Consider the following 121,896-nt stretch of genomic DNA (forward strand, 5'->3'; position numbering starts at 1 on the left):
ACATCCTTTCAATTCTTAGACAAAAACGAGGGCTACATTACAATCTATGTATGTACTATATAATGAATGTTATAATTAAATCCTTACAGTCAATAGTAATCAGCCCCATTATGACCCTTCATCATTATAATTTATAATGTACTTTTCAGGTTTCCCTACCTAGCCGAGCACATTTAACATACTGTAATTATGTACTTCGAGGTTTGTTTGTTTTTCCCTATCTAAGTGAGGACTTCTAGTAGTTTACATCACAAACTTTGGAATTGTGGAATGCACCTGGGAAATGGGGGACCCTTATTTTCTGCATCAAAGGAAAAATATAATCGCAGCCTAAATTTGTGACCCATTGACATGTAGGACTGAAATACTCTCAGTTAGTCAGTTGCTCAGCAAACTCGTCAAGAAATTAATACATACCTATGTAGTCATTTATGTACTTAGTCTCAAACCCAAGCTGATCCTGACCAGCACTGCACCACTGCTTTGCTACACAATCTGGCGAAACCCGCCTTGGTCGCCCCTGTACGCATTGCAAGACAATGATTTGAGAAGGAAGTTAGATATATATTTTGCTATATGTGACATGTTCTGTCAAAAATAGACTCTTCTAACACATGGTCAAAAAATTATTCATAAAGAGTAGACTTATATATTATACATATATACTAGCTATGCCAGTGCAAGTTAATTCACTATATTTTACAGTAAAGCAAAAATAATCTTACCATTATTTTGGCCCACTTTAACTAGTTATCTGCAACAACAAAATGAAAATTATAGACTTAGTTAAATATTCATCCAGGGCCTACTACAAATAGGAAAAACAAGAAACATGAGACTCAATAACCAAATTTATTTATTCCAATCATAAAATAATGTTTGATGTACACATGTCTGAAAAAAAAATCAGACAAAAAAAGCCAAACACCAGAAAATACAACGGCCCTCATTAAAGTGTGTGTTTGTTTGTTTTTTTTTGTTTTTTTTGCTGCTTTGAGAATTTTGAATAATTCTTGATGCAACAATAAGGGAAGTCCTTACTTCTAAATGACACATGTGTACAAATTTCAATCACACATGACCCACAGATTTGGATTTTAACGAAAAGTACACAAGCACTGAGACTGCTCTTTTGAAAGTCAAAAGTGGCATGGTGTATATGTGCTGTAGACAGGCAAAAAGTTTTTCCTGTGCTTCTAGACCTGTCTGCAGTTATCAACACTGTTGATATATTCTTTTGCGGAGGCTGTATCACAGAAATCAGTATACTGTTGGCACTGTTTTGAAATGGATGGAAAGTTACTTAAAATCTAAAACAAGCTGTGTATCCATGATGGTGAATATTCTGTTGTAGCCAAGGAAGTTAAAAAGGGGAATCGCGATCCAAGCAACACACAAAGATCACAATGCACAGAGCAGAAAGGGCAACTACTCCCATAGTGTTATGCATTGGTCAAAAGTCTTTATTCCACTTTTGAACTTCCTTGGCTGCAACACAAAGTTCTGCTTTATGGAGTGCCGCAGGGTTCCATAAGGTTCTGTAAACCCCTCTTGATTTCATAATTTACATATTGCCCATTGGTAATATCATTCATAGTCATAAGGCGTGTTTCTATTGGGAGCGTTTACCGGTAAAAAGACGGTAAAGGGATTAATTCTGCTCAATAGAAACTGACGTTCACCGCTATTTACCGGTAAACAGAGGCGAGTTTTTACCGGTAACGTTTTCCTTCTTGAAGAAGGAAAATAGGGAGGACGCTTACCGGTTAACGTCAATAGAAACTCACCCCGTTCCGATTGAATGCGCATACAGGGAAGAAAACGGAAGTTGAGTCGCGAAATTGACCTCTGCATCATCAATGAGCTAGCTTGTTATGTATTATACCATTCCGTTCGCAAAAATTCTAAGGCCTAATCACATACAAATATTTGACCCACTTACTATAAATAAAGTAAATGGAAGAAATATTCATAATGCATTATCCCTGCATTATACATATTATGCTAAATATTTAACATGAGTTATGATTTATGACCCTAAAAAGCCATGAAATAAAACAACAACAACAACAATCAGCGGATGAATCCAGCTGTGCATGCGAAATAAATAAAAATCAACTCGGATCCGCGGCGGTGTGTGCTTCAGAAGATTAGAAAGATTTCACAAATTTAATATTATGTTGTTGATGTTAAATTACTATTCACTAAAAAGAATATGAACTGAAATTAAACTGTGAAAGATTAAATTCTAAGACCTATTTTTTTGCGCGCAACAATACTGAGTACTCACATCGATATCACTGAGGGGGATTTCCCAATGGCGTAATTTGATGTACGAGAGCGAATGAAAACGCTAATAAAAACATTATTCTTCAGTCTTCTTTTCTCGTGTTTGCTACCTCATTTTAGCCAAACAATTAAGAAAATACTACAATATTAAAATCCACAATGCTTTGCGATTGACCCGGGGATTGCCCCAGTGCACGACCTTTCGCCGGTAAACTTTTAAGGTGTGTTAGGGAGCGATCGTTATTTATGGCAGGGGGGGAATGGGTAAATTTAGGTGGGGAACACGAATTTTTTTGGTCTTGAGGGGGAACCTGAAATTTTAGTTGAACCAGGAGGGGATTGTTAAATTTTAAATGGAGAAAATTGGGAAAACAAGGGGAACGCGAAAATTTTGAGCGGACGCGAGGGCGGAACGCGAAATTTTTTGTCGATATTTTTGCCAAAACACCCATTCCCCCCCCTGCCGTAAATAACGATCGGTCCCTTATAGCTTGTTATTGACCCTGTTCATCGAGTGTTTACCGGTAAACAACGTGCAATGGAAACTGACTGTTATCCGCCTTTCGCCGCTATTTAACGGCGAACAGTTTTACCGGTAAAATGCAGGGGACTCAATAGAAACACGCTAATAGACTTTCATGCTGATGATGCTCAACTGTACATCTCTTTCAAAGAACCAAATGCTGCTGTGCAATCTGTGTTAAAGATTATGTAAGCTTAAATACATTAACACTTACTAATTTAATTATTCTCCAATCTGTTTAATAACTCCCAGATTGAAAGTTGTAATTCATCTTCATTAATTATTTCCGCAAGATATAAATGCACCAGTTGCATTATCAAATTAAAAACATCTTCTATCAGTTCAGGCATCTTCCTGTTGAGAGTCAAGATTTAAAATGGCTCTTAAACTACTGATTATGCAGAATACAATCTTGAATGTTTACCGAAGAACTGCAATGGCAAGTTCACTGTGACACAACACCACTTTTCAAATGTCACTTCTCATGTTTAAAAAATGGGGTGATTTCAATTGTTTTTCCAGATGTGTAGGGGACATGCTTGTGTACAATTAAAATTACATTTGATAAAAAGCTTAAATTTAAAAAAAATATATACTAGGCCTACAAATTTCAAAATCTGTGAAAAATGATTGCTTGAGCACACCATTAAACACACAATTTAAAGGGGAAAGTTCAGCCCCCAACTCCATAGTTGATATGTCTGAGCAGTTATTCTTTTTGGAACGTCCTCTCTAGGATAGGATATTCATCATTAATTTCACAATTCACACACATCTCTTGATTCTTCTTAAATTCTTTATGGAATGTCCTCTCTAGGATAGTATATGACACTTAATTGACACTCTTGATACTTAAACAAACTACCATAGTTGACTGAGCAATTTATTCACATTGATATCCTCTCTTCAAAGAGTCTCACACAAACAATTAAACTCTATAGTTGAAAGAGCAATTATTCTTTATGGAATGTCCTCTCTAGGCTTGTATATTTATCATTAATTTCACAATTCACACACATCTCTTGACTCTTCTTATTCTTTATGGAATGTCCTCTCTAGGATAGTATGACACTGAATTGACACTCTTGATTAAAAAACCTCCATAGTTGACTGAGCAATTTAATTTATTCACATTGGTAAATGTCCTCTCTTGAATGAGTCAGCAACCAGTCAAACTCGACCAACGATCTTCGTCCAGCTGCCACAAAACAACATCAGTGGAGTAATGGAACATTACCAAATGTTCAACTTAAGGTGACACAGGACAGGGAAGGGGTAGGGGAAACCCCCTTCACCAATAAATATAGGACTTGATGGACAGCCACTAGTTAGAACTTAGAAGACAAGCTGATGATAAATTTGCTGCATGTGGTTCTGATCATATCAATCCAGACTTCATGGTTGTCCTTTGGAAAGCCATTCAGTTTGTGTGTGCCCCTACAAGTCAAAGAATCTGGCTGTCTGCTGTATCAAAGATCCTTCCAGCTTTTGCACATTCTGCTCACCTGGGGAAACTTTTATGAGGGATAACAACAATTGCACAGAATGCAAACCTTGTAAAAGTATGTGGACCAAATGGACAGGTTGCTCAGTTCACCATGCAACATTCAAGAGTGACACATGGTGTAAACCTAAAGCACCTAGCACTATCCCCCATGTTTGTTTACCAGTATTGTACTCCAAGTCTTTTCTTTTGGCCCGGGTGAATTTCTTTGCACTATACTTTTTGCCAAAATTGTTCAGAGATGCGCACATACGATACGCACAGTTCAATCTCTGAACAATTTTGGCAAATACTTTAAGTTATCAGTTTCTAGAAAGAGAGAGCACAAAGATGAAACTAATAAACTTAGTGCAAAGAAATTCATGCGGACCAAAAGAAAAGACTCAGAGTCTAAAAATATCAAGTCGGCAGTAGCAGATCACGCTGCCAATGAAAATCATCTGATCAACTGGGAGGAATGTAACATTCTCGCTAAGGGCAATGATAAAAGTGCCAGATGGGTAAGAGAGTCCATTTGGATAAGGAGGAAAGGTGGAGTCAACCTCAGAGAGAACTAAATGAATGAAGACGAAGGGGCCTTTTTTCTCAGTCATCTCTACGATCAGCTGTTCCAGATGACGTCATCTGACGATGACGTCACAAAGTCAAGACCTGGATCAGCGGTCACTACAGTTTGAGAAAGCAACCTGTCAGGTTGTAAAATGTCAAGCTACTAAAAACAATAAGTTGGATTTTATTTGAGAACTTTTAATCTATTTACTGACAAATCCTGGTAAATCTATTCAGATCACTTGGGATGTGCTTTACACATTGTGTAAATTCCAAGTTTGTCTCAAATCAAGTAGTCATTTGAAGTGTTATTTTAACTTCAAGTTATCAACAGCTATCAACTGTAAATCAACATCAAATTAGTTCAAAACAAACACAACATCAAATTAGTGCTAAACATATAATCAAGGTGTTGCTTAGTCCGTCTAGAAAGATCTCTGCCTGGTTGAGTGCGAAGTAAGAGGTTCTCCTCTTCGTGCTCAGCCTTTACCTTTACCAATGGTCTTGGCAGATGGACTAAGTGTGACGTTCTGTAACCCGCTGCATATTCACTTCAATACAAAGAGACAATAACTAAAGCCAACTATAATATGTGATTAAAGGAGCCCAGTCCGATTGTTCCACTTTTTTTCAGTCTATTTTTGGTATCAAAAGATTCATATTCATATTTTCTCATACCCATTTCTCAGCTGAAATGTGACAGTTGTGACCATAAGGCAAAAAACAAAACAAAAAAATTATAATAATAATTGATGTGTTGCCCTTTAGTCACACTAATGCTAGTCCATTCTAAATGATGGGGGAACCAATGATCATCAGGACTTATTTATTTACCTTCAATTTGCTAAAGGTTTGTGCAGTACAGGTATTCTCAAAAATATGAATAGACAAGAACTAAAAACATTTACACAGAAAGTAAAAATAAACCATATATTGGAAGTCGCAATCATCCGAAACATGTCCAAACAAGGTGTTTCTCGAACCATAAGTCTCGCCTGCTTTCGCGTTCACCCTTTTATCAAAAACTTTAACCAAAGGTCAATGACCCCTAGATGACCTTTGACCCCACTTCTGTTGAGGGCACATGTGTGACTCTACCCAAGGATCATTGTGTCCAAGTCCCATGGGAATACATCAATGTATGTGGATATAGTGATCAAAACTTTTTAACAAAAGAAACCCTTTTCATGTTTCATTAGAGCATAGGATAGAGTATATTTGACATTTATCTGTTAAAATAAGACTGTTTTGTTGCTCCAAATGGCCAAATCCGAACAAAATAGGTACGCTAAAAAAAGAAAAAATTGGACTGAGTGGAGAATTTTTCGTACTTGCTATATCAAACCTGTATGCCATTGCTCAATAACGGGCAGTAATTGGTTCATTAAATGCTAACAGCTAATGAATATTCATAATTCTTTCAGGAGCACTGAAGTACTAGTAAATAAAATCCATGAACCCTTGTTTTAACCTGCCAGCGCTACCCCTGTGTGGATATAGTGATCAATTTTGCAAAACTCGCCCATTTTAAAAAAAAACTTTAACCAAAGGTCAATGACCCCTAGATGACCTTTGACCCCACTTCTGTTGAGGTCACATGTGTGTCCAAAGTCCCATAGGAATACATCAATGTATGTGGATACAGTGATCAATTTTGCAAAACTCAACCCTTTTTTCAAAAACTTTAACCAAAGGTCAATGACCCCTAGATGACCTTTGACATCACTTCTGTTGAGGTCACATGTGTGACTCTACCCAAGGATCATTGTGTCCAAGTCCCATGGGAATACATCAATGTATGTGGATATAGTGTTCAATTTTGCAAAACTCGCCCTTTTAAAAAAAAACTTTAACCAAAGGTCAATGACCCCTAGATGACATTTGACCCCACTTCTGTTGAGGTCACATGTGTCCAAAGTTCCATGGGATTACATCAATGTATGTGGATACAGTGATCAATTTTGCAAAACTCACCCTTTTTTTCAAAAACTTTAACCAAAGGTCAATGACCCCTAGATGACCTTTGACCCCACTTCTGTTGAGGTCACATGTGTGACTCTACCCAAGGATCATTGTGTCAAAGTCCCATGGGAATACATCAATGTATGTGGATACAGTGATGAATTTTGGAAATCTGACCACATACTACGTACATACATACCCGTATTTCGTTGAATAAACGCCCCCGGGGGCATTACATTTTCCCAAGGGGGGGGGGCGTTTATTAGAGGTCATTTTTAGCACGAAAATTCCCGTTAAAATCATTAGGTAAGCTTAAAAGTCACGCTAAAATGACGAACTATGACCTTTTCCCTACCCGACGCTCTTCCGATCTGCCAGCATCTTACCTATTTAAATTTATTGCTGCTACTCACGACCATGTGAGCAACTTGGTAAGCTTACTACACAAGATAGCATGGAAATATCGAATTTTTGAAACATCTTGGTTGAAAAAAAGTGGGGGCGTTTATTTGAGGGGGGGGCGACTATTCGACGAAATACGGTACCCATTTTAGAAGCCTCGTATCTCAACAAAAACTATAATGCGTAATGTAAATTTTAAGACATTTAGAAAGAAAATACTTGGGCAATTATTTTGATACCAAAATTACAGATATAGCTCTTCGCAATGTAAAGTTACATGTGGAAGGAATCATAACTGCTAAACCGCATTATCATACAGTGTTGTAAAATGTACGTTAACATTAATGTTTCAGTTTAGAGACAGATTTTCTTTTAAACGTCCCATGGTGATTATTTTCTTCCTGAGCTCATCATTCGTACGAAATATAGAACCATTACAAAGTTAGCATTCAGCATAAACGATCTGGCAACAAAAATTGTCATTTTAAGATTTTTGCATTGTTAATTATGCTCAAGCAAAACTAGTATGGATTTAAAGAAATCCAGAAGCGACATTGAAGAGGACAGTGAAAACACGGATCATTATTCGAGTTCAAACATTTACAGGAGTAAACGCAACAAATTTTGTTTAAGAAGGTTCTTTTACCACTTAAAACATTTTTGACACATCCGCCACGATGATTTCCACATTCACACACTCTTGGCACTGTGAAGTTCCGGAAAACATTCTTTCAAGTGTATCTAATGATCTTCCTTTTTTCTTGTAATGTTCAATGATCTGTTTGCGTCCCAGGGGTTGAGCTTTGCACTCTGTCCGTAATTAATAAGATAGCACCACAAAATGAAATCAGACAGGTTTGGAGAACCTTTTCTTATACTGAGTGGCCAGGATGAGTAACAGTAGGGTCTATTCCTTCCAATAATGCTGCAAAACATCAAGTGCACTGAAGCATGGAAATGTTATCCGCATAAAGTACTGCAGCAGTTATAATAGCTTTAAACATCCAGGGTTCAGGATATAAATAATATTTGGTTTAGTGTGTTATGCGGCTAAATCATTTAGCATGTGTTTATACGTAGAGGTGTCTCGAATGGGGTCGAGTTTGGTATCAAAATAATTGCCCAAGTTTTTTCTTTCTAAATATGTTTTAAAATTTACAATACGCATTATAGTTTTTGAGATACAAGACTTCAAAAAGTGGTGTAGACTTTTGGGACACCTGGTACATACCCATACTACATACTACAGACAGAATGAGTGATCACATAGTCTCTTACTGAACTAAGTTCAGGCGAGACAACAAAAATGTGTATTTACCTGAAATATAACTGCTATAATTGGAAGTGGAAGTCATGTTCGTCATTTGTGAAGTCCCGGATTCAACTTGATAAATATGATAGAACAGAAGGAAGCCGAGAAGTATGCCCATCAACGAACAGAAAATAAAAAGAAACCAAACTGGCAGTGGCACTGAGTCAGTGCAGTCCACCATTATCTGAAACATGTCCAAACAAAAATGTGCATCATCAATAATTTGTCACTAAAGTAAAACCATGTTTCTCATAACACACCGTACGCTTGTGACAAAGTAGACCTGTGGAGTGGAGCTCATGGAGACACTTCATTTACAAATTTGTTTTGATCACACACATTCGTTGTTCGAACCACTTGCAGAACCAATCACATGAATCAATGATTTTGATTAAAGGAACGATAACTCAGAACATGCTCCATTACATGGCCTACTCACCAAAATAATTATTGGTTCCCACATGTCCTTGCCCTCCTCCAAAATGAAAAACAAACAACAACAAAACACAGTAAGCACAATCAAGGCCACATTAAGCACATTTAGTACTTTGTAACAATTAAAACTAATAATATTAAAATAGTTATGAGAAGAGACAATGCCACAAGAAACAAAATCAAAAATACATAGGAGTGTAAGAATTGGGCTGAATTTGGGGACTGAGGACTTGTGTGAGGAGGAGATATGTGAATAAAACGGGTAGCTAGACAAGGAGACGGAGGGGGGGAAGGAAGAGAGGGAGGAGCAGAAGGAAAAGGAGAGGAAAGAGGAGAAATAGAAGGAGATGGAGGATAAGAAGGGGAATATAAAGAAGATGAAGAAGACAGTGAGGCAAGAGAAGCAACAGAAGGAGGTGGAGGAGGAGGGGCAAGAAAGGGTCGAGAGGAATGAGAAGGAGGAGGATCAGGAGGAGAAAAATTATATGAAAACATTGGAGGAGGGATTCACAAACATTCAATTATTTGGCTGCAAAAGACAAAAGGAGTTTCATGCATTAGGAGAGAAATCCTAGCTGCAGGGAGGGTTGGGTGAAAATTTTAGTTATGTAAACATTACGCGACAGTTCAATGAATAGTTGCAGTTCACATGATCAGCTGTGGCTGATGTGCAATCCAAATAAAAATGGTTATGAAGGCCAAAGGCCCAAATGGTCCTTGAAAATGTTGGCTCATTTCAATACCTGATGTACAAAATATATTAGAAAGATCAAAATTTGGCGCTGAAAGAATATGAGGCCCTCAGTTTTTAATACCAGGGGCCCAAATAGCCTTTGGAATTTTTGGCTTATTTTGACCCTGGTGTAATTTTTGTAAAGATTTTTTTTACACAAATGCAGGCTTATGAGCAATTTTCCATGAGTCCTGTATTAATTAGCTTAGCCTGGTTTACACCAAATCCTGTGAACTGGCAGCTTTAAGAACCTGTTATTTTTCCCTTAAATAGAGGACAGTCCTCAGTTACATGTAAATAATCACCCTTCCCATTCAAAGAGTACAATATACTTGCTTGGTATGATATCCATTTAAACATAATGTACATGCAATTGAGGACAGTCCTCAGTTACATGTAAATAATCACACTTCCCATTCAATCTACCTAGATTAATATTACAATATACTTGCTTGGTATCCATATCCATTCAAACCTGATGAACATATGCAATAGAGGAGTCCTCAGTTACATAAATAATCACACTTCCCGATCAATTTGACTTTAGAAATTCCTTGTCTGGTATATTGAGCTTGTACTCAAACCTGATGTATGCATGCAGTAGGTAGAGCATCCTTCAGTTACTACCTGATTCATGGGTAGATGCAACTTTTGTCAACCAAGGGGTCAAATATTAGTTTCTGGAGCTTTTAATCTAATATTTGTTATGGAAAGTATGGAAAACAGCCATTTCACTGAAAAGATATTGCAACTTTTCGGATAATTCATTTAAAATTAATGCCAAAGGAAATTATACATGTTGTATTTTGTAACATGGATATGTTTTGGCAACCATTACATATTGGCCACATTATAAACTGCTCAGCCACCTCACCACCTGGGGAGGGGTATCAGACTATCAGTATCATTTCAAACATTTCAGTTGACTATAATTTTGTGCTTATGAGTTATGCACAAATCCACGACTAGATTAGATTGATATGAATTGAATAGGGTCTACAAATTCTTGATTTAAAAGTGATGTCTACTATGTGATATAGGCCTACCTGACAAGGCAAAACCCGTGTAAATTGAGGACTATGTAAAGCAGCAACAGGAGAAAATCAGCTGTGTCTATGATATCTGTCCTGGACATGTCCTCTCTAGGATAGGATATTCATCATTAATTTCACAATTCAAACACATCTCTTGATTCTTCTTAAATTCTTTATGGAATGTCCTCTCTAGGATAGTATATGACACTTAATTGACACTCTTGATACTTAAACAAACTACCATAGTTGACTGAGCAATTTATTCACATTGATATCCTCTCTGGAATGAGTCTCACACCAACAATTACACACATCTTAAACCCATCTTTTCATACTCATTAAACTCCATAAGTTGACTGAGCAATAAATTTTATTATTCTTTTTGGAATGTCCTCTATGACACTTAATTGACACTCTTGATACCTAAAAAAACCTCCATAGTTGACTGAGCAATTTATTCACATTGGTATGTCCTCTCTTGAATAGTCTGACACTAGTACAATTTTACACACACCTCTTGATATTTAAAACACTCTGTAGTTGACTATTATAATTATTGTTTCTAAAATGTCTTCTCTTAACCCTCTTGGATAGTAACACATTAACACTGGTTTAAGGGTTCTTTTCCCATCTAGCAAGATAACTACGTTATTTATTGGAGTACATAATGGGAGATAAAGATGAGCATCATGAGCGGGGCACCCCGGACCGTCTGGGATTCCCGGACCGGACAGTGCAACCCCGACCCGACTCGGGTCACGGGGCCATATTTTGCTTAAACCGGATCAGTCCGGTCCGGGGTCCAGAAAACGGGTCGGGTCGGGAACGGGGTAGTTTTCTCTCCGTGCGGGTATTTTATTATGGTCTATTATCAATACATATGAATATTACTAGTACTACCACAAGATGGTCCTCTAAAGAATGTTCAGACGTATTTTGTGTGTGGTTGGTCCTCAAAGGTATATCAATACATATGAATATTACTACCACAAGATGGTCCTCTAAAGAATGTTCAGACTTGTTTTGTGTGTGGTTGGTCCTCAAAAGTTATTTCAATATAAAAATATTAGCTTGTACACATGATGGTCCTCTAAAGAACGTTGAGACATGTTGGTCCTCTAAAGAATGTTCAGATGTATTCTCAGTGTGGTTGGCCCTCAAAGGTATATCAATACATGCGAATATTACTACCGCAAGATGGTCCTCTAAAGAATGTTCAGACGTGTTGGTCCTCAAAAGCAGGCTTCAGACTGATGGACCACGCTGATCCACGATCGCCACTTATTGTACGACAGCATTACACAGGGCATCGGAGCCTGATGACGTAGTGCACCGTTATCACAAATATAGACCAGTTGTGGGTGCTGAAATCTTGAAAATAGGGCGTTAGAAGCGGCAACATCAAAGCGAAGCTAAGTGTTCTAGCCAAGGGAGTGCATCCTTTTGTGAATCATTTGTCCGTGTTGGGCGCTGCCATTTTGAATATTGTGCGGAATAATTATTATGCTTGGGTGTTTTCACAGCCAGTCGCAGAGCGCATCTATGTGCTGTCGGCTGGTTCGGTTATGTAAAAATACTAGCCTAATTAGCCACGCTTACCCGCTATGGCCAAAATATTGAATGTAATGGTTCTCTTCAGTTTTATGTTTTGTTCATTTCGAAGAATGGTTTTTATCTACAGACTGACAAATGAAGAGCATTTTTTGTAGCTTAGGTATTGAACTATTTTCATCACGTAGCTCCACCCATTTGTAGGCCTATAGCTGCCAACTTGCAATCAACTCTGAACATGCTGAAACAGACTGACTTGCTAATGGACCTATAGGCCTATCCATGTTTAATGTAATGTTATTTTGTAGTATGTTAAACATAACTTTCTCTCCTAGTTGGCCCTTTTTAGATGATTGGAACAATCAATTCAATTATCAGATTAAGTCTGGCTCTCCGACCCTCGAGTTTATGCAATGAATATTGGAAGCCACATCAGCAGGGGACCCCAAATTTTCCACCCATCATACCCTACGTGTATGACGATCACTTCACCGATGCTATTTTATGTGTACAACGTAGAGTACTCTGTATGTGGAAGAGGCTGGATCCGCCATTAGGTCTCAGGCATGAGACTGCACTTTCCTAAAAAAACGTTTTTGTTTAAGTAGTAATGAAACGAGGCAATAACAATGGACTTGTCAGGTAACTACTAGACGATGAGTGGGCGAGTTACACAGTGCGTGGAAGACGCGGAGACAGGATGATGGTGGCGTACAGTCCTCAAAGTTATATCAGTACATATATGAATATTACTACCACAAGATGGTCCTCTAAAGAATGTTGTGTGTGGTTGGTCCTCAAACTTATATGCCACACATGTATATTACTACCACATGACGGTCCTAATGTTCACTGTTCAGACGTGTTCTGGTTAAATACCACCAATTCCCTTATACACGCGTTTCTATGGGAAAATCGATTTTGTCGGCTATTTAAAACTCTTAGATGAACAAACGATGAAAATTTAAGCACATACTTTCGGGAACTTTTTTGCTGATTCAGGCCAATCAAATCAGACAAAATCATGACATGCACCCCTCCGCGCGAAATATGACTAAGTTGTTATATGAACTTCATATTTGTACAAATGTTGTGATTTTATAATCAAGAATCCAAAATAAGAGTTGGAGTGTGATTATAACTTTTTAGTCATGCCAACATAATAACCACATATTTTATTAGCCGACTATTGGATGGGTGGCTACTTCCCAGGGCTACTTAACCCTAATGGCCTTTCTGCATTTTGGTGAATAGAAAGAAAAGAAGGAAGATTAAAAATGAAGAGAAAAGTTGTTTGCTTCAGTGCAGGTGCGGAGAACAAGACCGAGGATAGCAAGCCATGAGTGTTGCACTGGCCCGGCCAGTGTTTTCAATGTTTTATGTGATTGTGTGCTCGGGCTTGGGCTTGTAATCACTTTGTGCTGTAGTAAAAGACACGTACAGACTTACAGTTTGAGGTATCTGCAAAAGGAGTGTGATTGTACTGGTCACATTCAATAAGATTTGTTCTAAATTTGGATATTTACAGATTTTATTGCATGGTTTGGACTAGAAATAGAATGGGAGTAGACGTACCACTGGTTTGATACCATCTTTTCTTTTCCCCGCCCCCAATATATTTCTTCCCTCCCTTTTAAGGACTTGTCAGCCTTAAAAACCCAAAATTACAAAAATCTCGGCAATTTACGCAAAAATTTTTGATTTTGCAACCCCTGAAATTTTACTTTACCTGTCAGTTTTTTATTCAGGACAGCAGGCAGCTGATGTGTAGTAATAAGCAACCAGATGGTGAACTCTCACATGCATGAAGTACAATCAATTGTCAACCTGTAATAAATGAGGTATATACAAGTATAGTACATGTAAAAACTTGATAAACAAGGGTAAGAAATCAAGAGACGAAAGTTCAACTAGAATTATTCAGTTCACAATCACAGTGCCCCCACCCACGAAATGGTTTGCAAATACAAAAAATATGCTAATAAGGTCATTAATATTCATAAATGTGCAACTTGACACAAAACTGAATGCAAGTGTTCCTAATCTTGTATCACTCTACCAAATTTATAGTTCATTGGCTATTGCAGCATTTCTCGAAATGTGGGTCATTTGAAAAAGGGTTACAAGCAAGAAAATGCCATAGTCGATTTTTGATAAATAAAAATATGTAATTTGTACAAAATTAGTTTCCAATGGACACACAAACACAAATGCCAATGACAAATCAACCTAATCATGTGTCCAATCATTTCTTTAATGTTTACACCACAACTGGCATTTAACAATTTATGGCCTTTTACTAACTAGAACTTGTATGTGACCAGCTCCAACAAAACCCGGAACAAGTCGCCAGACGTGTTTTTTAGGTCTTAACAGATGATATTCCCATTAAAAAAAAAAAAAAATCAAATTTTGGAATTCTTAATTCGCGGCGTGAGCGCTCCGCGCTAGAAATCGGGGCATCATAATCAGTTTCCAATGAATAGCATAATTCTGATGAGTGCAGGTCAGCTTTGGCTGGCCTGCATGAAACAACGTTGTAAATAATGCTTTTATAAACCACCAAGTCTATTTTAAATGTAATTTCATGGTATTTAGTTATCATCCATCTTTTGAAAAGTATTGATAATTTTGGTATCATTTTAAAGCTTATTGTCTGGTACTTACATTTTTAATGAAATCATAAAATGTCAAAAATGCGACTTGTTCCTGGTTTTGTCAGAGCGGGTCACATATTTAGTTACTTAGGGTTGTGTTTTTAAACACAGTATTGTAGGGTATACATGTATAGCGTGCCAAGTGTTTAAAATGAAATGGCCGCTGTTTTGTAAATAATGGAATGCTCGAAAATAATGAATGATGAAATAGTTGCCTCATTATTGTTTGAAAAAAATAATACTGGAAACATAACATCGACTTTCATTAGCCTAAATAGTGAAAACTTGTCCACGAATGGCTTCAATTGTGCTGTCATTTTCGCAGCGAGCAGAATCATGGTCAGCGATCCAGTTACCACCACATGGAATAAAGCAATTCCTATCGTGGTAACGGGATAGCTGACCAAGATTCAGCTTTCTGCGTCATTTTCGGCTTTTTAAAACTTAAATTGGATACAATAATAGTGCCATAATGGTCCACCAAATGGCTTCATTAGGTTTCATTTTGCAAAAGTTTTCCACTTCGCGGGGGGGGGGGAATCCCCTCAGATCCACCCTGCCTTTTAATATACGTAAGCATGACGCGATGGCCGCTTTATGGGTTTGTTTGCTCTATCATAGAGCCTCTATGTGGAGTAGGACTGTGGAGATTCTATTTACTCGAGAACTCTAGCTTCGAATTTGCACACGATAGTTACGCATTCGAAGCTAGAGTGCTTTGCTATGGTTTTTTTTCGGTCGGACAGCGGTGCAATTTTTCGGAGGTTATTTATTCTGCAAGCCTTGAAATAAGGATTTCGGAACCAGGAGCAATTGTACTATAATTTAACAATAAATTGCTCCTGGTCTATGTCTTTGTGTGTAATTTTCCAACAGAAGCAGGAGCAAATTGCGCCTGGTGCTCCCCTTATTTCAAGGCCTGTTATTCTGGTAATGTTGAAATTTGGATGAAAGTTTATTTCGATGAGTCAACTGTATCTTTTGAGCAAGATTTGCCTATTTTGGGCAGTCTAAAATTTTGCTGAAGTGTAATTTTAGCAACATTTTTGATGCAATTTCAATCGCCTGTCGTGATCGGCTGTGTTTACTTCTGAACTTCCATTGCTTTACACGGTGTCATGCTTCAGCGAATCCGACTACATTTTCAGATATCAGGTTCATGTGTATCACCTTTATCAATAAAATTTACGGCTTACTCACGCAGAAAAAACAGATGCAAAGGATATGCATAAATCGATATGGACAAGGCCTCAGTAGCTCGAGATACCCTAGCTAAAATACAGGTTTACATTTACTATCTTACATTATCTTGCTGTATTTCAGCTAGAGCTCCAAACGACAAGCTTCCGGGTTTTTTTTTTTTTTTTTACTGTTACGTAAGATGAAGAAGAAACCCGCCGCGGAGCCCGCCCTACTCATTATTTCATTGTACTTATTGCAATTTGCCTCCACACATTACGTAATCAACACAAAGCTTTTGTGAGGATTAGTGAGTGGATAAGAAATTGACAGTGGAGGATACGAAGGACAAGCCCAGTGTTCGAAATATGCCTCAAAAAGTTACAGGCCAGCCGGGCTTGACTTTAAAAAGTTACCGGCCAGCCGGGCCGGCAACTAGATGCCAGTCAGAAAAGTTACCGCCAGGCCAAAAAGTTACAGGCCAATGGCGGCTGACCGCCCTATTTGAACGCTGGACACGCCTGATTGTTAGTTGTCAATCATGAATTGCCGCAACGTATTAATATTTTACTGCATGGCATTCCGCAAACACCAAGACAAATTATGCCGTATTTTTCCAAAGATCATCTCATATGAAGTAAGCTGAATTCGATCTGTACTTTTGTAACATTCCGATCGCTTTTGATCACCTATTATCGGCGAATTTGCTTGAAAACATGTGCATGAGTTCATGTTGTGTAAACATAATTAGCATAGACACAAATGAAATTACGATGCAATACAATGCAATTTGAATGTGCAGCCAGTGTCCGAAATAAGAAAAATATGGAGGTTGTCCTGAGGACAACAAAAGCATGAATTCTGCTTGTCCTCAAAACATTTTGGTTGTCCCCAAAATATATAAAAATTATAATAAGTCATGTTTTTGAGTGCAAAGGGGAGAATCCAAATAGTGGTTGTCCAGGGGATAAGTACATGGCTCAATATGGTTGTCCCCAGTGATTTTTGGACAAGAGGACAAGAGGATAAGTGCTTATTTCGAACACTGTGCGCAGCAGATCTATAGAAATAACGTTGCCCGGTTTTATGCAGAATTAGACCCTGTATGGGCCCCGGGTCTGGGCCTCAGGTTGCCCTGCAAGGACGAGGTTGCACAATTCTGCAACCTTATCACAGTCGAAAAAGTAGCCTACTCATTTGTCGTACATTTTGTTGCTAATCGATACAATTAGAGAAGGGTCTGTAAAGGCGTATTAAATATAATTATTGTATTAAATTTATTACCGTAAAAATATGAGCTTCTTCTCGATCTCCGACTTCAGCTTCTCAGTTCTCCGACTTCACGACTTGCGAGCCTGCGATATCGTGCGAATTACACTGGTCCCCCTGGTACTTTGGTAACAACACGACTCCTGAAGGGATCGGATCCCAGTAAACTCTCAGAACCTGGCATTGCGCTGCCGTCACACACACTGATGGCGCTCCACTAGTTTCGCCCGTCCTCAGTCGGGCAATCTCAATGAAACTGTGTAACTATAATACACAGAAAACTTTGTTTGACCGACCATTCGCGGACATCGCTAGAAATTGCTCATATTAATGTATCACCCATGAGACCCCCATCCGAGGACATTACGTCCGAGGACATGTGTATTGGACCTCGGAAGTCAGTTTGGTCCTCGGACGTTTGGTGTGTTTTCAAATCACAGTCCTCTGAAGTATAAGCTGTACATCCGCAACGAAACAAGAAAAGGCATTCCCGCAGAGGGGGTGTAATTTTGATTACAGGGATGTGCCAGGCATTTCTCTAAACCATTTTTCACCCTGATATAACAGTGATGTCGGTGTGCATTTCATTACACAGCTTCATGTGCTTCACAGCTACATTTATTTATTTATTTATTTATTTATTTATTTATTTATTTATTTATTTATTTATTTATTTATTTATTTATTTATTTATTTATTTATTTATTTATTTATTTATTTATTTATTTATGTATGTAGCTGGTGGACGCTTAAAGTGCTGGCATACGCACACGTGATTAAAGACGCATAATAGATGCGCGCATGGATCAGCCGCATTACGTCACCGGCTACACACAGGCCCGTGCACGCAGGATTTTTTTGGGGTGCTGATTTTGAAAAAGTGGACTTTTTTATGGGGGGGGCAATTTTGTGAAAAGTGGACTTTCTTCCCCAAATTTGGACCTTTTGACCAAAAAAGCGTAAAAACCTGATTTTTGCTCGCAGATTCTGAAATTTTGGGACTTTTTGTATACTTTTGTATACCCCCATGCGTCGGGCCTGCTGACACATCAGGCTGAAAAATTGTGCCTACTTCTTGCTGCTTTCGCCCCTCGGCTATGAGTATTCCAAGTTTTCACAAAAAGCACCCAAATTTACCCTAATTTGGCACTTCCCCCCCCCCAAATATTGGTCTCCACTGAATACCAAAATCGTTGAAAAGGACCCCAAAATCATGGCATATCCCCACATACCTTCAACCAGGTAGAACCCCACACGGGTATTTTACTTGTTTTAATACAATATTATTTGTTTCACATGCAGTGTACACAGATTTTGGTTCAAACTGCCACCCTGTGCTCCAGCCCAGCAGCTCTGATGCTCCAGCTTTAGTATGTGTACTTCAATACCACAGGTCCCTGAACAAACCACATGTGATATTGATTCAAGTTACAATTTTTTGCATCAAGTTGGCAGGTTTGGAAACTTGGGGTCAAAATTATTAATTCAATTTTTTTTTATATAATTAGGATAAAACGGCTGTAAATTGATTGACAATTTAGGGTTGGATGAAATGCTACTTTTAATGAATTTAAATCATTGAGTTCAAAATTTCTTTTGTAAAGAGGTTGTAATTTAAACAAATCATACAGAATATACAAAATCAAATAAGTTTAATTTCTTCATTTATCAAGCTATCAAGCGGCTGATTTATAATTTTTCAGTCTCTTAAATTGTAAATATGCATCAACTTCTCAATATACCTGTTGATACTGGGTGAAGCACAGCCGGTACACAGTGAAGTTAGGCAAAAAAAAAATGTTGTGTTGAGTGTTTTTTTAATTCCCTCAAATATTAAATAATGCTTCTTCAATTAGGGGACATTTGTCAATTTTGACTTCTGGATACCTGTTAGACATCAAGTAAAGACTAGTCTTTCAATAAAATATTAATTTTAAGTGAAAAACATTGATTTTTTGAACAAATCTGTAAAAATCATCACTAAAAAAAAAAATTAGGGTGGGGCTGTTGAGTGTAACACAACAATTTTTTTTTGCCTTATGCCAGTCCTTTCTCAACATAATGTAGCTTGCATATTGAATAGTGTAAAATGAATGAGTTGCTAAATCTACTTCTAAGTCCGGACTCGAGTCCACTTTTTGTTGGACTCTGACAAAAACAGACTCGCTCGGCTCAAACTTGGACACAAAATGTCCAATTAAATCCATGTAAAATGTGAAATGATTATCTAAAAATGTCAAAATAGATCTCAAATTTGATTCAAAATTGTTGACTTCACTTTTGCCCATTTTCCTAATTAATTGGGGCTGTCAAATCTGTGATCTGTCATAATATCCTACATATCCACCAAATTATTTAGATTTATCTGTCACTTCCCAGAATCAATACTGTTATCTTTAATGAAATAATTGATAATTATACAGAATTTAATAAACATTTTGACTGTATAAAAATATCTAAAACTTCTTTCATGGAGCTAAACTCTTGAAAGAGAGAAAACATGCACACAGACATGTACACCCCATCCATAGGGCTAGTGTTTATGTTCACTACTTACGGGCAGTCACTGAACATTTGTCTGGGATATTTATCCAATTTAAGAATTTTAAAAAAGATGTTTAGAATAATTGATTAATATCACACAAAACATATTTCTGAAACGGTGAATTTCTATAAGTATTAATATTATTATGAAGATGATGATGATGATGACAATGTATGCTGCACATGCAACCTAGTGACACTTCTCTAGTACCTGGCCACTTATATGTAGTGTGTGTCACACCCGGGGGGGGGGGGTACTCAAGTTTGGTTTTGGTAGGGACGTGCCGCTGAGATTTTGGAAGTAGACCCATAAATATACCAATTTTTCAAGAAATTTGGACCCATTGATATACCAAAAGTCAAAATTTTCGGCCGAATTTACCTAAAATTGTCTTAGTTTTTACAAATTTTCCCAAAATTTTGGGAAAATTTTAAAATCTTAGGCTAGATTAAGGAAAAATAGGGCTGTTTTCCTAAAAAATTGAGAAAATTTTGAAAAAGGACCCATTCATATACCAAATTAGGCTTTGAAAAAGGGGTCATTGATATACCAGAAGGCTGAAAATGCTACCCATGTTTATGTGCACGTCCCGTAGATGGTCATTTGTACTGAGTACCCCCAGCGTGTCACACTAGAATACTTTGGTCACAGCGGACTGTTGACATGTGATACCCGGGGTGATACCGTACATGTAGTTTTTACCTTCGGAGTTACCTAGGGTATGGAAATGACTGTGACACTTGTGTGGGGTGGGGTTTGACAGTGGGTGTGTATAGGGGAAGTGGTGTGGGGTGGTATAATAGTTGTCTCATTGTAAAAGAACAGAGAAGAGTCTGACCACAGCATTACTGTGCAGCAGCTTGATTAATCTTAATTCTCTATTGTTTACAGTGACAGTGTACATGTATATTTATGGAATTTGTTCAAAATTCTCTATTGGAATCTTTGCTATAAAATTATAACATTATAACTTAATATTCGACATGGATTTGGCAGGGGCACTCAACTTTACAAGTGACAGGTAGGGGAGACCGGGCGTGTCTGCCCTATTTTCTTCAATCTCGCCTAGAGAGGGCAATTCTCATGTTAGAAGGCTATAGTTTTTACATTTTTAAGCTGTACACTATAGCTAAATACTACCACATTTCAGTAACGGCAGGAGAAGGGTAAATAAAAATCATGATGACAGGGCGGACTTGCCCGTGCTGGGGCAAGTCCGCCTCTATGGTGGGGTAAGTTCGCCTGATAAAAAGAAATGATATTGCAAAACAATTATAAATTTAATGAAAGCAGTTAGTAAAGGGTATATTAGGCGCTCACTCTCTTCCAAAGAGTCTACTAAATTTAATGGAGGGGTATAATGTAAGCTAATAAATGTAGGGGACCAAAATGAACAAACCTTTATTTACAACTTCGACATTTATGGTTTTAGAGCATAAACGGTGGTATGAGTAATACTGATACCACTTAACTTAAAAAAATATGCTTGCATGTAGTTTTACCGTTCTTAAAGGTATTATTATCAATATTTTGCATATTGATGCCGATGGGGCAAATCCGCTTCGAGTCCGCCTACTCATGGAAAACACAGGTCGGACGTGCCCCATCACATACAGGGCGGACTTGCCCCAACGGTACTTTTTTTTCTTTACCATGTGTACGCCTACTAACATGACTAAACACAATATGTTGATCTTTTAATTGCATAATATGTTGGCAAAACGTTCACCTTCCAACTGAATTTAAGAACCAAAACCGTCTCTGTAAGGTCTTGAGATTATTGCAATATTACTAATTTTTAAAATGTAAACTTCCTCGACTCAAAAATGTTTTTTGACGATAATAATAATATTACTCTGGCGAAATGTGTCGGACTGTCTTGTTTTCTTGGGTACTTAGCTATGACGTGTGCCAGCTTATTACATCATCATTGTACTTTTCCAGCAGTCACGAGATCAGAAACATGGGGTGGGCGGACTTGCCCAGAGGGCGGACTTGCCCCGGTCTCCCCTACTATGAGTATGTCACTATAGGCTCCATTTGAGGTTGGCTATCTTTCTATAATTTTCAAAATGCCATAAAATATAAAGAGGATTAACTTTCAAATTCTCTTATTTCAGCAAAATCTAGAATTTTTCTCCATTGTTTGGAAATGTTCTACCAAATGACCCATTTTTTCAAGATGTTATACCAAATTACTCCTTTTTCATTTTGTTATACCCTGTGACCCCTTTTTAGAGCATCATTTTATACAAATAGGCCCCTACTAAGCAATGCCAGTAGACAGATACCTGTCACATAAAGTTAAATGACTCCCAACACCAAACCCGGCATGGACTCTGACTGAGTCCACCGGACTCGGGTCTTATTTTTGTTGGACTCGGACTTGGGGCACCCCCGGATCGAGTTGGACTCGAGTCTAGACTCGGACACAATAGGACAATAGGACACAAAATTACAAATTTTGTAATTGAATTTCAATAGGACCTACCGTATTCATTCCAATAAGCGTGGGCGCTTAACAAAGTCATTTTGGGTGGGCGCTTATTTTTTACCTATAGTTTACATAATTTTTTCAAGTAAGAGGTGTTGAATAGAGACAAATTTACGTATGTTTTAAAAGAGTCCTGAGACGTTCTAGCTAGTAGCTTTTCTGATGTAGAAAATGTATTGCAAGTTTACACAGGACTTGTAGTCCTCCAGCCATGTCACCGTATCGACGTCTATTTGTCACTTCAACATTGATGGTACCCAATAGCAAATTGGAAATTTCCTGGGTGGGCGCTTATTAGGGCACGGGCGCTTATTGGTAAGAATACGGTATATGTATTGGTAAAATTGACATTATCATGATTATAATAATTAGTTACAATTACAGAATTTAGTCCCTTGTGGGTGTAATTGTGAACTTAATAACACAGAAATGCATCCAAATCATGTAGTTTTGGTGCAAATGTATGTGAATTCACACCATGGCAGGTGAAAAACAAGCAGATTCCTCCAAGGCCAGACATAAGTCCTGACTAGGAGTCCCGGGCTAGGAGTGTCAGTGTTGGGTGGGGACTGGGGAGTAACACATGGATCCCGATAGAAAGCTATAGCAAGTGCCCTTAATAATTTTATTTAAGCTTGGTCCATGGCCCTGAAAAAGATAAACCCAGCCCTGGCTCCACAAAATGGTCATGAATGCTGCTACACTGTAACAGCCTGTGCACATTTGCCACCCATATTCATGTATCATATATGCTACATGTCTCATTCACACAATGACTGATCAATTAATACAGAAAAAAAACAGCAAAAAGATTTGTTCTTTTGTGGGGAATTTCAAGTTATCATGTTAAAATATCATTATTATATAGCTTTTATGTTTATTAATCATTTTGATATTCCCCATCCAAATACACTCCAATACTTGTATGCTGCACACATGTGGAACTACATGATAATGTGACTGGTGTGAGATTTTCTGCCAGCTAGCCACATCACATGTATTTTTTGTGCCCAGGCTTGGACTAGTGCATCTGAGCACAGACCCTAGAAGGAGGGTCTGTGATCTGAGTCAATGAATACAGAGGTCCTTACCATATACAGAAATTTGGGGTTAATAGGAGATTTATAGGGGTTTTAAATACCGTATTAATAAAACACGGATATAATAAACTGGATGTGCATAATTAATGATAATAATTATGATTAAGCTAATGGATAATCTGGAGGATGTAGATGTGCATGTCAACTGCATGAATGATTCCACTTACTTGGAAAATTGTGGACAATTAATGTTATTCCAATTGATGTTTTGTGATAAATAATTTTTCCACATTGTACATGGATTGATTGGACTGGAATCGGACTCGGGGTCGACTTCAACCCAAGTACTTTTTTTGCAGAATCCGACCGAGTCCAGCAAAAAGTGATCTTGAGTCCGAGTCCACACTTGAAAGCTACATCACCTTTACCCATGTCCCGTACCCGTACCCTTATTGGGAGCCGTACCCATACTCAAGTCCCAATTTCTGTACCCGCATACCATTGCATTCGTACCACGGCTTCGGGCCCGTACCGTACTCATGCCCTATTTTGACTTTGGACCCGTATCTGTACTCATGAACTCGGACCCATACCCATACCCATGGCCTGGGACCCGTACCCGTACTCATGGTCCAAAACCCGTACCTGTACTTATGGCGAGTCCCAATACTATAAGTCTGTTTATATTCATTTAAATTTGCATTTTTTGCCCAAGTAATTCTCAGAACGTCTTGTGGCTTTAATTGCCATACACTAGACCTTTTTAAGCAGTCCATGTTAAATTTTTGCATCTAAAATCCCAATAATACCGATGCTCACACTACACCGCTCCAGAAAAATACAATACTAATTTTTTGTAATAAAATAAATATTATCCTGTTTTGGCAAATGAAATATAGGCTTAGCTAAATCCTGGCCGTGACAATCAAGACCAGCCTTGTACTAAAACCAATTTCAGGTTATGGATTCTAATTTTCAGAAAACACAATTTCTAATTAAAAATTATATCTTTTATTCTCAATTTTCAAAATTAACATAAAATATTAAATTTATGAACAAACTCATAGCCTATACTCAAAATTTTGAATACATAGAATTGAGCTTTGAATATTGTGACTGCAATTGTAAGAAATCATGCAAAATTGCATGTTTTTAGCCAATTTCCCCTCAAATTGCAAAACTATTGAAATTTGACTTTTATTGCCAGTTAAAACTAACTAAAGGATTAGGATTTAGCCGGGGGGACTCGAATATGAAAGTGACCTGTGCCTTACAACACTAGGGGTCTATGGCAGTTTTTGTCGAAAAAAGAGTGCATCACGAAAATTGGGTTCATTATGCACATGTGCAAAAAATAGGCTGTCAGTGACCCTGAAAAATAACTTTAAGCTAAAAATATGAAAATAGTCCAAAATGCACGCAAAGCATGCAAAAAGTCACCTCAAAAGTGGGAGTGCCCCTTTCCCCGGAACACCAGGGGTAGACAATGGACCTTTTCTCTGTGGTCGGTTCATATTCAACTAATCAACTTTTAAAATAAAATGTTCATTTTATACCAGTCAGTACCGGTATAAGGCCAAGTAAAAAAAAAACATGTTTCTCATCCCCTACCGCTTCCTTTTTTGAGGTAACTTCAATTTCAAAGTTTTTGAAATTGAGTTATAACATTTTTGAAAGATGTCTAGGAAGTTGAAATGCTTTATATAAGAAACACTTTTGGAAGGTTTTGTGATCATTAGAGGGGGCCTACCTACCACAAATGAACAATTTTTACTTGGCCTAAGGTTACAAAACTTAATCATCATCATCATCATAATTATTATTAATATTATTATTTTGGGTCATTTTGGACCTATTTCCATTATTGGTAAATAGTTGGACCCATTTCCATTACGTTCCATTTCGACTCATTACAAAATATTATTTTCAAACCCCATTTCTGAACACTCCTTTGCATATGTGACCAGCTCCAACAAAACCGGAACAAGTCGCCAGACATGTTTTTTTGAGTTATAGGCCTTTTAAGATTACATTCCCATAAAGAAATTAAATTGTGGTATTCTTAATTTCATGGTATAAACCTGTGGTCTAAGTGGACTTTCAAATCATTGAAAGTACTTATTAAAAAGAGGTTTATTTAATCAATAAATAACAGTTGAAATATGATAATCCCTATTCAATAGGCAGAAAACTAATTAGCCCATTACTCAGAATTGCAATTTGGCAAAAATATCAAGGTATCATTTACAAAATTATCCATATCTTGAAAAGTATTGATGCTATGAAACTAATTGGCCCATTACTCAGAATAGCAATTTGACAAAAATATCAAGGTATCATTTACAAAATTATTCATCTTGAAAAGTATTGATGCTATTTTATAATTTTGGTATCATTTTAAAGCTTATTGTCTTGTGTTTACATTTTTATTCAAATTATGAAATGTCAAAAATGCGACTTGTTCCTGGTTTTGTCAGTGCGGGTCACATATTGATATCATGATTCATGATAGACTGGTATTTACTGAATATGTACAATTTACTATAGGGTTGATTGTCACAGCATACAAAAACTCCCTATAAAACATGTTTTTGGTATATAGACCTATAACCAATAAAACATTAAATATGACTTTTCAGTATAATATAGTTTGTGTTACTAGCAAGTTGGCAAAACAGGATAATATGATCCCAAATTCTGGAATTGGAAGTAGTCCTATGACTCCTATCCTTCAAGCAATAAACTTCCCTCAGGAACTTCCATAAATCCCTTTTTGCAAAAAAAAACCTCCTCATGGAAATTGTTACAAACAAATTTGTGTATTTAATTATTGTGTATTTAATTATATGACATATTTAATAGGTGTAAATAAGTATTATATATATGCAAAATGCCAAAAGCATTTAATGCCAATGCCATAGAAAGTACATGTACTAGTATACTTAGTATACATGCAATTTGTATGTCAGTGCAAATACTCCACCTTAAAAAATCAAATTTCCCCGCTACATACAGTATCAAAGAGCTAGAGGTTAAATAGTGGTTGGCTCAAGGTTAAAGATCAGATATACAACCCTGCTCTGCCTGTGTCTGTGATAAAGCATAGTCTAATACACGCATATCAGATTACTATCAGAAGTGTGATTCAAAAATCATGCAGTTGGTTTATTTGTCTTGAAAAGAAAGGAATTTCAAAAGTTTTCAATAGTACTTTAGTAGCCCATTAACTTCAATAATAAACAACATACACATTTGTACAGCTGTAAATTAAATTCACAATCATGTCAAAAATAAAAATGACATTTATTTAATATGTAAAAATATAAAAGAGAAATTATAAGTCCTAAACTTTTAAACCAGTAAAAAATCAACCATGTAGGCTGTGTTTTACAAATACTGTATTCAAATTGTTCCCCCATACACTCACAGTCAAAATTTTTTAATTTTTTAATTTTTGTTGCTTTTATCATAATTAATGTCTATCACCTCAAAATATTTTTTTCTAATAGACTATTGATCAAATTGAATGCCACTCCTCTACAACCCTTTGAAATCTGAACATTTCCTACTTGTCGCTAAAAATCAGGACATTTCATCGTATCTAAGGCCATCCATTATACTCCTTGGAAATCCGGAATTTTTGACATTTGTCATTAAAAAATCCGGACTTTTTCAACATATTTAATGTCATTCCTCTATACCCCTTGGAAATCCGGACTTTTTTACATTTGCACTAAAAAATCCGGATTTTTCAACCTATTTGATGTCACTCCTCTATACCCCTTGGAAATCCGGATTTTTTCAACATATTTGATGTCACTCCTCTATACCCCTTGGAAATCCGGACTTTTACCCACTTGTCACTAAAAAATCCGGATTTTTCCTCATATTTAATGCCACTCCTCTATACCCTTCTGTACAATATGAAGTTGGAATTCCGAAACTTCAACATGAAAGTGATTAAAATTTCCGGGTTATTTTCACTTTTTAATGAAGAATATGGAAATCCGGGTTTTTTCTTTGATTATTTGTGACCGGAAATCCAGACTTTTGTACAGTGATAAGCTTGGAAATCCGAGTTTTTCTCTCATTTCAAATTCACTCCTCTATAGGGGGTGTGCACTTATTTTCTGGAATAGCCCAATCGAATGTCTTGATTTCAAGGCCATATCAAGCGCGACTTCAGAACGTCTTAGAACATTACCTCCCAAACAAAAAACGTTTTCGACACCATTCACAAAAGGTTAGAAAAGGTTGCCAGAAAACGTTTAAATGTCGGGGTATATAAAGGGTATATAAATGGTATAAAACGTTTTCATAACATTCAAAAACATTTTATGATAACTTACTGCATATATTCTAACATAATGTTATTTAAGTGTTGACAAAATATTTGGCAAAAAGTGTTTGCCAAAAATATTTTACAATAACATTTTTAAAACATTTTACAAATATTTTTGTATATTTTTGTAGCGTGTTTTCATACGTTTCAAAACGTTTTCATGATCTTTATGTAACCCGCCATGTTTTGTGTTTGCTGGGCTGCGACTACCAACTTGTTCTCATAATCAAAATGTCTTCATTTCAGGGCCATATCAAGCGGGACTTCAGAGTATTACCTTCGACTACCAACTTGCTCTCGGAATAAAATGTCTTCATTTCAAGGCCGTATCAAGCGGGACTGCAGAAAATCTTCGAATATAACCTGCGACTACCAACTTGGTCTCATAATCAAATGTCATGATTTTAACGCCATATCAAGGGAGACTTCAGAACGTCTTAGTTCAAGTTCAAGTTCAAGTTATTTTATTGACATCACCAAACAAATAGGTACAGTCAAGTTATACAATAGATACACATATAGAAAATATAAAAGAGAATAAGTAAATTATAAAACTAAACTATTAAACATCTAGGTTACTACGTGCTTCAAAAGCAGAGTTTACAAAAGTAAGAACAGGTTTTATACAATCAAAATCTGTGACACTCATTATTTTTATAAATTTAACATCGTCAGTCAGATTATCAAAGTTATCATACATGTATATCAGTTAAAATTTTCAACATATCTCTACGCAAAGTATCATAAAATGGGCATTTAATAATAACATGAAATTCATCCTCAATCATATTTAAAGTACATAGATGACAAATTCTCTTATGAGGATCTAGTTTAGGTATTAAATGACGCCCCTTTTCAATCATCAAAGAGTGAGCACTGAGTCTTAATCTACTGAAATTTGATCTAAATGCGCGATGAAACATAAGAACATAATTCTCACAATGAAAATTTGTTTTGAACAAACAATAAGAACGAAGTTTAGGCTGATGTTGACACATAAAATCTAAACATTGAACTTCATAATTGGATTGAAGATTGGAAAGAATATTAACATGAAAATTGTGCTTAGTTAATATGTTTGGTTTATCCCAAATATCTAATCTATCTATACTAGCAAGAATTTTCTTAATACCAGAAGACCATGAGAATAAACCAGTATCACATAATATTCTATTGTCCAAAAGAGCATCAATGGCTAGGGAATTATTACCATGTAAACAATGATTATTTAAAGACCACCAATATTTAACAGATAAATTCATCATAAAAAGTAACATTGGAAAGCAACCTAATTCACTTCTTACTGCATTGTTAGTGGTTCTTTTATTAACACCAAGAATTAATTTACCAACCTTCACATGTAAAGATTCACCAGGCAATTTATCACAAATAGATGTAATATTAGAATCATTTAAATTCTTAAGCAAATAGGGCATCCAAACCTCAGAACAATAATTCAAAATGGGCTGAATAAGAGTAGTGAACAATTTTAGGCTACAAGCAACAGATGAACTATACAAATTATCTCTTATTTTGAAATACGCCTTATTGGCCTTATCTTTCAACTGGTTCATAGCTTTAGTGAAAGAGCCAGATGGAACAAAAATGATACCTAGATAACAATATTCATTCGTTAAGTCTAATGTAACATCACCATATTTAAAAGTATAATTCTTCAGCATGCGACCACTCTTATTAAAGATCATAACATTTGATTTACGAATATTGACTATCAACTTCCACTTATTACAATAATCATACAATTTATCAATAGCACATTGTAATCCTTTAGCACTTTCAGAAATAAGAATTAAATCATCAGCATACATAAGACAGCTCAAGAAAGAATTATTTAAAGTAACTGGATCACAGCTTGTATCAAAAATATGCGGAAGATCATGAAGAAATATATTAAAAAATACCGGGCTAAGAACACAACCTTGTTTTACACCAACGCTAGTTTGAAATGAATCTGTAATCTTATCATCACACTTAATGGCAAAAGATACTGAATTATACATATCTTTAATGATATTTAAGAATTTGCCACCAATTCCAACATGGACTAATTTATATAAAAGTGCATTTCTCCATACTGTATCAAACGCTTTAGAAAAGTCAATGAAGCAAACATAAAGATAAGACTTACCAGCACGATTAATATATTTATCAATCAGAGACTTAAGAACTAAAATATGATCACTTGTACGTGAGCCTCTTTGAAAACCAATTTGCTGTTTTGGAATAACAGAGTTGTTAGTAACAAAGGTATATAAACGATTATAAAGTACAATACAAAATAATTTACACAGATTACTAGAAACAGCAATACCACGATAATTACTAGGAGTATTTTTATCTCCTTTTATGAATAACAGTGAGCGAACTAGTTCTCCATTGGGAAGGAAAGTTCCCTTCCTGGAAGATTAAATTAAACAAATTTGCTAAAGCAGGAGCAAATATATCAATTCCTTCTTTGATCATATCAGGTCTAATGCCATCGATACCAGCAGCCTTACCACTTTTAAAGTGTTTAGCCGCCTGAATGATCTCAGATGGAGAGATTACAAAATCAAGTGAATTAATTTCATTAACATTTAAATTGGACACAAAATCATCAATGTGCTTCTCAAAATTAACATCATTATGCGAAATATTCCTATTCATTAGAGTAAGAAAATGGTCCCACCATTTTTTAGGTGAAATAGGATTGGACATGTTTTTCTTAGAGACGCATAGATCATTATAAATGTTCCAGAAAGCTTGAGGATTGTTGCTTTGAAGATCATCCAACTTCTGAAAAATCTTTCTCCGAAAAGCAGATTTCTTGCTAGATAACAACTTAAAGTAACTCTTACGAATCTTGCGATAACTATGAATTAGAGTTAAATTAGTAGGCTGTTGTTTAATACTACGAGAAAGAGATTTAAGTTTCCGGTAAATCAACTTACAATCATGATCATACCAAGATTGTTTCTTATTGGTTTTAACACGTTTACCTCTAGAATTAATCCGTCGTAAGCCAGCTTTACAACTGATCGTACGTAACAACTCATAGTACTTATCAAGACAAGTATCAACAGAAATATCAGCATTAACAAATTCTGACAAAAACAAATCAATATCACGTTTTATATCATCACGATTTAAAGCAAGTTTCCATAAAGAAGCAACTTTGGAGGACCAATTAAATTGGGTGGGTAAATCATGAAGTTGCATGGAATCCTGTGTGGAAGGAATCTCATAATTCTTCCAACCCGCTCGTAACTTACAAGTAATCAAACAATGAATGGAAACTGGATTTAAATCATGAACTTGAAAAATTCAACATCATCAAAGATGTCAGTATCACATAACATATAATCAATCAAACTAGGATTACCTCGGTGGCTAAAACAAGTAAAATTGCCACATATATCACCCAATTTACGTCCATTGACAATGCGAAGACCACTGCCTTTACATAAATCCAAAAGTTTCTTACCATGAGAATCAGGTTCTTTTCTGTCTAAATTACGTCTGATAAGAGGAATATCATTTACATAATTAGGATGTACAGTAATATGCTTATCGTTATCATTAACAATGAAATCAGGTTCAGTACATGTTCTGGCATTAAAATCACCCATCAACACACAATTACCAACTGAGGTGAATTTTGCAATGTCAGTTTCAATGAGGAGAATATATCATCTCTACGTTGACTATAGCTAGAAGTAGAAGGACTAATGTAAACATTACACAGATAAATATCATTGGTAAGTCCAAAAAAGTTCTTACACAATTTAATCCACATAAACTCTGAATTAGAATGAGGTAGAACCTTGATACCTTTCATTAAATTCAATTTAATCCCAATTGCTAGTCCACCAAATGCATGTGGAGCTTTATGTGAACGTGGTCTATGATTCTGAAAAATACTATACCCATCAAGTTCAACAATATCATTTACCTCACAGTGAGTTTCTGATAAACAGAAAATATCATAATTATTGAGAATGTTTTGAATGGGAGCAAGATCTAGTTTAGAGGTACGAGTATTGCCAATTCGTGAGAAAAGACCATCGATGTTCCAAGCTCCAAGAGAAATAGATTTATTTGGAAAAGTGAATTTTAAGTTATTTTCTGAAATAACCTCTTCTATTCAGAGATAACACCTGTTCTACCTTACACCTGATGTTGCTATACAATAAGCAGCTACCCTCCTCTGACAAATGATACCAATCAGAGGCACTAAGCAGATGACGCAACGGAGTACCATTCTTAACAAAGTTACTATTATCACAGAAACTTATATTGTTGTTGCTAGATTTAAGCACAGAGCATTTGATGAAGGCATTGGTAACATCCGTCATGGTGTTATAGAACAAATTATCAAGACGAGGCACACCTAAGGATATGACGAATTTAGTATGTGAAAATCTTGTACCGTGATAGTCAACGATGGACTGTAGAATATTACCTGCGACTACCAACTTGCTCCCATAATTTCAAGGCCATATCATGCGGGACATAAGAACGTCTTAGATATTACCTGCGACGCGTAACGGGGAATGATTATTTTTCGTATCAAGAAGTGTGAATATTTTAAAGATTGTTTTCAAAGTTGGGTACACATCATCGACTCAGTCTGTTTTCTTATATAAATTTTTCTGATTTTGATGCTGTATGATGCATGGTGTAAAGTGTTTGAATACAATTTATAAAAGTAAGATAGATGAATGAAAAGTAATGAATTTGCAAAAAAATGTGTTTTTAAAATTCACTAAATTATGTATTATAAATTGACAATAATTCAACCTATTCCTTAGTTTGCATTTTGCTATATTCCTTTTGTTATACTCTGTAAAACGATGTTCGCCTTGAACCTTAAAAGTCCCACAATACCACAAAAGAAACTGTTTTTGACAAAATAAAATATAATTTTATTCAACACCTACTTCAAAAGTCAAATACAATGAAAATATTGGTATAAAATCTATAAATAAACAATCCCTGTCTGACTACTGATTCCAAGGTGAAATTATACAAGATGTAGATTTGTTTTGCTAACAAAACTTTTAACTGGGCAAACAAAACGAGCTTCAGCAATTATTTATATTTGCTCACCAATAATGAATGCTGCTAAAAATAGCTATCTCAGGTGGTCGGTTGGCATCTTTTGTAAAGAAGCTTAGTGCTACAGTGTGTCTCGGAAAGAAAGTGTATCGTCGTAAATTGTAATTTTTGAGTATTTTAATTCCTTACCAAAATAACATACATTTGTTAAATTGTGAAAATTGATAGGCTTGTTCTTGGAATCTTAAAGACTTTTACAATGCTATTTCATTTTGAATCCTTTCCATGGATCCAATGCAGCAATGGGCTGTTCCAGAAAATAGATGCACACCCATGTAGAGGAGTTAGTTACTCCTAATTTATAAGGGCTGTGCATTGATTTCTGGAATAGCCCAGTCATAATCTGCACCTGGCGTATCAAATACTGCAATTCACATTCTTTTTGACTCGTGGAATGGATTGATTTTCATAATTACTGTTAAATTCAACGGAACGGAAAATATGTGATTTTTATCATTTAATACCATACATTATTCTGGTCTGTTTTGTTGCGGCAGTACTAAAATTCTCAAAAAAACCCGATGGTACAGTTTTTTCAGAGACGGACTGTAGCCTGGCTGTTGGTTGCTATGTTTTAAGACAGTTTCATTAGCGACATGCCAATTGCACCAAGGTGGTTCAGCAGATCGACGCTTGTGATTCCGCATTCACTAACTCGCAATACATTACAGCTACATTATGAAAGAAAATTGTGCTAATTCTTAACTATGAAGAACAATGGAAAATACACGGATACCAATTATGAAACCGTTAATTATGTTGTCAAATTACTTCAATATTGTTCGCCTCGAGACACATGTTATTAACTGCTCATTTCAATTATGAATCTGATTGTGACGTTTGACCAATTTTTTTGTGGGCATCTTTAACACCAAGCTACACCAAGAAGACGAACATTACTAACAATTTGAATTGAAATAGGATATAATATTATTTTATTTGAAAATTTGATTTATTCAATATGGCTGTAAAAGCTACAATGAATAAAGGATTTAGGAACCCAGACAACATCGGACATCTTCGCAACACGAGAATGTCGGAGTTGAGCACGGAGGTTCGCGCACAAAATCTTGCCCATTCCGTTGCATTGAGAAAGCAACTAAATAATTGGTATAAAGAACAACATATTGCTGTTCATAAGTTATCTCATGGCCAACAAAAGGTCTTCAGGAATCTCATAAAGGTAAGAATAAAATTACTTCTTCAATAAAAAAAACTACAAGGAAATAAATAATATTAATATAATTTTTATGCAAAATATTGCTGCAGTTATTGTTTTGTATGTACTTGGTTCTGCATATTGACAATATCTGAAGTGACTAAGGCTGTGACTTAAATTAATAAAAATTTAAACAAATCTGAATTTTGTATCCATTTGCCTCACTATACTTATCTGCATACAAGCTCGGTTACGTATGTTTGGGCTATATAGCGCTTATTTTCTTATTATTTTGTCTTGTTTCAGGTACAAAACGACAAGCGTCGAATTGAACGACAAACTCACATTAAAAAGCAAGAGGAGCTCCGACAAACGTTACGAGAGAGGGCACAGAAACAGAAGGAAGAAGCTCTTAAGAAAGCTATGGAATTGGACATGATATCATTAGCAATAGGAGTAACCAACAGTGTTAGTTATGACAACAAACCAGAACATGATATCTTAGTTAAGAAATCAACGACACAAAAACTTCCTAAAATTAAAGAAATGACTGATTTCAAGAGTACAAACGACAGAGCACAAGCAATGGCTTCAAAAAGAAAGCACGAGCGTAGTATATCGTTAGAGCCATTAGATCCCAAACGTCCGACACGTTCTTCTGGATTTCCAGCAATAAGCAAAATGAATAAATCTGAAGTTCTACCCGTCATACAGAATGGTTTCAAGGAATATTCCCCGCCGCAAACTGATTTTGACATCATTGCTGCGGTATCAGAAGCCAATGGAATTGAAGAGGCAGAAGAGACCAATGAAAACCTTAAAGACATTTCTCATAGAGCAGCTGGTGCGTTAAGTACACCGCATTTTCAGCAGCCAAAAACTGCTGCAGATGCAGAAGATGATTTCAAGAACGATGACAATGCAGATGTGGTGGACAAAACAAATGAGGATGAATTTAATACAATGTGGACTCCTAGTCAAAGTCGAACAAGTCTAGATAGGGGTAGTACTGTATCCCCGAGTACTGTAAAGATCGCCATTGTAGGAGATACGTCTTCTCCTCATCTATTGCCAGAACTGAACAAGACACCTGTGCTTAAAAATATCCAAATTAACTCAAAACAATACGATAAAGATAAAGAAAAACCTCAGCAGCAATCGCACAAATTAACTAACAATAATATGAATTCAAACCAAGTATTGCCACCGATTACTAGTGAAATGGCAAATGCAAATAACGGTACTGATAATCCATTACAACTTGCGACACACAATCGTAAACATTCTGTTACATCGAGTACGAAAAGTGTCAAGAAAAGACGGAAACTAAAGGAAAGACAATCTTTAATTGACGATATGCACAGATATCATATAAGTATTGCAGATACCAGGAGATACACTATACCCAACTACGAACCACCTGTTGTTGAGAGTGTGGTCAAGTATACCAAGACCAGTCAAGGAAGCTTCGTCTCGAGTGACGTCGCAGTGAAACCAGCAGCAAATGACTTCAAGCTGCCATCTAAGAAGTCTCAGTATTTGTTAGAGAAAGCACTGCGCTGGGAACAGGGACAGGTGGAACCACGTCAGACAAAACTTGAGCATTTCTACGGGCAAGTCAGTGATCACATAGGTAAGTAGCTATACTTTCCCCTTTGCTTCACCTTTCCTTTCCCCTCTTCTTGTTTTCTCAAAACATATAGTACATTTAACAATGGGAAATGTTTTGATGATGTTTTTCTGGGGGCTTACTTTAATGGTTATCTATTATCAGTTTACTTATGATATCTCAGTCATAGGTTACGATAATTACGATAATATTGTTTTATTTGTCAAGCCGTTGCACAGGTATAATTATATAAATCCTAACAACTAATGACACGATCACGTACCTGTAAACATGGTAATCTGCAATCCCGCCTAATTCTTTAGCTTAATATCTCATATGGTACAGAATATAGGGTACAAAATACCCTGAAATGGTATATGGTATATAAAAAAGATTCTTAAAGATTCCTTGTTTAACACGATATAGAGCACAAATTTGCTTTTGGAGAGGACGAGCATATCTTATATTATCAGACTTAAATCTAATATCTGATTGAACTCAAATCCCAAGGCTTTCAGTAATGTAATTCAGACGGATTCATCATGTTGTATATCCATTTTATTTTGTACTTTTATTCCGTTTTTTCAAACAGATAAATCCAATAAGACAAACATTCCGAAGCCTAAAGTTACTGAGCCTAAGGACACCTTACCAGCAATAAAACTGAAAACTACTATACACAGTCGAACATTTGGTAATTCTTTGGAAGGATTCCATCTTCAACAAGATGTGCATGATCTACGCAACTGTCGTTACCTGAGATTTAAGGGCACTAGTTCGGAGGAGCCTTCTAATGTGGGTCCTTACAGGATGAAATCAACGAGTTGGGGACAGGCAGAAGTATCGAGATACAACGCCAAACATACCAAAAAACGATAGATATAAACAATGGCAAATTTTGTGCTGTAACATGCCTAATTCTTGTAACATCTGCAACTTAAAAAAAAACAATTTTACGTTATGACTTTGAGTTCACATAGCAGATCGCGGAACTGGGATGTTTTATTATTCCCCCCCCCCCCGATCTACGCTTATGATCTTAATATCACTAAACTAGTAACTTGCTCGGAAGTTACGCTGATTTGGTGCACCTAGCGGTTAGGATTATGCCATTATCAAATTTTTATAATCAGAGTACTATAGTTTCGCCCATATCATGCATATTGCCAAACCCGGGTGGCCACACAAATTTTGGACGCAACTGTATTTTTTTCTGAATTCAAATCACATAAACTCGCCAAAAACGATTGTTCGCTTTCAGAATTGATTTCGATAAATGATGATAATCAAATTAGATCCGGGAATCCAATGCATGCAATGATGCAATAATAATTGTTAAGCACACATCAAAGCTCATTTAAAAATAATAATGTTGTCACCTATTCTTTGTTAAAATTTGATTCCAGATGATTCAAAATATTTTACCTGCATGCTAATTGGAAGAGTTGGATTCAACCGAATCACATTGCGTGCTCGGGTGATATAATTAACAGGCTATTAACTGATCAATTTCATGAGTGGAAATTTCCCGATCATTTATCTCGTTATTATTAGATAATGCAAATGGTCAATGGTTACAGGTTTTCCCATTTTCTTGACGGTCCTATATTTAGATGGGAATTTTTCAATGATTTTGGGATTTTTTCATTGATTTTGGAAAAAGTAAACTGCGAATTTACAAATGCAGCATAACTTGGGTTTAATAATTTACATGATTTACGAAATGTCAAAATGAACCGGACGACAATCATGGCAAATATGAATAACAACTGGTAAAGAATATGCTTACCAAAATGTTAATGTTGATCAATATTGTTAATGAATACATTACAAACGCTGTGCAATAAATCATTAAATGAAAAGACCCCCTGAACGACTAGCTTTTGTATGTAGAAGGAAGTTCATGGGAATAATAAAATACGTATTAGCAAAAGCTATATTTCTTGTTCAATTGATAGAGTCAAGAGAAGCAATATGGTGATAGATTAGTAGCCTCAAGTGATACAATACCTTCGTAGTTCAAACCAGTCCGGCGCAGTCACACATCCGGACTAAGAACAGACCTATATAATAGTCATGCAGCCCTTATGCCTGTATCATATAAATACATCATCACTGAAAACAAAAACTCGTATTATGTAAGCTGAACTAAGCTTTTGTTTAGTAGGACCACTAGTTTCCCCTGGTAAACTAGTTTTTAATGTCGGACTAAACGTCCATCTAGTATGCTTGGCTAGTACAGCATGCAGTGAGGGAAATTGTTAGTACGGACAAGCCGAACTATGCCAAATTATGGCACTTTACTAATACGTGAAAATTAGTTGCACCGCAAAAGTTGGTCCAACTAACTTTTCTGGCTTTACGAATTGGTAGAACGAATCATGGTTGTGGACCGTACCAAGGGTTGTACTAAAGTTGAATTTACCGCCCTTTTGATCACATGACATGACTCTTATGACAAATTAAGCTAGTAGAGCTAGTCTCTACTAGCTTCACACATGCAGCTGTAGACATATAGCACATCTAGCGTCTTGAGATGGACATTTTAGCCCCGATTCTAGCACGTTAGAAATGGTCGAAGAAATGGAAAGGTATGTTTTATTGACATTTTTCCCAAGCTTGTTTTTGAATAACTTACAAACCGTTAGAATTTGAAATGAGATTGTAAATCGGAACACAAATGTCATGATCATGGACCGTGGGTTTGTGCATGCATGGTTGAGGCTGCCATGGCTGCCGAATTCGTGGAAACCTTCATCATGCCGTGTGTAGTAGAAAACAGGGCTCAAAAAACGGGACCAAATCTGTTTTTCAAATTCTAACCATGCTAAAACGGTTTGTAAGTTATTAAAAAATACAAGGTTGGGAAAAAAGGTCAATAAAACGTAACTTTCCATATCTTCGACCACTTCTACCGGGCTAGAATTGGGCTAGTTCCACAGACTAGTTCAGTCAGCTGAACTAGTCGAACATTAGTACAGAATGCCCTATTAAAAAAATAGTCGTACTTGACATCGTTTTTGATAGTAGAGCCCATTAGTAGAACACCCCAATATATTAGTAGAGTCCCTAGTAAGCTCTAGTAGGTCTAGTTGAACTACGGTAATTTATTATATTAGTAGGTCAAGGTTGAACTAGTATTTTGATAGTTAAGTCCCTAGTGTATCCTGACCTACTAACATATAGTTTAGTCCAGTCCAGCCGTATAGTTACAGGTTAGTCGTACTTGACATTGTTTTAACTAACGTTTCCTTAGTTAGTCACCCCAAGTTTCGTTTTCAGTGATGGTACGGTGGATAAGGTAAAATAAAACCTTTCCTAGATATATATCCCGAGGGGTGGGTGACGGGTGTGGGGGTGGGTGGGCGGGGGGGGGGGGCTAGGTGGGTATGATATTTTCACAACAGTACAAGCCGGGAGTACAAGCAGTAGGCGTAAGTCGTTTTCACGGCACATCCAAGCTCTGGAAAACGAACCTTATCATCAAGTTTGGTGTTTCTTTCTAATCTACTAAAATCGTAAGCTCTGTCTGTCCTGCTATGCGTTTCGCCGCGCTTCGACGCATCGGCCCAGTATTTCAGATGGGTACCGGGCATGCGCTGTTGAAGGGGAGGTTTTAGAAAGGCCCCCTCGAGGTCAAAGGTCATCTAGGGGGGATACCTTAAGTGGATAACAAACAAGTGCAAAGAATCCAATAGACGATTTCCAACATGTCTCAAGTTGCCCAAGCAGCATGGTGCTTTTATGGGTGAATAGGTCATTCATTCATTCATTCCTGGAGTATTGCCAGAGACCACAAGGGACAAGAGTTATTTTGCGTTCAAAGAAATACTGTAGTAGCTGGTAGCTGCAGGTAGCACACAAGGTTCCCTACTGGAACCAACGGAGTAGGAATATGAGGGATTCCCCAATATGTTCACAATTGCTAATATAAACCTTCAAACAGTAGGCCCTATGCTATCACTGATCACGCTGCAGGGCCCTCACAGCTACAGCCTATAGTTAATATAAATTTAGACGCAGAGCATGTCTATGAGCAAAGATGTATTATAATGGACATCATTCTGTTTCAGCGTGTTAAATTTGAGTAGGGGTGCAGTGTGTGTGTGTGTTGGTGGGGGTGGACGGGGCTCTCTCCTCTTATCATTATTAAAAAAATCCTTCTCGTGGTACACCCCGATGTGGAAAACGCACTGCACCATTAATTTTGCAGTTTCCGGGAATGCATTAAGGGATCTAAAATGAGCGTTTATTGCGTTTCGATAGTATTTTTTGTGGGACATGAGAGCACCTCAGGCCTATCGAATTGCATTCTGAATACGAAGCATGTCTTTCTGATATCAATAATTTTCATTTTTTGAAAATCACAATATAATACAAATTTTATGACAAATTATAAAAATTTGAAATTTTTCAAATTTTTGATATATAACAGTACTCGAAGTAAATTATATAAATCTAATGACATATTCTTAAAGTGTATGTAGCAGCGAGGAAAAGCCGACGGTCAATTGAAAATTTTGACCTTTCATATTGAAGATATGGATTTTTTTCCCAAGAAGACCTAATTTTTTTTTGGTGTTTTCGGAAAAAAAATCCATATCTTCAATAAGAAAGGTCAAAATTTTCAATTGATCGTCGGCTTTTCATCCCACCTACATACACTTTAAGTATAAATCATCAGATTTATAAAGTTTACTTCAAGTACTGTTAAATATCAAAATATTTAAATTTTTAATGATTTGCCATAAAATGTGTATTAAATTGCGAATTTCAAAAATCAAAATTATTTGATATCAGAATGACATTCTTCGTATTCAGAATGCAATTCGATATGTCTGATGTGCTCTAATGTCCCACAATAAATACTGTCCAAACGTTCATACCCCAGCCCTTAAACACGCCAAATGAAGCAGAAGCCGTATACAAGTGAACGGGATTTGGGGAATATGTGGGTGTAATGTTACTAATAAAATAACTAAATACTGTATGTCCAACAGTAAATCGTTTTCATGGCGCATCCAGGATCTGGAAAACGTACTCTATCATGTTAAAAATTATAAAATATTTAACATAAAGGCCTTTGAACGGCTACAAAAATGATGGTAAAACCATCCATTTTAAAAATATAGTGAACAAGACTTATGCAAAAATGTAATTACTGTCTTATCATTTAACACCAAGGCACATTTTTGCACAGCCGCTATCGGCGCTGTGCATTCTTTTTTCCGCGTTCTTACCTAGCCGGGACACCGGCTAGGTCTTGTGATGCTATCGGATCTTTCTTCTTCTTCTTCTTCTTTCTTCTGGCAACAAATTTCAAAATGCTTCTTCTCCTACATGTTACATCCTACAATGACGTCACTTGCACATATGCATCGGCTATATCCAGTGTCTATAGGATATTCACAAATTTGGGGTCAAAGGTCATTAAGGGTCATTTCCGGTATAAAACCAAATATCTTCAAAATGCTTCTTCTCCTACATGTTACATCCTACAATGACGTCACTTGCACATATGCATCGGCTATATCCAGTGCCTATAAATTATTCACAGAATTTGGGTCAAAGGTCATTAAGGGGGTCATTTCCGGTCTGAAAGCTAAAATATTCAAAAATCACTGTCTTTACAAATTACATAGCAGAGTGTTGTCATTAGCACACATGCATTGCTACCAACCAGGGTCTTTGGGGTGTCTACAGTTTCGGGGTCAAAGGTCATTAAGGGTCGCTTCCGGTCAAAAACCAAAAATCATCAAATATGTTCATTTTTTATATCTCAAAACGTAACCAGACCAGAGTGACATAAATTTCATATATGCATTAGTGTTACCCGATGTATGCACGGTATTTTTATTTTTTGGTCAAAGGTCATTTAGACGTCATTTCCGGTTTTAAGCTAAGTAACTTCAAGAATTTTTATCTCCATAACTAAGCATAGTAGATTTTTAAATTTAAACTGTAACAATGCATTTTCTCGGTGTATATGAGGGTTTTTTATATTGGGGTCAAAGGTCATTAAGGAGGTCAAAACGTCAAATTTGCAAAAAAAATGTTTAAAATTACGGAAAAGTAGTTGTATCTCAGCCTATTAAAGACGGATTAAGCCCCTACATGCTACAGCGATGCACCATTAATGGTGTGAGATGTCCATAATAGCCGGTCAAAGGTCAAACTTTAAGTTAAGACTGACATTTCCGGCCCGGCTAGGTCCAGATCTGTAACCAGATCTAGTTCTTCTTTCTTTCTGTCAACATCATTAAATCAGCCATCGTAGCCACATGCTTTCAGCCATGTTGATCATAGTTGGTCACTAGGACTATTGGGTGGTGCCACAGATGTCACATGATGAACTTCCGATCAAATGTCATCCACTTCCGGTCAGTGGCCAAAAACGTGATTATCACTAAAAATACTACTCCTCCCACATATAACATAGCATCGTGACGTCACTTGCACACATACATCACCTATAGCCAGTGTCTAAAAGTCCTTCACAAAATTGGGATCAAAGGTCATTAAGGGGTCACTTCCGGTAAAAGTCTGAAAAATTTGTAAAAAATATTCAAAAAATCACTGTCTTTACATATTACATAGCAGAGAGTCGCCATTAGCACACATGCATCGCTTCTAGCTAGGGTCTTTAGGATGCCTACAGTTTTGGGGTCAAAGGTCATTAAGGGGTTACTTCCGGTCAAAAATCAAAATTATCAAAAAAGTTTAAAATTTCTTTATCTCAAAATGTAAACAGACCAGAGTAATATAATCATCATACATGAATTAGTGTTACCTGATGTATGCATGGTATTTTTATTTTGGGGGTCAAAGGTCATTAAGGGGTCACTTCCTGTTTTTAGCTAAATAACTTTAAGAATTTTTATCTCGACAACTAAACAAAGTAGAATTTTTTAATTAAAATTGGAACAATGCATTTTGTCGGTGTACATGTGGTTTTTTTTCATTGAGGTCAAAGGTCATTAAGGGGGTCAAAAGGTCAATCATAAATTTTTTTAAAAATCAAAATCCATGTATAAGTTCCGATTAAGCTGAAATTCACCAGGAATATTCCTTATGACATCCTAAGCACTATGTAATATTTTTGCGGGGTCAAAGGTAATGAAGGGATCACTTCCGGTTCTCACAGATTCGGGGTCATAACTCATTTGTCACTGCTGGCTGTGCATGCTCGCGGTCGCAGGCGAACGCAATCAGATCTCGTTTTTACTTCCCTCTTCAATTTTGGTATTTCATAGAATCTACATAAAATAGCGATGAATGCGTTACTATGCAGCACACAAAAATAAGTCATTGCCCATTGAGTGCTATTAATGAGGACATCTTTTAAACAAGTCGTTCCAGGAAGTTCAACCTACATTTGTAGAAATATATTTGACATGACAGGATCAACTATTTGATTTTATAAACCATTTTTCTCTTCTGTTCGGACCCTAGTGGATCGTCAAAACTATTTTCTTCTCATAACACCCAAACGATTAATCATACAATCAGAGGAACATTTTGGTATAGGTATAGACATTTGAGCCATTTTTAATTGTGAAGCTTTGAATTCTTGTTTGCCTAAGGTTGTCAGTTGCACTCCCCCCCTCTCATTTTGTACCACACAGAGCAATAATCAGCAATGGAAAACACTATAAAAAGCATCTAACCAGCAAAAGCCAATAGCTTGCAGCTGGACTATTATATAACAAATGATGAAAGCAATGAAGGTTTTATTTAAAAGAAACAGGGTAATCTAGAACCCTCTTCCAATACATGTATTTTCAGGCTCTACATTTTCTGAGACAATTCTCAAATCTGAAGAAAGTCCTGGCTACTACAGGTAATAATCAAACTAGTGGTTCTGTTATATTTCACACGATATACGTTGTTACATGCAAATTGTCAAAGTCGCTTTTTTATTGTCAACATCTTCATAAGACAAAATACAATGTTTTAACAATAGCACAATATCAGGTGTGAGAGTCCATTTGTGTGTGGGGTATTCTAAATCTTTGGGAAAAGCTATATACAGTATAATACATTACATTCCAAATTGTGCTGTATAAGAGTTGAATTAATACAAACATATTCCATACAATAGCAATGTAAATATCACATACACTGTTCATACATTACTTAATATTTCATTATTACATCATTCTATTTGCAGATATCAAGAGTCACATGTCACTTCACACTCAATGTAGAAGTATACAACTTTTTTAATTTTTTGGAAAAAAAAAATAAGAAAAAAAGTAAACATTTTTAGGGTCGGGCGGGTTTCGGCAATCAAACAATTTTTATTTAGGCCTCATTAACAAGTTACACCACTTTTATTTGATGTATTTTTGAGACTTGACAAGACAATGGGCTATTCCAGATGATATCCATACACCCCTAATGGAAGACATGAACTTAATCTTCCACACAGGGAGTGTGAATTTCAAATGGGGCTACCTGAATGGGTGACTCAATTGGAAATCTACACCCCCCTCCCCGTGTGGGAGATTAAGGTGATGTGGATGGAGTATGGATTTCAACTGGCATAGCCTAAAGTTAATTTTTTTATTATTTCCATGGTCCAGGTTCGCACTGGTGATTGGCGATGGCATAGAAGTGGCCGACGAACCAATGGGTAAGCCGTCTTGTTATCAAGACCGTTAATCAGCCAATCAGCATGATGTTTATCACCTCTGTGTTTACGCTCGGCTCATGTCGATGGTGAATGGAACATGTTATTATAATCTCTTTATAATAGAAACCAATGACCATTCAATAATTTTCTATAGATTTGTAACTACATTAAGGTGGTACTACACTCTGATAAATTTTGTGACTAATTTTGCATTTTTCTCAAAAAATAACTACACACTGGTAACAAAAGTTATGTATATTATAGGGGCAAGGAATCCAATTACTACACTGGAATTTCAGTAACTCAAGACAAGCGGTATATTATTGATAAGAAAAGAGGTACAGCTAGAATGTACCTCATTTCTTAAAGGAGTTTTTCGTGATCCTAGCATCCTCTTTTTATGACATTTTTCAGTAGATATCCACGAAAAAAGCTTATTCCCAAAATTTCAGTTGATTCCGATTTTGCGTTTGCGAGTTATGCATGATTATGTGTATTTCACTGCTCCATAGACAATGCGTTGTAATTTCGTTCTGGTATACCAGAACGAAATTTCACGATATCTTTGCTCAACGAATTAATCTGCAAGAAATTTTTTGTACATAAACATTATGTAGCCAGAGGTTTCCAGTGATATAAAAATCTCAACTTTTTTTGAGAAAAGTGGGGGATGATACTTTGGATCACGAAATTAGAAGCCGTAACTATGAGATTATAGATTTCATCAGTGCCAGAAAGACGTAACACAATACTTATAGGAATACAAAATAATATCTTAAATTGCATTATTCTTCATCATAATTTACATTTGTTATAATGAATAGGATACAGCTTCCAGTTAGAGGACCAAATTTGAGTTAAATCAGAAACATTGTGATTTGTAAATAGGTTTAGTTCGCAAAAATATTAAAATAAGTTTTTCTCTAAATAGCATTTAAGCGATCTAAATATTGTAACTCATGATTAACTACAGCAAAATAAAAGGAAAATATATATATATAAAGAGCTTATTCCCAAACCGTGTTAAGTCGACAACCACATGTTTCTCATTTACTTGTGCCATGCAATCACAATTACTTTGACGAGTTTGACATTAGCAACAATGAATTGTACCATCAACAAGCCATAATTTACCACAACAATGCTGGTGCAGACTATTGTTCTCATTTGGGAATCAAAGGCCTCACACAGTATTGTTACTGTGCATCCATCCACTGTTTGCTTTGTAATGGTGCATCCAACTGAAATTATAATACCTATAGCATCACAACCCATTGCAATATCGCACAGGTAAATCAGAAACATATGTTGTGGACTTAACACGGTTTGGAAATAAGCTCTTCATATATTAGCAAGAAACTTACAAAGCAATCTAAATATTGTAACTCATGATTAACTACAGCAAAATAAAAATTATTCATCAAATTAATAGAGAAAACACTGATTACACTCATTCAACCATAGCACTACTCAACGTGTAAGTAGAATTGAATGTACAAGCTTTTAACTACAAACTAGAAGCATTTGAACACATCCTTCATGTTAAAACAATGAATATTTATGTTACTTCAATGGTTCATAAAATATATCATGCTACATGCTAGTATACTCATACAGCAGCCTTGAGAATACATATCCTCATGTCTCAGTCACACACGGCTGATTTTATCCAACTCTCAAATATTTTTTGTTTTAATAAGTAATTTAGTAAACCACACTGTGTAAAATATGTCCCTGCCGAATTATCCAATCAGAAAATGCAAGCTTGCAAAGAATTAACATATTTATAAAATGACTTACAATGACCCCTAAATGATTTATGACCTCACATCTGTTGACATCACACATGTGGAAAAATCATCAAAAGAAGCCCAGAGTTAACATTTTTACATACACAGACAAGGACAGACAGCCACACAGGCAATAGAAGTCATTTTATAGCCCATCTTTCCTAATTTATTCGGCAGGGACATATTTATATTAATTAAATGAATCATTTTGCTTGATCACTTCACAGAGTATCTTAATGTTTGTCTTTAAAATATCAACACTTAATCTTTGCATTTTGTTCTATATAAGGATGACCCCTTAATAAAATTATCATTTAAAACATCATGATGTTAAAAATTATAAAATATTTAACATTAAGGCCTTTAAAGCTACAAAAATGATGGTAAAACCATCCATATTTAAAATATAGTGAACAAGACTTGTGTAACAATGTAATTACTGTCTGGTCATTTAATACCAAGGCACATTTTTTTACTTCCCTCTTCAATTTTTTTTCAAAAGGAAGCAATTTATAAAAAGGAATACTGCACATATATACACCCTTTCATAAGGACAAAATGGAAGAACATTAAACATTTGGAGAACTATAATACAGGGATATATTTACAATTATATATTGTATATTATATCACTACAAAAGTGCAGACATGTGCAATGTGCTACCTTTGTTATCTTCTTTGAAGATATAAAATAGATTTGAAGACTAGTCATAACAGTTAAAACGCCAAAATGTTTTGCAGAAAACTTATTCCATAGAGGTACTCAGTAAAAATGACAATACAGGAATATATCTTTCCAATTAATATAAAAATATTGTGTGCAATAATTGAGCTTCACTACCAGTGCACTACTGTTATCTCTTTGACTTCTTTATAAATTTGATTAAATTTGATTGTAAAAAATGCCTAAATTTTGCCACTAAACATTTTGGAATTTTTGGCAACTTGCATTAAATTTGGTTGAAAAATTTTTAATGCAATGATGGGTCCCGATTTCTTGAAAAATTGTTAATTGTTATGGGTCCACTTTCATATTCTCAACAGCACATCCCTTCACCCTCACTTGCTATATCCTATAATAATTGATTTGTCTCATGTCCAATGGGAAAATTTAATGCGGTATGCATGTTTTCATTTTGTTTTTTATAATACAACAATGCCAATCTGGGGTATTGTATTATATCCCAAATGCAATTCTATAGTGTTGTCATACAGCACACCACCATGTAGTATAATAAGGGCCTACAGAATAGTATTGAAATGGCATCTCACCCTACATTGCTGCAATTTCATGGGTTTTAAGCATTCATGTTGCGTTTTAAGCTATATGCAATACATTTTTGAAGTTGCCGATTCGATCGGAAGCCAATTTGAAACAGAACATTAATATTATAGCAGATTTTCAGCAAAATTTTCATTAAAATGAAAAATAAAATCAAAAAGAAGAAATAAAATTCAACTTCTGCAATGAGCAAAAGTGCAGCATAAATCTAATGCATGTTGGGGACATGAGACAAATGTATTTTTTTATTTGGCCAAAGCTGTATGTATAGGTGGGTGACGGGATGTACGTGTGTGTGTACATAATTTGTGACTGGATGGGTATGTGCACACACTAAGTTCCTGTCATCTGCAAGATTCGTGTAATAACCCTGTATCATCCACAAGATGCAGCCAGACATCCAGCTAATCATTGACTCTAGCAATTAATGCTTGACACATATGCATTTGGATTCTGTATAGTACTCAATGGATTCCTTTGCACCTTCACGACCCATACCAGATGCTTTCATTCCTCCAAAAGGCATGTTGAGATCTCGAACCATCCAACAGTTTGTCCACACAGTACCAGCCTAAATATGGGGTAAAAATCAGGAAGAAATAATTATATTGTCCTGTAAGTATGTGTATGTCACATAATATATATAATAATATTAATAGACACAAAGACGTAACTCCATTTTTTGCGAAAATGAAATTATGATATCAAAATGTTCAGAAACATGAGCACTTTCCAATAAACACATAGAAGTAACTCCATTTAGCACCCCATTGAAATCAATGGACAGTAAAACGTAGACTTAACTATATAAGTCAATATGGACCATTATCTTTAAACTTGTTTTTCTCACAATGGCCAAAATGGAGTTACGTCTTTGTGCAATGACCCCTAAACATAATATTATGCATACAATGTTCATATAACCATCACCTGCTACCGGTGGTTTGGTTGGAAGTTGCCTATGTGTTGCCTGCTCCCAACTCACTCCAGGAGAGTCACCCAGCTTGCAGCACTTTGTGTCTTAAGCCAACATTGTGATGACTGTCCACGTACACTGTCATGACTGTGTGATGAACACGAAAGTGAGCAAGTTTTTCTACATCTGTGTTGATTACTGGCACGCAGGTAAGTATATTGTTCATTCTCATTTGATGAATGACTTTGACCCAAAATCATGACTAATTATATTTGATATTTGTGAGATTAATGCAGGGGTAGCGCTAACTTGCGCCATGGGGTCATGGGCGCATTCTTTTAACTTTTGGCGCACAAAATTACCATTTAGAGGTTGCTAAAGGGTCATTTGAACCCTTTATCTCTATTGTTTTGGATCCATAGTTTCACAAAATTTCCAATTTTCGACCCCTTGTTTGAAAACCTAGCGCTACCCTGGATTAATGCCACCAATTATCCTACCTGTAACTTTTGAGCCACCCTATGTGTTCTGCCTACATCATTAGTCCAGACACAAGCAGCCAGACCATACTTTACATCATTAGCTCTTCTGATTGCCTAGAAATAACAACAAAACACAAACACACTGTTATTGTTTTGGTTTTAACTGTCCATCACCTTGTTTCTGCAGACAATACAGTCAATGCAATGGTGGGGTAAATGAGGTTGGATGAAGTTAAAATTAGGGAAATTTTGATTTATTTTTGAAAGTACATTTTGTTCATGTACACATTTCGAATGTTCATTTATTTGGATAGGTTACGCCCGGACCTAATACTTTTTGCAGTACAAATTACAAAATCCTGCAATGTGCCACGAAATCTGCCTTTCTGTGTGCAATTTGATTCAGCTCATGCAATTTATTGGGCCCTGGGTATCACACCCACTTAAGCAGGTGGGATCAATTAATCCACAGACTTATAACAGCTGTTGAAAATATCTAAAATATTATATATAAACATCAATCAGTACAAAAATACAGTTTGTAGTACATTGGATATATTGCAAATGTGTATCACATATTATAAAAAATTAAAATCATTACTGAATCATGTTTTACTTATTCAAAATTTCAATTCAAAAATATATTTTAATCTGGTGTTGCCATATTCCTTTTTGTGTTTATTTTTCATTAAAGGTCAGCAAAATAGCATGTTAAAATTACTATGTTGAGGCCACATAATAAACTTTTAAACACAAGAAATAATATTGCCAATATTGCTAATATTTTATTCAAATATTGGCCATATTGACCCTTGCAAGTTACTTTGAAGAGACACTGACATAAATTGCTTGAAATTTATAAAAAAGAAACCAAACACATAAACACTTGCTTGAAATATATAAAAAAGAAACCAAACACATTACACTTGTGTTGTGTGTCTCTTTGCGCTCTTATAAATAAGAATTATTGATATGAGGAAGCACCACACAATATTGGGCAGTCAGTCTTTATGGGACCTGTTAGGGAACAAACCAAAAGATCGATGACGTCCTATAAACGGAACTAGTTTCATTTAGGGGGGAGGGGGTAAAAATATTCGATTACGTTTGTTCAAAAACATCGGTCTGAAGAATGTGTCATTATTATTATTATGTCAAAATTTTCAATATTTCATTATTACGTTTCTGGCAGGGAGGGAGGGGGTCGGCTGAGAAACAAAACTAGTTACGTTTATAGGACGTCATCGATCTTTTGGTTTGTTCCCTTATGGGATGCCTCTAGTGAACAAATGGTTGAAAATGCAATGATTAATGGCCACCACACACATGGGCTATGGAAGTATTTGATGGTCATGTACAAGCTGTGTCTTGTTATTATTGTCACACGTTGCTGGCCTTAAATGGCATTGAACTTGGCAGTAACAGGTGTAAATAACACAACCAACACAGATTCCATAGCACACTAATCCATCAAATGCATTTGGACAAATGAATTACTGGATAGTGGGAATTAACCCCAGACAGAGACAAGGAAACACAACAGGAACGCAAATTCTTGGGAACACTTATTGACCATTAGGATAGACAATAATTTTATTTTTATATAATCATCAATTAAAGATTCCAGCCATTAAGCATAAAAGCCCAATAAAACCAGACAAAAAGGGGGAGATTCCAAAGTAAGGGGCGAAAAGGCTCAATCCAATTTCTATTCTTCAGCGACCAGCCGACTGAGGAACATGAATCCCAATCCCAAATGCAAATACACCAGGTTCGCTGTTGTGTGTATTTATATATACTTCCCGCCGATCATGCCACTGGTTTTCCATATTTAAATAATCAAATTTGAAAATACATAATCAATATCATGCAACTATAGACGTGCTGTGATACTGATTTCTATTTGGCAATCTTTTTCTTCACTTGTGACATGTTCCTTGTTAAAAGTATACATTTTGTGCGCTTTTCATCAGAATTGCCTTTGGAGATGTTTGTTTCTGCATAAAAGCAACACAGTATAGGTAATTATAAAAAATCTAAAATATTTTAAGGATACCTTTGGATTCCTGAATTGTTTTCTATTTTGCAAGATGTGATTTGCTATATTATCAAGCAAATATACCAGATATACTATATTCACGATTATGAATAAATTCATGATTATGATTAAATTATACCTATCAAATTTGGGCATATGTTTCACAAAAATTTTAATTTTAATTTTTACTAAAAACGATAAAATACAAGAACAATATTGTACCACTCTTTTAGTAAAATCTCATTAATAGTTGTATGCAAATATTCCTTGTTTAGGCTTGATCACATTTTGTATTGGCTTTGCTGATACTGCCGATTGCAAAAACAAATTTACTTAATTAATTGATAAAATATTCTCATCTTGTCTATGTGAAACTAAAATGGTAATGATAATGAGATTTGGATAAAAGAAGGGTACGATTGCTTTGTAGTATTGTTTTCATTACACATCGTTAAATTTTGAAATTAATTTGAACATTCTCCGTTTATGCCAGGCTCCTATAATTTTCAATGATTCATTTAAAGCTATTTAAAATACTTCTTATTTGCAAGGACAATTTGAAAGGGTTTCGGAGGTTCATCGGTATGGTGCGAAAGGCAGCTAGCATGTGATAGTCTTTCAGTATCTTGATAAGCAAATGGAACACTTTACCTCTTCCTCTGTCTTGAAGGATGAAACACACACCACTGGACCAAATATTTCCTCTTGCATACTGGCAGAACTGTCTGGAACATTAGCTATCACTGTAGGCCTCATAAAATAACCCTGGTATATAGAGGGAAGATCAAAAAAAGACTAGAATACTGGTAGAACTGTCTGGAACATTAGCTATCACTGTAGGCCTCATAAAATAACCCTGGTATGTAGAGGAAAGATAAAAAAAAGACTAGAATACTGGTAGAACTGTCTGGAACATTAGCTATCACTGTAGGCCTCATAAAATAACCCTGGTATGTAGAGGAAAGATAAAAAAAAGACTAGAATACTGGTAGAACTGTCTGGAACATTAGCTATCATGTTAGGCCTCATAAAATAACCCTGGTATGTAGAGGAAAGATAAAAAAAAGACTAGAATACTGGTAGAACTGTCTGGAACATTAGCTATCACTGTAGGCCTCATAAAATAACCCTGGTATATAGAGGGAAGATCAAAAAAAAAAGACTAGAATACTGGTAGAACTGTCTGGAACATTAGCTATCACTGTAGGCCTCATAAAATAACCCTGGTATGTAGAGGAAAGATAAAAAAAAGACTAGAATACTGGTAGAACTGTCTGGAACATTAGCTATCACTGTAGGCCTCATAAAATAACCCTGGTATGTAGAGGAAAGATAAAAAAGACTAGAATACTGGTAGAACTGTCTGGAACATTAGCTATCATGTTAGGCCTCATAAAATAACCCTGGTATGTAGAGGAAAGATAAAAAAAAGTCTAGAATACTGCAGGGGCTATTTTAGAAGGAAAAAATCACTGCACGTTAGCAAACATAAAATCTGAAAGATCAGCTAGCGGAGACAAGCTTGAGGGGAAGGGGTTGCTGGCAGAGGGGTTGTGTCACCTCAAGTTCTGTAAACTTTTACAAATCATGTGTTAAAATCACACATTTTACTGACTCATTTTTGACGTTACGTGCTGAGAGCTGAGAGCACATCACTCAGACATACCAAATTGCATTCTGAATACGAGGAATAATTTTATTTTTAATTACCTACAGCTCCATGAAAGTACACACACTAGGATCATTAATGTCATTAAGTTTATGGTATTTATGGTATTGATATGCAAAAAAGAATACAAACTCTGCAAAAATGCATAAAATGCACACAGGTGCCTACAATTGGACAAAATTAATATCTGTAAAATGTCATAATAATAAAACAATCCTTTTGATTCACTGAGAAGGGTAGGTTTCATTTAAAATGACATTCTGTTTAATTGAATTATCATTTTTGATAACTCCATAAAAGTACACAGAACCTCTTTATTAAATGTTGAATGAAATACACAATTTCTGCAACTTAAAATAACCCTGGTATATAGAGGAAAGATAAAAAGACAGGAGTACTGGTAGAACTGTCTGGAACATTAGCTATCACTGTAGGTCTCATAAATGTTGAATGAAATACACACATGTCCCTACCATCTCTTAACCTGTCGCACAGTAGCATAAAGTTCTCAAAATCTGATAAGATTTCTGCAACTTAAAATAACCCTGATAGAGGAAAGATAAAAAGACAGGAGTACTGGTAGAACTGTCTGGAACATTAGCTATCACTGTAGGTCTCATAAAATAACCCTGGTGTATAGAAGAAAGACCAAAAAAAGTCTAGAATACTGGCAGAACTCTCTGGAACATTAGCTATCACTGATAGGTAGGTCAAAATATCCCAAAACTTGGAACTTTTTATGTTGAAACTTATGGCTAGCATGCAGAGCATTAACGACATAGTGATGGCAAGTGTCACCGCCTTTTACATTCATAGTAACGTAACCCCGCATCACTCCATATACAGCATCTACCTAGATGCATCTTTGCATATGCATGAATAATTAATTAGCTCCTCTAAACTTACATTCTTATTTTTCTCTGGAAGAATTAGTTCCTCTTCCCCACACATCACTATTCCTCCATCTTTCTTAGCAATCTCCACATAACCTTTGACCTTGTTGTGATGTTGATGGCTGATCAGTGCTCCCATTTTGGTATTAGGATCATCTGGAGCCCCAACAGTTATTTTTCTGAAGATGAAAGAGAAAATAAAATGAAAACCTGGATAACATATCCTCTGTCTGCTAGGGTAATTTTCCAGTTCATATTTTTTATTGTCACTTTTAATCTTGAACTCTGAAGTTACCATGGAAACATGTGTGACTATAATGTAAGAACACTATAGTTTGCAATCTTCAATTAGGAAGTGGTCAAGACTCAAGAGTGAGAAAATCCGGTTTACGTTTAGGAGCAATAATGCTTTCTTATGCCTCTCCAACAAAATTAATCTATTTGAAATTCAAAGTGGCTTTTAGCAAAGCAGCCTTAAACTGCTGAACATGTTCAGTAAAGCCTTAAACTATTCCAGCATTATTTGGGTTATGGTCAATACTAAAGTTTGTTTGGCTTATATAAGGCAGAAATTATTCAGCTTTTGTTACTGCGTGCGTCAATAAAGCCCAAACTCACACTCGGGTAAATTCACATAAGTGTGCGAGGCAACGCACAACTACCGTACGTATTGCACCCAACTGCGTGCATGCTATTCTATATCAACACACGGTGTTACAAGTCTTATTTTTTTCCACCTTATTTAAGCTGAATAAACTTTACAATATATACAAAATCAAAACGAACAAAAGTAACAATGATCAAGTTCATCTATCAGCGCTAAAAACTAACAATTAACACATCACTTATGACAACATTTTGTCTATTCACTTACTTTGTTTCTGCCACAAATTTGTCAATAAATTTGTCAAATAGATTTTCTTGTACATAGATTCTGCTGCTACAGAGACATATCTCCCCTTGGTTTGCGAAGCTGGATCTGATGCATGTCTGCACACACTCATCAAGATTGATGTCATCAAATACTATGGCTGGATTCTTACCTCCAAGCTATCAAAGAGGATACAATGATATCATTGTTTATATATAATGTATATGTTTGTTGTTTTTGAACGCACCACTGGTTAAGCGTGTGCCACTGATAGATAAGTGTATGTTCCAATAAATAAATAAATAAAGTATTATGTTTTTAAATAGACTACTAACAGTATAATGAAAGCAAGTTAGCAAGCAAGCAACATACTTGTACAAGTGAGACTTATCTACAGCCCACAAAGAATTAAGGTAACAGTTATGTTCACCTCAATCCTAAACAAAGACAAACATATCAAAACTAAAACCAGCAGCCAGTACATGTACCCTTAGCTCTGACGTAAGACCTCATATTTGTAGAAATCAGTTGAGAATTAAAGGAACTATGATCTAAAACCCAAGGAAGGAACAAAATCAAAAGTTGCACTTCAATGTTTTAATCTATGGAAAGCACATGCTAGTTCTCTTGATAGTCTTTTGTTTGAGAACGCTTTGTGTACAAATCAATAGCGCATGAAATGGAGCAAACTGCAACTTTTGAATTTGCATTTTCCTTGACATTTTGATTCATTGTGCCTTTATTTCTTGACCGATTTCAACAAATGAGGCCTTAAAATCAAACTGATGGTAGCTTGTTCAAATCATGACATATCTGTCTTTGTTTAGAACATACAGGGGTGACCTACCTCCAGTGATAACTTTTTACAATTTGGTGCACTAGATCGGATAATATTCTGAGCCGCTGCAGTACCCCCAGTAAATGAGAGCAACGGTACCTCAGGGTGCTCCACCAATGCCTGGCCTGCTTTGTGACCATAACCAAACACAAAGTTGACTACACCATGAGGAAGACCTAATCAGATATGAAACAAAGAAAAATACATATTGAAGAAGCTGGGCTTTTGTGATTCAGAATAGTACATGTTTGGTTAACCACTATTTCTCTCATCCCCTTCTCTCTTCCTCCCCTCTATCTTTCTGTCATCTCTCCCTCATCAATCTGTCTCCCCGCTCTCCTCCTCATTCTCCTCCATCTCTTCAATTCATCTGTCTAAAGAGGTTCTTTATGGTTAAAGTAACAGGGATATGCCTGTGCCACAGTTTTTGTATATCAATGGGTAGATTTTCAGTGAAGACCATTTTGGGCAAATGTGGCCTTAAAAGCACTCAATAAGCTAATATGGGTGCTATTACTGAAAAACTAGTATACTGATGGGCATGGCAGGAAAAAGTGGGCAATACGGGAAGCTCATTGCCTGGAAATTTTTGGTTTTTGACCAAAAAAATAAAGAAATACATAAGGGAAATATGTCATACTGGAGGGAAATTTGGTCAAACTGGAGGGAAATTCTGGATTGCTTGCAGGAAAAAAACATTTTTTCAGCCTCTGCTGATGGGTAGCAAAAAGAGCAAAAAGTATGTGTATAGAAAGACCCCCGGTTCATCTGTCTCTTCCTCAGAAGTGCTCACCTGCTTCATTCATAATTTGTGCCAGTCTCCATGATGTGACTGATGTCATCTCACTAGGCTTACACACACATGTATTCCCTGTGGCAATACATGGTGCTATCTTGAATGTGAGTAGATATAATGGCAGGTTCCATGGGCTGATTAGACCTGCCACTCCAACAGGTTGTCTCATTGTGTAGTTTACAGCACCTACTTTTTCTAAAATGGAGGAGCTGAAAGCAAACACAGGAAAAACCTATGAAAATATTTTTTAGAAGTTAAAATTAAATCAGTTTTGTCTATCTCACTCATTTTGCAAGCATGCACACATTTTACATGCATTGGTTCATATCAGTCTATACCTGGGTCAAATTTAAGCAGTGGTCCGGGCAGTGGCGTAACTAGGGTTGGTAGCGCCCGGGGCAAGAAACAAAATTGGCGCCCCTACCCCCCCCCCCGCGAATTTCTTAATACCTGAAAGAATTGCGCGGGGAGCGCGCGAAATTTTGGACAAATAAGGCCTACCACTAATTAATTTTGGTTACTAGAAGTTGAATATTGATCTTAAAATGTTCTTTGAATTGATTTTGTGTTGAAATGCTGCAAGCGCTTGCGAAAATTTTGACTTTCATCCCTTGGAGGCGCAGAATTGATGCTGGTCCTGGCTGAATTGGTCAATTTGGCGCCCCTAACGGTAGCGCCAGGGCATGTTGCCCCCCTGCCCCCCGCCTAGTTACGCCACTGGGTCCGGGACGGTAGATTTTGCATTGGGCCAGTAAATATTTGGGAATTTATTTGGTTGATATTCCGCTCGTTGAATTAGAATAAATTAAACTTCTTCATGATTACGTCACCAGAGTGAGATTGTGGAGGGTGGTTCCGGGCTTAGCTCACTTCACTTCTTTCTCTTGCATTGCACGCTGCAAATTAGATACAGCAAATCAATCTCTTTTTTGAGCTCTGTCTGAACAGCCTGCCGTGTTTATTCATCATAGAGTGTCTATTACCAAACAAGGGATTTGTGAACACGCCACTCTGGACATTTCATGGCTGTGCCCAGAATCTGTAATTTATGTTGTCTAAAACAAGCGACCCAACTTGAGTAATCATCAAAATGGAGTGTTTTTCTTGTTGATTATACTTGAGAGTAAATTTATTGCTGGGCCAGTAACTTTACACCTGGTCTACAGTTGTCTGGAATACTACCATTTGTTTTACCTGTTTGTTGAATGCAAAATAGCTGATGCAAAGAAGCGAAAATTATAGATAGCACGTGGTATGTCCACAGCTCTGGCTAAGGACACTGGCTTGCCTTGGTCTCGAGATTCCATCTGTGCCAACTCTTCAAGATGTGATTCTAGAGTATCGGCAATCTTGTAGAGCATCTGTGAGCGCTCCTCTGGAGTCTTGGAGGACCATCTGTTGAGATTTTATAGGAAATGGACATTTAATTCAATTCAAAGCCAATGAATGGACAGTTTGTATTGCCCATCAAATACCTTGCTGTAACAAAATTTAAAGTTACAATTTAATTTTGGTGACTGCACATTTTGTTTGGCCAAGGTCCCAATCGCGGGAGATCTTTGGCTACAGAATCCATTTTTAGGTCATGTTTTTTGAGGTGGGATCCAATTGTGTAACATCTTGCAATTTGTCAAAAAGTTTTTATTATATTTTCCCCAAACTTTGCAAAAGCATACATTTTTAGAAAGCATTTATTGTCAGGATTGCAAATTTATCTGTAAAGTTTGAAAGGATATCAAAAATATGCAGGGTGATCCAATGAAAAATACCTAAAACATAACATTTTTTACCACTCCATTATTTCTACATATTAAATTTAAACACTTCAGTCAGAGCTAACAATGCATATATGGTGCAAAGTTCATTCATAAATTTCCACTTGGCAACAACAGATTGTCTCAGCAGCCAATCAGAGACAAGTGAATTTCAACGCAATAAATATGTGATGTATGCTTAAAATACACTCTTGTCAAAGGTTTACTGCAAAATATTGTAGGGAGTGTTTTACCCCGGTGTTATACACCTAAATTTGTAAATTACACACCCAGTTTTTGCCCACATGGCCTATACTTTGTACACAAATGCTGTCAAATCTTTAATTTACACACCCAGGTTTTTGAATTTACCATGCATGTTTTTAGGAGGGGGGCTTTGGGGGCATGAGCCCCCCCCGGGTAAAAGTCGGGGGCAGCAAAAAAGAAGGACGGCAGAATAAGAAGGGCGGCAAAAAGAATTAAGAAGAAACAGCAAATTATTTTGACGATGCGTGAGATTTTACTCATTTTGCAGCATTTTGCGTGAGATTTACTACCTAAGAGTGAGATTATACTACGTCCTTGGCGTGAGACTGTGAGAAAGTGACCCAATGCGCGAGACTCACGGCTAATGCGTGAGAGTTGACAGCCCTGCATTTATTATTTAGAGGTTAATAACTGCGCATCGGTTATTTGGAGGGCATTGTGAAAAATCTAAACATTTTGCCTTTGGAACCGAGGAATATTCCGAGGTCCAAAGCAAAATGTTTAGATTTTTCAATGCCCGATATATTACCGATGCAAAGTTATTAACCTCATTCATAACCGCTCACTTCACCTTACAAAATAACACAAAATTTTGCTCAAAAGTTTATAAAATAGATGATTTTACATCTTCCCTTGCCAAAAATCGATCAGGCTAAAACAGAACGACCAATAACAAAAGTGCGTATCACAATCTGTGCAAATATGGTAGCGCGCGAATCCAAATCGACAGCCAGCGCCAGGGTTTGTTGGACGCACAATACCGCGCACGCGAGAAGTCAATTGTGTGCGACATTGGAACAATTACGCATTTTGCGGTCAATTGTGAGATATTAATGACCTCGATTTGCGTTCGCGTTTCGCAAATAATAAAATATGATTGGATCGCACGCATCGCGTTTATTAATGAGGTTATGAATCATGCACAATGCACAATCAATGTTTAGCAGGACGAATGTGGTACACACACCTCCGCGAACTGGCCAATCACAACGCACGATACGGTACACCTCCAGTCCCATGCCAAGGCCATCATTCATCAAGAAGGATGTTGTTTATCAATGCGATTGATTGCCGGCCCAACTGATTGAAGCCACCCAATATAACAACGACAGTGCTCATATTATCAGTTAATTTGACGTAGACATACAATGCATACATAGGCATACTATAAACAATCAAATTCAGAGCCATTTCGCTGTAAAAGTACAATATTAACCCCCCGGGATTAACCCCCGGATAAATACTCACTCGGGAAAGGCTGCCTTCGCAGCTTGCACTGCTTGATGAACTTCATCATTTCCACTATCTGGAATTTTGGCCCACACTTTGCCTATGGACGGATCAAAACTGTCGAGGTGATTCTTGACAGGATAGAAGACTCCTCCAATAAAATTTTCTATCACCATCTCTGGTTTATCAGAGTGATTTGAATTGCCGTTGTGATTCATTGCTGTGCTTTTCTCCAGTCGAGTCCTTCGCAACAAAACTGCTATACCACCATGTTTTACTGCTCCAATGATTGGCTAGCTCACGTTACTTATCATGCTACAATACACGCTATGGGAAATAAAAGGTCGTAATTCGTCACACGGTACCAAAGGAATTTCCCTCGTGGCACTACAGATGGCAGTATGATCCTGCGATTTATAGTTTGACAGAACCGGGATAGAATCCAGACATGATATGCAGTCATGTCTACAAGCTTCTACAATCTACAGTAGAATTCATCTCGACCTTTGCAGGACTTAAACCCCATTAAAAGCTATTAAACCAAGATAACACTCATTGAAACAGCTCAACTGATTAAATCGGATCTTCTCTGGTTGTGCACAAGTGTCTGTTTTACATGTGCGTACGCGATATCGCAATAAAGCTGGTATTATAGCTTCAGTTGGGTAACCGATTATAAAGGAAACGAAAGGAAACAATGGTATGTGTACCTTTGTTCACGAAATGAGACAATGGCGTGCTTTTTGTAAACCAGCATTCTTGAAAATGAGCAACATAGGCCTAATGATTGTTGACTTAACACGGTTTGGAAATAATTTCTTCATATTTTTGGTGTTATCTGTCGTTTACATATCCTTCCTAAAACACAAAAGTGCGACCCTCTCCAAACACCTAAATTAGCTAAAAAGTTAGGACATGTTACAAAACTAGGCCCTATATTTTCTAGAATTTCATAGAATAATTTAAATGTAGTTTGTACCGTTTTTTTGTGGCATCCTTCAGAACGGAACGGTCCGTTACCAATATAGCTCAATATTTTCGGTCAAATCTCCATTCAATTAACACGGGGAGTTGGCTAGCTATTAGCTAGCTATGCTTTGCCCTCACTCATATTTTACAAAAGTGCGACCATTTCTGAACATCTAACCTAGCTGTAATGTTAGGTCATGTTAGAGAAATATATTTGCTAGAAGTTTGGAGAATAAATTAAATATTGGCTGGTTATTTTTCACACAGTGATGTTAACTAGGCAAGTGTCGATCCATTCTTCCAACATACATCATTTGTAGAGGTCACGACTCACGCGTCAATGGAGAGAGCACTGTGTATTGTGTATAGGAAAACGGACAGTAACTGCAGTATTGAAAAGTCAGAAACAGATCGGGACCTGGACACCGTACCCGCCTGGACACATAACCCCATTAGGCCAATTTGAACATTCATAAAATTCATATCTAAATGGTGCAATTCCGTAAATGCGGACTAGACCTATAATTAGGCCTAATAGGTCTATTATAGGCCTACACTCTTTCGGGGAAAAAAAAGCAAGTCAGTAGAACCTTTAGGATAGGGCCTATACTAAGCACCCTAAGCAATGCAGGGATTGCAGGTTCTATGAAGAACCTCAAAAAGTTCTCTAAAAACACTTAATTTATAGAGACTTTCTAATTAATTCCTTCATTCAAGGACCTATCGCAACTTCAAGGAACCGTTTTTGGTTCTAAAAACATTTTCTTGGCTAGGAAGGTGACCTGATAGGCCTATATTTTGAAAATCAAATTCTTTAATAAGTCTATTAACATTAAATGTTGTCCCTTTCAAGCATTCATGCAAAAAGATAATGTATGATATTCCTTGTAAATGCGACTAATTCTTTATGGAATTACTGACATTTAATCCCTACAGCGTACTCTACTGGTATACCGGTAGTCTGTTTTTGGGCGAAAAATGCGAAGCATTTTTCGTCCTTATTGCGTTGGGTTTTGGCTTACTTATTTCCTCACAGCGTTGCAGAATAAAAATAAAATAATCGTGCTGTCTATGTAATCAGGAAACTACAGAGGCGATAGTGTACATTTAAATTTGTCATTACTACTTCATGTTGATATTCAAACAGCGCTATAAAGTTGTCTTACCAAGGAATGTGTTTGTATTAAAAGAAATAATTGTTTTACAACTTGGATGAACTAGTACTTTTATGCAAATCCGAAAATTGCAATTTTTCATTTCTTTAAGATTTAGCGGTATTGCCAGATTGTACGTACAGTTGGGCTACATTAATAGCCTCATTATAGTTTTATTGATACTGGTAAAATACTTGCCTGTATGTGCTTGTTGTTCTGCTATAGCGTATAGAATCTGTTAATGATACTACAGTCAATTAATTTATGTCAACATGAGGCGAGGCTGTCGGATTGCTCAGACCAAGAATGTTTGCTTATTGACCAATTTACCAGGAGAAAAGTCAATAACTGGTTGCCCTTTATCTGCTAACTTGGTTGAACATGGTGTGGTGTATACAGTTGTACACGTTGAAGTCAATGTTCAATAAATGCCAAATGTTGCTAGCAGTAGAATAGTTAAATAGGCCTACAGCATGCAATGACAATAAAAAAAAAAGTTTACGATGTCGTCATTCGTAGATCTTAAGGTGGTTCTGGGCCATTATTGGCATAGGGGCCTAACCACAACCGTATTAATCAACCTTCTTTTGATCTTCTTCTGTTATGACTTTCGGAACATCATGTAATGTTTTGAACGTTTGAATTCATAGTATGGCCGTCACATCTCTAATAAGATTGTTTTTTTGTTTTTTTTCATTTCTTCGATAATTTTTTTCATTTCTTCATTCATCGATAAAGAAGAAATGTTTTTATCTAGGCCTAGGTGCAATTATTTTCGTTTTAACGAATAACCGCGGAACGACATTGACATGTAAAACAGACGTAGGCCTATCATGTAAACATTAATCATGATGATGGGGGCATAATTATGCGCATTATTATAGCATATAACATTCAGCGGAAACTAATGAAATGTTCTCAATAAGTGCAAATACTACCCTGTCAGCTTTTAAATAGAAACATTAATTATGCGAAGTAGAGCAGCTGACTAATTAATTATCTGGAAGTCATTAGGAACACTTTGACCAAGTTTGAAACCAGTATTCTATTAAATAAAAATGTTAATGTTGAATATTAATGAGCACTTTCGAGTCAGTCATATTGGTTCATTGATTATTGATAAAAATAATACAATGCAAAGATATAATTGTGTGTATTATAAAGACCGTCCATACACTGTACAGTCTCATTGCAAGATCATTATGATCGATGCGAATTATAGAAACAGTTCAAACAATAAAATTACTACACCTTTATCTTGACACTTCCTCATTTGCTCGCCCTGTTCCTTTTTAAAGGAATTTTTATTATTAATGATAATCAATTAATCATCTTGATCATATAAATTGACATCAAATGAAAGATCCTATTTTTTTCATTAACATACTGAAATTAGGAGTTCCAAACTGGTGTATTTCCAAAGATATCATCAAATAACTGCTGAATTAGTAAAAAAATGTGGTATACCACAGTTGAGACTAATTCGACAGTTTTTTGATGATTTCTCCGGAATACCGGTTTGGAACGCCTAATTTCAGTATGTTAATCAGAAAAATATGAGCTTTCACCTGATACCAAAATCTGCATTTTGATGGGGTAAAGTGGGGGGATGAGGTTGTCAATCAGGTTACCCACCTTTAAGATTTTTTTTTCTATTCTACCCTTGAAGAGTTCTTCGTTAAGGGTTCTTTAAGATTATAAGGTTCTACAAAGAACCATTTTCTTGGCTATAAAGAACTTTCTTGGTTCTATACAAAGATTAGAACCAAAAAAGAACTCCAAAGTTGTAGAACCAAAAAAGGAAGTTTAGCCTCGAAGAAACTTGAAGAACCTTAAGGAACTCTCCAAGTCAAGGATTCTAAGTAGAACAGAAAAAGAGGTTCTTATAGCCAAGAAAATTATTTTTGAAACCAAAAAGGATTGACACTCCTTTTCACTTTTCGATGAGTCCCTGAATATGAGCTGTTCCAGAAAATAGAGGCATCCCTACAAAGGAGTTTGGACTTTTTGTCCAGTCGTGATTGTTGGAAATCTAGACTTTTGAAGTTTCCAAAGGCGAAAGAATCCAGCAGAAAAATAGTTCAAAATCAGAAATCCTCAATTTGAGAGCTCATTTCGGACATTTCCGTGCTTTTTCATGCATGCATTTAAGGGAACTGGAATGAGCGTTTGAGCGTTTCGACAGCATTTTTGTGGGACATGAGAGCACATCAGACCTATCGAATTGCATTCTGAATACGAAGAATGTCTTTCTGATATCAAATAATTTTCATTTTATGAAATTCACGATATAATACAAATTTTATGACAAATTATTAAAATTTGATATTTTTCACATTTTGGAGATATAACAGTCCTCGAAGTAAATTTTATAAATTTAATGATATAGTCTTAAAGAAAATTTTGACCTTTCATATTGAAGATATGGATTTTTTTCCCAAAAAGACCTAATTTTTTTTAGTGTTTTAGAAAAAAAATCCATATCTTCAAAAGACTTCAATACGAAAGGTCAAAATTTTCAATTGATCGTCGGCTTTTCATCCCTCCTATACATGCACTTTAGGTAGAAATCATCATATTTATAAAGGTTACTTCGAGTACTGTTAAATATCAAAAATATAATTTTTTAATGATTTGCCATAAAATGTGTATTACATTGCGAATTTCAAAAAATCAAAATTATTTGATATCAGAACGCCATTCTTCGTATTCAGAATGCAATTCGATATGTCTGATGTGCTCTCATGCCCCACAATAAATACTGTCCAAACGTTCATACCCCTTCCCTTAAGCTCCCTTAATTGCATGTCCAAGATTTTCAAGTAACATGCATGGGCAACTGGAATTCCAGTCATTTTCAGAAAGCAAACTTGGACATCCAGGCATTTCTTTAATTGTAAAAGTTACTCCTCTATAGGGTGAGCACTTATTTTCTGTAATAGCCCATTAATGAAAGTTCCTAGGCATAAATCTTTAAGGTTCTTTATAGAACGTCAAGGTTCTTTATAGAACCATATGGCATGTATGGAAAGGTTTCTATACAAAAACGATTCACGAAGTCCCAGTTTTTAGGGGATGCGTCAAATTTTAGGAACTGTTGCAATTTCGGAAAATTTGACAATCAGTTTATAGTTTATTGTGATCTGATGTGCTGTATAGTTTTGTGCCATGTTATTTGCATATTTATGAATATTAAGGGCTGTGCAATAATTATGAGCCCGGGGGAATTTCAAACGCCTCGCCTTGCCCCCCCATTTAACATGGTTAATATTTAAACACCGAATTTCAAGAAACACTGTTTTTTGACATAGGTCACTATGCCGTAACGGCGACGATTCAATTGATATATGATATGATATGATATGATTTTATTAACCTGCACAACATCGCGGCCAAACGGCCGAATTGCATTATACAAGAGACAATAAACAAATATTATGAAAGAAATCAAATACACATAATTATAAAGCAAAAAAAAAGCAACTTGGCATGGAAAAACAGCAGAGAGATGCAAAAGGGCACAATGGGAAGCCACCAGCACACAAGCTACTACTGCTTATTCAACAGATTAATGTAGTAGGGAATGGGGCTTTCAGCAAATCTGCTTGTGCGTGCACGCAATTTGGAGATATGGGCTGCATTTCTCAGCTGTCTTCCATGGACTTCACTTCTACTAGGAGGGAGCAACATGTTGGTACGCTCTGATTTAGCAAGCGATTGCGCGAACTTAAGCGAGTGTTGTTCCCTCCTGGCAGAGAGAGAGTCTAGCTTATATACACTAACTGCATTATCATACGAAATATAATTAACACCCAAAATGATTTCTTTTAAACATTTTTTACAATATTTACCTTTTTCCTTTCACCACCGTGCATAAGCAAAGTAATAAATTAGTCAATTGATCACCAATTTTTTTTTCACCAACACCTTTCGTCCACCGGCCCCCACCCCCATTCATCGTATTTTGATTTTTTTCAAATCAACGAAATAGGTATTGAGGCCTATGTCAAGCTATGCAAAGAAATGTTTTGTAATTTTTATAGGGGAGAGTTATTTCTTAAACCCTGTATCACCGATTGCTTGCGGTTCGCTATCTCTAAGGTTCGCTATCTCTAAGGTTCGCTATCTCTAAGGTTCGTTATCACTAATTACGAAAAAGGTCCGCTATCTCTAAGGTTCGTTATCACTAATTTCGATTAGGGTTCGCTATACCTAAGGTTCGTTATCACTAATTTTAAATAAGGTCCGCTATCTCTAATTTTGAAAAAGGTCCGCTATCACTAATTTATTGAAGATTCGCTATCTCTAAGGTTCGCTATCACTAATTTAAAATAAGGTCCGCTATCTCTAATTTTAACAATCCCGGTATCCCTAAGGTTCGCTATCTCTAATTTCAAATAAGGTCCGCTATCTCTAAGGTTCGCTATCTCTAAGGTTCGCTATCTCTAAGGTTCGCTATCACTAATTTTAAATAAGGTTCGCTATCTCTAATTTCAAACAAGGTTCGCTATCTCTAATTTATAATAAGGTTCGCTATCTCTAATTTTAAATAAGGTTCGCTATATCTAATTTTAAATAAGGTTCGCTATCTCTAATTTTAAATAAGGTTCGCTATCTCTAAATTTAAATAAGGTTCGCTATCACTAATTTCAAATAAGGTTCGTTGTCTCTAATTCCAAATAGGGTTCGCTAACTCTAATTTTGTATAAAGCCCGCTTCATATCTGTAATTGAAAATAAAATTCGCTATTTTAAAATAAAGCCCGCTATCTCTAATTAAAAATAAGGCCCGCTATAAGGCCCATCTAATTTAAAATAGGACCCGTTATTTCTAATTTACTGTAAGGTTCGCTATGATCCGTAATTTTATAACAATAACATTGAAAAGTCTCTTTGTAATTTAAACACCAATAAACATTGTTTTCTATATTTTTAAACCCTTCTTTACTCATATTAAAAGGTTTCTAGCTTCTCCCAAAATCGGAGCTGTTATTAAATTGGAAATGAATGTAGGCCTATTCCCGGCAAACGCACGTACAGCGAAAAACCTGGTGGCGTCCATGCACGCGCTTGTGGATGTCCTCATTTTTCACGTGCATTTTAAATAGATAAAGACACGAAAACGCATGGAAATGCTCCTTAAATGGTACATACCACCCAAAAAAAAACTTTCCACAGACTTTAGGTGCTAAATAGGGGTCGTCGCATTTTTAGGCCATACGTCGAGTTACTTCCATCTTTAAATATTATCATTGATATCATCAAAATCAGAACAGGGGGTCTATATCTTCCAAACAACATGTGATGGAAAGGAAAACAAGGATTTTTTCCCAACAAAAGGGGTCACTTTGGGGTCAGTGTCATTTGGAACATCCTACCATAAAGCAGTTACATCAATAACACATCAGGCTTCAGATTGGCAGCTTTACCAGCCATCCGAAGACCGCAGCCTCCTGCTTCCATCAACAGGTGGTAACTCCCACATCAAGTTTATAGTAGCAGGCCATGAAAATATGCATGACAAAATTCTCTATCTATTGACTACTTTATCTTGTAATTTAGTTTTAGTGTGTTTAAGAAACGGCTTTTTTTTTAAAGAGTTCGTGTACTTTATGTGTATATTTTCACCCGTATAAACTATTCAACTCGAGGGCGCCTTTCCCGCTTTATTTAAAATAACTTTTAAGTCAGAGATAGTGGGCTAATTTAAATTAGAAAGAGCGAACTTTATTGAAAATTAGAGATGTATAGTGGGCTTTATATAAAATTAGGAATAGCGGGCGCTATTTAAAATTAGAGATAGCGGACCTTATTTGAAATTAGAGATAGCGGACCTTATTTGAAATTAGAGATAGCGGACCTTATTTGAAATTAGAGATAGCGGACCTTATTTAAAATTAGAGATAGCGGACCTTATTTGAAATTAGAGATAGCGGACCTTTTTTTAAATTAGAGATAGCGGACCTTTTTTAACATTAGAGATAGCGGACCTTTTTTAAAATTAGAGATAGCGGACCTTATTTAAAATTAGTGATAACGAACCTTAGGTATAGCGAACCCTAATCGAAATTAGTGATAACGAACCTTAGAGATAGCGAACCTTAATTAATTAGGGATAGCGAACCTTATTTAAAATTAGTGATAGCGAACCTTAGGTATAGCGAACCTTTATTGGAATTAGTGATAACGAACCTTAGAGATAGCGAACCTTCAATAAATTAGTGATAGCGGACCTTATTCAAAATTAGTGATAGCGAACCTTATTTTAAATTAGTGATAGCGAACCTTATTTAAAATTAGTGATATCGAACCTTAGAACTAGCGAACCTTATTTTAAATTAGTGATATCGAACCTTAGAAGTAGCGGACCTTTTTTTAGGTATAGCGAACCTTTTTCTCTATTAGAGATAGCGGGATTCTGTCTCCATAGACTTTACACGTTAGTGATAGCGAACCTTAGAGATAGCGAACCTTAGAGATAGCGGACCTTAGAAGCTCTTAGAGATAGCGGGATGTCACCGATGTAAAGTCACTGGGTAGGCGCTTATAGGGGCATAAGCGGTATGGAACGAAAAGCTGAACGAGCGATTTGACCAATGAGGTAACGCGCTCTTCCCGACGTAACAAAAATCGATCTACCTCATTGGCTAAAATCCAATCGCTATCGCTCAGCGATGTAGTATAAATTCAGCATTACAGGTCAAGTTCATGACGAGCGAACACACGTATTCACGTTGTGTAAAAGTTTCCGTTCAAAATCCCATAGCTTAAAAATCCACGGAAACCACCGTTGTGAACTGATTCGTTTTACGGCAGCTATTTACGATTGATCTCAGTATGCGGGGATCGTTGATAAAAAATAATGATTATATGAAAAGCTGCTTCATGGTTTTCATTAGTCGGTCACGGTGAAAGCCTCATGAGTGAGGCTTGGCACCTTTTTGTCACAAAAATCTTTCCTTTTTTGACCACATTATTCTGCATCTTTGACATTATCGTTGAATATGACGTCGGTCCACTTTGTTGTGCATCCTCTGCCAGGCACAGAAGATCAGTTAAACGACAGGTAATAGTATAAAAAAGGAGCTGGTTTTCGAAGTAAATTTGCATGTTCGTAAGACATAATGTAATACATGAATAGACTAGAGTATACGTTGGTTCACCACATACTGTTTTAAAATTTAAACGATAAACAATTTTTTAAATACTATGTATGCATTATTTCAATGATATGTACGAGAGTACACTGTAAACTTTTCCACATTACTATTCCCACATATATGTGTTTATTATTTAATTAAAAGGGCATTTCGTGATCCACAGCTAGACTGCGGAACTCGTCTCGGACTCAGTCTTCCATATATATAGACTCGCTTGTCAGTCCTATATACGCTGTATACCTATGTATATTAAGGACTGGCTTACGCCATTTTGGATGTCAATGGGAAATACACACTTAACGATTTGCGCCGGTTAGAAACTTGAAAAAAATCTTTAAAATTTCATCAATGACAATGTATATATAATAAAAGTGGTACCAACCTTATTGTGGTTGCTAATTTAAGACTCGGTTGAAACAAAATTAAGGATCGAATGCATTTTAGTGTCCAAAAAGGCAAAATTATCATCAAAGTTCTGCCGAAATCAGCACCCTTGCGAAGGGTTCAGAATTCGAATCGGGAACGAAAATATCCGATCTTTGCGATCAAAAACACAAAATTACAACTTTAAACATACTATTGGCAAAAGACATTACAATTATTATTATTTGACATAATTTTCTCAAAATATTGACGAAATTTGCTCACTAGACATCGAAAAAGTACCTACGCAATCCAATTCCCGTTCAAACGTGTGGGAAACTGAAAATGCATAATCCCCACTAGTCTTCCATGATAGTCGTCATTTATCAATGTCAACAACTTCCACATGGAGTAGTTCGTGTTGTTTATCAGGGTCATAGGTCATAAGACGCCAATTTGGTGTCGTTCCGCGCCTCGAAATATGAGGCTTACAGTTTAGGACTAATCCACAGCCTCATCCCCCCACTTTTCTCAGAAAAAGTTGAGATTTTTAGGCGTTTCTTTACTTCTGGATCTGGATCTGGATAAGGTTGAGTCGGCAGCTTCAACTAGCAAAAGTCGTACTATGGGTTTTATTCGCCGGGTAGGGAAATCATGTTTTTTAATAATGTTACTTGGAATTTTTTGCTATTATTTTGATGAAATAAGAATCACAAAATGTTCTGGTATGTATGAACGGGATTCATTCATTTATTTTCATAACTAAACGGTTGTTTATGCCCTCAGGCTGCTTGGGGCATAAACAACCTGTTTACCGTTTAGTCATGAAAATATATGAATGAACCCCTAATTCACATTTACACACTCTCACACAACTGTTCAGCACTCGATCAGTGAGCTCAGAATAAAACTGGGGAGACCCTGTTTTATAAATGTTTAATTTTACTGTAATTAAAGCACTTCAGGCTTAGTCTTACGCTGGCCAGTGGCCATTACAATGGTGCAGAAAGTAGAAATTCGAAAAATATTTAGGGCGTTGCTGTGGAGCAAGTCGCATATTATGGCTTTAAGGGGGTACTACACCCCTGTGGTAAATTTGTGACTATTTTTGCATTTTTTCAAAAAATAATAACACACTGGTAACAAAAGTTATGTATATTATTGGGGCAAGGAAAGCAATTACTACACTGAAATTTCAATGACTCAAGACAAGCGGTTCAGTATATATGATAGGAAATGAGGTACATCCTAGCGGTACCTCATTTTTATCATAAATAACTAACCGCTTGTCTTGGGTCACTGAAATTCCAGTGTAGTAATTGGATTCCTTGCCCTATAATATACATAACTTTTGTTACCAAGTGGTGCTGTGTTATTAGTTTTTGAGAAAAATGCAAAAATAGACACAAATTTAACGAGGGGTGTAGTACGCCCTTAAATACAGACTGTGGAACACAGGGGGAACTCAGTCTTCAATGATACTTGGTCATTTTGTCATTATCAGTCTGGGATAAGCACTCGATAGGGCGTTCAAGGACAATCACAATACGAAAGGTCAAAATTTTCAATTGATCATCGGCTTTTCATCCCACCTACATACACTTTAAGTATAAATCATCAGATTTATAAAGTTTACTTCGAGTACTGTTTAATATCAAAAATATCAATTTTTAATCATTTGCCATAAATGTGTATTACATTGCGAATTTCAAAAAAAGAAAATTATTTGATATCAGAAGGACATTCTTCGTATTCAGATTGCAATTCGATGTGTCTGATGTGCTCTAATGTCCCACAATAAATACTGTCCAAACGTTCATACCCCATCCCTTTTAAAACTTGATAAAAAAATTCATAATTTTTGTTCAAATGTCAGATTATGGTACATATTATTTCGCTTTTTATTCATCTAGTAAATTCTAGTTACTCGAGAAACACAAGCAAGAAATTTGCTCACGGATGCCCTCGCATTTGTGGCTAGTGACCGTTTGTAATCGTATCTAACTGGGGGGGGGGGTAATGGATATATTATGTAAGACCACATAATTATTAAAGGTTTACCTTTTATGTACAGGTATAAAATGTGTAAATTGATGTGCAAAGTTGCGGAATTACTTTCTTAGGTGTGCACCACCAATCACCATTTTGCTTTAACTAGTACTGCTCATGCGCACAGAGTCACATGAGAGTGTCATGCCCTTATAAGGGCCTGCCGCTTCATATTCTAAATTCATCCACAGCAATTGCATCTCGTTTGGCAATTTCTTACTGTTTTTTATCCAGTTCATGATTTGCATCCGAAAGATGAAGCTATATTTACCCACAAATATATGCATATGGTACTTATCAGTTATTTACGGACCTATTTTTAGATGATGACTTGGGGAATTCCCCAAAGGCGAGGTCGCTTGGTTGAGCGAGGTCTTACGTCTTCCAGAAATTTCCAGATTTTATTTTGGGGGGAGGGGGAACTCATCTTGCGAGAATCAGTGAGAAACGACTGAATGTCTTGACGCATGTAGAATAAGTGTGATTTGGGGATGAATTTCTTGCATGGAGAATCGTTGCAAGAATAAGTACTGAGGCCCTGATCTGGTGATATGTACAGGTCTGTATAAACCCCTGCCTGCAGTAGTGCCCATTGAACCCCCAGAAATTTTGAATGCCAGATCTATATTCAGGAAATGAATCTTTTACCCACAAATTTCCCTGTATATTTAAGAAGATAATTAAAATACAAGTTTGGTGAAGTATTAAAGATTGGACAGGAAAAATGTAATGACAGCTACAGAGCCTATAATAATATGTATTTTTATTTTGTGTTTTGCAGATTGAGGGAATTGGCAGAAAAACTAAACAAACAACCACCAACCAGGTAATATTTAGGTCAAAAAGGTCCTGCATCAATAATGAATCTGAATGATCACCTTTTAGTGATTATTTACCATACATGTAACCTACCCCTAATAGCAACATTATGTTTCATTATGTTATAATATTACATGGTCCATCATCAAGCAGTGTAACATGTGCATTTTTTTTTGCACTTACTTGAGGAACAGGCATGCATGTAAATGTGAAGAAAAATGTCAAATCTTTCATCTTGTTGAAATTTTAATAATTATTTATTTAAAAGTGAAATTGTGTTAATTGCTTATAATCACATCATCATCATTTTCAATTTTTATCATTTTCCCTTTACAGTGCTAGTGGTGTTTCAGCTTTAAAAAACTTGATTGTGAAATCAGTTGCTGTAGGACCCAACCATGCTGCTTTCCTCCTGGAGGTAAGATTGGGTCATTCCAGTTGAATTCCATACACCCCTATGGAAGACATAACTGTAATCTTGAACATACGAGGTGTGAATTTCAAATGAGATTATCTGAACTCCATTTCAAATCTACAATACATCCCCTATGTGGGAGATTGTGGATTTCACTGGAATAGCCCAATTTCTCTGATCATGTTGTGCTTCTATATATTCCATTACCCTTGGTTGAAAATATCTACTTAAAATATATTACTGTGTAAGTGGTAATTTTCCCTATACTTTTACAGTATTGAATTCTTATTCACACCCAGAGAAGATATCTTACCCTTCCCAGAATCCTTTGTAACATGACGCATCACCAGCCCTCGAATTAACCCACGGCACCCATGGCATTTTGCCGTGGGTGCCCATCCCCACTGCCGTAATGCCCTCAAAATATGTCCTTTACCCAAGGCAGTCACTTGCCGTACCCTCTAATGAAGTTGCCATCGTGCCCCAGCCCTGCCCCTTCATTATAAAATCATCTATCAGACTGTTTGTGTGTGTTTTCTTCACTATTGAGAAATTGCCTTAGTGCCCTTCTCAAATGATGCCCTCTTGAAATATTACAAACTGCAGTGCTGCCTTGCCTTTTCAGTGAAAATCCAAGGCAATTATCGACTTGCCCTAAAAAAGTTGCTGTGCCCCTTCAGATCCTTAATTCAAGGGTTGTGCACCACCACATTACATCAAATGACACTTCTATTACTTTGTACAGGTTCCCTTTGTTTTCATGTTGAGAATAGTCAAGAAATAGATATAATTTGCTCTGTCCACTCCATTGAACTTTTTGTCACTATTGACCCATGTTGCACTAGATAGCAAATGAGTACAGAAAATTGAAATGGGAGAAATGCATTGTGGGAAGTGTAAGATACGTTCACTGATGTACACCTGTCCATGTTGAAACATGCATTATTATATGATGTAGAGGTTACAACTTGTGTTGCCACTTGGCATCCATTAATGTACAAGATAATTCATGGTCTCTGCCCAAAGTTTCTCAGATCCATTGTTTCAAAGCTTGAGAGATTAATTGATTACTAATGTCAAAGTATTTATCATGTTAGCATACTAGTTTTCATAACCAATACCTGTGTGTGTTTTTGAATAGGATGGCAAGGTGTGTCGTCTACCTTTCTCTATTAACCCCGATAAGATTGAGTCCGGCAAGCCAGAACCAAGAGATAAAAGGTAAGCAGTATCACATTGAAGTCTGATCTAGAGCCTTGTTTCTTAGTCTTACATATCACAATGAAACTAATTATAGGGTATCCAAGTCATCATGATCAACACAAAGCTAATTCATTTGAAGGGGAAGCCAATGTGAGCATGCTCCACTAGTTTTCCAGAAAATAAGAACCTTGGAAAAACTGCTCCATAGCATGGATATCTCAACTCAAATTGATCACTTAGAATATGATATGTAAAACAAATAGTTGTGATTGTGGGGGAAAATTTTGATGATTAGAAGAATTTTTCTTGCTGAAGACCAGAGAATGCAAATATCCAACATACTGTTAGTACATACATGAGGTTGCACTTTTAACTAGCAAGTTGTGTGTTTGTTTGACAGTTGTAAAGGCAAGGGAAGCACTAGCTATCGATCTGTGTTGAGAGGTAACCACAATCCATGGGTGATAGGAGATGGATCATCAGCAGCTGTGTCTGGGTAAGTCATCTAGGTCAAAGGTCACAAAAAGGAGTATAAATGGGAAGTTGGAATATGGAAGTAGTCATGAATCCATCAAACAATTCTGGGGTTGGCCCTGTAGTGGTGGCACTACCATTGATTTCATGTGGGATGTTTGGTTGCCAAAATCAGTGTGTGGATTATGTTATGTCACTATACTAAGTATTTGGATATGGAAAAACAAACCCCAAATGTGGTATGCTGCAGTAACACAGCAGTATTAAGCTTTTTGCAGAATGACGGAAACAATTATGGGATGGCACTGTTCAGTGTGGGTAACAGTGCCGTCCTGTTGTATCCAACATTCTTCAAAAAGTGTAAGACAAAACTGGCTGCTTGCCACTAGATTCATCTGTACTGTTTTTCATAAAAATTTTCTTGGATGATGTGCAGGAAATGGGCATCTGGTAGTCGTGCTGCGGCAGGGCGTTCATATCCTGGCAGTAGCAGTTCATCTCGCAATCGTGGACGTGTGATGCGTGCCCAATCCAGAGGTCGTGGTGGGGTCATTGTAGGATCAAGACCTGTAGTTCCAGCTGCTGTAGTTCCGGAAGAACTTGTGTCTCAAGCTCAAATGGTCTTACAAGGAAAGAGCAGAGCCGTGATTATCAGGGAGCTGCAAAGGACAGTAAGTGACATTGTGTGTAATTATGAATGAAATAACATATTGAATGATTGGAGTTGAGATTTATTGTGAAACAAAAGAGGATGCTCATCAGTATGTGTAGTCAATAAATTTGTTATTAGTGGCTTCAAGTTCATATACCATAGTGCAAATATGATCAGTACTATTCTAGAAATTCAGAAGTAGATACAATTTGGTCAGACAAATATTGAAGGTGTTTTCTATTTCTACTTAGAGTGGCGGTAATGTCAGTTGGTTTTCTACTGGGTGGGTAAAGGGTAAGGTATAAAGATGAGGGCAGGAAGAGAATAATGATGGTCATTTCATATGGAGAATCCAAGTGCTTCATCTTTGCTTGATGTTATGACACCAATTTAATTGATAAAAGTGAAATATGAGCAACGACAGAGTATTCATTTTCTAAGAATTTGCCTTTTATTTCCTGGTGTTTTTTGTTTATTTCAGAATCTTGATGTAAATTTAGCTGTAAATAACTTGTTGAGTCGAGATGATGATGACGGTGATGATCAGGAGGAAGGAGAGAGCTACATGTCAGGTGGTGGTAAGTCATATCTGTGAGACTATACTACATGGGTGTCAAGTTGTCAGTTCTGTATACAGAGAGTGGTGCCTCCAGCAGCCAGCAATCAGTTTTGAAACAGTAGGATGATAATCCTTGGTTGTTACAGCTTGTAGCTTGCAACATTTTATGGTTTAAATGTGACATGCTGTAAGATTTCACACCACCAAATAGCATTATATGGATGTGCTCCCGTCATTTCAATTCTCAGAAAAAAATCATTTACACCTAAATTAAGCATTAAAATGAGCAAAAATTTGCATAATTTTGGCTAAATTTGCATTGGTCATGATAATGTTAAATCCTGCAAGTGTACCACAAATGGGAGAGATCAGGTATTTTTTAGTAATTTTAAGCAGCCTTTTTCGTCCGGAAACACTGGCATGATTTTGCATTAAAATTCAGTAATTCCCGGACATCATAGACTTTGAGGGACATTCGTAAAAATAATGACGGTCAACCTATTTTTTTGCCCAGCCAGAGGGATTCAAAGATCATAGCTATCGTTAAGAACTGAGTCGCTCCTAGGAAGAAAAAATGATGTTTTTTTAAGGCAAATTTAGCACATATCTCTATGGGACTTCGATTTGGTGGTGTGAAATCATTAAGCAGATATCAGCATGTAATTAATAAACCTAGTTCTGGTTTGGTGACTGTTTATTTGATTCCATTTGCAGATGATTTGATGTCATTACTAGATGGTGGAATCCACTCAGATCATCCTAGTGTCATTATTGATGCAGACGCTATGTTCTCTGAAGATTTCCTGGGTATACCACAACGTGCACGCTCCAGAGCTGCTGGATCCAGTAGAGGTAAGTTGAGATGGATTATAAATTTGTAATGGTTTGCACTCTTTGATACTTGCCTATAACATATTTTTTTCATCATATTGGATCATTTGCATTTTAAATATTCCTTTGTGCTCAAGCAGCCTTTGCAGTTAATGGTTTTGTGCTCCATGCACCTGTTATTAACATAAGCTAATATACTTGAAAGTCACCATACATGTTTTAATTGTGTATATGTCATATTTTCATCTATGATCAGCATATGTTACTGACTGTGAATTCCCTTGCAGATCGTGACAGGGATTCTAGTGAGAGAAACCCTCTACTTAGGGCCCGTGATAGCCGATGGTTAGACAATGCCCTGAGAGACGCTGGGCAGTCTGGAAGTAGCAGCTACAAGCCAGGTGCTGGAGAAGGTTCATCTGCAGAATCCCGTAAATCTGGATCATCCAATCAAGGGCTTAGCCAAAATCCACTGACCATTGGAGAAGATGTAGAATGGTGGTGTGAAAAGGTAAAATGATATCAAAAATTTCATGATTTGGAGTCAAGTATACAAATTGTCACTGATTCCTGGGTTTCCAGCCTCCTTGTGCAGATCAAAGTTGTGGTCCCCCAGAAAACCCCAATGCATAAAAAACCAAGTACATTAAAAGTATGGTACAAAATTATAGAATCTACCAACACAGATGACTGACATTTCAATCTTATACATTGGAAGTAATTTGTCATAATAGTTTTGAAACTTGATGATGAAACATTTTCTTGAGCAAATAGGACTTTTCCCTGATGAATAAATATTTGAGGGAAGTTTGTGATGAATGGCAAAAGTTTTCTTTCCCATAACAATTTAAAATTATTCTCAGTATTGTAGAAAGCTTGTAAAAACTAAGAGATTGTGTTTGGTGGCTTACTCTCATAGTCAGGATAGTGCATACTCTATCTGCTGTTGAAAACATCTTTTACCTGGCATTTCTCTGTATATTTTCTGTATAATATTATTTACTACAAATATCTTATGTTTTGCATTGAATTTGGGTGTGTACAGGGTGGTGAGCCTCCTAAATTTATCAAGATAGCAGCAATGTACAGTGAATTACTTGCCATAGGAGTCAATGGACAAATATACCAGTGGAAATGGAATGAGGCAGAGCCATATAAACATGCTGAGGTAAGCTGAACTACATCAAAAGTCCACCCGCATATAGGAACAGAGAACTGTTCACCACCATTTCCCATCAACATGTCCAAAATTATAGGAGTATTATTCACCCCTTGCATGGTTCCGCCATACTGGGTAGAGCCTCAAACTGGTAATAGACATGATAGAAGAATTACGTCACTTTACACAATGTTATATGACTCGCTCAATTCCCATTCATGCCTGCTGCCAGATCGAGGCTCTACCTTCAAGCTTGATGACCATGCAAGAAGTGAATTATCTGGTTTAATGACCATACAATTATATTTCTTTCATTCTTATTTCGGCCACATGATATCAACATTATAGTACACATTAATATTATAGTGCAAGTTCAATTTCCATCTTGTTCAGATTGGGGGCTGCAAGCTTCATGCTCTGCGTCTTTGCGGAATCCACATCTCTTCACTTTTCATGTTCTTATTGTATTTTAAGTAATATCATAATGTATTCTGTATCCTGCATTTTCCAGTTTTTAAAACATTGATGTGAATTGAGATGAAAACAAATTAACTTTAACTTGAACATTCTTATTTACAAAAGAAGATGCACTTTAGTGCAAATATAGCAGGTAGTAAATTTAACTAAAATGACATAGTCTCCATAAAAGCTTCCACGGAATATAGAACAGAAATGGCAAAGACGCCATGGAAACTCCTACAGAAATAGCTAAGTCGCCACGAGAGTGATCACGTGTATGAGGGCGGTATAACAAGTCCATTTTAGTTTACGCCGTGGTGACTTTGGCATTGGTGTAAAAGTAGACACGGTAGTCTATTGACCCAGTCGCTTAAAACGTATTAAAATTGTCTGAAGATAAGCCGGGCCTGAAGATAAATAGTAACACATAATTGACAAAAATTGTTAAGTTAATTCATGTATAAACTGAAGGGACTTAATGTGTTAATATTGGCAACATTTTTCAACTTGAAAGGGATATACTCTTATTTGAGTAGATATGAAGCGAACAATATATATTATATTTACAATCGAATTTTATCCTCCTGTCGTTTACATTGCACACAATATAAATGATAGGCCTATACTTAATTATGATTATCCTCATGCTTTGTCTTCGTGACGAATCGGTTAGTGCTATAATACTGCGCCTAATATTATAGGCCTCACGTAAGATGCGTGATATATAGCATGACAAGACTATAAAAAAAGGTATAAACCGGCTCAGTATAAAGTATGGCCATATGGCCTATATAATATTGAAATAGGCTTAAGGAATTGGAGCTAATTGGACAACAACGTGTGTAGGCCTATGGTGTTTTTGTGGAGCCATCAGACACACCAAATTGCATTCTGAATACGAAGAATATCCTTATGATCAAATCATTTAGATTTTTTGGGTGGGTGTAGTTCTGTCCTGGCAAGAAGAAGTTTATGTTCGTTAAGGGAACTGGAATGAGCGTTTTGAGCGTTTCAACAGCATTTTTGTGGGACATGAGAGCACATCAGACCTATCGAATTGCATTCTGAATACGAAGAATGTCTTTCTGATATCAAATAATTTTCATTTTATGAAATTCACGATATAATACAAATTTTATGTCAAATTATTAAAATTTGATATTTTTCACATTTTGGAGATATAACAGTCCTCGAAGTAAATTTTATAAAATTTAATGATATAGTCTTAAAGTGCATGTAGCTGGGAGGAAAAGCCGACGATCAATTGAAAATTGTGACCTTTCATACTGAAGATATGGATTTTTTCCCAAAAAGACCTATTTTTTTTGGTGTTTTTGGTAAAAAATCTATATCTTCAATACTGAAAGGTCAAAATTTTCAATTGATCGTCGGCTTTTCATCCCACCTACATACACTTTAGGTAGAAATCATCAGATTTATAAAGTTTACTTCGAGTACTGTTAAATATCAAAAATATCAATTTTTAATGATTTGCCATAAAATGTGTATTACATTGCGAATTTCAAAAATCAAAATTATTTGATATCAGAAAGCCATTCTTCGTATTTAGAATGCAATTCGATATGTCTGATGTGCTCTAATGTCCCGCAATAAATACTGTCCAAACGTTCATACCCCACCCCTTAAGTCGTAGTTCTGTAATGGCAAGAAGAAGTTTATGTTCACTAAGTCATCTGACCCCGGGCCACCTCCCAGTGGTCATCTCAGGTCAAATAATTACTAAAAGTGTCGTGTGGATATGAAACTTGGTAGGTACAACATTTAAAGCCACATTTTGGAAGGTCACCCAGGGGTCATCTGAGGTCAAATTAATAAAAACTGTCGTATGGGCATGGAACTTGGTGGGTAGGCCCTACAGTCAACATTTAGAGCCAAATTTCTGGAAGGTCATTTTGGGGTCACCAGGGTCTCTGAGGTCAAATTAGTAAAAACTGTCATATTGGGCATGAAACTTAGTGGGTAGGCCTACAGTCACCATCAGCCAGGTAATCGCGCCCGGCCGAGAACCGCCAAATATGGCTATTAAACCGCTTTGTAGGCCTAATGATTAATATTATCATACCGCCTGCAGTTGATAGCACCGTATTATCATGACTGTATGCCTAGTGTCTAGCAGATCGCTTGTTTTCAAAGTTGTACTCAAAGTATTGTCATGACTATGCTAAACGAGCCCATGCACAAAACTATGACTCCCAGATTTCTGATGGTATAATATTATAAGTTTTGTGGAGCAAGACGGGTGGGGATGATGCCAGTGATTACGAAGTGCCCCTTTAAGATTGGCTATTAACTTGACACCAAAAGACCTATAAATCATATAGTGAACTTAGACTAGAGTGGTAGGCCTATACCGCAATTGAACACTTAAAATGCATGCTGTGACGTGAACACTGCTGGGTCTAGGGCCTATATATACACTCGCATATAGCCTAATTTTCTATATTAAAAAGCATGATAGTGCATACATAATTAAAACTGGCTATATACCATCTTATGGCCTTGGAGCAAGATGATGATGGGGATGATGATGTTGATTATACTGAAGTGCCCCTTAAGATTAGCGATCAACTTGACACCAAAAGACCTATAAATTATATACGAACCTGAAGAGGTACCGCAATTGAACTGCATGCTGTATAGATACTGGGACTATAAGAGCATAATTATACACACTCGTATATATTATAATTTTCTATATATATGGAACACAGCATGATACATAATTAATACCATCTCTACTGAGATAGCACATGTAAGATTGTGTAGCTAATTGCTATCTACAGTAGATAGCACCGATGAGGGTTTCTGGTGGTACGGTATACAATGGTCTCAACTTTTTTGGAGTAAGCATGTAAAGCGTATATTCACACTAACAACAAAAACCCACACACCCCACACATGTATACCTGCAGACCCCACGTTCATCAACTATATCTTCAATGTATAGGGCCTAATTTATACGGTAGCTTTTGATTTTGAGCGCAGAATTCAGAAAAATAGAGTTTGAGCTCACTTTACATTATTTTACACCCATGGCGACTTTGTCATTTTGGTAACAGTAGACATGGTGACTTCCCTATTTTTGTAAAAGTAGCCACGGTAGTCTATCAATCCAGTCGCTTTGAAACGCTTGTTGAAAATCGTAATGCTGGTTGCACTATTCGAATCCTCGAAACTACTGTTTTGTGCGACGATAATTATACATTATATTTTATCATTGCTGTTTATAATGTTGTTAGTGTTTGGTGGTGGTGGGGTGTGTGTGTGTGTGGGGGGTGTTGATAGTCTATCATTCATATATAAGTTCATTCATTCATCCATCCATCCGCTCGTTCAACAATACATTCATTCATATATTCGTCTCAGATTCATTCATTCAACAATTCATTCATTCACTCCTTCATTCATTAAAGATACACATCTTATAATCTTTATAAGATTGTAAATCATTATTTTATAAATTCAATCTAATACTGCCATACTGGAACAATAAAATTTGCAACTCACTTTGCTCGTGTTGCGTCCGAAAACTTCGGATTTCATCAGGCATCTGATCGGAAGCAACGTCATGACGTAGCAAAGCGAGTTGCAAATTTTAGTTCCAGTATTATTACTATATAGGCCTATAGGCCTAGATTGAATATAATTATAAAATAATGTTTTGAACTACTGGATGAATAATCTACACCAAGATATTGTAAATCATTATTTTCTATTAATGTATGCAGTGCATATTTTAATAATTAGATGTCGAAAAGCCTATCCTATATTTTGCATATTATCATATCATATAGGCCTAATTATCTTCATCGAATTATATCCCCCAATTGTTCCCATTGTTTGCGTGTATAGGACATTTGCATATGAGCCGATCACATTGGTCAAGTTGATCATACTTCCTGGATTCCGACCACTTCAAATAATTATCCTCTATTATTTAGTCATAAGTTCTTATTTCAGTAGATATGAACCAAACAATATTATTGAATATTATTGATAATAGAATTATACCCCCGCTATTGTTTATGCATATAGTGCGGCATTTGCATATGAGCTGATTACCTTGGTCAAGTTGATCAAATTTCCTGGTTTCCGACCACTTCAAATCATGATACTCTATAGTTATAAGCTCTTATATCAGTAGATATGAACCAAACAATATATATTATTGATAATCGAATTATATCCTCCTATTGTTGCTATTGTTTATATAAAATTTGCATACTGAATCACGTCACACTTTCTTGATTGTGACCACCGACCACTTTATCCTCCATAGGCTATAATAGACATATAATATAATATAATATAATATCATATTATATAATATAATATAATATATATATAATATAATATAATATAATATAATATAATATATAATATAATATAATATAATATAATATAATATATAATACAATATAATATAATATAATATTATATAATATAATATAATATAATATGATATAATATATAATAATACAAATTATGACATGAAAATGTAATACAAAGTGAGATGTGGACATTACTAAATCATTAGAAAAAAAACATTAATGAACCTAACATAACTTGATAATGGAATATACAACCTCAATATGTAGGCATATCATGATATATGAAACTGTTAAGTTAAGTAGGCCAAAAAAATACCGTTTATAATAGTGAAATAATTATACGCATAATCAAGGTTTAGGCTATGCAAGGCCTATATATAGTAGGCCTACGGTATGTAAGCCGCAATATATTTTGGGCAAATATTTGTGCAAAATACGACACTTTAAAATAGTATTTTGTTTAGAATGTTTGCATCAAGTTTTCAAAAATGTTTTGAGTGTTATTTAAACGATTTTATACCCTTTATAAAACCGGACATTTTAACGTTTTTTGTAAAAGTGTGTTTGTTGGGTAGTGTACTATAGGCTCAAATAATCATGGGTCAAAATGAACATTGGAGTCGCCAAATCCCGGTGCGTCTCTGTCTCACGCCAAGCAATAATTATTCCAAAAAGTTGACAGCCCTGTTATGAGGCCCAAAAGTTTCCATAATTCCAGGGTTCAGACCAACCTTAAAAGGATGCACAAAGGATTGATGTTTGGTGTGAATTTACTTTAACAGCAAGTAACAGGATTTGATCAACTTTGAAATTCCACCCCTGTATAAGCAGCCATTTTGGATTTATGCAAATTAGGTACTGTTCCACTACTTGGATTTTCGGGGACTTCCTTAATAATAATGTTTTTTGAAATGAATGGTGATTAAATGGATTCTGTTGCAATTAGTGATGGGTTAACCCTTACTCATCTTAATTTGATTGGCCTACTAGACCGTGTTCCAACCAGCAAGTTTATGCGTAAAAGTTGACAACCAGCTTTTTTTTTTTTTTTATTTGGGTATACTGAATTTGATTCAATTGTCTGCCAGGCAAAATTTTGAGACCGTGACCCTCAAAAAGACCCAATAGGATAGTATATAGGGGGGCAAATTTGATACCAAGAACACTTTCCAAGATGTCAAATTATTCATCCATCCCAAGGATCCCAGAAATGTTTGTCGCACACAATCTACAGTTAAGTTATGGGACACAAAAGGTCCAAGTTCGAATTGCTTGTTGTAAATGGGTCCAAAGTTGCTCCAACTTTAGTAAAAATCAAGACATATTGTTCATCTAGCTTAGAGGCTTCAGAAAATGAAAAGTTTGCACTATCTACCATCCATGTCTAGTTAGTATGTTACACGGCAAAGAGTTAAATAATGTTGGATTCAATAGGATTAAATATTTATTTATCATCTCTCTTCTGAACTTTACATAGTAACTATTCTTTCCCTGAATCACTTGAACTTGAGGAACAGTTTGCCCCCACTTTAACAAAAAACGGAGCAACTTTCATTTTTCAACCGGCCTGTACAACATGCAAATTGAATTGATCTTAGACATATGCCGAGCTTCATAACTTGTAGGCCTAATATTATATTATGTTCTATGTGCACAGATGTTACTTACATTTTTGTGATCTTTAGGCCAAGACGAAGATTTTGATATGTTTTTAGTGAATTTGGAGCATGTTTTAAATGTTGTATTAAATTGTGTGCTATCGCATATTTTCTTTGGACTGAAATGCTTAAGGGGGTACTACACCCCTAGCCAACTTTGTGCCTATTTTTGCATTTTTCTCAAAAATTATAGCGCATTTATATCGCGTTGTTAGTGATGGCAGTGTGAAGATAAAAGTCTAAGTTAGAAAACCTTCTCACATCACAGACCAATACGTATCAGCTTTGAGTTACACCACCCTCAGGATTGGAATTAGATAAATGCACTGTGTAGAACACAGGATTGTAAAGTAAACTTTATAAAGCTAATGATTATGATGTACTTTTAAGTGTATGTAGCTGGGATGAAAAGCAGACAATAAATTGAAAATTATGACATCACATATTGAAGATATACCCTATGGATTTTTTTTTTTTTAAACACACAAAAAAATTAGGTCTTTTCGGGAAAAAATGTATATTTGAAAGTTCACAATTTTCAATTGATCGGCTTGGTCGGCTTTTCATCCCAGCTACATACACTTTTAAGTACATATCATTAGATTTAATATAAAGTTTACTTCAAGGCAGACTTGTGGTACCCGTACTCGGGTCCCAATTTCCAATGTCCCCGGACCCGTACTCATGCCAGATTTTTTTGAACACCCTATGTGAATTAGATATTTATATGTATAAAAGTAATGCCAGTTTTAGCCAAAGGAAATTTTACATTAAGTGCTCTCGTATGAACGTTTTGACAATATTTTTTGTGTGACATGAGAGAACATCAGACATATCAAATTGAATTCTTCTGATATCAAATAATATTGATTTTCTAAGGTTTTTTTTTTAATTTTTATTTTATTAAGTACTTTGAACATCAAACAAAAACAATCTTATAATAAATCATGCAATTTATTTTTATACATGTTACAGTCTTCGAGTTTTCCCTTTTTATGCCTTAAAAAGTTGTTTAAACCCCACGGAATTGAATGACACACATATTCCACTGCATAAATTAAAAGCTTGTTAAATCCTTAATTGCTTAAGTTTAAAATTAAGATTAACACTATGAAAATGCAGTTGTACTAAGTTAGATGCACCAAAGTGCAGAAATTCCTTATGCACACCAACTTCCCATTGGAATTACACAGAGCTCCTCCACTTCCTCCACCACCCGCACTGCAAAAACAAGTGTTTATATTTAAACACCATATTGTGTTTATCAGAGCAACACTTTATAAACACATAATTCATGTTAATGGTCTAACACTAATATTAATGGTTCTAACACCAAAGTTCATAAATTAACACTTGGTGTTATATTACAAACATTAGTGTGTGTAATATAACACCAAGTGTTAATTTATGAACATTAGTGTTAGACCATTAACATGAATTATGTGTTTATTAAGTGTTGCTCTGATAAACACAATATGGTGTTTAAATATAAACACTTGTTTTTGCAGTGCGACTAATTAACTTGATTAAGCTTGCTTGTGACAACAGTCAAAGGTCAGCTCATCCAGCACCCCCGTTTCCTGTTTTATTGTTATGCAAATAGCGATCGATCAGCGTGGTGACTTTGCCTGTTTGGTAATAGTTTCCGTGGACATTTCAAAAGACACCATGCACCATAGCGTCCTTCACGATCGATATCCGTGGTGACTCTGTGCTTCTTGATTTTTCTTCTGTGGAGACTTTGTCGGTTTGGTAAAAGTTTCCATGGAAAGTACCGTGGTGACTTCCTACTTTTTGCTCTCATTCCTAGCTCAATATAGGTAGCGTACCAATCATGAATTGCAAACAAGTAATTGACGTAGTAAACAATTCAGTGGATATGTGTGCTATGTATAATCAACTATTAATTGCAATATTTTTGTTTGCTTCTTTGTGCATGTTTCAGAATACATCACTGCATCATCCAAAAGCATTTTCTCTAGGCCTAGTTGGAGAGAAAATAGTTGATCTGAGTGCCTGCTATGAGAAGGCAACTTTGGTAGCAGAGTCAGGAAAGGTAAGTGACCAATGATTATGTCAATTGTTGTTTAGATAATAGACCTTGGAATTGATATTGAGAGCTTAGTGTTTGAGGATAATAATTTGTAGCTTTCCTAAAAGGCAGTCTTGAAACTCCTATTTCTACAGGAAAAGAAATTCTTATTCAATCAAAATCCCAGAAAACAAAACTGAGTCTTCAGTTGAATGGAAGAAACACTACATACGTTTGATTTTAGCCTTTAACTACAGTTTGTCCACTCTGGAAGTACAAAGTGACAACGCGTGCGTATACAGCACGTAAACAGTGCGCAGTTATGCGTCTCTGCTGCATGTATGCGTGCCTTCAAAGTCGGCACAATATGTGCGTCAGTACTTTGTACTTCAGAGTAGACCGACTGTAAGTGGGCCCATTTAGAATTGTAAACAGGTGTTTATATGTGATGTGTGTTCATTCAATAAGTAAGTATACTGTTTGGCACTTTGCATTGGTTTATTTTGAGACCCACAATAAAATCTGTTTGAACTGGAACATGTTTAACTGCCAGCCAGCTAAATCCTGTAATAACGGCTTTATTCCTGTAATCCTATAGATTGCAACCATGGTGGATGAGACTCTCGCTGCTATTGCCAATCGCTTGGAACACCCAGCAATGTTCTTCCCTGAGTTTCATGGAGATAAGATCACATCTGTCCACAGCTGTCCTCTCTACACCTGTGCTTGGATGGAATCAGGCAGTTTGTTTTGGTGGTAAGTGAAGCTGTAGAGAATCTAATACATTTGAATTGGTAAAACTCAACTATTATGACTAAATTGGCCTTGGGTGTGTATTGTGTTTGGGTAGATTTTGTATCACACTTTTACTTTGTTTACTTTGCAGGGGAGTACTGCCTCTAACTGTCAGAAAACGGGTACTGGAAAAAGCTAGGGAAAGAGCTCGGGCCAAAAAACGAGAGGTGAATTCTGGAAGCATCACAGCTGGGTCACAGGTAATAAAACATTTAATTGCAATGCAATTTTGTCTTGTCTAATAATGATAGTGTAAAGCAGCATTTAATATAGCGCTTGATTCCCAAAGGCCCTAAGCACTGTACAGTATAAAAATACACTTAGTGCATCAGAAATTAACAGTGACGCACCCACGCCTGCATATTTTTATATCCAAGGGCATGTTTCGCTGCCCAATTAGTATAAAAATATTTTGATGCTTCAGGTGCAGAATTGTTGAACCACTGTGTAACATGATTGAATCCCTTTCAATAATGAAAACAAGTTAACGATCGTCTAACTCACATACTACTAAGGTGACGCAACTCAAGTTCAAGAACATGAGGCGTTGTGACTGAAAGAGTTATAATACACAATTATTTAACAGATCCCACAAGTCTCTGCCATTCAGTGCGGTTTTGCGCTACTCTGAAGGCGTCCTTGATTGTCAAGTTAATGGTGTTGAGATCGCCTATGAGCTGAGCTAGATATGTGCGGCGAAGTGCTCCACCACAGCGATAGGCTTCTGTGGCCTGATTGTTAGGATGGAGAATGATGGAAAGTGGCAGTTCCGGTCTCCTTATTGCGTGGCCCACAAGCCGTAGCCTGTTGCGTGTGAGTGTCAATGTCGCAGGTGCAACTTTTGCCCGGGCATACAGATTGTCGTTTGATAGGCGATCTGGAAAATGCACTCCAAGGCAGTAGCGCATCAGGGCACGGTGAGAAGCGTCAACAGAATTGCCCAATGTGTCTGTGATAACCAAAGCTTCACAGCTGTATAGGAGAACCGATTCGACAGTGGACTTGAAGAGTTGCATTTTGGCGCCATCGCTGGCCGTACTATTCCACACAGTGGTAAGTCGCCGAGCTGCGACCCATGCAACCTGTCTCCTTCGATGGAAAGCACTAGTGTTATCTGCCACGTTACAGCCTAAGTAATTAAAGTCATCGCAGACCATCAGGGTGGTACCCGATGTTGTGTGAATGTCCATGTGAGGAGTGTCGCCAATAAACATGACTTTTGTTTTACTGGCATTAAGGCGAAGGCCAACTTTTGCGGATGCTGACTCGAAACGTTGCAATTGGCGCTGGATTATTTCCTGAGGAATATCAGTTAGTCATTGCCACTCAACATTATTAACAAGTGGATCAATCAGGTTAAGCCTCTCATATTAAAATTGATGTTAGAAAGTAATTATCATTTCCATGTTAATGTCATGTACGAAAGAATGAAATGGCATCTACTTATATAGATTTGTCACCAATATACCGTATTTCCTTGAATAGTCACCTCCTTCAAATAAACGTTCCCACCACTTTTTTCAACCAAGATGTTTAAAAAAATGCTGATATTTCCATGGTATTTTGTGTAGTAAGCTTATCAAGTTGCACACATGATTGTTAATAGCGTTGATAATTGGCAAAAATCTGGTCGGAAACTTGGAGGTGAACCTAAAGTCAGTGTTCCTAAGTTCATAGTTTGTCATTTCAGCATGAGTTCAAGCTTACCTAATGATTTTAACAGGAATTATCATTCTAAAACTGACCTCTAATCAACGTCTCCCGTTTGGAAAATGCAACGCCCCCAGGGTGGCTATTCGAGTAAATACGGTAAGCTGATCTTTGTGTGCCTCAAACGTTTGTGGAAAAAAAAAGAGTGTCAATGATCCATTATTTGTTGAGATACTTTGATTACTTTTTTCACCATATTATAGGTTTGTTTACGTAGCTGTCCCATGTATCATAATGGAGCCCTGGCATTCACCATTAAAGGATCACAACCCAAAGTTGGTCAACTTATGGATGCAGCCTGGAACCTGACAGATACATGTCGCTTCAGAATCAAACAAAACTCACAGGAAAGAGGAGGTGCAGAAGCTAAAATTCCAGAGGAAGTCATCAAAGTTGAGGCTAAATTTGAGGTGAAAGGTGATATGGGTCCACCTCCATCTCCTGCTTCTACTAGCAGTGGAGAGGTAGTGGTAGTGTCCAGCCCTGCTGCACATAGTAAGTACCCACTTTTAGATTTTGCATGAAGATAATTGTAACATATTTGCTGATTTTTTGAGAAAAATACATGTTCTATGGAGGGTTTACAATAGAACATCACCCATAGTAGAGTCATCCTCATTAAAATAAATTCTATCCTCCAGCATATATTTCCCATGATACAATAAAAGAGGTGGTAGGTATGATATAAATTGTTGTGGAATCGATCTTGAGACAGGTCTTGCTATTCTGTCCTCCAACATGGCTGCCATTTCAATTGTTATACCATTCTGGTTAGTTTATTGCATAGGGTCCATAGTAAGAAGATGACTTCAAATATCAAGAAACTGGTAAATGGTAATAAAACTGTGAAGTATGAGTCAATATTTAACATGATCATTTTCTAAACTCTCTTCACAGGACGTGGGAGTAAGCGCCCTCTATCATCACCTGTAAGAGAATTTGATAAGCCAGACATAGAAGTGTGGGCACTGACTGATGTTGTGTTTGTAGAGGATATACGCTGTGCACCAATTGGAAGAGTTCTAAAGGTATATTTGTCAATTTTATATAAAAATATGCAACCACCATGTAAATCAAGATAAAGTACTGCTGGGGTTTCCATTATACTTCTTTCAACTTAGATATGACAATGGCAAACATTTTTTTTTCAACTTTCGCTTTCATAGATTTATATTAGCATACGCCAGTCACATATTACGCAAAACACTACTAGCATAGGTGTTGCACCCTAGCTGTGTGCATGCTATTTGCTATTCACAATACGATGCACCTCCAGCAGAGGTCAAAATATGCAGTGCATAATATGAAAATGTCGACATCCAAAGCCCGCATAATATGAATACAACACAGGAACGTAATGTCATTGTGTGTTTGAATGTCAATATCATGATGTTACACGCAACTGCCCAGTTAAACAGTTATTTACAATTATTCGATCCTTTAATAGATCCATTAATAGATCCATTTTCTATCTATTGATCACACGGAATCCTTCATGGATTTGTTTTCAACATTATACTTATCACACTCGCGTTAAAATCCAATGGTGGCTAGAACCGTGATGTCGACCCTGAAGGTCAAAAATTGGACTAGCAAGAGCAACAGCTGGCTGCGCATCGTATTGCGAATCGCCAGAATTCTATATCAATCCACAATGTTATGAGTCTATTATAAGTTGGAGAAGTATAACTGATTGAATGTCATTGGTTTATTCATCAAAGTAGAAAGATATTATTCTATAGGGTTGTATTACCTACCACTGGGGCCAAAACCTGTAGCTTTTTTGTGTTGGCGTAAACTTCGAATCCTGAATTGTGAAGTAAAGTCACAACAGTCAAAATTGCATTGTCAGCTACCCAGTGATACTCCTACAAAATGACTTCCATCATGAAATCATCATTATTGCTGTTATTATTGCCTAGGTTGATGGTGCTTATGCAGCGGTGAAGTTCCCTTCTGCAGCAGAACCAGCCAGTGATGCCAATGTGGAATTAGAACCTTCCACATTACTACAGGATTGCAGGCTATTACGCAAGGATGAATTGCAGGTTAGTTGACACCACCTTCTACATCATTCAACATAATTATAATAATTCAACATAATTACAATTTAATCTCAAGCTCTCTGGGGGCTTACCAAATATACAATGCAGGGTTGTAGCTACGGTGGGCAGCAGTGGGCGGTGAAGCCCACCACTCACTTCAGGAGCACACCACTGAAGGTTCATTTTTATGCTAGAGCCCATGACTCAAAAAACGTGGTGTATTTTACATTACTTTGTATATTATTTTGGGTAATTTATCCTTATAGTATCCAATTTTGTTAAAATCTTGCTAAATCAAGAAAATTCTGTAAATTGCCATCCGGCACTCAAATTCTGCAGCCGTAACCCTGACGCAATGTATCAAAAACGACAAGGCTGAAATATTACGGAACAATAAAATTAATACAACAGAATAGTATTCAACATATTAAAGCCACATAATTTTGAAATCAAATTAAATGTTGGTACCCCATTGGGTACCAGCACACTTCAACATTTATTCCGCAACCACCGATATACATCACAATCATTTCACTTCCACAAGGAGATGTTAAAGTGCAGCTCATCTCAGCATTAAGATTATAATTATCCCCTAACTGATCCCCATTACACATGGGTGAGATGAGGCAGGCCCAAGTGCTGTAGGGATTCAAGCCCATAATCTGCAGCTACCCCATGTAATATGAGTTGATGCCTTTACATGTATATGCCACTGCACCGTTAAATAGTATAGATTTACAATCTACATTGTACATGTAACTTCATAATTATGATATTTCAATAATTATGATAAGTATTAGATGTACAGTACTTCCAATTTTTTGAGCCATGCATATCACATGATCCAGTGAATGTCTGACTGATTGAATCCTTCATTATATGTATGATTACAGGTTGTAAGACAAGGCCAAGGACCAAAGATACCAGACTGCTTCCAACGTACACCTAAGAAACTCATGCTACCTGAGAGTGCTCAGATTATGGCTGTGTCAGTGGATTTCAGAGGTGAGTGTCGCATAGCTTATAGGCCAGGTTGATATCATCAAGTACTGACAGTCACCAGTTTGTACAGAAAGTGACCAGTGATTTTTCAAAATGCATGACATCACCCAATGTGAATGAAGTTGTTCTGCTATAGGATGAAATGTATTTAGACTACATCATATTCATCTATGGTACCATCCAAGCTTAAGTGTTGCTTAAACGTTCACTCTGTGTGGAGAGATGCTTAGGTCCAGATGGTTCAAGTAAAATGCTCAAACCAGGCTAAATAGCCTATATGAGGATTCTGCCATGTATGAAAAGAGATAGAATTGCAATAGTTGTTAAGTGGGAAAAGTGGGCATATACATTTTGCAATTGTTACATTTTGAACCATTTTATGTAAGATGTTTCACTCAGTGGTATGTAATATGAAGTTGTTTTTTTACCCCTAAATGAAATCCAATCTTTTGTACTATTCAAACATTGAAAATACAAGCAGCTTGTATTACTTCAATTTCACATCAAAATAGCAAAATTTGGTGAGCTTCGTTATCCCCATCATGATAGTGGACAATCGGGCATTTTGGTGAAAATTATGTCTTAACAGCAGCTTAATTCATCATGCAATACAATGCTCTCTGTTTGATTTACTATGACTTTTGTCTAAATCTGCATATGTGTAAAGTCACTACTACGGAAAGTCATACTGAATATTGTATTCAAATTGTTAAATTTGTATTTTACAGGTGTACATGTTGTATTGAAGGTGAAGAATGACTTGTTGTATCAGCACTTTGACTTGAGTAGCAGTCGTGCTACTGTGGAAAGTTCATTCCCAACTAATACTGCATCATTCTTAGGCAAAGCGCAGGACAGTATAAAGCTGCATAATGGCAGGGAGGTAAGTCTTAAATAGGGTGATGCAAACTAATGTGTCTGGGTGTACATGTATGTTTCATCTGAACTAGGGACTTTTGTATCAATTTAAGTTGATTAACATGGAAACACAAACACCATAGACATCCACAGTTACAAGACGTATTTCAGAGGGTGCTTACACACCTTCAAAAAGAATTTAGTTTATGGACCCCCATTTGACTTATGATATCGTGTCCAAAGTGTGGCGATTGATTATCAGATTTCATGAGATATGTGTATAAATGTCCATGGTTTCAATGTGAAATGTCAGTCCTCAGTTTCCTGTGCAATCGAAGACTCCATTGTTGCTACTGAATATGAGTTGGGGTGTGTGTCCATGTGTGTCTGAGCTTGACTCCACCCCTGGTGAATATCATTGTACTAAGAGTAAGAGAATGACTCAACCCTACCTACTCAAATGCTTCATTTCAGGATGCTGTAATGCTACTTCAAGATGGCAATGGTACCATGTATCCCCTGACCAAGAATGCTACAGGTGGCATCCGTGACCCAGTATGGCTAGACCTACGTCCAGCTAGATGTCTAGATCTAGGCACTTATTATCTCAATCATATATCACTGAGTAGTAATCTCAAGAACAAGGTAGCTGTGATTGTTATGGCACTGGAGGTAAGTCAAGTCTTTTTATCCGTGACCCAGTATGGCTAGACCTACGTCCAGCTAGATGTCTAGATCTAGGCACTTATTATCTCAATCATATATCACTGAGTAGTAATCTCAAGAACAAGGTAGCTGTTATTGTTATGGCACTAGAGGTAAGTCAAGTCTTTTTATCCGTGACCCAGTGTGGCTAGACCTACGTCCAGCTAGATGTCTAGATCTAGGCACTTATTATCTCAATCATATATCACTGAGTAGTAATCTCAAGAACAAGGTAGCTGTTATTGTTATGGCACTAGAGGTAAGTCAAGTCTTTTTATCCGTGACCCAGTGTGGCTAGACCTACGTCCAGCTCGATGTCTCGATCTAGGCACTTATTATCTCAATCATATATCACTAAGTAGTAATCTCAAGAACAAGGTAGCTGTTATTGTTATGGCACTGGAGGTAAGTCAAGTCTTTTTATCTGTGACCCAGTATGGCTAGACCTACGTCCAGCTAGATGTCTAGATCTAGGCACTTATTATCTCAATCATATATCACTGAGTAGTAATCTCAAGAACAAGGTAGCTGTTATTGTTATGGCACTAGAGGTAAGTCAAGTCTTTTTATCCGTGACCCAGTTTGGCTAGACCTACGTCCAGCTAGATGTCTCGATCTAGGCACACTATTATCTCAATCATATATCACTGAGTAGTAATCTCAAGAACAAGGTAGCTGTTATTGTTATGGCACTAGAGGTAAGTCAAGTCTTTTTATCCGTGACCCAGTGTGGCTAGACCTCACGTCCAGCTCGATGTCTCGATCTAGGCACTTATTATCTCAATCATATATCACTAAGTAGTAATCTCAAGAACAAGGTAGCTGTTATTGTTATGGCACTGGAGGTAAGTCAAGTCTTTTTATCCGTGACCCAGTTTGGCTAGACCTACGTCCAGCTAGATGTCTAGATCTAGGCACTTATTATCTCAATCATATATCACTAAGTAGTAATCTCAAGAACAAGGTAGCTGTTATTGTTATGGCACTGGAGGTAAGTCAAGTCTTTTTATCCGTGACCCAGTTTGGCTAGACCTACGTCCAGCTAGATGTCTAGATCTAGGCACTTATTATCTCAATCATATATCACTAAGTAGTAATCTCAAGAACAAGGTAGCTGTTATTGTTATGGCACTGGAGGTAAGTCAAGTCTTTTTATCCGTGACCCAGTTTGGCTAGACCTACGTCCAGCTAGATGTCTCGATCTAGGCACTTATTATCTCAATCATATATCACTGAGTAGTAATCTCAAGAACAAGGTAGCTGTTATTGTTATGGCACTGGAGGTAAGTCAAGTCTTTTTATCCGTGACCCAGTATGGCTAGACCTACGTCCAGCTAGATGTCTAGATCTAGGCACTTATTATCTCAATCATATATCACTGAGTAGTAATCTCAAGAACAAGGTAGCTGTGATTGTTATGGCACTAGAGGTAAGTCAGTCTTTTCACAATAGGCCCCAGCAATGTGTGACATTCAGTATCACCATAGAAATTTGACCCAAAGAGTATTAACTCAAAATTACCCTGTGTGCAAGGCTATGGTAAATCTTTGGTTTGTCACTAATGGACATCAAATAATGAACTGCTGGGATTTATCGGCTAAAGCTTGAAATAGAATGATAATTGGTGTCTTCAGGCTGCACTCTTTCTAGCACGTATACAAACCAATTTCCTTTATCACTTGAAGTTAATTTTTTGATTCTTACGGGGTCTGGGCTGTGCGTATCGCGTAAACACACAGGAGATTTAAGCGAACACTCTGGCTGATCAATGGTCTTGAAACAAGACGGTTGATCCATTGGTTGTCGGCGCATAGAAGGGGAGGCGACCTCGGCACTTGTACACAATGACCGATCACCAGCGCTTAACTCAACCATGGGAGAAATAAAAAAAAATATCTTTAATATTTATCAGATACTTACTATGTGTTGCCAAATAGTATGTCCATTCTTTGTCATGATACACTGCAAGATATGTGTATATGTACCCAATGTTGTAATATCTCATTATTGTTTATTCAGGCTCAAGCCTTGATGCCACATATACTACGATGTGATTATGAAGCTGTCTCTCATTTCCTTAGCAATAGATTTGTTAATGCTACATCTCATTATTGTTTATTCAGGCTCAAGCCTTGATGCCACATATACTACGATGTGATTATGAAGCTGTCTCTCATTTCCTTAGCAATAGATTTGTTAATGCTACATCTCATTATTGTTTATTCAGGCTCAAGCCTTGATGCCACATATACTACGATGTGATTATGAAGCTGTCTCTCATTTCCTTAGCAACTTGGAACTTGAAACAAGTAAGTGAAACCGGGTCATTTAAAAGCTGTCGTTGTTAATAATATATAGCTTAGCAACAACAAGTTGTACGAGTTGTACACAGAAGGTCATCACAACAACATCAGTGTTGATAAAGAAATCTGACAGATTTCAAAACGTCCACAGTAAGTGCTGTTTTATTGGACTAGAAGTATGAATTTTGTTTCTAGTTACTGCTTAATTAAAACCATAAACTTAACTTCCATTGTTGTAATCCATCTTGTTTTACTTGACAGGTTTGGTGATCAAAGAGCAAAAGTTATCAGGTGTACTTGGTGAAAGATGCGATGGGAATAGGAACATATTCCATGCTTGTATATCAATGTGTTGTCCCACATCCAACTCAGAACTACCTGCTGCTCCATCTAGTGGTAAGGAGAAAAAAATACAAACTTTGTGTTTTTCCCCAAGTTAAAATTGTTCTAGAATTAAAAAAGAAGAAATGTTTCACACATTTGTGTGCAATCTGTTTGTGCAAATGGTTATTTAATGATCATATTATACTGAATAGTTATTAGTCACTCATATTTTTGGATTCCATCTGGTCACTCTATCAGTCCTGCAATTAATTAATCTGAAATTGTTGATGAACATTCATAGGCATGTGAATCTCTATTGGAGTCATTAGCAAGTTTGGTCATGACTGAGCATTGAGACAATTCCTGTTAACACTTGAACAATCCCAGTCAGTTTTTGATCTTCTCTTTGAACTTAGACAATTGACATGATCTTTGGTAGTGATGAAGTTATGGTTAAAGTCTATTCAATATCATAATTGAATGATCTAACACATTTGCTTCCAAACCCCACAGAATCGTCTGGTGTTGGCAGTTTATCATCAGAGTCATTAAGCAGTAGAGCTCAGATATTCCGTAATGCTCTGCATACATTAAGCAATGCTATAGCAGGTGCAGCCATGGCTAGCAGTGGAAGCAGTAGTGCAGCTAGAAGGTAAGGGATGCAACATGAACAATAGACTATCAATACCATATCAAATAATGAATCAATGTCTACATCATGATACATATTTTTTTATTCACTGTACTTTAATAACCAAAAGAGCCATGGTAAACTTATTTGTTCAAGAAGTATGCTAATGACCGCCGAACTACAAGTTAAACTGAAGTCTGAAATTGATAATATTGATGAGTGAATGGGCTAAAAGTCCAAACACAGAAGTGCCCACTCATCCTGCACATGAATAAATAGTTATAACTTGTAAGTACATAAAATAGCAAAAGTTACATTTTGTAAAATAAAACCATGTTTGTATATATCACAGCTTTATAAGTTAGCATTGAGATTTGTAATATAGTAATAGCCAGGACAGTCTCTGTAACATTCCCTGCAGCAAATCAACGGAATATTTTGCATTAAAGTCACTTCATTTATGTTATTTGTCTCTTTCAGTATGAGTCTACGTGAGATGATGGGTAGAGCAGCCAGTGCAGCGCGTGCAGCTAGAGCAGCCAGCAGTGGTCTATCAGCAGAAGAGTTACGTGATACATCACCACCTCCTGTACCAAGTGCTATACCTACATTAAGTTGGCCTCCTGAAATTGGAATATATGGTGGTAAGTTACTTACATGACAATGCTTTTGGATTTTGTTATCATACCAAAGATAAGTTTGCACAGGAAATTCAATAAATTGCTGTTGTTTGATTCACCTCAAGTTAGGTAGTGACGCAATGCCTTTCCGAAGTTGCACTGCAAGCATGTCGTCAAGCCTCCCTTGTACACATGTGTACACTCTGCATGATTAAATTTACGTGCATGTTTCGATATTAAGCCCAGGGAAATGTGCACTTGCGTCACAACCGAATTTGAGGTGAACCAATGTATAGATGCGATTACCACCAGTTTTGCCTATTTTCATTCGGAGAATAAAAAAAAACATGCACCTGTAAATGTGACATGATCAGATCCCATCAGATGAACGCTGGTAATTGTGAAATTGAGATAGATGCAAAATAAGGAATAAAAAGCAAATAGCATAAGGAAATATAATAAAGCAAGTATGATTGAAGTGTAAGTAGATGTCAACAATAGTGTGCTTTGATACAGGGCAAACTCATGATGAGTGTAATTCTTTATTTCAGATGGTTTCCTGTGGTCTGATGTTGTCAGATTGTGACACTTTTCAGTGAACAAATTACAGCAAAGTGTTATTTCAGTATGAAGTCCTTGTGATACAATCATTTTAATTTATTTATCATATGTAATACACCTGTTACTAATTTCCTATTTACAGAGCAAGATGATGAAAATAACAGTTTGAATAGCGCTGGTGCCACGGCAGGTTCAACAAGCTCCATAGCCAGCAATGCATCCTCTATGGCCTCAGTACCATTGGTGCCTGTTGTACTCACACCAGAGGAGAGGAAGAGTAATGCACATAGTATACTAAGACTATTATGTGAGGCTCCTGCTCTAGCACCACATCTAGGAGAACTGCTGTCTGCAAGGTATGTATATCAATTAGTCACTAGCATATTAATACTAGCTCAAGTGCAGCCAAATATAGCAAACCCCGTAGCTCCACAAAGCCATTGCATTTTGGGTATTATGCTTAATTGGTATTATATAATTTAAATTTTGATGGATACCTCTCTTATAGGATAAAATCTTTGTATCACCTTTGAGAGAGAAATTAAATCAATACATATCACCAAAATGTTCATGTATATGATAAAGGCCCTGCAGGGGAGAACTTTTTGCCATGTTCAATGGCTTGATGGAATAACATGAATCGTAAATGATATTTTTATGAAAATGTATGTGTTTAGAAAATTTAACCTATCTGTTACTTTTCTATCTTGCCATGCAGGGATGCCCAAGGTGATACTCCATTTATGGCTGCAGTAACAGGTCGTGCCTATCCTGGTGCACTCACCCTATTTGACACTATAACTCAGCTAGCAGCAGGACAAAGACCAGTAGAATCCCAGGCTACAGGAGAGTCAACATTTGCCAGAGCAGAGTTTGATGACAAGCTATTCAAGAGAACCATCTATCCACCTGATAGTGAGCCTGATGCATCACCACTCTATGTGTTATGTTTTAATGACACATGTAGTTTCACATGGACTGGCACAGAACACACCAAACAGGTGAGACACTCGTAATCTTAATTAACCCTAACCATCTATCCACCCGGTAGTGAGCCTGATGCATCACCACTCTATGTGTTATGTTTTAATGACTCATGTAGCTTCACATGGACTGGCACAGAACACACCAAACAGGTGAGACACTCGTAATCTTAATTAACCCTAACCATCTATCCACCCGGTAGTGAGCCTGATGCATCACCACTCTATGTGTTATGTTTTAATGACACGTGTAGCTTCACATGGACTGGCACAGAACACACCAAACAGGTGAGACACTTGTTGTAATATAATATATTACAATTGATAAAAAATAAGCTCAGTGGTATATAATTGGACTGAGAAAGGCTGATTCTGCTCTGTTGCTTGTTGAGGGGGGAAATGTGTAAAATCGGAAGCTGTATCTCTTCTCAAAATCTCAAAATTTGCATACTATTCGTTGAGCGGGTATTACTTTGAACAAGCAAAGAGTATGCTTGAAAAGAATGGTGAGATTATAATTTAATTTTGTCAGAGTATGTTATTTTAACTGCAATACTGATACAAGTATTTTGCATATTCTTCATCTGTAAATGAGACATTGTTATCCCTTTGTGTCACCAGTCATGTAGCCTTTGAATTGATGTAATCATATAAGCTGTTGCTTGTCTTTGTGCAGGATATATTTGAATGCCGTACCTGTGGACTGACTGGAGCTCTATGCTGCTGTACAGAATGTGCCAAAGTCTGTCACAAGGGACATGATTGCAAGTAAGCAACAATTTTCATGCTCATATTTTTTTAGCAGCCAGATCAAGTCAATTGTGTACAAAATTGTATGTGTTAATGAAGAAGGTCAATTACAACTACACTCAGAGGGACTGCAGTGTCCATGGTTACATAACTATGAAGATTTGGACAATTGATTATGAAAATGAGTAAAGGCTGAGTAGGTATAAAAGTGAGTTGGGTTCACTTGGTACTTTTACAAGTAAGTACAGGATGAAAGCTACTCTTTTTATCATCAAGATTATCCTGATAAATAAACATTGAATAGTATCAAGTGTTATAATTGATATCTCTTGATTTCTTACTTGTCAGATTGAAGCATACTGCACCCCATGCATACTGTGACTGTTGGGAGAAGTGTGAATGTAAAGCCCTCATAGCTGGAGCCAATACTGCACGTATGGAGCTGTTGGATAGACTCATTCATGAAACAGACTTGGTCAAAGTTCCTAATAGTCGGTAAGTGTTGCATACTCACTTATAATGGTTATATTGACTGAGATAATAAAGTTAACTATAATAATGTAGAGAGTGACACTTTGTTTAAACTTTTGAAGTAAATGATGCTTGTTGTGTGCATTTGTTTAGAGTCTTGGCTTATATTTTGTTTATTTGCAAAAGGACTGTTTCCGTGTAACTTTTGACCAAATTGTAATAGTGCTTTCATGCATCTTGTGGTATTATTCTGGTCATGGATGCACATTGCCCTAGATTAACATTGTAAGTAAATCTTATAAATATTTATAGTTTCCTCTCTCAATTGAGAGTTGTAATAATTATAAAATAACTTGCCATTCTATTTTGTTACAGTGGTGAGCACATACTGTTGTTCCTAGTGCAGACAGTGGCCAGACAGACAAATGAACAGCGCCATGTAGGACAATCTCGTAACAGACTATCGCGTAAAAACACAGATGCAGGTAACTTCTTCTCACATAACTTGTGACAAAATCAGCAATATTTCATGAATTATTTTCCCACAACTTTCCCACTCCAATTTGTTTAAAGCCTTCCTTGAAAGATTACAGAAATTACCAGCTAAATTTATTAGCTTAAGGCGATATAATACCCCGATTTTCATCAGTACCCCTCTTCTTTTTTTTCTTGCAAATTTATTAAGTACATATATATGTTTATCACCTCATGTCCTGAACTTATAAAATATATCTACATATAAAGTGAATTTCAACAATTTTAGTAAGTCATTTTAGCCCTATATATTTTTTGTTTACTGTAACCTAGTAACTCAGATCTGTGTTTCATAACAAACCATAATTTATTCTTTTGAAAATGTTCAAGTAGGGTACATGAATAGAATACATTAAATCCTTTGTTATACTCTCTATAGAAAATCTATAGTGGTGCATGCAAAATACCTACCATGATATAACACTGAATAAATTAAATAAACACTTATACAATGGGTGCATAGTCATTAGTTGTTAGGAGAAGAAAAGGCTATTAGGTCACCGTATGTCAGGTTATAGGTCCATTGGTTCAGGTCAAATTTAAGCATCAATTTTGAATACACATGTGAGAGTCTGTGATATCATATGAGGCATAATTTTGATATTCTGTCTTTAACTGGATATATATCGAGAAGTGCATGGTGGATATACTAATATACCTTGGGATGGAAATGGTGAGTACAATTTAGAATGCCTAGTTGAGACGGATTTCACAAATAAATATAAAATAGTTACCAAAATCACAAAACTTAAGCTTACGGAAAACTACCCAATATGGTTGTATAGGTGACAAGAAATACAATTTTTTTCATCATTGCTGTAGTATGGTTGTTGTAACCTGTTACCTATGGCTTAATTAAGTTTCAGTGCAATAATGTACGCAAGTTAAAAATGCAAAATATAGCTCAACATTGAAAATAGAAGCATTTTAACCAGTTCCTTTTTGATAGTTGTGGAGCACCAAGTTCATGAAGTCATAAAAGAAATCAGGAACCACTTATTCCCATTTTACATATCAACTTTATTTCCCTAATGTGTTAGCAACACATATCCAAAATTTTAACGAAATCCGTTGATAGTAAGCTTTCCAAAATGAAGTGAATTTAAATCATCAGTGATGTACCTCCTTTTGGCTTCTATCTGTAAAAGCATGTAAGCTACATTGATACCGATACCACCAATAAAACGAGAAGATTTGCCCTTCATTTTGCATACCACTTTGTCCAATTTTTTTTGTAATTTCTTCACAAAATGCAAAAAATGCAAAAAAAAATCAATGGGTGTAGTACCCCTTAATTATTTGCAATTTAATTCATCAATAGATTGTATGAATTGGTCCTGCAAAATTTGTTAGTAAATGGTTTGAATACTTAAAGTTAGTTACAAATGTAGATGACTAAATACTCAACAAAGTAGTTTGATATTAAAGGATGTTGATTTTAAGGATGTGTCGACGTCAAAGTGGTGCAAATACTTTTCATAAATATGGCTCTATCAAACATTTGACATGACAAATGCTGGAAATCTCTCAAGATAAGGAAACATGTGATTTGCTGGTATGGCATCAGTGTTGCTTTAAGATGTCAATATTACTATGATTGCAATATAAAAAGGATTTATGTCACGGTAACTAGAAAGATTAAACGAAACAAAAATGGCAGCAATGCATTACAATTACAATGAACTTTACATTGTTTTTACCATATTACCAGGTGAATCTGAGATACCTGATCATAATCTGGAACCACCTCGCTTCTGTCGACATGCACTCAACTGTATGCTGCAAGACTGGCAAGCAGTGGAAGCCATGTTGAAAAATGGTGACAATAAAAGGTGAGTACTGCTAGTTGTGGATGAGCATTGTCATAGATGTACCATTAATGTACCTTTTCCATCTATTTGCTTGATTCACCTCATTTCTGTGGAGTGTTCGATATGCTTCACGCACACTCGTTCTTGCTTTCAACACTTTATGTATGTTTTGTTGCAGTGAATGTCCTGGTGGACCTAATGTAAGCCACACACCAATGGGAGAGGATGAAGTCTATCTCAAAGGACAATCAGCTACTCTCAGGTTGGATTGGTTCACACATACACTGGTTGTCAAGTGTCAAAGTTCTGTAAGTCTCAGGAATGTAAATTGTCTGGGATTTTTCCCCCGTTTTTTCCTGGATCCGGATCCAGAATCAGAAGATGATGATATTTCATCATAAAAAAAGGGGGGGGGGAGGGGGGGGGGGTGATACCCTCATCACTTATTCCCCATTTCTTAGCATTCACTAAAAAGATAGTGCTCCGATCAAGCGTTCGGCTTGCTCGCTTTACTTGCACCGTTTCAGCTTTTTTTTCAATGGCTGCTTACATCCCATCTTATAATAATGTTTTTTTCTCTATTCTTCATTGAAAATATAAATTCTGTGATCAGTAGTGATTTTGTTCTTTTTACAATACATTTGTTTAAGATCAAGTTCCACCTGGAAGGAAAGTGCACACAATCGGTGTCAAATATTTGTCGCTACAGCATCAAACTTGATTGAATTAAATTGGTGCAAAATGTTGAGTATTGAAATAGAGTGTGATTGTTTGAATGTTATTTTACAGGACCTAGATACCCTCCTGTTAACTCTGATTCGACGTATAAGAAATGCTGGTAGTGAAGAAAGAAAGACCCAAGCTGTTGATGTGGCCCGTCGTTTTGTCAGATCTGTTGCCCGTGTTTATGTTGTGCTGGGTGTAGAGATGGCACCTGGCAAGAAATGGACGTAAGTTGCAAGAATTAGCTATATTTGGTGTCATCTTACACAAATTATTATTTGTAACATGATGTATTGGTTCACTAGTTTGCACAATATACCCAGTAAAAATTTCCATTCTTCATATTGAATTGAATATTGTATCATTAGTATTACTCTTTGGCTTTTTGCAGTTCTGAGGCAGTTTTACGATGCAAGCGTGTGTTCAAAGCTTTGATACACCAATCCATTCCTGAGTTGTGTGAGATAGCAGAATCATTGATTGCCCCAGTACGTATGGGTGTAGCCAGACCAACTCAACACTTCTTGCCACTCAACAGTCATACTGATGCCATACAGGTGAGAAAGAAACGACATGAAGGGGTCAAGATTTGTAGTGTTAACTATGTGGTGTGTTATAATGTTTAAGTAAACTGATGCAGGTTCAAGTGCCAGAGCTTGTTTAAGGTTAGCAACTATTTTAAACTGTTGCGATTTGGTAGTATGCAGCATCTTGCGAATGGTAGTAAGATTTGGCAAAAATTGCATGGATCATCTCATAGCAAGCGTGTAGAAGTATTCAAATATCACATATATACTTTAGTAGGTCCTGTGGTTCTTGAGTTATGTTGTAAAGAGGGCTGAAACAACAACACTTTTGTAAAATGTACATATCTCGTTAACAACAATAAATCAAGCAAGTTTTCAAAGTATATGATTTGTAGACTGAACTTTTGCAAAACATCAAAGTGTTATTTTTCAATAGTATATTGATTTAGATAATGAAAACCGAGTTCTTGGCTGCTTCGACCAACAATACATTGTGTACCCTTAAGGGATCTGGAATGAGCGTTTTGAGCGTTTCGACAGTATTTTTTAGGGGACATGAGAGCACCTCAGACGTATCGAATTGCATTCTGAATACGAAGCATGTATATCTGATATCAAATAATTTTCATTTTTTTAAAATCACGATATAATACAAATTTTATGACAAATTATAAAAATTGATATTTTTCAAATTTTGATATATAACAGTCCTCGAAGTAAATTTTATAAATCTAATGATATATTCTTAAAGTGTATGTAGCTGGGAGGAAAAGCCGACGATCAATTGAAAATTTTGACCTTTCATATTGAAGATATGGATTTTTTTCCCAAAAAGCCCTAAATTTTTTTTGGTGTTTTGGGGAAAAAAATCCATATCTTCAATACGAAAGGTCAAATTTTTCAATTGATCGTCGGCTTTTCATCACACCTATATACACTTTAAGTATAAATCATCAGATTTATAAAGTTTACTTTAGTACTGTTAAATATCAAAATATCAATTTTAATGATTTGCCATAAAATGTGTATTACATTGCAATTTCAAAAATCAAAATTATTTGATATCAGAAGGACATTCTTCGTATTCAGAATGCAATTCGATATGTCTGATGTGCTCTAATGTCTAGAATAAATACTGTCCAAGCGTTCATACCCCAGCCCTTAAGGAACAGCACATCCAAAAAATCCAATGCAATGTAATGTATGGGTTTCATGATGTTGTTTCTGGACTGATGATATAAAGAAATGGACAAGTGGATGTGTGGCAGGCAGCTGCTACATTATACATAGCAATAGATAGGGATGGAGGACAACAGTAGTACCCATCTGACAAGACAGAGAGAGAGGGTTTCAAAGTTCATATTTTGCATGTGTTAACAAACTGGTGATATATTGCATGTCTTATAACTTTGTATGCCTTTGCTATCGTCTATAACAGGGAAGCGAGGAACTCTTCTTTACTGAGCCCCTTCCAGTGCGGTCAGCATCAAATACATCACATAGAGGAGCCACTGGTACTTCACGTAACATGAGTTCTATGAGATCTAGTCGTCAGCATCATCATAGTCGTCGTCGTATTGTAGAGGAGGAAGAGGAACATGAGGTGGTGGTAGCTGATGGGGAGGAGGTAAGCAGATGAATCACTTACACGATACATATTACAGTCAGTGTAAAAGGGAGGGTTTACCCACATTTGTCCCAAAACTGGGGATGACCCAGTTTGTTGGTATGGCTAAAGTATAAATTATTTGTAGTTAATTTTTTTCACATTGCATAAGGGTGATTCCATAACTTGCAAATATTCACTGAAGAGGTCAATGACCCACAGTAGTTCTGTAAAGGGTATGTGAAAAATTTTTATGTTTTGCTTTTGGAATCATAGTCCCAAGGAATATTTTGGGCTCTAAAACAAAATATTTTAATTTGTCATAAACTCATAATCCCCTTCAAAAATAAAAAATGATGCAAAGTCATATATCCCAAATGCAGATCTTGGATACAAATGATAAATTGTAATTAAATGCCATGCATAGCATGTATTCATAAATAAAACATAATTTGACATGATTTTTCCAGATGGATATTGTTGTTGGGGATGTGATGGAAGTGCAACATGAAATGCGTAGTCAAGAACAAGGAGATCAAAATGACAACCAAGGCAATCAGGAGAATAGAGAAGACCATCAGGATGATGAAGGTATGTGATTCATGCAAAAGACAAGCAACACACATACCATCAAAGAACAAAGATACATGTGACTTGTACGACATAAAATTAATAAATAAAATAATGTAGGCAATATAACATGCCTTTTGAACCAAAGCACTGTTACCAAAGCGCTATTCCACTGCCACTAGGATATCACATGGCTGCCTATGAACATGCGCACAGTATGACTACCTCCTAACAGCTCACCATGTTACACTTAGTGAAGTGGGGCAAGTGAGATGTAGTGTAGTGTGTTGCCCAAGGACACAAGATGTTGGCCCTGAACCTACAACAAACCCACAACCTTATGAACTTGAATTGAATGCCGTAACCGTAGGACACCATACTTCTATGTATTGTAATCAATATACTTCTTTAATTTAACTGCTGTGAAGTATTAGCCCTGTTAACTTTGGAAGTGAAGTTTGATTGGCTCACCAATTCAGGTCATAATGAATTTGCGTGTATTTTGGGCCATCTAGTACTTCACACGGTGAAAGTGACATTTGTTGACACAAGATACCAATGAACACTCACTGTAATTGTCATGATAATGCTTGGACTATAAATTTAATTTCAAAAATGTGATGCAAAGACAATTGATGTATTTCTCATAATATTGATTGTAAGTTATCTCATCTTTTCCCTTGCAGTGGCCAATGAGAGTGACATGGACTTGGATCTTCTTGCTGAGAGTGATAGTGACAGCGAGAGTAACCATAGCAACCAGGACCAAGACAACACTAGCCCAGATCCAGAGAATGTTAGTGGAAGACGTAGTGCCATCACAGCTGGTACTGCTGGCTCTGATGCTGGTAAGTGTCTGTAGTGGTAACATGAGTTTAATCTTGTATTTTCTTGTCATGCATTCTAAGCCAGATTGACAAAGTGTATTATTCCAATTTATCTCTTTCTATTAGATTAAAAGGATTATACTTTGCAGAACAGGCACATAAACATAACCTTAGGAGGGTGCAACAAACATATTTTGTATGCCTACTAAACAGTAACACAGTAACACACTTGTTTCATTTTTCAAATCAATTTTTGAATCAAAAGTAATTTCCCAACATTTAACAAAACCAACTTTTATGAACTTTAGAAGGTAGACTTAAAGGTAGTGCCTAGTTTATTACACCACACTCATATACTAAATATTTCCTACTAATTAAATATAAGTGATCAATCCGTTATCTCTCCTAGGAGGTGGATCTGTTGCTGTTTTCTTCTCAGAAGACGAGTCGTCTTCCAATGCTGATGATGCAGAAGAAGAGGAAGAAGAGAGTGAGAATGAGATAGAGGAAGAAGATGACTCAGAGGCACCTGCATTTGTTGGTAATGTCTTAGAACGACCTGGAACCAGTAGAGGTTCATCAGGTACTCGCAATACTACCCAGCCTATCACACATCCAATGCACTGGGCATTCCGTAACCAGCAGCCTACGACACAGCCTACACGTACTGCTGAAAGCTCTGCTACCATCGCAGCATCAGCTTCTACAGGAGGTACACATTTTGTCATATTTTTTGTTGCATTTTGTTTATTTATCTTGTCTTTTTTTGTACAGTGACAGCAAGAAATTTAAGGCAACTGTGATAGCAGGAGCCATGTTTTTCCAGTTTTAGCCATTTAACTAAAAACCTGCTGTGTACTTCTTAATCTTTATACATTGATCTGATAAGAAATGAGTCAAGGAAAAAAACACATTTATATTTCCATAGGTCTTGCAGTTCATGAGTTGAAGACCAAAAATATTTGAAAATGAAAGTTTTGGGCATATCCCCTTGGGATCTCCTTTACAGAACCCATACCATTCCTCTTGTACTTCAGCTTTATTGGTCTCAATATCTGTCCTGTATAATATTGTACCATTTATTGTTCACCATCAGGTGGTCTGATCTACATTGATCCATCCAATCTGAGGCGTACAACCATCACAGCATCGGCCAGTAATATGCCACCGCATAGCACCACCACCAATACAACAAATGAGCATGCTCATTCCACCACTGCAAGTAGGCTAGCAAGATCACATGGTATTGTAGTACGACAGATTGCTGACCTACTAGCTATGTTACCCAATTATAGTGGCTTGTCTTCTTTATCAGAGAGTCTAGATGTTACCCCAGAAGATATTACAAGCCTACAAGTAAGTCATTGGGAGTATTTTTAAAAGTTGAGGATTGAAATAAAAGAATTGAGGTGCTAGAGACAGACTACTTAACCCAATTTTTATATGAATAGATTTCTTTGAAACAAAACCAAAACTGTCTCATGATTGATGGTTTCACCTATCACAGTCAATAGGCATCATCAGAATAATTACAATTACAATTTTTGATCATCAATGAATGTAGCTGCTCTTTTATACAGGGCAATCTCGGAGATACTATAGAGGCTACCAGGGATAAAGAAGAATTAAATAAATGAATGACAGGCAAAACTCTCAATCATGAGTTTCCTTTTTGTATTACAAGAAATCTATTCATACTATCTGCGTACAAACCTGATGAATCTATTTGGTGATATAAGGACTCCCCAATTAAGTTTATCCCATCTAGTCATATCACATGATCTGAAATTTTACATTAACACAATGTATCGTGACAATATTTTTATGTTTGTTTGAAAGGTTCATTCGTATTTAGACAAATTGGTACACAATTTGTAGGGTTGGTAGCTGCAGTTGATTTTCTCAGTAAACATCTTGCAACATATGGCACATGAAGGAATACAACACAAATTTGGCCACTATACTATGATCAGCTCGTAATAGATGAGAATTATTTGGGTTTTTGTTACTGCGCGAGTCGATAAAGTCCTCAACTTATGCACGCTTAAATTCACAAAAGCGCGTATCAGTCACACAACACACATAACGCAGTTCGCGTAATCGCTGCACTCAGCTGTGTGTACACCTGCACCATTCTATATCAGTCCACAAAGTTATGAGTCCCGCCTATTACAAGCTGATCAGAGTATATATGTTTTACTTTGAGATGAATACCATGTTATTTGATTTTCTTTGCAGACATTAGCAGAGGGCAGTCTGCGATCAACTTGGGACTGGTTAGTTTGCATCATGAACAGCACAGAGGCTCAGTTAAGATATGGTAAAGCATTAGCCTCTATCACAGACCCAGCACATCCAACTCATCCCATGCATACACAATACATGCGTGGACTAAGAGGAGCTGCACGGGAGGCTGCTACAAGAGAAGAGGCATCTTTCTTACGTAGTATTGAGAATCGCCGTCAAGAGGCACATGGTAGCAGTGATGAACACAATGCTATGATGGACTTCCTTAATTATGCTTTGTCATTGATGCGATCTCATAACCAAGAGCACTCTGGATGGTTACCTGTCTTGGATGTTGCTGCACTCAAGCATGTTGCTTATGTGTTAGATGCTGTTATTTACTACTTACGTAGCATTGATCCAGATAGCAAACCTGACGGTGATCATGGTAAAGACTCATTGTGGACTGTTGGTCAAGATTATGATTGTGATGATAACACTGAAGATGATGCAACAGAAGCTAGTAATGCTGCTGATGGTGATAGTGTTAATGAAGACGAAACACAGTCAACTGGAGGCCGCAATTGGCATCCATTTTTTGTGCGCTCAGATTCAACAACATTCCTTGGGTGTCTTCCTCCTGATCCAGTCAGCACACCTCTGGTAGATGCTCTTCCTCTTGCTGAGAAACCGCATCTATTACAGCCGAGTGCATCTCGTGAACAATTATTTGGTACGCCTCAGCAGCCTGTTGCTTCTTCATATGAGTCCAGCAGTTCACATAGTACATCTGTTAATGTGGACACCCAGTATTTAGAAGTGTTACCAACTCAGATGAGCTTATCAATAAGACGTCCTGGTCAGTTTGCTGATGCCAGTGAAGAGATGGAACAGGATGATGGTGATGCAGTGGAAGGTGCTGCTCCTGCTAATACTGTAGCAACAATGACTTCTAATGAAGGGTCAAGTGGCCCATCAGGTAAGAGGTTACTGAGGGACAAACATTAATATTAACAGAGAAGGTCGGTCTATGTTAAAAGCCATATGAAGAAATGGAAGTACCTGTAATCATTAGCATTTCCAAGTATAGTTTATTTGTAACACCAATTTTGGGTCATGCATCAAATTCAATTGAGCATGGAGGGTGTGAATATGTTATAAACACATTGTAGTCCAAGTTTGCTTGGTTACACAGATATTTTTAAACAAAAGGAAAAGCTTACAGATATTGATGTGAAAAAGAATAGTTTTCATTAAAGCACTTTTTTAATTGCTCTGTTCCATATGGAAACCACACCCCTTCTACTGTTGTGGAAGATTTTGGAATTCTAATCAAATTCAACAGTTTGGAATTCCAAACAAAATTGTCTAATTTTAGACCACGTTGTGCAAAGTTCAACTGGATTTTATATATTTTAACAATTTTCAGCTGGAATTTTACATAAACCTCAAAAATTTCCATCTCGATTGACCATAGGGTTAACTGCAATTGAGATGGCAGTGAAATTTTCCACGAGGGTTTTAAATGGAATTGCCCAGTACAATTAGGGCAGGATTGTTATGATTATTTCATTTCCAATCAATGTGTTATTCACTTTGGTACTGATTTTACATTTCAGGAGTAAGTTTTGCTAGTATGTCTACCGTCCCAGCTGAACAAACCCTGGATAGTGGCAGCAGTCAAGCACCTGCTGGATCTCAGCTAGCTGAAGGCGATTCATTAATAGGTGAATCATCAGGTGCTAGCACCTCAACTACCCAGTCATCATCTGTCATCAGTCAGCAGCAAAACATAGATCCTCATCTAAGTGCTCCTATACCTGAACCAGAACCTATGGATATTTCAGCAGCACCTGGACCAAGTGTTATACAAGATAGCAGCGGTAGTAGTAACGATGCTCCAATAACGCATCCCTCATCCGGTGGTGATGCTGATAGCAATGCTAGTGCTGAATCACGAGAACTGTTAACTGCTATAGCAACTATTTCTGCTAAAGAAGTCAGTGTGATACGGACTACAGGGTCTGTTGAGCGCTCCTCTTTATTAGGGAGAGAGCTGGTCTAGACTTAACACAAGGAAGTGCCAGTGCAGAGGCATTAGCAGGCACCAGTGCAGGGCAAGAGAGGGGTGAGCCAGCACCATTAGAAGGTGGTTCTTTAGCTGAAAGTGATACCCTGCCTATACCCCTTGTATCAAGGCAGTCTGAAGAACGGGACAGAGAGGGGGAAGGTGAAGGGTCAGCTATGAATACAGATAGTGCTACAAGATCTTCTGCTGAGAAAGCTGGACAGATTGGGGAAGGCAAGAGGAGGGCAAGTGCTACAAAGAATGCACCACCAAGAAGGTAAATTACTAGGTTGGAACAAAATGAATTACTCATGTCTTAGACCTGAAAATGTGGAATAGTGGAAATGGATTAGTTCTCATTTGTAAATGGAATCATTATTTTTGGTGATAATGTTCAACATTGTTTCCATTTCAGCTTTTAACCAGATTTGCAATGATATTTGCAACTGATTTGTTTATCAACTGGTACCTGAAATTGCCAAAGCTTATGTCAAGATTGGGAAATATGGATATGGAGAAAATGATTAGGAATTTTGTAACTACATTCAACATGTCAAGAAAATTTCATTGATGCCATTTTTTTCAAACAATATGGATATCTTGATTTCTCATTTTTTGGATGTGATGAGTCACTAATAATAAAATGCATTCACATATAGGCAACAAAATAAACCGTTCTACGGGTGGTTGGACTTGCTAAGTCTGGATTGTAAATTGTTTTCCTGGAAGAAACTAAATAACACTAAAAATCACAGAAACCTTGAACAATCTATTAAAAATCAGACAACATTTGCAAACATTAAAAAAAAATGGCTATTTTTGATTGCATACAGCTAAAAAACAACAAATTCAAAAGCTGGATCGTTCAGGTCTGTAGAAATGTGACACTGATCTGTGAGAAGTTATCATATTGTCTGTCATAGCATCTGGGTATTGATCAGTCAGACATTGGATTGGTTTGAGCACAACCATACTAAAACAAACTCTCCGTGTTAGGTTGGATGGACAATAGGACAACTTGCACCATTTAATCTAGATCAAATTAGAATGTTGTGTACGTTGCCGAGAGTACTTAAAATCATTACACTATTCTTCATTTTCTTTCAGACCAAGAGAAGGTGGATTACTTGGACCTGTGATCTCAGCTGATTCCTTACTAGGTCGTTAGGCGCCTCTGTCTTGAGCTCTTTGGTAGAGTGTTCCTTGAAGATGTAGGTGCAGAACCAGGGTCTGTTCTCAGTGAGCTACGTGGGTTTGAAGTCAAGGAAACTCGCTTTAGAAGAGAGATGGAAAAGTTAAGGAACAGCCAGAAAAATGGAGATATCTCTCTAGAGGTAAGGCTTTTTATACATAAAATCTGATTATTAGGCTTGAATTATGCAGGTAACAGTATAATCTGATGCTACATGTTAGAATAAAAGATGTAAGATTCAAATCAGTAATTATCATTTCATGTTTGCATAAATCAAAAATAATGCGTTAAGATATTCTAGTTGGATTGTTAAGAGAAAGCAGAACATCTTCCAATTGAGCATGTCTCCACATGGAGCAACCGTTTAAACAAACAAATGGAAACTGCATCAAAATTGTATTCCAGTTTATTCCAAATGAATGAAATATATATTTGAAATATTTTTGTGATAGGTTGAGAGAAAGCGTGAGGCACTGATAGTACAAACTTTAAGACAACTCAATTCCATCTACCAGCGACGCAGTAGCAGCGCCACCACAGGCAACGGTCCACCACTGACAGTGCAAAGAGTAAAAGTTACTTTTAAGGATGAACCTGGTGAAGGCAGTGGTGTAGCAAGAAGTTTCTATACTGCAATAGCTGAAGCATTTATGTCATCAGAGAAATTACCAGACCTAGGGGAAGCCCAGATCAACCATAAAGGACCACAATATAGTAAGTAGTGCGCACAAAAGATAATATGATTACACACATCTGATTACATTATGTGTGAGTGTTGAGGGTGTGCGCTGTTGTAACCTGTAAACACAACCAATTAGGGAGACACGTGTGAGGAAATAGTGGGGGACTGGGGACATGTCCATAATTGCTGGGCAGTACAAATAGCATAAACATTTAGTATAAACAAACTGAGTGATAGTAGAATAGGTTCAGTCCAGACTTGGGCTAATAAAACTGTAAGAGTGTTTGGTAGCTTCCTGTGTTTGCCAGGGGTAACATATGTGTGTGTTTGCACTTGTTACAATTGCAGCGCTTAGTGGAATTAAAAAAAGAACTCTCCGTTGCCTCCTGATAAAATCAAACTTTTGTTTATCACTTCTGTAAAAATAAAAATGTTACTTTTCATTCCTGTAGGTCTTATTCAAAGGCTGCGAAGTCGAGAGCGTGAAAGAGAACGTCAGCGTCGCAGTCATTCCGACGCATACAGGCCAGGTGGGAGTGGACGCATGGCACAAAGTCTTGATAGAGATCGTAATCAGCTGTCATATGAAGCCAGACCATTTTATCCTAGAGATAGCAGCCCAGTTGATGATAGAGCACCAGATTATGAACCCTTACCACCGTCCAAACAAGCACTAGGAGAGAGGCTATTCCCTAGGGTTCTTGCTTTACAGCCGGTGAGTTGATCAACATTTGTGATTTGATCAAGCAAAATCAGTCGGAACTCGGAAATATTGATTTTGAAATATAGCCGATTAAAGGAAATATTTCCTTTTGTTTCCTATTGTTATGGAAACTTTTTGATTGCTCATATCTTTGGAACTGGTTGTTCAATTTCAATGGGGTTTTCTGCAAAATCCAGATTGGAAAATGCTTTTTTACTATCTAATAAGAAACTGAAAATTTAATATTTCGAGTTCTGACTGATTTTGCTTGATCGCATCAAGTGTGGTTTATTTTTAATCAGGGGATTTTGTAAAGAAATTTACAACCAAATAACTTTCTGTCACAATTATGTCCAGGTCAGACTATTATGTTTGCTAGATTGACTGGACTACAAGAGAATCACATTCCAGAGTATCCATGCACCGAAGCATTTCAACAAATTTTTCTCAAATGGCTACTTATAAATCTATTATTATTAAGATACTGATCATATTCACAATATATGTGATCTTGAATATAAAGATTAAATCAATCTGTCAGTGATCTTGAAGGTAAATTTAATTTTTAAAATCTGTTTCTAATTGGAATGTATATTTAGCACTTAACAAATGGTTCATGTTGGAAATTTTACATGTGCATTGTTTTGTTTATTTCAGTCTATTGCAAGCAAGATAACTGGTATGCTATTAGAATTACCACCAGCTCGTCTCCTGCTACTATTATCAAGTGAAGAAACTCTCAGGGAAAGAGTGGATGAAGCTGTAGATCTCATCTTATCCCATGGAAGGTAAATTGAATAATCAAAAAATGACCAAAAATGTTGTTGCCTTGCCCTTGAGTGGTGGATGGGTTGGTCAGTCGGGGTTTTTACCTAAAACAGCAACAATTGCTGAACTTGCACGCCTATTTCAACTTTTCCTTCAAACACTACCCAATATGAACAAAATCTTGATACTTTTTAGGATATGTCAAGTCAAACCTGTTTTATGAGGCCATAATGGACCCAACATTGGCTCGGATAAGTGCACCTTTTGGATAATATAATTCTGTATTGAATGTCCAAAGTGTTAAACATGGGTCAAGAAGAGATTGATTACTTCATGGTATTTGAGTACAGCCCAGTTATGTACACAGCGAGTGCTTGTCAAATGCTTTGAAAATAGGTGTCCTGGCATTTTCGATGTTTTCCTTCGATGGTCAGTTGGCCGGATGAGAGAGAGAGAGATCCATGTAAGAGACATCCGGATAAGGAAGGTTGGACTGTATGAAGTTGGATGGATTGTTTGTAACAAGGATTGGTAACAAAGGTCAACATAGAACATATATTTATTTGGCTCATTGCTCCATTGTGATCTCAACCTTTGGCTCTTTATGATGTTGCATAATTGTATGACTTGTGTCATGTTTGTGACATAATAATTTGTTTATATTTTTATTAGGGATGAGAACCCTGCTGACAGTAGCATCCTGGACCTGGATATATTTAGTTTATCAGACAGAGCATCCAATAGTGTATCCAGCAGTGATAGATTAAATAGTGATAAGAATAAGCCTACACTCGGAGGTGAAGGGTCACGTAGTATGGATTCAGAGAAAGATGACGCAGAGGAGACAGTTGCAGAGAGTGATACTGAACCACTATTCTTCCAGCCTGGAAAGAGAGGGTTCTATTCACCTAGACCTGGAAAAAATACTACAGATAGAATCAATTGTTTCCGAAATGTCGGAAGGTGAGAGAAGATACATGTTGTACCTTAATAACAGATTGTCAAAGAAGAAATTGTGATAATACATATGCCATTTGAAAGTACCATTTAGATTTATGTTGATGAAGCCTTACACAATTGCAAATAGATGTATGAAGGGTTGAATAACATACAAATCTTCTTTGTTAAATAAAATCTTGATTTAAATATCTGAATAAACAAAATATATTGTGACAGGATTTTGGACAAATGAACAATTTTGCAGTAGAAAAGTGTATTTTTGATTTGTTATTCATTTAATATGTCAGGAGCAGAAATTCTCACTGACAGACAGTGCTCTACATTTTAGATTGTTTACCTTAGCATGCCTGGCCTATAGATATTAAGTGTTAATGTAAATGAATTAATAAAACATATTTCCTGTACATTGTAGGACATTGTAGGGTCAGAGTTAATCAGTTTATGTGTTGAGTTCTTTCTGGCTTCAATTAGTTAAAATTAATTTGTGATGTTTTTTTCAACAGAATACTTGGATTATGTCTACTACAAAATGAGCTTTGTCCGTTGACTCTTAATAGACATGTCATCAAGACGTTACTAGGAAGACCGGTAAGATAATTATAATATAGCGAATTGTATCAAATCAACCACCATCTTTCATGTAGAATTCTAAGAATTACCATGATCAATTACCAATATTGGGAGTTATAGATTATGCTTGCTTATAATAACCAATATGTTATGATTATTTATGGCTGTTATCAGGTATAAACTGAGTAACTGACACAACATCCCACTGATGTGCAATGAAGCAGATAAATATATTATAGTGTGCCTCACTTCATTATGGCTTTGGTTATCAGTGTAATGTTTACATGCCAATTGTCTAATGTCTTATGTTACCTTAATTCAACTGAATATAACTCTTTCATTTATGGTCATTGTGCGCAAATTTGTGATGGCAGATAACCAGGAAATGAAAGAAAATTTTGTTGGCAAACATATTTTGATTATTGTGTATTGTGATGCCTCAACTTTGTCCCATGTTTATTGGATGTATTCATGTGTAACAAATCACACTCTTTGTATCTCCTAGGTTGGATGGCATGATTTGGCCTTTTATGATCCCGTCCTTTACGAGAGTCTCCGTCAACTTCTTGTGGATGCAGAGAAAGAAGATGCAGAGACGATATTTGCAGCATTAGAGCTGAGTTTTGCATCCAACTAAGTAAAGAAGAAGGTGGTGGTCAGGTGGAATTGACGCCAGGTGGAGCTGAAAACAGGGTGAATCCTAGCAATGTATATTCCTATGTGAGGACGTATGCTGAACATAGAATGCTAACAGTTGCACAGAAAGCACTTTCTGTAAGTATTTTGGGAAGTTATTGATTTAATTCCAGTTTAGGTACATAATTTAAACCCAATCATGGTACTTCACTTTAGTAGTGTAAGTACTAATTTGTTTTTTAATAATGGTGTGATGCCCTTTTTGACCTCACTTTTGTTGTTTTATAATCACAATTCTTGAATTCAAGACTATTTGTGGTAGAATTGTGTCAAATGGAAGAATGGTGTATAGGTTAATAAAATAAATAGAATATATGTATACTAACAGTGTATTAGTAGGAATCCCACTGAAATTAAAGAGGCACTTCATGATTCCCAGCTTCATTGCCTGCTAACTTTAAAAGAATTTAGAATTTTACACCATCAGAAACTTCGGATTACATGCTTGGTGGATAACCTTTCATGTATCTTCAGTTGTTAGACAAACACATTGTCCAATATGTATCGTCCAATTACAATGTACAGTTGCCTATTGGGCACTGTAATACGTGCAATTATGCGTAACTTGCCAATTCAATGTCCAAATTAACTGAATATTTTGAGATGAGCTTTTTTCATTGATATCTATTGAACCATACCCTAAAAGATGATGCTGGAATTACAAAATGCCATTTTAAAGGGGCCCTCCCACTCATCTAGTTCATCACAGAGATGAACTGACTTACAGACAGCAGAATTTACATTAGTGAAGTTCAACCTTGACTAATTCCCTGAGGAGCTTGTATCCAATGCAGGATTGTCTTTTTAAAACAAAATTATTTTTGAAATAACAAAAAAAATTAAAGATGATGTTGTGTTTTGTGTTTGTAGGCTATGAGGGATGGTCTGCATGATGTACTTCCTAAAGGATCTCTAGAAGGATTGACAGCAGAAGACTTCAGGTTACTACTCAATGGATGTGGTCATGTCAATGTACAAACATTAATAGGTTATACTACATTCAATGATGAAACTGGTAAGAAGTCATTTTCACTCAACCACATCTTAACTGCTTTATTTTTGTAAGACTTACAAATAAGTTATGCCCCCCATGAGCTGTGCTTTATTCCGTGATGATGCATTGTTTTCAAATTAAACACAAGGGTGTGTGACAGCAGGGCCTAGATTTCGCCGAGAATCACAGAACTGATTCTCGTAATGATTCTTGTAAGATTCGGTTGCGAGAATCAATTTCTCTCATTGTATCATACAGTAAGTGCAGTGACTATGATGGATTTTGATTCTTGCAAACCAAGACAAAATATAGGCCCTGGACAGCAGTGGCCAGATTGTGAAATTGTGTGAAGTTTTGGAATATCAACCAATTGTTATTTATAAGGCACCAGAATCACAGGTATATGCTGTAAGGAACTTGAGCTAAAAAAAGAACATTTATCACCTGATATAGATGCACTCTGAGGAGTTTCTTGAATTATTAAAATATCTCATTTTATAAGTGCACAGGTTAATAATTCAACAACTTTGGTATATAGACCAGGCATGATAATTTCCAGTCAAAAGTCTGGAACCAGACTTTTCTGCAACTGTATTTATTTTTGGCCTTTTTTCATGTGTTTTTGTCCAATTTTATGTGATTTTCCAGCCTGCTGTTTTTAACCATTTCCAGACTTTCATAAATGTGTATTCTCATGCCTGATAATTAACAACTCTTAAGATAATTCTGTGTTTTTACCACTGTCTTATAAATTATACATCCAATTGTTGATTAGATAAGTGTTGCAAGGATTGTTTATTGCACCCGATTTGATGTGTGGTCAAGTGATCATTGTGAGCTTTCAGGTTCAGATATGACAAAAGTTTTGATCTTTGCATTTGATTCAGTAATAATTTGGAGTGTTTTCCTGAGCAATCAAAGGCAGCACTATTTAAAACTTGGAGAGACTCGCTATTACCTGGTATTTTTATTTATTCATAAGGCTAACATAATATCTCAATGTGTGTCTTGATTTACCATCATGTTAGGTTTTCTTTGCACAGGTGGTGATAGTCACACTGGTGAAGGTAGTGAGAAATTGACACGATTCAAGCAGTGGTTCTGGACCATAGTGGAAAAGATGACCAACCAGCAGCGCCAAGATCTGGTAAGAATTTCAGATGCAAATCAGTCTGTATCTGATCAGTTTAGTGAAAGAGTCACATTAGCAGTTATGGTATGATATCCCAATGGAAGAGCTTCAAATTGACATAGGTCACATTTGTAGCTCAAGCGATATGCTTTCTATTGACTTAAACCTCAGTTCTATGCATATCCAGCATCTAACACAATTAAATCAGTTCTTATTTTGCCTCCAACATTGCACAGGCAGCAGTGTGCTGACAATCCCATCAAACCATGACTTCCCCATTTGGCTGTATCTGGAACAAACAACTAATTTGGCTTGATTGTCTTACATATTTTGGTGGTTTTTAAACCAGTGGAAAGGGTGATGGAAGAACCTTAGGATCGGCTCATAATAGATTATATTTGTATTGGTTGACGTTGGTTAACAAATGTCTGAAGCTATACTATTTGGTCTCCTGCCAACTGTTTCATTGCATTCTATATGTACTTGGGGCCAGGAAATTTTGTGTTTTGTTTCTGCGATTTCTGTGCATGAATTTCACAAATTTCATGTCATCATTTTCCACGAACATGGATTCTACAGGGTCATATGTATACCTCATGCCAATTAAATAATGGAAGTTACTTGATAAAATGTTTAGAGGGCCCATATTATGTACAGCCATCATTTAAATGTACCGGTCCTAGCTAACTGCCTACCTTTCTCTCATTTGTGTAACAGGTGTATTTCTGGACATCTAGTCCTAATCTTCCAGCCAGTGAAGAAGGATTCCAACCCATGCCAACCATTACAGTGAGACCACCCGATGATAATCATCTACCAACAGCTAATACCTGTATATCACGATTATATATACCACTATATAGCTCCAAAGCCATACTTAAAAAGAAACTATTACTAGCTATTAAGACCAAAGCTTTTGGTTTTGTTTAACCAAGGGATATAAGTGCAAACAACTTGTAGGATTAGAAAAAAAGGAGATTTGTGTGTGTGTTCAATTAATGCAGACATAAGGTTGGATTGAAAACAGTATTGTTCTGTCACAAGTCGTGAAAGAAAAATGTTTTTACTTTCTAGGACCAGACATGTTGTCCCATTTTCTGCAGTAGCAACAAATTTTTTGTCATTTTTATTCAACTTCTGATTTTAATTTGACAACAGCTGAAACAGGGTCCATCAACCTCTATTAAACAACATCAATGTTGGCACAGTCATTAAGACATAAGACAAATAATCAATGGAGGATGGGGGTAAAAGTTGCTGGTTCAAGGTTATTGAAGCTATGGAAACTATATGTTGTTTTCATAATGGATGATTGCATTCATATTCATGAAATTTTGAGCTGCTAACACCCCTTAAAAAAATTTAAACAGCATCAACTTGTGCTTGTGATTTATTTGGAGTTATTAAAAAAATAAAAATAAAAACAGCATTAACTTGTGCTTGTTATTTGGAGTTTATTTCGAAAAATTAACAAAAATTGAATTGATTTTGATATATTTATTCAACTTTAGAATTGTTAACTGGGAACACCCTTGAGGTCTAGCCATATGAAAGGACTTGTTTCATATCTGATCACATCGTATCGGCAATAAAACTTTTGTGTGTAGCTAATTGAACACATAATAGTTGATGCCCTAGATTGAGAATATTACAAAAGTAATTTCTGCAAGAAAGTCCAGTATTTTGTAAATAATGGGAAGGCACTTAAGTGTTGTGTCACATCATGTTCTGAGAATGTTTATGGAAAGGTAGTTTTGTTATTGCAAAGAAATCTAGTGTTTAGAATTATGGATAAGATATTAATAAATATGCACACACAGATAAAATGCTAATGAAAGGTGATGAGAAGAATGGATTTGTTTGGCAATGTTAGCTAACGTTTGTTACTAACACTTTAAGTGATACCTACTTCACTTTAACATCATAATATTATATTAAATATAGGCCTCAGTCACATTAAACTATAGTGAAAGATAGAAAAAAATTTGGAAGAGTTAAGTGTATTATGATACAAATTTGGAGCAAATTGTGGTGCTTTCTATAATTTAGTCTAATTTTACTGCTGGTTCCATTCTTTTTAGAGCATAACAGAAGTGGGTCCTTATTGGCTGTGATTGATGCCATGAAATCAACAACTGGCATCACATGACCATGGCATGACCTGGTCCCTTTCAGACAATTCACTGGGCATGTGCAAAAGGAGGACCATGACCTATGTGTTCTGTTGTGTTATTAACTGACGGCCTTATGAAGAGCAGGAGTAAAAAATAATGCTTGCAGAATGAATTTCTATATATGTGCCCAAAATAATTTACATCTGTTTAGTTTTGTCATTAATTTTTAGTTAATTTTGGGTACAAATACACATGTGACATGGTTAGGTCAAAAGTATGCAATTTTTTTAAATTAATTTGTGAAAATATTTGGGAGTGGAGATTATTTGCAGTGGAATTAGATGGCCATCTTATTATGTGGTTCATTGCCTTTAGCTAGACTCGGTCTAATGCTGCAACAAAGTACTGAAGAAGTGTGAGGGCATAATTCTGATGGCAGCCCTACCCTACAACCAATCATCATTTTTTTATTTTTAACCTTTTTGTTTCAATTGTTTTTATATATTTTCAGTTTAGTGTTTTGTTGTTTCTGGAATTAGTGAAACATGGTGTCTGTCCAATAGTGATGTGCTCAACATGAGTTTAGTTTCCTTAGCAGTTTCTTTTGTTATCTATTGTTAAAGTAATGCCATTAATATATCTCAGAAACAAATGATTTGATTTGGATGGTAATTTCAGCCCAATAAAGCATCTAGTGTAACATTTAACAATGTAGAATGAGTGTTTGACACATGGTTCTTTTAGCTTGATTGCATCAAGCATGGTTATGTAGTCTTCATTGAGTATATCAGAACTTTTTTGTTTGAATTTGGTCCATTCAACAGCTTTAAAAGCACTGGCAAGGTCAATATACCAAACTTAATTTGTAGACTAAGTTTATGCAAAAGGACACCCAACCATGTTTTTTTTTAAAATATTGAAGTATGGTATTGTTTAAATTTTGAACATTATCTTCAATTCTTTAGAATCTTCTTTGTATGACTTTGACGAACATTTTGTACATGTAGTTTTAACATTTTTCTTTGTCAACAGACTTAGGTTTTAAGTAACATTGGGAGGGCAGGCTGCAGTCTATCAATATCCTGACACATCCCACCAAGCTCCAACACATTCCACATTTAACACTTTTTACTGAATTAATGTAATGAATGGATATAATACTGACTCTGTAAATGTGTGTCATCATTGGAGGTCACAAGTATATAACTATCTAAAAATGGCAATGTTTTGTGTGACCCTGCGGCATAATCTTTCATAGGGTCATATCATTGTGATTTTTGCAGAATTCCGATTAAGATAAGCAATTTGTTAATTTTTTGAGAAAAAGCTACTTATTTATGGTGGCATACAGGGTTAGTTAGCAGTGCCACCTGATCCCTGGTTTCTCATTCAAGAGAATTTGACAAACGGATGAATAGTTACTCGTCATTATGCAAAGTTCACAATGATATTGACAGCCAACATTGATTAATGGTAGTGGGTATAATTATGGCAAAGTGTCTGAATATTAAGGAGCAGGATTGTAGATCTTATTTAGGGAGGGGAAGCCAAATCAGCTAAGGAATAGATTACTAATGTTTTCAAAATATTTGGCTTGATGAAATAAAGGTCTAGGAATAGAAGACAGATATTTTAAGAAAGTTATTGGGAAAGAGATGATTGTAAGAGTAAATGTGATGGAACACTATTAAATAATCTCAGTATTTGAGATTTAAAAGAAACTGTTGACTGAGATGACTTTCTTTTAAATTGTCTTGTTATGAGTTTAAAACATGTAAATGTATAAATGCACAGCCAAACAAAATTTAGGATATGTAAAACAAGTTCTGTTGTCTAAGAAGTGGAACATGTGTAATTAAAAAAAAAATTGGAACTATAATCTAGTCAACTGAACTTGTCACATATGTAATTTTCTGGGTTCTATTCGCCGATTGCACAGTCAGTTCCGCCATGATGCAAGG

At 36.4% G+C, this 121,896-nt stretch overlaps 3 protein-coding genes across 3 annotated transcripts; 2 read left to right on the top strand and 1 right to left on the bottom strand.

The window, feature by feature from the left end:
• Positions 1-33,899: 33,899 nt before the first annotated feature.
• Positions 33,900-36,707, top strand: LOC140147562 (uncharacterized). The gene is made up of 3 exons (XM_072169343.1): positions 33,900-34,121; positions 34,404-35,730; positions 36,299-36,707. The coding sequence occupies exons 1-3, from the start codon at positions 33,900-33,902 to the stop codon at positions 36,583-36,585; spliced, it is 1,836 nt and encodes a 611-aa protein (XP_072025444.1). The 3' UTR covers positions 36,586-36,707.
• Positions 36,708-45,283: 8,576 nt separating this feature from the next.
• Positions 45,284-59,509, bottom strand: LOC140149289 (2-aminomuconic semialdehyde dehydrogenase-like). The gene is made up of 9 exons (XM_072171552.1): positions 59,186-59,509; positions 57,111-57,311; positions 55,914-56,125; positions 55,130-55,296; positions 54,286-54,461; positions 53,425-53,590; positions 51,501-51,614; positions 48,830-48,925; positions 45,284-47,984 (listed from the first exon to the last, which is right to left on the bottom strand). The coding sequence occupies exons 1-9, from the start codon at positions 59,383-59,385 to the stop codon at positions 47,838-47,840; spliced, it is 1,479 nt and encodes a 492-aa protein (XP_072027653.1). The 5' UTR covers positions 59,386-59,509; the 3' UTR covers positions 45,284-47,837.
• Positions 59,510-68,176: 8,667 nt separating this feature from the next.
• Positions 68,177-118,836, top strand: LOC140147563 (E3 ubiquitin-protein ligase UBR5-like). Its single transcript, XM_072169344.1, is given in 53 exon segments — positions 68,177-68,355; positions 71,643-71,687; positions 72,017-72,098; positions 73,237-73,316; positions 73,699-73,794; positions 74,209-74,443; positions 74,906-75,002; positions 75,698-75,835; positions 76,102-76,325; positions 76,860-76,982; positions 85,388-85,498; positions 86,073-86,230; positions 86,361-86,469; positions 88,183-88,474; positions 88,877-89,007; positions 89,902-90,027; positions 90,918-91,029; positions 91,755-91,909; positions 92,359-92,556; positions 94,817-94,898; positions 95,154-95,288; positions 95,730-95,868; positions 96,328-96,491; positions 97,171-97,384; positions 97,747-98,041; positions 98,192-98,299; positions 98,688-98,779; positions 99,110-99,256; positions 99,608-99,717; positions 101,478-101,598; positions 101,756-101,885; positions 102,367-102,527; positions 102,692-102,857; positions 104,266-104,454; positions 104,904-105,024; positions 105,690-105,851; positions 106,240-106,542; positions 106,927-107,186; positions 108,069-109,035; positions 109,676-110,115; positions 110,259-110,401; positions 111,232-111,289; positions 111,291-111,458; positions 111,769-112,030; positions 112,451-112,713; positions 113,359-113,489; positions 114,142-114,432; positions 114,933-115,017; positions 115,505-115,616; positions 115,619-115,773; positions 116,566-116,710; positions 117,718-117,836; positions 118,539-118,836. Coding segments are annotated over 53 exon segments (9,225 nt in total). The 5' UTR covers positions 68,177-68,293; the 3' UTR covers positions 118,752-118,836.
• The last annotated feature ends 3,060 nt before the right edge of the window (positions 118,837-121,896 follow it).

Source organism: Amphiura filiformis, chromosome 3, assembly GCF_039555335.1.
Source record: "Amphiura filiformis chromosome 3, Afil_fr2py, whole genome shotgun sequence".
Taxonomy (NCBI): Eukaryota; Metazoa; Echinodermata; class Ophiuroidea; order Amphilepidida; family Amphiuridae; genus Amphiura; species Amphiura filiformis.

Excerpts from the sequence above, each read along its gene's own strand:
- LOC140147562 (XM_072169343.1), top strand. The coding sequence starts at position 33,900 with ATGGCTGTAAAAGCTACAATGAATAAAGGATTTAGGAACCCAGACAAC. Across the intron at positions 34,122-34,403 it reads TCTTCAGGAATCTCATAAAG|GTACAAAACGACAAGCGTCG; the intron begins GTAAGAATAAAA and ends GTCTTGTTTCAG. Across the intron at positions 35,731-36,298 it reads GCAAGTCAGTGATCACATAG|ATAAATCCAATAAGACAAAC; the intron begins GTAAGTAGCTAT and ends TTTTTCAAACAG.
- LOC140149289 (XM_072171552.1), bottom strand. The coding sequence starts at position 59,385 with ATGAATCACAACGGCAATTCAAATCACTCTGATAAACCAGAGATGGTG. Across the intron at positions 56,126-57,110 it reads ATTTTGCATTCAACAAACAG|CTCCTCCATTTTAGAAAAAG; the intron begins GTAAAACAAATG and ends GTTTGCTTTCAG. Across the intron at positions 53,591-54,285 it reads AAATTTGTGGCAGAAACAAA|AAAAATAACTGTTGGGGCTC; the intron begins GTAAGTGAATAG and ends TTTCATCTTCAG.